This window comes from Manduca sexta, unplaced genomic scaffold, assembly GCF_014839805.1.
Source record: "Manduca sexta isolate Smith_Timp_Sample1 unplaced genomic scaffold, JHU_Msex_v1.0 HiC_scaffold_57, whole genome shotgun sequence".
Classification (NCBI taxonomy): domain Eukaryota; kingdom Metazoa; phylum Arthropoda; class Insecta; order Lepidoptera; family Sphingidae; genus Manduca; species Manduca sexta.
Window position 1 is genome coordinate 222,808 of NW_023595374.1, and position 126,943 is coordinate 349,750.

The window sequence follows — 126,943 nt, forward strand, 5'->3', positions numbered from 1 at the left end:
CTGTGTATTTTTATTTTATTTCCTACCTACTTAGGCGTCCATCATTAAACCTACTTACATTAAGCGGAATTTAGAATTATCGCATATTTAAATATTTTTGTAACTAAACAGAACATTAACGCAGTAAGTATTTATGCCTAAGTGACATTAATTTGGTAAATTACAAACTTAATTATTATTGTTAGTTGTTACTATATTGCGTCAATTAAGAATATAGGTACAATGACGTTTTACAAATAGACACGTCATGTTATACACTAATAAAATTGCACATAAAATCAGCGCAGTATTTACTATAGTCACAGCCCTAGCGGCTCGCATTGATACGGCTCGAGTGGGCCCGAGTGTGTGAGTCGAGTGACCGCGTCGACCGCCCCGCCGCCATGACAGTCGAATAAAATGCATTTATTAGTTAAAAAATAAGTTAAATAGTGTATACTTATTACTAACGTAGGAAATGAAACGATTTTTCATTCACCGTTGGAGTATAGTTTGTACGTCGTCTAAAAACACAGGAAGGCATTTTATTTATAAAAATACACAAGTTAGCGAGTCGACTGGCCGCGACAGTGGTTGGAGGTTGACTAAATGAATGTCGGGCAATTACCTTGCTTTTGTCTTGCCAGTATTGAGTAGTAGTTGACTAAATGAATGTCGGGCAATTACCTTGTTTTTGTCTTGCCAGTATTGAACTCGGACAACGTATCTATGTAATAAAAACAGCTTAGTATAGGTATGGATCTATTTAGTTCAGGGTTCTGGGGCCTTTTTTTGTGAATAATATATAAATAATTAAGTACTTAGAAGAAGTTTGAAAAGCTGTAATTGTATTACTAATTTAAATTGCCTAATTTAAAAAATGTTTCATTCAAAACAATTTTTTAAAGAGTAATTAATACAGGGTCATTTTGATACTGTGATACTAAATGAAACCACATACTTATCAACTTAAAAATAACACTTCAATAAGTTACTTAAGCCGTAGATGTAAAATAAAAAAGTGTAAGTGTCGAACAAAATAAATATTAATAAAAAGTAATTTTAATTTTACGAGCCTTAATGCCACTACTACTACTCGACGAGAATTCGTCGCAGCGGTGACATCATACTTTCAGTCAGAAATACATTCACGCAAACGCTATATTCGCATTAAACTACAAAATAATAATAAAATCAGAAAACTAAAACCAGGATTCTTGGTAAAAATATTTGTTATTAATGAATGATTTTTGGCACAATGGCAGCAAAGGTTAAGACGAGTATGTGGTTTCATTTAGTAACGCAATGACAAAATGAACCTGTATATGTACCTACTTCCATATACAATTATAAATAAATATATATATCTTAATGCCATTTAACTTAAATTCAAGATTCAAATCACGACAACTCAGAGTATTGTTTGCACACACAAACGTGATCGGACAAAATCAAATATTCACCGAAACATTTTCCATGCAACTGCCTCTTAAAATACCTAACTACCTATTTCTTTGCAATGGTGTTTTTATGCGAATACAGTTTCTACACAAGTTATTATATTCCAAACAATATAAATAATATCTTTGTAATTATAAAAGCACTTATTCTGTCTGTACTTACTAACAGTCAAAAATCCTCTATTCGATATTTATAATAGACGTAATTATTGATTATATTATTAGCTAGATTATAGAAATAATCCAAAAAATACAAAAATTGTACTTATGTTTAATTTATCTTTTTTTTTCTTTGAATAGCCAACTACTATTTGTACGAGTAATTATTATTTCCAAATACTAAAGGGGCAATTATAAGAAATTCTAAAGCATGAAAATGTCGCACGTACGAAGACATCACCCGCTAGTTTCTAGCGAATTTATATTTTAAAACTGTATTTCATCTAATTTTATATAACTAAAACAATAAATTGAATGTATGGATACATCATTAGATATTTATTATTCAACGTTTTCCCCACAGCAAAGACTTACTGACTGCAACAACAAGTTATCCATCATGTGAAGCGTGTTTGAGAGGAGTTCTCATTGCTGAAGGCATATACTGGCGGACGGTGGTAGGTCCTTTACATGTGAGAGTCCGCCTGGGTAGGTACCACCGCAATGTCTATTTCTACCGCCAAGCAATGTTTAGTCACTGTTGGGTTCTAGTTTGAAGGGCATTGTAGCTAGTGGAACTACTGAACATAAAGAGACTTAACATCTCATGTCAGGCACGCTCGTCTCGTCATAAAAAGCAGATTTTTTTTTAATGTCAGATAAATTTTCAACTTAGCTTTGCCGTAAGAATCTGCCGTTAATATTCTATACAAATTAAAATACTTAAATAAAATATACATCTATTGTAACATTTTTATACCCATTCTTAAATAAAAGGTTGTTAAATACAAAACACACTTTTCGCATTTATCCCCGAAGGGCTATGCATAGACGCAACCAGGGCACACACTATTCATCAAGTGTGTTGCGTTCCATGATATGGTAGGGCGAGCCTTTTCGGGCACAAATTCCAGACTCTGGGCTGATACTGAGCTGAAAAACCCAAATATCACTTTGCCCGATCTCGGTTTTCAACCCAGGGCCTCAGAACGATGCCGTACCACGCAAGCAGTACGACTATACCACCAACGGAAGGTTGTTATGCTACGAATAAAAAAGAAAACAGTTTATGTAAACATATGACAATTTTATTCTCATTTATTTCAATTACTTACGTCAATTTAATTACACACTTTATGGTAATTTGTAACATGGTCTATTTGAAAATTTATGTTTTGTGTTCCAAAATTATTAATGGCAAAACTATTGTTATAACTACCTATTACTCCATATTGTGACATGGACTTGGCTCTCACAACGATAATATAAAGGATTTATGTATTAACGTGCATTGGGGTAAAATCAGATGCTTTTAATATGGTAAACTGTGTTTGCGAATTATTTATTACCATAATTTTATACAAATCATCGTAATACGAGTACATGATTAGCTAGGCTATGTATTATTGATAAAATAGTAAAAAGTGTACTTAGTATGTATTTTTAATTACTTTAAAGATAACAGTTAATGATCTACGAGGGTTTAAATAAAATAAATACTTACCATACTTTAAGAAATGTGGGGATAAGATAGAACCTTCCCGGGTAGATAGAGTTAGTACTACTGTGTAAAGCCGTCCACATTACGGGGATGCTAAAGCCTATAGAAGAAGTATATATTATTAATCTTAGTAATATATACAAGCTCGAAATGTTAAATAAATTTCTTAGAATATTTTTGTAAACAATTTTTTTGTGATGTGTGTGTATTTTTTTGCTTTATACTTTACCTATAATATCTGGATTCTAGATATGGACCACGAAAACTGCTTCGTCAATTTTACAGCATCGAAACATCGTCACAAATATTCGCATTTATAACATTAATAAGATTTATTAACTTATATACTTATCTCTAATTAAGATAAAATAAGTATTTACTTACAAAATCATATAAATGACTATTTCTATGCAACGACGATGAGTTCATTAAAAGGTTATTTAAACATTATTAAAACAAATTGGGTTACTGACATAAGTATTTGTGCAAATTTACTATTGAGGGGATTTTTTGTTACCCACGATGATAATCGAATGATTCACAGTTGTGATAATTCTAAGGCACTACGCAGACTTCAATTTACTCAACGATACTGACACAAAATAATTCCAGTCAGACGACATGACACAGTTTCCGTTTACGGCGATAATATATGTTTCTCCTTTAAAAAGTTATTTTTACAACAGAATTTTGTATGTCAAATGTCTTGCAAAAACATGACTTTATCTAATTACTTACTATGTCACGAAGTTGAAGACTTTTTGTGTCGCGCGTAGACCAACCATCCTTAGTCGCTAAAGAGCTAGTCGATTATTTTATATTTTTTTAAGGACCTTGCAGTTTCATTGAAATTTTATAAAAATGATGCGTTGATGGCGCTATGCACATAATCATTGAATGCAATTGTGTATCTATGGCAATTAATTGACAGAGTCTGCACTATGCTCAAGTAAGTTGGAGATCATCCTGATTTAAATCAAATAAAGACAAAAAATTGTACTACGTATTAAGTATAAGTCACATTGTAAAGGATTCTATATTAAAACGTAATAGACTTCAAATGAATATGGCTAGTACAGTATGAGGTGTGAGCAAAACGAATAAAACGAACTAACTGGACAAGATCGTGACTACCCATGTGCTCATCTTGAATATAGAAGCGATCCGAAGATTTTATTTACCTTATAATACGAATGGAGAAAAATGACGGTTGCGGATAATATTTATGTAGTATGTATGTATGTTAAGTATAATTATTAATAAGGTGAATCAAAAAGATCTTAGAATTGTATGTGGGTATCGGTTGTTTAAGATTTAATTATTTTATCGAAAAGTGACTATCCCACAACACTTATGCAAAGTTTTATTAATATGCGTCATAGGCATCGATATTAGGTATTTGATTATTTTAGGCAAACAAATATTAAAAACACCGAAATATCGAGAAAAGCGAGTTATATGCACTAAAATATCTAAACGTGAAAAAAAGCATTACGAGATTTTTTTGGATACTTCATAAAAATAAATTGCTTTGCACTAAGTTCCTAAATTTAAAAGGGAGAAATCGAGTTGTAAAGTTAATCTTCGTTCTAGACGATGCTTAACTACCGTCACGATGAAAATGCTAAAAAGTACCTACGAGAATAATAATTATGATTTTCAAAGACTAAATAGGAATTATTGGAAAATAGTTATCTGACATCTTAGAGATTTTATTTATGGAATTTGATTCATTTTGTACCCGATTTTTAAAACGGTTTCGCGAGTTGAGTAATATGAAACATAAGAAACGCGTTTGGGAATTCAAGGAGCAATCCATCGTTTTAGCACTGAGACTTTTTAGTCTTTTTAGTTCTTTGGTAAAAGACCTTTGTCCCAACAATCAAGACATATAAAGTTGCTACCATCACCGCCAAAGTTATGGCCTTTCGGGACTAGGGTTCTAGGATAGCAAGGAAATTATTTTTTTGTTTCTATAACGGAAGCACATATTACTCCTTACTATCATGTTGATAAAATTACGCGAAATAATTAAAGTAAGACGTTGTGGAAAACTGTCAATGCGTATACGGTGTTTTCACGGTAACACTCTAGATTGTCGATCGGGAGTTACGTTTAAAACAATTCAAATTGTCAGCTTTCCAGTCCTTGACCGATCACTATATTCTCTGAACTACTTAAGTCCCTAATGAAGCATGTTCCTGGTTATAAATATTGGGTTGGAAATAATCTCAGCACAATGACAAGCAGAAATAATTATTATTGTCATAGAGTTTTTTGAGAGTGAAAGATATTTTTTTTTACAAAGGTAGATGAGTGGTTTTTTTTATGCATCGAAGTAGTAGAAAATTATGTAGGAAAAAATATATCTCTATCGGAATGTTATTATATTTACAAAAGAAAATACAAATACTCTTATATTTTTATTGTGATTCCACGAACTTTTATCGTAATGTAAACATAACCGACGTGAAGTATGAATTTGTATGTAACTACACCTAGCGATTTCTTTGCCGGTTCCTGTCTTCTAGTTACTTTTACCGCGTTCTTGGAGTAACGGCAGAGTTTATGTGCTGTGGACCAGAAATTCCTGGGTTCGAACACCATGTGGGCAATACATTTTGTGAGTTTTTCAAACACAACTTACCTTTGAGTGGATCCCCCAAAAGGGGTTGATTTTAGGTAGGTGGCCGGCCGGAAAAAATAAGCATAACCCTAGAAATTGTACTGAACCCACTTCATATTACATGAGATAGAATTTAAGGTAGAAGCACAATGCCTTGTTCAAAGCTGTTTAGTACAAACACCAATAAATCTTTCTTAACTAAATCGTATTATTTCATATACCTACCTACATATTATTTACATAGGCTTACGTTTTTATCAAATATGTATTCTTGTTTAGTAAATAAGGTCGACGTGTATGTTGTTACACGTAAGCAAGTATTTACACGGGAAAACACGTTGCGATATTCATAGCGTCATACAAAGAGGACTAAGTATTGAAACACATTAAGTGCAATTAATTACTTTCAGGTAATGTTTTATTTTACGATAATCGCAATTATGTTTATCGCGATTTTACCGCGGTTATTTATATAAGTATTCATGGTTACGGGAGGGACTGAGGTGTTGGTCGTCCGAAAATTCAAAGTTACAATATCTACCTACATTATACACTTATACAAAATTTATATAATTTAATTAATGTATAAAATCCATATAATCGTTTTATTTCAACGCAATAACCTTATAAAGCTATCAAATTAAAAGACCTCAATATAATATACATTTTTTGTAATAGATAAATTTATCCATAATATGATTTTCTCATGAACTGGGAGACGCAGCGTAGGCAGGCCCCCACAAGATGGACCGACGATCTGGTGAGGGTCGCCGGAGTCCAATGGATGAGTGCGGCTCAGAACCGGTCCCGGTCCACAGTGTTAGAGCAGTGGACGATTCCCGGCTGAAATGATGATGATGATGAATTTCTCGGATTGAAAACGCACACGCGCTTACAGACCCAACTCATAACGGCCAGACGAATTAAAATTTTACATAACTGCAATTTTCGTGTAATTCGCAAAATCATTTCATGTTATAGAAACCCCGGCGGGAGGTAGGCGCAGTGTGACCAATCAGCCGACGATATTAATGAGCTAGAAAAAATATTTGAGGTTTTTAAAAACCTCACAAGTACTGGACATATGAACCATGCTACGTAAAATAGTTAAATATAATACCACTATTAATGTAGTTCCGTCAACATAAAGTTCATTTATTCCCACTGAGCACTTTTTGAATTAGTTATTTTTGTCCACAATGTCGTACTAGTTTGCGACGGAATAACATTTTCTATTAGTATTTTTAATAATACCTATTCGCGGCTAAGTAACAATAGCGCATCTTTATTTAAATTGTAACTTTATATCAGTGCAATGAGTTAATTACTCGGCTCTGTTACAATAATTAATAGATTAGCATTTTAATAATGCAAGTGGACGTAATTATCTTATCTGGCTAAGAAGTAATTAATGCTGGAACTTAAATTAACTAGATAGATACTTACTTCCGCTAAAATAGCGTTTTATAATAAATGAGACTATCACTGGACATTGTGTAAACTATCGAAGATTTGATCAGGAAGTATTTGAAAACATCCCTGATTTTTAAATTAGAGTTTGAGTCATTATCACCATCTTTAACCTTCCTAGGCTTCAGTTAGATATTTCCAGGCCAACTTTTTTCTTAAGCGTTATACATGCAGTGACCTTTATAAGGTCGTCTGTCTACCTTGTATGTGGGAGTCCAACGGTGCGCTATGTTTGAGGGCCTTCCTTAAATTTAATATCGACTAACTAAATCGTCTCGTCCTACGAAAGGTGTCAGAATCATGGCTGTTTTATTAAAGAAAATTGAAAAGTATTATTGGCCTGAAAACATGCGTCGCGACGCCGGTACGAACCATTGTTAGACGGATTCACTTTTTTGTCCCAATGTACGCTATCTGATCACGTATAAACATTATAGACATTTTTTTTATTGTTTACTAATGCATGTAATTTAATGTTTAGTACGTAAGTACGACACGAAGTATACATTTATGACGGCTGACCAAGCTCAAGAAAGCGAGATAATATTTCACACTGGCCCATCGCTTTCCACTTTGTAAGGCATCACGGGCTATATATAGAATATGTACCTAGTATTTTAAATTACCCCAGTAGGAACCAACTGTTTCTGTTTACCCACATCTTAATTGCCGTTATCTCTTCTATGAATGAGCGGCGATTAGTTATCATTGATCCACATGCTCTTTGCTCCCACTTCGGGGAACGTTTGACCCCGTCCTATGTAATAAATGCGGGGAAATTTATAGTCATAACTTTCTCTTATAAGTTCGAAAATGTTATTGCGGTATTGGTTAATATGTGAAGATCGTTTGAAGTCCAATGGACCTTAATAGGCTAGAGTCTTATGAATTATTTAAAAGAACAGTTAAATAAAAAGCAAAACAATTTCCATTAGTTTATTGAACTATATGACCTACAAATTGATAGATGCTGCTATATCAAGTTCATTCGCGCGTTTCATCCGGCGTTTATCGATTTATTGAAATCAAATGCGCTCTCTTATCATGCGTAATGTACCGGTATCATGTGGTGTGTGTGTATGTGTGTGTGCGCGTCTATTCCAGAGTTAAACTTACTAATGTGTGTATATACATATACCATATTTTATAAAATACCTTTTTCGAATTTTATAATAGATTGGAAAATGACAATTTTAGACAAAAATATTATGTAGAGTTAACTTTACAGATTATTTATTTAATATTTTTTTACTCGGGGTTTCCGCGGCTGTTTCCTTGAGGCCCTTATTAAAAATACTTATTATTGGCCCCGATTACACTATCTTATTAGTAAATAAAAAACCTATGATAAGTAATAACATACATGTAATAAAAAAAACCTATGGCCCCCATATTATCGCACAACGAGGTAAACTGTATAATTCAAAATAATAAAATATTGTTAATTCGTTGAAATAATTATCCAATTATAATAAAAACATATTTTATTTATAATTCATAACAGACAATTTCATATTATTTGCACAAACACAGACGTAAAATGAGATCGTAATTAACATTACTGTGTGATCACAATAGTGTTTTTATCTTCAGAACAAATGAACTAATGAAAAAAAAATAATATATTTACAATAGTATTCATAGACGCACGTGTTGTGAACTGGTGCGTCAAAGTTGTGCGGCCTGTTAAGGAAGATGAGCAGTAACTCAGTTTAAATAAAAGCGCTCTATCCATCTATGGCATTTAGTGCGCTTTCGCAACAGTACACACCCGTCTGTCGGAAAAGACACCTGTGCCAATAAAAATATTAAATTTAAAAAAACAGTGAAATTAAGAAAACACCAACAAGAAATCATTTAGCCAAAGGTACGTTTTACAACTTTAGTTATTGTTTTGTTGTTCAGGCAGAATTATAATAGTATATTATGGTAATCCTGGTTTTTATATCACGCGGCGACATATTTTTTGTAGTACTTACATTCAAATAATTGTTGAGCAAGTTATATAATATTAATTCATACTTAAAGCATAGAAATAATGCAAAATAAAATAATAATTATTTAATTATATGACCGTAGTTCGTATCGGATGAGCAAACCGAAATTAATAACACGTTGGCTATAAACAAACTTGTTTAGCTTCGTCACGTTTATTTTTGAACTAGCACGGTCCGTTTACTAGGATTTGTATGATAGAGGTTGAATGTACAGCAAATGTCATATGTTAATCATACGTCATAAAAAAAATCAAAGTCATAACAGTATTATACGTAACGAGACTGACTACACTGAAGTGGTTTTTTATAAATTGAGACCGGCTTAGCGGCTACAACTTTCTGCATATCAAATCATTTTATATCCACGTTTGTTGGTTCTTATACAATTTAAAAACTATTATTGTTATGGAAAACCCTTTGGCATGTCTTTAACAATACTTTTCTGTAGATCAATTTAGCACAAAAACTTTTTAATAAAAAATTATACCGCCTTTAAAAACCACTAAAAACTATTTTACATTGCCTGCCTATACTGGATACCAATTTTGGAGTCGGTGCCTAATAAAAAAAGAATCATCAAAATCAGTTCACTCAAAGTTCTGAGGTAACAAACATAAAAAATATAGTCGAATTGAGAACCTTCTCCTATTTTTAAGTCGGTTAAAATTTATCCTACTAATCCTTATTATAAATGCGAGGATTGTAAGGATGTATGTATGTATGTATATTTGTTCCTCTTTCACGAAAATTTGTTGATGGGATGAGTATGAAACTTTATAGTCATATTGGTTATACATCAGAATAACACATAGGCTACAATTTATAATGATTTCATGTAATTTGATCATAATATAACGATACATATCCAGTAAGGCGAAAAAAAAAATGCTATCTTGGCGTACGCTGCTTAAACCGTTGGAGTTAGACAAAGATGATGTACCGCAGGATTGTTTTTCTTAAATAGCCCTAAATAAAAGTCCGCGACAGCATGTATCCTTCTATATTGAAGCTCAAGCCACTATGAACAAAATACTGAGCCATAACTGTCATTAAATCGGATCCTTTTTTACAATGCTAATATTTATAAAACTCTTATCAAAATAAACACATTTAACGCTTTAAGTATTTAATGTAGATAAACTTTATCTTTTTTATAATCTATACATATAAAACAAAGTCCCCTTTTCTGTCTGTCTGTATGTTATCGATTTTCTCAAAATCTACTGAACAGATTTTTATGAAGTTTCGTGTGGAGGTAGTTGACTCTGGGAAGGTTATAGGCTACTATCTATACCGGGAAAATATATAGTGGGACTTTTATCCCGGAAACTCAGTCACGCGGGTGAAGCCGCGGGCAAACGCTAGTCTTTTATATCGCTCTGACTAACAATATGACTTAATATTGTAAACCTTGTGACTACCCACATTCGAGTTATTACGAAAACTTTATTATTTTTATTATCAGCAATGTTATCCGCAGATCGCATTGAAGTCTTAAAGTCTATAATTACATAGAGGATCAAACATTGACTGTAATCAGTTTTTCTAATTTAACATGTTCTCAAATATTTTTACTTATCCGTATTTTACAATTAAACTAAAAGGTACGAACCAATAATAAAATTTAAATGAATATTCGCAATGACTGTACTTAATAAATATGAGGGCGGATATACACATCACTGTAGCTGTCACACTGGCATACCAGCTCCTTGTCCGTGCCACCTTCAGTCTTGTGTACATGCTAACTGATATGCCTGTATTTGGCAAAAAAATAGAATGCAAAATATTTGCTTTTTTGACAGTAACTAGCACACTCGCATACTAGCTCGTTGCACGTTCCTCCCATTGTCATGTGTATACGCATTATGGTATAGTAGCTATACCATGCCCGTAGTTGACACGCAAGCAACTAACTGTAAATATTTAGTAGATATATTAACGTGTAAAATTGCTTACATAAAATTAAACCTTTTTGATATGCTATTCGTATAAGTGCCCACCAATACTTACAAATGCAGGGATTCAAGGTCGCAAATTACATCCAACGAACATGAAAGTATATCCACAATATATCAGTTATTTGTATGGCATGCATTCTACCGTTCCATTTTACAGGCATGTGTATTTCCGCCTTAATTTTAATTTTTTATTAATTCCAGTGCTCTATGTTCTGAATATGAATTTTAACACATTATCAAAGTAGTAACATAACGCCTAAAAACACCCCCTTTTTTTAAATGATCTAAAAGTTGTATTGAAAATCTTCTAGGTAGCATTTAAGTATTTGTAGTAAACAATAATTATTGTCAGTGTTAGATGGCGATAATGACTAATAATATATATTTACTTACTATGTACTTGAGAATTATACCTATAAATTGCTTGCGGTTAACATCAATAATGTCTTGTTCAAGCCACTTAAAAAAATCCCTGAGGTCAAAATAACGTAGAGAACGAATAATGGACGTGAGTATATAACTGATAAATAATTAAAACAATGACAGATTTCAATAATTTTCTTCTATAGGCATCTATCTATATAGGTAAATTTTAATAATTTTTGATTTTGCACAAAGTATAATCTCACAAGATCCCAAAGGGAAATTTTGAATAAACAAGGAATTTTTAGTAGTATTGTAGTGTGAAAACTTGATAAGCGTAGGTACTGCGGTACAATACTAAATGAAACACTTTGTAATTTTGATGGTGTCCATAAAGTTGAGCTGTTTATCGGTACGACACTTATTGTCAGGCAAGTTGTCAGACAAGCTACTTACTCAGGGTAACTACAATAATAACCTTCCGATAGATACATCCACTTTCTTTTTTACATCAACTTAAAACCTTTAGATGGTTAGATCTACTTAGTTTATATAGCTTTGTCATTTAAATATCATTTCAAATAAATAAATGAGCGGGATCTGTGTGTCTCTACGTATCATTTGATTTTTATCCCAAATGCTATATTGACTTTTTTTTATTAGAAATGCAATTCACGTCTATATTCTTCTCACTGTGGATAAATATTAATTATTTAATTTGTAAAGCGATCCAAACCATTAGTAGATAAAATTTACCTATGACAATAATATGACGCTACATAGAAAAAAATAATACAAAGAATGTAGACCGTGGAAAAACATAAAACAAAAAATTCACAGTGTAAAAAATTAAAATAATTATTGCAAAACTGAAACGTTATCTAAACGATCTGTATCCACATATTCACACAAAACTTCTAACATTCTCAAATTGTATTTAATTTTTTTGAAGTAGTCAAACATTTATATACTAATCAAGGAGCTAATTCAGGAAAGTTTTAGTGATCAAATAATCAAGAACAAGCCACAGTTCTGCATATCAGTACTTACCAATAACAAATTGCGTTTCTTGCGGTGAAAATTTTCAGGGTGCACGGAGGTATCACTGACTGTTAAGGTCTGGGACATTACCACAGAGTATCATATTTTATATTCACAACTTAAGACTGATCCGTTGACCATTTAAGATCGAAATAGCAATATTATGTTACACAATACGCAAAGCCTTGGTATCAATAAACATTGATAAACTACCATTTCGCTTTTTTGTATATTAGTACACGTTTAAAACCACTTAGAAAATAATAGAACAATCGCTTGGCTTGGCGCGTTATTGTAGCATATGAATAGTCCATACCGAATTTTCTAAATATAGTGTAAATGATTCAACAAATCCACTGATATTTTTTATAAGTACTTCGTACTTAATTATTTTTGGACAAGTAGTTCTGCTTCCTTTAAAAACTAATTAAGAGGTTACGACACTTGGTTCCAACAGTCACTGGTATTGTAAATAAATCCAGAACTTATATTCCTGAGTAGTCAATTTAAAAAATCTATTTCTACCAAACAATACCAAGTAGAGAGAAAAGATTGTATTTATTTTTTGTGGATTGACAAAAAAAATAAGTTGTTATCCGTATGATTGTATGTTTTCATTGTTTTTTGTGCCTGATCTATGTTTTTGCGACAAAAAATAACCCATTCTCTTTATGCCAAACATCACGGGTCTAATCGTTTTTAAGTCGAATAATTTGTGTAATTCATGTCTATTTTCCAAATTACTTAGTTTTAGGTACCTATTCCATAATGCTGTATTGTAGTGAGATATAGCTACAAATAAAATAGACTCGACTAGAAATGTAAGATTGAAATACTACACAAAAAAATCTTTGCTATTGCGTTTTCTCGATCTCTGTAGCTGTAGACAGATTCGGTGACACCTGGAGAAGTATCGGATTTAATGTAGGTACATCAATTATGCTACCTTTAGTTATTGGTATAACTATATGTTACGGGTATACGAGTAATTAAAAGAGTTTCGTTTCTTTGTGATATTGTTAAGCAATCATCTGCGTCATCTAGATTTTGCGGCAGTATGGAAGAATTTTATTGAAAAAAAAAAGTAGGTACGAGATCCCGTATTACATCCGAGGCCCATTATGAAATGCGAGCGATATTATCAATCTACTTATTGTGATCATTATAAATGTTGTGTAACTGAGGAAAACATCATTTTTATACTAGAACTGTAGTAATAGATTCCATAAAAAATATTTATAGATACTCGCAATCAATCATTACTTATGGAATATTAATCTTTAGCACGTGATGGCGATTTATTTTTTTTCTAACTGAAAAACTAAGCGTGTTAAAATATATAAATATCAATGATAAATAACTAAATGTTAATTATGGAAATAAAATGGTTTTTCAAAATACAACAGCCCCTGATAGCTTATAGTACCTTAAAATCTCGCATGTTTAAGATTTAAAAGAACTGAAAGCATTTCATAACTTAGGGAATTTCTGGTAAAATATATAATATATTATGTCGTATAGAATTTGCGCTGCGCCAAAATCAATCTCATTAAGTGGTTCAAATGTCATTACCCTCGACGAAACTCTATCCTCAGCTCCGCGCCTCGGAGAGCACGTGAACCTGTTTGTTCCGGCTGTTGGATAGCAAGACTCTTAGTCCCTGCCGTAATCTATTATCTTCATAATAGCTTTAATAACGCCCAGGGTCTAGCAAACTGAAGAAGATATGAATCGTTTAACCGGAATATTGTTTTTTTGTTATGCTGGCACCCTAGAAAATTATTTTAGTTACGCCCTTGAACCAAAACAAATTAATAACAATCGGTTTAAATAATCGTTATTGTTAATTTAAAACTCAAAGGTGGCCTATAAATATTAATGTATCGTTGATAAATTATATATGCGGATGTAGAAGTCTATTACAACATTACTATAAAAAAACTGTCATAAACTAAGATTATTGTTTGAGAATATGGCCGTAGACCTTTTGTTGCCGATGTAAACTAATGATGATAACGTCATCTTTCTAGTTTTACAACTTTAATGTTTGCGCACAGCTACATACCTACTCGCATCACAGCCACAGCCTCACAAAATATATCGAAGTTTGTGCTACGTATTATGACAAAAATGTTTACTCGGTTGTAAATTTTATTTATTTTGTAATCACGCTTTGTTTTTTTAAGATTTTCCTTCGCACTTAAGTTGAATTCTTAATGAGTTTGGAGTTCATTCACCGGAAAACCAACATTTTTTACTGTGCCGTTATGGCTTGAAAACTCTCTCTCATTACTAATAAGCGTTGATGATCCGAATTGCTACTTTGGTCACCATTATTATTTCACGGTAGTTATTATGTACTTTCTTTCATGGAGTTTTATAGAAAATTTAATAATTAAAAACACTTTCATTTATTTACATATCAATCTTGTGGATTTATGATGACTAAAACCAACTATCCTAAACTATAATTTCAAACATAAAATTGCCACCACAACACCGCATTCACTTCAATTTAATAAAATGTTAAAGACTTGAAAGAAATATCCTCGCACACATAGTAACTACCAATAACAGTGAATTATTTTCATTATTATAAATGACGAACGTCATACATGACCAAACACGCATCATCTAGTGAAATGCAAATATTACAGTCACCACAACTAACACGTCTATTGTAAATTTGTTCCGGGATTTGCATTTGATTTTGTACTTTAACAATCCTTTTATTCATGTAAGTACATAAAGAAAATGTAACTAACATTCTCCTCTACAAGAGAATTTATTTAAAGAGCGCGTCATAATACTTTTTTTTACATAGCAAATAAACAAGAAGGCTTCGTGATTTATGTACCGCGCAAACAGTTCCTTAATTAAAAAAAATCATGTCCTCTGATCTCATCTGTGTGCTCTTAGCCTTAAAGGAAAGAAATAGGAATAGACGGGAATGAAATGACCTTGCTAGTTACTTTAAGAAAAATAAAATATATAAAATAGATCTTTGTTGCTTAGTTAACGTATTAAATAAAACGATGCGTGAATAAGGTTTTCCGGGTTCAAAGTCCCGCTTTATCTTTTCCTAGGACAAAACGTAGCCTACAGCACTCAGGAGTATTGTAGCTTCCTATTAATGAAAATATTTTCAAAATCGGTTCACCAGTTTCAGAGATTAGTTTACAAACATACAAACACAGAACTCTTTCCTCTTTATAACATTATAGTATAAATAATTAATTAGTTCATAGTAATAGACTTCTATAAATTTCCAAATTTTATAACGATATAAACTAATAAATACAAACATGATCACGCATTTTTCCTTCTTAAAGGGTAGGTAGAGGGTACCGCAGCCACACTTCGTGTTCTTCAAATTATCGAATGCTACGAAGAAGTTATTGCCATTTACCGGGCACAATACAGACTCCGAGCAGATACTGAACAGAGTTCTCATAAGTAGTACTAAACAGAAAAACCCAATATCAATTGACCCGACTCAGGGGTCGAACCCAAAGTTCCTCTGCAGTTGGCAAACCGGGGGATTCCAGTATCCCATTCGTAGGTTTCCCACGGTGTTGATTGCAGGGGTGGCTAACACAAAAATATATAGGACAGTCGTTCTGTATTCTGTTTTACAACTACGCCACTGAACGTATTATTTTATCGAAGCAAAAAATCTAAGTGAATTAAACATTATTTTTTAAACATATTTATAACACCATAATGATGTCTTATGTATACGCGAATGTTGACATTGAAATACAACTATTATCCGTTTTTTTTTCACGGTTTTAAAACCACATTTAAATCCGGAAAATAGTTTTATTCCAATAAATAACACCACATGTAGATTGCAGCGAGGGCTCATGCAAAGCTAGGCCCGGCCGCTAGTACAGTATCTACAAAGATATTGTAACATCCTGGAAGTATTACTACACGCTTTTTTTGGTCGTGACCTGTTTCAAAAGTATAAGAATATTATTCCATTCGGTACAACTCAGGTCACAATTATATAGTATTCAAATTTTGTCCTTAGCATTTACTAAATTCTTTGTTGCCACGATCTAAACTTGAATGCCACCCAAAACCAAAAATCAATCTAACGGCATGTCTTTGAGGCGAATAAAATATTATGTAAGTTAAATATAATATTATTTTATTTACGTCCATTCAGAATATTAAAGACCCTCTACTAAAGTACGTAGTTCTTTAACTTCTTGTACTGTCCAAAGGGTTAATAATAGAATTTCCTTAGTCCATTATTATAGACACGAGGTACCTTCTCGTTAGACCAATCTTATCCCTTCTTTAACCTTTGCGTAGTCTTTGTATAATCATAATGGCCTACACAAATCAAAAGTTGCATCATGGCGCAATGCCAAAACAGGTCAACATTCTGTCACGCATTTTTATTTTATGTAAGCCGTCGGTTAAACTATACAAAGTTTAGTAAAAACGAATAACAAAGGCAAACATCATGCAAGGATGTGATATCATTGATGGGACGTAAATGGAAATACTATTAACTTTTCGTAAAAAATGTTATTAGCTCATATTTATGCCTCTTTAAATTTTACTCGAAGATCCGCAGTCCGCACTTGTTAACTTCTTTACCTGAAACTAAAGTTCTCATTTATATTTACGCCATACGTCTATATTTACGCCAAATTTATAGCGCATTCTTCCATCGATCTACCTGTACGTTCATTTGCTAGAGATATTCAAACATCTTCACAAACTTCCACAATTTTATTATATCAAATAGGATGCTAGCAACTTGAATGAATCGTTGGTTTGTTGATTTTGAGGCTGCTGTATATTTATAGCCTGTTCCACAACTTCTGATTAAATGCTACTCGTCCTATAAATATTTAAGCTGACCCCATACAAAAGTTAATCTAATATATCCCATCAAATAAATAGTAATCTATATTATCAGTTTAATATGATAAATGTTTAACAAAATATATTCCCAATTTGACAACGAGACCCTTAATCTCATAGGCATTACTAGTCATTTTTTTTTGCACCTATCAGTAGCGGCTGCATCATTTTATTTCTTCAAGTATTGCATCGTATTTACCTAGTGTCGTAAGAGTTTACAGAGTTCGAACCTTGAACGACTATCAGAGAACCATAGCATTCATTCCGTTAACACCCGTAAAGTGTTTGGGCAATGGTAATGGACAGTTCATTGTGTCGTCTGTTAATACTATGACACCAAATATAAAATTGTGCGAAAAGTGGGCGGATAGCTTCGTAAACCCGTACAGGATAATCAAATATAGGCAATATGGTTTTGGATATAGAGGTATGTCTGTTTTAGTAATTTAAATTATTCTAAATATTACTGGCAGGAAAATTAAAATCATTAAAACTATTATATTCAAAAATATAAGTAGTTATTAATTATCTAATATTATTTTTTAACTATTCTACTTTAAAAATTTAACTGCAATGCGGATTTCCGTGTTATTCTGGAATTTTATGCTTAAATGTAATTACATGTAACTTGTAAGCATAAAATTCCCATTAAATACTCTAAAAACGAATATATTGTTAACGAAGTGTAGGTAATAATGATTTAGGCATGAATTTAGAATCACAATTACCTTTGTTTTAAACTCAAAATTGTTCTCTCAAGACGTTTATAACAAGGACTTTGTAATATATAATATCATGCATACCAAATTTAATTTGTTGTGTAATTGCATTAAAAAAAAAACTAAAAACGTGTGCATGCTCGTTGAGTAAAGGCGTATCAGACGGCAATTAAAGATCAAAGCAGTTATTTAATGCCGATGATAATATTTACGATATTGTAACCATGGGGTAAACCTTATTTTCCTCCCATTGAAAACAAACAACTAGTAAGTATTTACACAATAAGGACGTTTCAGTTTTAGTTCCGTCTTTGTAATTATCAGCTATAGTCGTGCAGTTGTGTCATTTGTAGATACTCGATAGGCGTGCTGAAATTGTTTATTATTTTCAAATTAAGTAGAGTTCAACCTAATATATAAAATTCTCGTGTCACAGTGTAAGTTCCCAAACCTCTCCGAAAAACCTCGAGCGATTCTTATAAAATTTATTGGATATAATTGGTAGGTCTGAGAATTGGTTAAACTATATTTTAAATCCCTTAGTGAAATTTTCGTCTTGAAATAATCTCAACCTCAATTTTTTTTTGACAATTTTTTTTAGGTTCTTTTTTTATGATTTGGCATTAAAAATACATACATCCGTAAATTTTCACTCTTCTGCTACCAACCCCTATTTAATCGCGATTTTAATATTTATAATTTTATTTAACTACAAAAATATTTTGTAGCAATAATGTAACAGCAAAACGACGTTTGCCGGGGCAACTAGTATAATATAGAGCTAGTCATGACTCTATCGGCTTTTTATAAAAAAGAATTTCGAGCTTAGGTTCAAATTGGATATAATTATCTATACAAAGTAATTATTGAAATTGTCAATACTATTTGCTGTTTTTTATAAATTCGTCCTTTATTGCCGTGTTAAAAGTCCAAATCACACGGTCATTGCACCGTTAAAAATGACGTAAGGTTTAGATAATAAGTGATATTATCAACTAAAAAATCTGCTAAAACCCCTTTACGGTAATTAATGTTATTGCATTTTAATGAAAAACAGCTTAAATACTCCGTTCGTTGTATAAGTTAATTGCAAACAAATTTTATTTTACAATTAAACTAATATAACAGTGTCACTACGACCTCTAAAAACTACTAGAAATTTGCAAACATATCTACATATTATTTTGTTTAATTATGCATCTATTTATAGATATTGTTATAAACATAAAAGTATCATAAGTATTCTTACTTACAATATTTATATTTAAACACGTGTATATAGCGATTATAATGCGATTAAGAATTTCAATGATATTCATAGGTTAACCTATAAATTAGATAGTAGAGAACACCACTTCATCTAGGCAACCTTAGTTATCGGTTAGTCAGTGTGATTTAAAAAAACAATCGCACCACACGTGTCCGAAAATCAATAATAATTTTCCAGCACGGTGATACCGAAACTAATAATCGTTAAATAAAAAATAAACATAAAAAGTAATTTTCATTAGAAAATAACTTTGTGTTTATTGTAAATGTGGTAGAATAAATAATTATTATCCAAGTCGGGTATAATTGCATGTTTAATTCATATTTGTAATTTAAAAAATATTATAATTTATAAAATATTTTTATCGCTTTACATTGTTTATTATGAATTTTATTAGCGTTAAATTTTGGGAGTCTCATCGTAACTCTGTTTGTGTTCGACGTGTGCAAATTTAGCGCTTTGTGAATAATATTTAAAAAATTGTGAGAATAAATATTGTGTTTTTAGAAGTTAAATAGACTGTAATAGTTATTTATCAACATATAATGTATTCTATTAATCAAAAATACGGTGTGTGCCAGGATCTATTCAGTCGATATGGTAAATTCATCTTTTATTTTTTCTAGATTACGAATATTATTTATTTTACTTATAATTTTACCGCCGTAGGGAAAAGGATATTACTACATAAATTTCTATATAGAGACAAAAGTATTGATATGTCTTTTTTACTGATCACGAATATGTATTTAATTCCATTAAAAAAATGTTAGATGTATTTCTTCATTATGAGGACAGAATTAGATACATTATCGTACCTCATGTCCTGCCACTCATTACCATAGAATATCATTCTCCATAAATTGTTTTGAGGTAATAGTTCTCGTTATCAGGCTACTTTGTAATGCTCATCAGCTTGAACTACTTACAAACTCGTAACGCACCATTTTTGAGTTTCGTAATAATGCACTTTGTTGTGTTTATTTATTATAAACAATTTTCACAGTAATACGACAGTATTGTATAATAAATTAATTTTATTTTAAACATATTGCTTATAATGCAAAATATTCTCTATTTTCTAGTTGCTAAAACATTATTTTAATTCAATAGATCCGCAGCAACTCGACGCTTATAAGTTGGAGATGTCGTACGGTGTAGAGAGGTTCTTCCTCCTTTCCTACTGTCTGGCATGCTGCTGGCCAGGTTTGGGAGCGAAGAGCGATCTGCGCGTAGTCCGGCAATGGAATGATCTCGACTTCGTGTTCCCGAGCGCAGAAGCTAAACAATACGCTCAGCAGCAGCGCCATTATGTGCCAGGAAACTCCGTGCCAATTGATGTCGATGTACAACATAGATCGGGTAAGTTTCTTCTTCTATTACTTTATAATATTAATATTCTTTGTAAAAAAAATCTGCGTTTCACGTTGGTTAAAACTATCGTTGTTGATACATTCGGGGATCTTATACCAAATTAGACGTGCCAAACGTGCCAAAAATATATTAAAGTATAGATAAGTGCCAAATAATTTAATTGGTTGTCAGAGATGCCGATGAAAATTGATTTTTAATAACCGGGACCAATAGCTTGATGGATTTACATATTGCTACATAAGTATTTGGTATTACTAATAACATTAATCTTTTATTTTTCTTATAATATTTTATATTCAGTTACATGAGACATATTATATTGAATTTGTATAGCAAGGACATAATCGTATTTATTGCGTAGACCGTAGTTGTGTTACTTGAACAAAGTTTGGGTATAAATAGCATTATTTTAGCATTTTGATAAGACCTTGTTATTAATATTAAAAGCTGAATTTAATAAATAGGAAGCCTAAATTTCGATGCTCAATTTGGGTGACTATCTATTAGCCCAGGTTTGTAATACACTCCTTGGGTATTTTGGAACCTACTATCCAATGCCTTAGGGTGCCTTAGGTGAGCTAATTTCATGCAATTCGGACATTTGTGATTTTTGGGCTCATAATGGTATTGCAACTGATAACCTGGGTGATCGTGAAGCTTAGCATCAGGATTCAGACGAGAGAACTACCCGTCTAATCATTTAGTTGTAAAAAATATTTTACTGCAATGCGTGAATTTCTTTATTGTTAACATATTCAGTGATTATAAAGTATGTTTAGGTATACTTCATCAGTCATGTCTTTTTGAATAAATCAAGAAGATTTTATGCTAAGGACGCTGATAAATATCGTCGGTTACGAAATTTGAAAATTATTCATTAGGACGACCTTTGTGGCAGCATAGATGAGATACCAGGTACAAGGGCGGCAAGAATGATAATATTGTGTCATCAAAAATAACACATGCGATTTAAAAAATAAAATTATAGTCGGGGTGGGTCAGCTTCAATTAGAGTCCATAATATTGCAGCGTAAACTTTAATGCACATAATTATAAACTTATCATAAGTACACTCACGCGCCATGGACTACGTGACTCCCTGGTGGCGCGCAGGCTCACCCCATTGGTCGGGAAGATGTCACGTGCGGCGCCTGGATACACCTTGTTTCGGATACTCACCGTTACGAGGTGTATCGTGCAGGCAACGTACTGCGACCTATACGGACGGGGAGTCTGCTACTAGTCACCGCTATAAAATGTATTTGTTGTTTATTTGATAACACCATCGATTTATTGATATATAAAATATTTTCATAAAAATGGTAGGACTAACTCTTGGTTAAGTAAGCGGCGATAGCCTAGTTGGGTGTGGAACGGAATGCCAAGACGAATGTCCGCAGGTTCAAATCCCAAGGGCACACACCTCTGACGTTTCTAAAAAATCATGTGTGTATTCTTTGTGAATTTATCGTTCGCTTTAACGGTGAAAGAAAACATCGTGAGGAAACCTGCACATCTGAGAAGTTCTTTATAGGAATTTCGAAGGTGTGTGAAGCCTAGCAAACGACACTTGGTCAGCGTGGTGGACTAATGCCTAATCCCTCTCAGTAGTACAGGAGGCTCGTGCTCAGCACTGGGCAAGTATATAATACAGGGCTGATATTATTATATATTATTAACTCTTGGTGCTTAATGGTCTAAAAATAATTATTTTAATTAATTAAATAATTAAAATAATATTCGGTTTCTGTGACCTAAAAATACTGACATATTTTATTAAATATAGCAACTAGCTTTGACCTGCTGAACTAGGAAGTTAATTATAAATTTAATATTTAAATAGTTATGTCGTATTTTTCTTCGACCGATCTTACCCAAACCTTTTTTGTCATAATCACTGATGAGTCATAATTTTTATGAAGTGGAAAGAATTATGAAGTTAAAAGTGTGGAGGTGAAGACACAAAAAAAAGTAAAACAGCCGCGACTACTACAAATATGAAATAAAAAAAAAGATAAGTACTGACGAGAGACCTCAATTTTTTAAGCAAGAAACCTCTCTCTCTTTTAAATAAGTATTTAATATAATCGTGTAACAATGTCTATAGTATAGGAGCGCGAAATATTTAACTTCCTTGTCCGTACCTAATTCTAATCATAATTAATTATTTTACTAGTGTAGAATTCTAATCGCACTACTGTCAATTTACGCACACAAAAAGCACACGGTAACAGTTTTTTTTTCACGCAGTCCGGTTTGTCAAAATGTGTTCGGCAAAATTTAATTTATACATAATGGTGGTACTATTTTAAGAACAACAATTTAGGTGGCCCATACATAATGGTGACTAGTAATATTGCATTGATTCGCTGCTACAAAATATACGTTACTAAATCCACATAGTTTTCTAAAATCATATCGACGGTTGAAAGGCTAATTGACTTAAGCGACATTTTTTTGCGACACTAGGTTTCATACATATTTAAACTCAGCTCCTATTTCCAATTTTGTTTTAACCTAGTTAAAAATTTTTCGAAACAAACGTCTCGACATTAAGTTTAATACATATTCAAAATCAGCTCCTTTTTCTAAGTTTTTTTTTACCTAGTTAAAATTTTTCGAAACAACCGTCTTTTCGATTCAACCGTCGATATGGAAATTTACATAATAATATTATAGGTATATTTATCAATTCCCGTAAACATGGGTTACTTTGTACATTGGCCAAACTTTACGTCACCCCATTTTCCGGAAGATAATCTGAATTACCTTATTTAATTTGTTTCGAATGCGACCAACCTTTTTTATTTAGATACCTAGGGACATTTGTCAAAACACAGTACAGTTTTGTAGTATTTTTTTTTTATCTATGATGTATTTATGGGCGAGCAAGTTTTCATTGGAATCTGTAAACCTTAATCTATCTGGATGTAACAATCTGTTTAGGACAACGGTTATTTTTTTGTTAAATTTGTTACAAAAGAGGATATAATAATATATTTTTTTTTACTAATATACATAATTAACTCATTGGTCAAAAGTTAAAATCACATCATAAAAGGAAATTGTTATAAAGTTATCACCAGTAGCATTACAAGATTAGTCCCCAATAATTCAGAATAAAAGGGCTTTGCTAATTCGTTAACCGTAATTTATTACATGTTTCATATTAGGTAGGCATAATATGCTACATATGTATTATTTAAAATTGTTTAAGAGTTTACGCAGCGCACGCAACGGGAGCTCTCATAAGGAATAATTTTTTCTTGTTTTAGCAACATATTTCATTGATGCTCCGATAAATGGGTTTTCGACACTAAAAGAACTTTTCAATCGAACCAGTAGTCCCTGAGATTAGCGTGTTCAAACATACAAACTCTTTAGCTTTATATTATTATAGTACGCATTTAAATACTAATAGTAAGTATGTAAATACTACGTAATATATCCAGTATCTCGTCAAGATTATAAATATTTTATTTTATTTATTTATTTAAGGACCTCCAACAAAGGATACGCGGCATATAATAAATACAATGTCGTAATATTGGTACAATTAACAATGTGACGTGCCTCTTAAATTATAGGAGACCACAGCATGCAAAATTATATATTATATGTATTTAATATGTATGTAGCTAGAAAATAAAACAAAGTTAGATAAATAAAAAAATATATAAAAAAACTTTCGCAACGTTACCACTTACTACAGAGTCGCGTACTCTATTTATGAATGTTTGGATAATAATTCATTATTATTGATATATCAAAAAATATTTACAATAAGGACAAGGAATTTAGACTAAGTACTTACAACATACTAATAATGAAAGCCGTTAACCTATGCATAATTAATTAGTGTTAGAATAGTTAAATTTAAATTATAGATTAATTTAATTGTCTGCTAATCTTAATAGTGCAGCAAATAAATGTCAACCCTAATTAGAATTTCGTTCTACTTTAAGAAGATAAGCAATCCAAAATTTGTCAACCATGCAAATAATTAAAAATATTCGAATATTATGTACACGCCTTGGAGGTTACTTGATAATAATTTCGCAATGGCGCTGAAGCAAAAAAATCTGAAATCTAGAGTACACGTGTATTATATTTGACCTGGTCCTGTTAAATGCACAAAAAAATCATAATGTTCCAACTTGTCTACTTGATTTAATTTATTTATGTATTAAATATGTTGTCTAAATTATGTAACCTTGCAGCGACAGTTACTCAATAGATATAACGCCGGTTCCGGGTTTTAGTGTTTAGGATAATTCGAAAGACCTTGGTCGAAAGTCAGATATGTACTTACAAAAACTAGCCATCGGCGTGACCGGCCCAGTAATTCAATAAGGTGAACTAATGGCATATGACATGCCACGCAATGTGTATTGTTCACCTTTTTGATGTTAGATATAGTGTTCTAAATATCTGAGAAATTTTAAAAACATGTTTTATTTATGGGTACCCATTATCTAGGTAAGCCTAGCGGTTGGGTTGAACTGTATTTTGCCAGCCCCGTTCGTTTGTTTGCATGTTGTTTTCTATTTATTTCTACAATAAATATTGGAAGGATGGAACTATATTTTTATACAGCTATCTACAGTCATTGTTAAATATGTAGGAAGGCAAGGGCGTTGTTATGATAGGGCTAAGGTGTAACATGGCATTTTAACCAAGTGTATTAACTTTACCTAAATTTTTTTTTACTGAATTTTATTTTTTTATGTTACATCTTAGCTGTTATCCTGCTGGACGGTAAAATGACAATATTATATCCGCATAATTTTCGAGAACTAACATAAAATTTTTGATAGCTTTCTTAGTACAGATTAATCTTATACGCATGCAAACATATCTTTAACTCTGTAAAAGTTGTTATTGCTACCCTCATGATTTCATAGTTGTGACCGTTAAATCATATAAGATATGGAGTTAGTGTAACAAAATATTGAGGCTAGTTGTAACATGTTACAACAACAAATGTTTAGAACCTAAGAAGCTACCGCGCCACAACCGATTTTTATCATGGTCTTAGCGTGTCTAAATCCGGGAATCAAATCCAATCCCTCATGGTACATGAAATGTTACCTACATAGATTAGGTATATATAGTACGCTTGACTCAATAGGTCTCCTTTGCGGCATAGTTTGAAATATCTAACGACCATTATGTTTTATGATGAAGCTGGCATTATAAACGAACAATAATTAGATTTTTGTCTAAAAATATGCTTGTAATTTATTATGTCTCTACAAGAATTTGTAATTTGTGTATGTACATCCTACGTATTTCGATCGCTGTCCAGAGACCTGTTGGTTAAAGTAATATTGGGTCTTTATGTCAAATATTAGAGTTTAATCTTTTTTTATTTCGCGGAGAAAGTGCATTCTTTATCACTACCGGCTATCCTGAAGAGGCGATTGGATGTAATCATCCAATACAGGGTCCAATATATATTAGGGTCACAGGTCTAAGAATCAGTCATAGAGCAACCCGAAAAGATGAAGAACGTCAGCCAGCTGCCAGACCGAGTTTCTTACACTACAACCCAAAGCACGACAATACCAACTACAACTCTGCGGTGCTTCGCTGCATTACGGACGGCTACGAATTCCTGCGACAAAAAGTGTTTAAATGTTTACCGTAATTGCCATTACGCGATGGCGCCTATCTTCGAATGTTAGGTAATAAAAGCTCCCGCGCACCGGAGGAAGGCGTCGACGGCCACCCATCTCAGGGGTCGCAGAGGATACTTGACTGTATAGAGTTGTAGATGACTTGTGAGTGTATTGAGTGTATAGACTTATGAGTGACGAACAACCTTTAAAGTCTGTCCGCAAGTCCTTCATGGCTCCTATTAGGCTGCCCTTAAGAGTGTAAAGGGAAACCGAGGTAGAATTCTGCAAATGTCCCCATTCTGTGAAAGTACATTCGTCGGATTAGTCTAAGTCTGGAATTATATCTCGCTTACTATTACGTAGGACTTACCTAAGTGTCAAAATCTCGGTTTATAGCTGCTCTGCCTATCTCTGAATTGAGATAAAAGCTTAAACAATACCATAATGTATGTGACATAATATTGCCACTGACAACCTAATATTATTTATTTAATTATAAACACATTTTAAGTATTTAGAAGACAATACACTTCCTATTATTATTGATATATGCTGATGGTCATTTTGTTATTCTTGTAAACAGGTGGTCTGACGTCACGTATTTTCGTGTCGATACCTCGGTTCGATGAAGGTCGGCCGGTAACACTCGGAACAGTGGACGAGCAAGGCCGCATCGTGGGCTATCCTGACTACTCGTGGCATGAAAACCAGGGCTCAAACTGTCAAGGGCTCACTTCAGTATTCAGAGTGGCTGTACGTATTGAGCACGAATAAATTATCTAGTCCCTTCAATTAAGTCAGCTTTGAAGCTGTACTAAGTACTAAGTAATTGATTACGATTGAACCCGCGCTATTAAGTAATATGAGCTTTTGTCCTTGTAACAACATATTTAAACTTTACATAATACCTACCTACATAAGACCTTAACTTTATTAACGTAGGTACTTATCGACCTGCAATGAATAATTGAATTCAGATAATAAAGTAACTGTAATATGTTTGATTATAATTATACATTATATAGTGTATATTGAGAAGACTGGATCGCTTCGTACAACAATGTTAAATTGAAATAAGTGTTTATCGTAGTTAATCATATTATTTTATAGGCCATAAGGTGTTGCTCAAGGCGTCTGTTTAACATCTGCAATAACGCCTTGGATATTATAGCCATGAACTTAAGTGTTCGTCTTTATATTTTCCTGTAAAACGTTGCAATCTCATTAAGTAAGACAATAGACACGTGCTATCCCTAACAAAGAGAATGCAATGATTGCTTCACGTTATTCACGTAGTATAAAAAAACAAGATCTATGAGATAATGTTTAGTAGGCGCTCCCATAATTATGATTCAGTGACATTTTAACTGAACTTGTCTTTAATTAGTAAAAAAAATAATGTTAACTTTGACAATATTATTGTATTACGATAGTTATTTTATTAAAAATTGTAACGCAGTTTCCTTAGTTTCGTAAAGTTAAAATAGAAAATATTATTTTTTACTTATATTTTTATTTTAGTGTAGACATAAGTACATATCTATGAAGATAAATAATTATTACTTAATAGCGCAGGTATTCATAAACATCACGTTGACAATTCGTACGGATCACTTTTTGGTGTTGAATGGAACTAGATATAGCTATAACTTTCAAAACACGGTGGTAGTAAACAAAAACTAACTACGTAATACTTTCAGCATAGTCGTCGATTATACGATCCTTTTATCAATCTTATATTCACATTACGTAAGTTTAATTTTCATGTGTGTCACAAAGGCTCCTTGGATCATGTCTTACTTGGTTACCTCTGGAGAGCTAAAAAATCTATAAAAATAAAGCAAAACTACAAATCAGCCACGCATTAAGTATCTACCTACTATTTCAGATCGACGAATGCAATCGGCTGTGGGTAATGGACGCAGGCAAGATCGGAGAAACACAGTTTTGCCCGCCTCAACTTCTAGCATTCGATCTCTCAACCGACAAACTTATTTACAGACATGTCGTTAACACCTCCAGCTATACCGCATCATCACTTTTCATCACTCCAGTAAGTAACAATTTTATATTTATGCATTTGCCTGCGGCTCCGCCTGTGTGAGGTTTTTTTCCGGGATAAATATTTTCCCGCGATAAAAAGTAGCCTATAGCATTCGGGAGTAAAGTAGCTTCTTATGAGTCAATAAAAATTTAAATCGGTTTAGTAGTTTCTAAGATTAGCGCGTTGAAACAAACTCTTTAGCTTTATATATTAGTAAAGATTAGTACTTATCAATAGTATCCTTACATATTTAAAAAGAAATTTCCTCCACCTCCGAGTCCGTCCCGGAAGGGAACAACCCACGCTACGCTACTTGAACAGATTTTCATGCGGTTTTTAAGAATGAATGGAATGATTCGAGAGGAAGGTTCATGTGTATAATTTACTAAAGTTAGTTACGAGTTACGACAGAAAAATACGGTTAGTATAATGATAATAATATGTTATTAATTATTTATTTTATCAATAGGTGGTCGACGTCAGATCTCATCGCTACGGCGACTGCTCTGATACTTTTGTGTATGTTGCTGACGTGAGTGGATTTGGAGTGCTCGTAGTTGATGTGGCTGGAGACCGCTCCTGGCGAGCCACTAATAAATTATTCTTCCCGTATCCCTCTAGAGGAACCTTTACTATTGATGGTAAGTGTTACTTTTCTACAACCCCGGATCTAGGGGGGGCAAGCCAGGGTCCGTGCCCCAGGCGGCAAATTCACACTTGGCAGACGCATACACAACTCATTATTAACGCAACTTTGACTACTGAGACGTTCAGTACATTAAACACATAAATTATTTCCCGCGGAGCGCGAAATGATGATGATCATAGGTACAATACCTATGTATACTTCTGCCTTACATTATATATTTTTTTTATTTATGCCTATTCGCATCGTTTTGCTGGGGTAGGACACCATCACCAGCCAGTGCTGATTTAAACAGGGTATACTTCTATATTAAGAAGCTCTTAGAAACTCGTTTAATACATTGTAAAAACTTTTTTTTTAAATAGTTTTATTACATGGCATATCAAAGTTTGCCATAATAATTTGTAATTGATATAATTTTTACAGGTGAATCCTTCGACCTTATGGACGGAGTTCTCGGCATGGCTCTATCTCCCTACCGACCGGGAAAGGGCCGCTTGCTTTACTTCCACGCTTTAGCGTCCACCACTGAGAACGTTGTTCGCACTGGAGTATTGAGAAACGAATCTTTATTACACGATCCTACGGTCAACCCCGGAGATGTATTTGTAAGTGCTTTTTATTTTATACCTTTGCATTATAATAATCGATTGCACATTATATAAAATACTCATACGAAGTAGGTTGTCATACAATAGATCGTAGAAATAATGAAGGGGCCGTTCAAGTATTACGTAACGCAATTTTTGAAGATTTTGACCCCCCCCCCCCATTTATCGCGTTGTAACTTTTCCTGTACGCCCCCCCCCTCCAAAGTTATGTAACTCTAAAGTTATTTTTTTTTTCTAATATTTACAATTATTTTACGCAAAATACCGAAAAGTCGCTAAAAGACCTTCGTTATTGTTTTAAATAAAAAAAACATTGTTACATAACGCTTTGTACGAACCCTCCTCCCGCCCCTGTAACGCATCGTAACGTTTTACAAGACCCCCCTCCTCCCCAAATTGCGTTACGTAATACTTGAACGGCCCCTAAAGGGAAGTATTTTAATTCTTATTTACTAACCCCCTTATTCATAAACGTTTTTTATCTAAGGACGGAGTAAAGCTGTGATAACAAGCCTGTTTCTCAGTGCCCAACGGCACTGAGAAACAGACATAGGGCCGTTGTGATTGGTTATTATTGTTGTATTTCAATATTAGCCAATCACAACGGCGGTATGTACGCACTGCGAAGACTACCATGCCGTCAGCACTGAGAAACAGACTTGTTATCACAGCCTTACTCGGTCGTTAGATAAAAAACGTTTATGAATAAGGGGGTATATATTTAAAAAACAAAAAATCGTCTCGCGCCTCTATCACCGAAAGATTATACGGAGGTGTAACCAGGGCATGCAACTTAGCCAAGTGTATTTCATCTTACGGTAATAGGGGGCGAGCCTATCGCCACATCGAGCACAAATTCCAGTCTCCGGGCTGATACCGAGCAGAAAAATGAAATAACATTTTGTTCAATCCGGGACCGCACACGCGACATAACTAAGTCACCGAGGCTGTTACAATATTCAATAATATTTATTTCTACAGGTATTCCCAGAGGAACGCGCAAGTCAGTCAGCAGCTGAAGCCATGGATCGCGACGGCATCCTTTACTTTGGCTACATGGATCCTCCAAGCATTTTGTGCTGGAACACAGCATCAGAATTCTCTCCACGTAACTTCCACAAAGTGGCAATCAATAGCGAAACATTGCAGTTTGCAAGCGGAGTTAAAGTCGTAAATAATCTTAAAGGCGAACAAGAACTTTGGGTTTTGACATCAAGTTTCCAAAGAGTCATGACTGGAAGTCTCAATTCAAACAAAATAAATTTCAGGATCCACGCTGAGAAAATCCCTGTTCTGATGGCTAATTCACCTTGCAAGACTAACCCAAAAGGTCAAAGCCCAGACTACCATGCCAATATCATCTATCAAACCCATCACCATCATCGTCAATACAAATATGGCGCTGTAGCATTTTTGTAGAGATCAACGCTTTGTCTGAAAATTTGCTCCGCGATTTCATGTATATTTGGCCATATATATAGTATATACAATACGTTATAACAATTTAATTTATGAATTTTAGATTAAGTAAGTATATTTACTAATTATAATGTTACTTATACTGATTTCATAATTAAATTGTATTATGATAAATATAAAACTATTTATTTCTTTTTCTACTTAACACACCAAAGTAACTACAGTAGGCTCTGGGTTAGGGGTCTTGGTTGAGTGGTTGTTCCTCAGGATGGGAGCAGGGGGAGAAGGCTAGTAACTGTTCGTGAGCCCTTATAGGCTTCAATGTGAATTGGCAACCATGAGATATATAGGTACACACTTAACTGTGTGCCTAGGGCTGCGACAAATGTCATCCCGAGCATAGGCGCTGCTATTCTAAAATTCAATTTAAAAACATGTTTTCATGTTTATGGTTTCGAGAAAAACTGCATTTTCCTTACTGAAGCATGGGTAAAAAGGTTGTTCGCCTGGTTTAACCTACCCAAACCGGTTTGGGTTACCCCTATTTTATATCACAAGGACGGGATACGAACGTACGACTGTTCTAGATAAACCGCATAGCTTGCACATTAGACAGTGAAGTATCGATTCATACTCTTAATGCATTCAGAAGTTATTTTGATATGCTCAAATGCAAGCAATTGGTAAGGGTCGTAGGTAATATAGGTACTTACATGAAACATTTAATATCCGCGCACGATCGGTAATTTCGCAGCGGCATCAACGCTGTATCAGCTCTTGCGACATCGTGTGATCAATTGCATTTGACGATGAAACTAGTTGGTTGGTATACCTACATACCTAGGTTTACTTTAAGTGTCTATTACAAAAGCGAATAGAGTATTTTTTTCTAGTTACCAGTAGGCGCTGATGGATTGTGCTTTAATTTTTTTATTTTTATATTTTTTTTTTGTATATAGATCATTGACGACGTAATAACATAGAACAATTTTAAACAAAAATTAACAGTTTTAGTGAAAATGGTAGATTGCAATTTTTTCTATTAGATTTAAATGCCCACGCAAGCACTGCATCTACGCGCAGTAAAAACCTATCTAAGCAACAGTCCATTGCCAGACATAGCATATAAGTCGATAAAGTCTATATTCTACTCATGTGGTTAAATAGCTTTCTGTTGGTAGTCAATTCTACAATACTCAAAAACTATTGTTCGAAATATGTAAGGTCAGTCGGGGGAAGTGCGCCATAAAATTTTCATAGCTGGATTCAATGCAAATAATTTCTTTTTGTGCTGACTTAAGAATTTAATTTTATTAATTTAAGAATATTTGGTATTTTGTGTTAACAACCTATAGCCATTCAAGGAAATCCGACCATAAATGAATAATATTTTGCTCAAAGTAAAAAATTGTAGTAGGCGCACTTGCCTCCGGAAATGGGGTAAGTGCGCCTGTGTAAAAAAACGCCAATATGAAACATTATAAAGAAAACACTCACTTTAGTCCGTAAGAGAAATAAGTTTTACTCGCATTGCTCTTGGATAATTTTTAATCACTCAATACTATAACAAACTATGGCTGTCAAATCAAATTCGGGGTAAGTGCGCCATATATATGTAAATCAGGGCTTGAAAACATTTTAGATTTTTTTTTATATATATTTTTTTGCTATGTTAGTTTTGTGTGCGGATATGTTGGAATAAAAAATGGTAGCCCTAATATAAAATCCATTTTATTTCTAAAAACTAAAAACATACAAAAATGTAGGTATTAGCAATTTTGAATGCGTTATAACTCAATTACTTAGAATTTGGCCTTATGACATTTGATATGTTTTAGCTGCATTATATTCAGATAACGTGTCTGATCGAACAGTTGCAACCCTATTCGCATAAAAGTTGCTCCTAGACCAAGGTATTTCAGTTTTTCTTTTGTAAAACGAACTAACTAATACGCCCTTTTATTTAAGTCGGCTTAAAACAAAATACCTTGAGTACAAAAAATTCTGCTGTTAAGTATAACATTTTAATAATAATAATTCATATTAGTAAAACTTATTCTCAAAAATGTTGGTTATATATGGATCAGGGGCAAGTGCGCCATACGACTATTAACTGTGGCGCACTTGCCCTACTCGACAATTTTAGGTACATTTTTTCGCATTGCTAAAAATCCTTTATTTTAGTATATATAAATAAAATTCAAGCGGGAAGTTAAAATAAAGGTTTAAACTATCTATTCACCTTACTGGTTTACAGAAATATGTTAAATATCTTGAAATATTTGATATTATCTTCCACGGGGTCATCTCGGTTTACAGGTCTAAATGACACTTAAAATAAAATGGCAAATAAATCGTATTAAAATGAACAGAGCCATTTCTGTTTTTTAGTGGAACTGTATTTCAGTTAGTAGCATAGATGTAAGATTGCGGTAATTGTATAACATCAATAGTTCTCGATTTTTTTAGAGTAGGTGCACTTACCCCGTCGGCGCACTTGCCCCACCTGACCTTACCTTGTTATTTTTTTAAAATAAAATTAAAATTAAAATGCTTTATTCATCACGTAGGCGATCATAGTTGCACTTATGATAAGTCAAGGTACATGAGAATATTTAATTATTACTTAATTAAATTAGCTTATATAAACAAAGACAATTTATATTGAAAATAAAATAAATGAAAAATATACTTAGTAAACAAAGAAGCCAGCTCGGGCTGGCAGGGAAGAAGAAATTAAATGATGTATATATGTATTTTTAAATAGGCAATAAGGGAGAAATGCGTCGCGATCCTCACCGGTGAGGACAATAAAAGCCCTAACCTAGCTAACCTACCAGCCTTTCACTAACTACCTAAGCGATGACTAACCGAAGAAGAAAGGCAGAAAGAAACTCCGGGCTTTATTTTTTGTCATCAATTGTCCATTCTTTTATAATATTATATAATATTATTATTCAATATTTTTTTTTTGAATAAGTCTTTTCTATACAAAGTCTGATTAATTATATAAGCTAATACACGCACATCACCGTAAGAGTGTGGAGAAAATCCACATAAAAGTATTTAACAACAACTAAAAATTTACGAAAAAAAACAATAATACTAAAAAATTTATAAAAACTATGAAACAGTGTGCAGCGTGCATACGCCTACATTTACAAACATAATATTATTGTTTTCCATTCATATTTTGACATAGATCTCGGTCAATATAATTTAGATTATAGATTTAAAGGCTGGTGCAACAAAAGGATCTTAATTACTAAAACTTAACCTTAAATACGTTGTGACAGCATCCAGCATTTATCAAAAAAGTAAACCTGTAGAAAAAATAAGTAAACGGAACAGATACCGGAATTCGGAAAACATCAACAAGTACCTAGTACCTATATTATAATGATTAGCGTTTACATAAGTAATCCATTATAATCTAATAAGTAATAAGTATAGTACCGGTATAGGTATCTACTATCGACTGGATACTAATTTGATACTAATTTAAGCATTTTACTCGTGTTAAATACGGTACAGAGGAGGACTTCATCTGTTACAAATGTAAGTATACCTAAGTACAAAGTCTGTAGAATGCACGCACCATGACTTTTTTCCTATAATGCCCGAAAATCGTTTGTGTGACCAAAGGACTCATAATATATATAGTACCCCACTGGAGTGGTTGTATTGTGGTGCATCACGTCTTCAAAAACCTAAAAACTAAAATCGTCATATATAATGCGATTGTGCGTAGTCAGTTGGAATATGGTAGTGTTATTTGGAATCCTTATTATAGTACAGTATCTCAGCGTGTAGAAAATATTCAACGAGCCTTTACAAGATACTTGGCATTCCATTCTTCGGAATTAGTCATCGCAAGCTGTTATAAATCACGTTTAGCTTTTTAAAATGAACACATTAACTGATCGCCGTAAAATCAATGACATAATGTTCCTTTATAAATTATTAAATAACATGAGCAACAACAGTGACATACTTAATAAAATCAGCCTAAATGTTCCACGTAAATTACCTAGACAACCTATTACAAGAACATTTTATATACCACACGTCCGTACTAATATTGGATTTAATTCGCCCATTGTAAGAATGTGCAGTGAGTATAATGCTCTAAACACTAAATATCCGGATCTGGACATATTCAGTTCATCACTATCCAAGTTCAGAAGGGAAGCGCTGATACATTTGCTTGACGAAGTAGATTAGAGTTTATAATTTAATGTTAATCTTTTTTTTTAATCTTGAATATTGATTTTTTTTTATTTTTACTTTTTGAGACATTTTTATTGTAATTCATAGTTACTATAATTTAATTTTTATTGTTACTATTTTCAAATTTTGTTTTTGTTTTGTATCCACTCACTTTAATCCCGAAACGAGGCTCTGTTATGTTTGTTATAGTATTTTCTGGTTTTATTTTTATTTTGTAATTTTAATTTGTAATTCTAATTTTAATTTGTAATTCTATCTAGATGTTATTTGTGTGAGAATGCTGTGCATACCTTTAATAGTCATATGTATCAGAATTAGTTTTATTATTTATTATTTGTGATTTCTAGATGCATGTGTCACTGGTGTGTTATTCAATAAATAAATAAATAAATATATAGCGTACAACTAGTAGGTAGGTACTGGTACCCACTACCCACATAATTAATATTCTCAATTAGGTGTTGCTCGCGTTAAAAACGCTTCCCGCTACAAAATCCCAAAAATCACGGTACCAATCCGCCTCATATATATATATATATATAAGTAAAAAAAAAAAAAAAAACTATTTGCCAAAGAAATATTATACCAGAATCAAAAGTAGCCTATATGTCAATCCAGAACATCTCGGTGCCAAACATCCAAACCTGATAGTAATTTATGTGTATTTCTGATAGATAGCGTCAGGTTTGCATAAGAAGTCACCGAAAAAATTTCAAGAGTTTCTGTTTTTAGTTCCATTGCCTTACTTTAGTCTATGGGAATTGGCAAATGTCATAATAAAACGGTATTGTCATTTGTCTGACTAGGCAGTATGGTCGTAAGACTATAGCCTGTCCTCTTAGGACGAAGGAAAAAAAAAAAAAATTGTCTTTTGTCTTCTGTCGAGTAAATCTGAGTACGGGTTGTGCTGATAAAAATAAATTTAATAAAAATACTATGTTTTAGTGGATAGATATATATACAAAGGATGAACTAACACAATATGGCACTAATATCTAACTCTATAAAAATATTATTTCCTATTGTGCCAAAAGAATGTCAAGAATTTTACTTCAAAGGTGTTGTAAACAATTCGGAGCATGCAATTACTGTTTTTATCACTAAGTACTCAACAAGCACGAACTTACTATTCGATCTGAATGAAAAAACAAAAAATAGCATTTGTGGTTACTGTAGTAGTAATGTGTCGAACAAACTAATGCATATGTCCAACTTACTCGTATTAGACCAGTGTTATCCTCATCGAATAAACAAATTAGTGATAAATGGAAAACGTATAAATACAAATAACTTGGTCTTTATGTTATATGATTATGATGTTATGAAAAAATCGCAAATCAAACTTGATGATAGTGACTTCTTAGATCTACAAATTTTAATACAAAACGAAAATGGGCGTACTAATGAAACCAGCCCTTACATATCAAATTTAACTACACCGTATTGGTTAACTTCATCAATGTTTCTACAGCATATATTAAATTATTTAAATTTAGCAAGATGGCTTTGTGATTACTTTATTAGAAGGGATAAAAAAGTAAGTGTTTTACAGTAATATTGAAACAGTAAAAAAATACTAAGAAAACTATAACTGACAAAATATATTTTTTTAGGTCTCAATTAAGCAGGGCAATCTTATTTTAGCAATTATAATGGATATAATACTTGGATATGTTGCTCTACAGTTATTGTCTCAAGATAAAAGAGACATAAACTCTGCACTTATGGGAGTATTAGAGGTAATTGGATGTCTTTCAAGAATTCCTTTCGACTGTAGAAGAAAATAATTTTAAATAATGCATTGTGATTTTGTGAAACCAATGTGTTTTTTATAGCAAAAACAAGGTAAATTTGATCCATCACAGTTTTTTTAAAACTTGTTTTTAGGATTGCATTGGTAAAAGTTATATCCATTCTTCTGTGGATAAAATCTTTATGATCTTCAATCTTTTCCATTCATTTACAGTATAACATAGCTTTAGGTGTGGTTATGGTGGGGAAGGGAGGGTGTTTCAATAATGTGACATTTTTCTCTGATAATGTAAAATCCATCAAAATTTTACTGAAATAACTTTTTTTTAAATATTTTTTTGGTATAAATTATAAATTCCCACTTAACAGTGATAGAAATAGTTTGTGATTCTAATTAGATGTTCACTAAACTAGGCTACGTGATACCATAGAGTTGTCATGGATAATGGGAACAAATTTGAACTTTGCCATTCATAACACCTATCCATGGACCAAATTATTTGAGATCCAATAACAATTTATGTTATAATTGATATGTAGTTCGCTCTTATTACATCAGTGGTAATATTTAATATTAATAAAGTTACATTATAATAAAAAAAACTGAATTTTTAAATAAAGGCAGTCTAAATGTGTCATTTTTTTTTTCAGAAACTTATAAATTCCCTTTACTCTTTATTGAGATGGCTCATGGGTGCTCCTGTTGGATTGAAACTAAACAATGCATTTAACAATATGTTAGGGAGATATTTTTCCTATCATGTTCAACTATGGTGGTTGTTCCTAGGTAAATATTTACCTGTTATGTATTGTATATAGTTTTTGTGTAGGCAATTTAGTTTGTGTCACCCGTTATGTCCAGTGCCAGGTGCTTAATTTGCTAAAAAAAAAACAGATTACAACTATGCTGCCCCTTAGACTGCTGACGCTCTTATGCGGCGACTTATAACAAATCCAACTCTGGTTAAAAATTACACTAGCAACTGGGTATATGAACTAAATGGAAAGGTCGCGCAAAATGCATGACACAAAAAAGTAAAAATTCCATCAATATTTACGTTTCAGATGTTTCGGGCGAAAAACTGGATACAATAATACATGTTTATCGGTACATGGGCTATTTAGGTATTACTTTTCAAACGGCAGTTATATCAGATTTGATATGTATTGCAACATTTCATTCTTATTGTATCTACGTATATGCAGCCAGGTAAGCAACACCTAGCAAAGATTCATTTGCCACAACGCCACTACAAAAACCTAGCAAGTATCATTTGTTGGATATAAACTAGATTAATTTTACATGTTTTGTTACCTGTTCTTTTTGGTTTCGCGGACAAAGAGTCTCGCTACCGCCCCAGGCTTCGTAGGGATATGTTGGGTGGACCACCGCCAACCTGAGTTCCTACCGCTATGTACTATATACACCCTACGCACGGCATATCAACTAAAACTCCGCGGCTGCCATCTTCGGCGGATTAACAAGTATCTGAATTCTAAGCTGTTGTTTGCAACAGCCACAACGCGGTGCTGCCTGATTCGGCTCGTTTGCTGTTGTGGGGGGTGATGGGATCAAAAGACGTCGTACACCGACGGATGTCAACAGCAGCATGAGGCTTACCTTCCATACTGCCGTACATCCCGGATATTACAATATATAAAACTAATACAAATGTAATCTAACGATGGAAATGCATTGCATTCATAATACTTATTAGTAAAAAGTAAAAAGATTTCCATAGACAGGTACCTACCTAAAAAAAACTACGATATAATTATTCGGTTCATTTTGTTTCAGACTATTTAACATGCAAATAAGTGGTTTGATTGCATTAATGAGATTATTCGTTGGACGGAAATACAATCCTTTGAGAGGTGGCATTGATTCGTGTGAATATACTAATCAAGAACTGTTTGTAGGAACAGTTGCATTTACCATTTTGTTATTGTTGTTGCCTACAACAGCACTCTACTATATTGTGTTTACTATGGTAAGATTATATATCAATAGTTTTTATTAGGGTTTATGTATAATTTTAGGTAAATAGAACGCTTGTCAAAGTTATTGCATTGCCTATCCTTGTATCAAAGCTCTCATTCTTAGAAATAACCAGGTATCAATTTGGTGTTAATATTTAATTTCTTTCAGTATTCTACTTAGATTTGTCATTCGTCGTCATTCAAATGATGAACAAAATCTATAACGTGCTTCTAAAATAAGCAACCATGTTCTAATAGAATGGAAGTTCTGTTCACTTGTTTTATGAGTTAAAATTTGAAACGAATTATCTTTTATTTATTTCAGTTTAGAGTGCTTTCACTCATGGTGCAGCATGTATTGGCCAAGTTGATATATGTGGTCCAAACGTTACCTATTTACGTGACGTCACTCTGGGTAATGCAGAGTCCTAAAATAGCGGGTTAGTATAATTTAATTAAGTACTTCGGCTTACCATATTATATTATTATTCATGTTTTTGTCCAGTTGTAACTTTGTTAACTTGACAGTTCCAATATGTTTTTAATACGTTAACTGCGGCCCAGACATTTTGAATTTATGCGTGTGAGGTGCGTCACAACTCGATAGGTGTGTTTTAAAAAAAATTCGACGACTGCGATACTCAGTCAACTGTCAACAGATGCCTCATTTTTTGTGTAGCCGAAACGCACTCACGCATTATCTGGACTGCATTTTAGCGCCCATTTTCACACGCTAGGCGTGTGGTTCCACTGCCATTCGGATGCGCCACGTGCTCACGTGGGGTGGAATGTACTAATGAATTGTGCATTTAGTCCCGCAGTTAACGTGTTAATAACTGCCCCCTGTCACACCGATCGTGTTTACCATTACTATCCATGAAAAGATTGACGAATACTATATATTCAATAAAGTAGTAGTCAGTGAGTAAAATAATAATTCAGTTCTGAGCATTTGAAACATTATTGCTTATCGCGAATTCTATAAGGCTCTGACTTCGATGACTATCAAGATGAGAATTTACCAGCTAATCATTACCGTTGGTATCTTTATTGAATAAAATGAAATCTTTGTTAGAAACATTATACTACAATTAATATTACTATTAAAATCAACGTGAATATTTACTTTGTATTTTCATTTTCAGGAAATATTCTAATAGAAATATTACACAAAGAAGAAGCTTCTCTGATATTAAAAATAAAATTATTTAGCATATCTTTGGGCTCGCTGATCACGAGTTACAAGCCTCCAGTAGAAGTGCCAACACGAGTCGAATGGGCAAACTTAATATCAAATGTTCTCGTCGGTAAACAAATAATATAAAAATAAACAAAAAAAAAACACAGAATATTGTTTGACATGTTTTTAATATTGTTCAATATTAATATTGCGCTGAATTAAAAATTGTTTGGTCGCCACACGCGTGATTGTATAAATGCTATTTATTTATAAAAATATTTGCAGCAAACAAGGTAAATACGATTTACAGATACGTAAATAAATAGAAACGGTTCTTGAACTAATATTATATTATGAGCAGCCATACAAAATTCTTGTTGTACGTAGTTATCTAATAAGTAATTATTCTATAGCACTCTTCTGAGTGGGTTAATCGGAGCCCGAGACCAAAAACCTACCTTCACAAAACATTATGTTGATTACTTTATGTGAATTAGAATTGACTAAAGACCAATTTCAATAAAGGATCCCAATCGATGATCTCTGATTCATACAAAGAATGAACCAATCATAAGTAATTTATAAACTTGTCAACTAATTTTATTCTGATTGGTCCATTTTTTCGATCGATCCAAAGGCAACGATTGGGATCGATTATTGAAATCGAGTGTTAACAAATAATTGTAGTGATGTCTACTCATATATAATTTGAAAATATTTTATTAGAATGATAATGTTGAGCATTAGATGACCAAATACACTAACCATAAAATTTTTGTTACATATTTAGCACAAGGCGGGGCTTTTAGGTATATTTTCAACATGACGTTTAAATCACAGAATTTTGACGCTCTACATTAAAATAAAATTGTACATCTAGCAGGAATTTACGATTTATCGTATTGGCGATGTGCGAAGCGTATGTGTGGGTATAGTAAAGCGAACGTACGCCAGGGTAGAAAATTACATATTATTTGTGTCTATTTACAACAGTGGATTGTTTATCGAAACTACTTCGAAAATGTCTACAAGCTGCAATCTGTTTCGTATTTTGAAATGGGTTATAATTTTTGTTGTGTTTTGAACTGAAAAATTAACGAAACAATAACAGTCGGTGTATTGATTTTTTACAGCGACATATAAAAAAAGGAAGCGATATAACTTTAATTACCGCAATTATACATAGATTTTGTTTATGCCAAATTTTATATGATATGAATTATTATCTTTATCATTTCATTGTAGACCGATCGGTGATTGCTACGGTCTCTAGAACCTCACGATAAAATTTGCAATATCTCGATAGTTGCCTGACTATATACTTCAAACAAACAAATTCTTACTGCCAAATCTCATATATTTTAAGTTAAACGTTACCATGGTTACGTGATTTACTATACTATGAGAGATACACGCGCGCCATGTTCAAATTTAGTTCCATATACGCTCACGGGGCGCTGTTCAATTTGCTATACAAAAAAATATTTAAATGTAAACCATTACGTTGACGACGCGATAACGCGTAAATTCTTACCAGGAGTACAGAAGTGTGACGACGCGATAACGCGTAAATTCTTACCAGGAGTACAGAAGTGTGCACCGCATTAACTTAATGAGCAATTAAATTAACATCGAAAAAAAAGCACACAATACCTTACATCTATGGAATCATACTGAACATAGCGCAACAATTATAAATATCATCTTGTCGATTGCTAATATATTTTTAGGTATCTCTTTAAATTGATATTTTTTTTCTGTTTTGCAATAATGTTTTATGATGGTAGAACTTTTACAAAATATCCGCCTTTATGCTTATAGATCAAATTTTAATGTACTGAATTAGGATTCCAGCGTGATACATTAACATCCAACTTATAATGTGAGCATACACACAAATATCAACACAAAATATTAATATTTATTGCGTTGTGAACAAACATTTGAAACTATTGACTTATTTAAGGATAAGATTACATTCATACATTGAACAAGATTTTGATAAACTCGTAACATATTAAGGCAAGACTAGACGATATCTTCTAATTTTTTTTATAAATCTTACGAGTCGGTTACACAGTGCGAGCTGCTGAGCTTACAGTATGCAGTTTCTTCCTTCATTCAATATCTCGACATGCCTTTGCCGTTAACGGAGCAGACGGTCATTGCCACATACCTATCTATGAATAGAAAAACCCCGACTTACAGATCCAGTAAAAAATTGAGTACCGTGCGAGATGACGCTTTATGATAGAGGAAGGAAGGAGTTAATTCAAATACGCAGTGGAGATTAAATCGATAGTGATAGTAAATCGCATATACAATGCAAATACCTCCATTACAGTAACTGATAGGGTAATCGCACAGAGTAACTCGCACGATGTAACATAACCATAACAAACTGCGACAATTTTAAATGGTTACAGTAATTGTGACAAAAAATTGTGGTAAATGTATTTAAAACAATCCTAAAACAAATTCCTTCCTTACACGCATTTTAATGTTACCATATATGATTATTTACTACATATATTAAAAACAGATCTAGGAAAACACCCGCAGAATTTCGATAAAGTTAATGCACAAAAATAGTTAAGGCATGCCAGTGTTATAAAGACACATGCAATGATTATTGCGTACATAAACTGTTAGTCAATTATTATCAGTCATAAGTAATTCATTCGGCAAATATTGTACATATCTATTTATCTGACATCACTACCCACTTATAGTTCTAACACTATTTACTAAAATCTTTATGTGGAATATTACATTCATATGGACTTTTGCTAGTGCCAATTTCAAACAATACGAGTTCAGGTTAACACGTAATATGAACGAGCCCAATTGATAACTTAAAGATAAAATTAAATTAATCTATACTTGTCTTAAAAATGATTCAGTACCCAGAGAAGCCTATCGCTGCGCAACGAGGCGACAAGTAACAAATCACAATTCAGACCTACGGTACCTAGTTCTACCTAGAATGCATAGGTAAAATATATACCACTTATAGCAAATAATTTTGATAAAATTTAAGAATGTTAACAATTTTAAACATACTTCTATCTACTATTTACATAAAATATGTTTCCAAAATATTTTTGCCCACTCGTAGAAACTACATTTCATGTGTGGCCAAATATAGAGGTCTGTACACATTAGTTCGTAAACTTTATCGACATCAAAAATGTTTTCATTTTATTAATATATTTGCATCTCAAACATAAATCTTCAATTACTCGACACTCAGATCAAGCTATTCAAGAAACCAAAAACGCGATAAAGCAATTCGCGACAAGACGTGCTGCTAATTGTTGCCAGTTTTGCGGTGGGTAGGCCAAAACAGTACCTTTACATATATATTTATCCTCCTTCCTTAACTATTTCATTATCATCACAGACATTAGTAGATTAGGAAAATGTGATAATCATCACAGTATCTGAATTTTACAATCAGTAATAATACATTGAAGACTTGAAAGCGATGTATATTCGTCTGATATATTATATAGTATCACACTATAACACAAGCCAACGTTGCGACGACTTGTTGCAGTCAAAATGTGGGATGATTAGATGATGTTCGGGCATTTTCTTAATTCTTGAGTACACACCTGTAATCCTTATTGACATCCGATGTCGAATTTGGTGAATGCTCTTTAGGTCTAACTGTACCACGACACGATGCTAATTTTGATTCCAAAGCCTACAATGAGAAATAACAATAAATGAATGAAGTTAATATTAGTAAATGATGTTTAATGTGCTATTATATACAAGATACCCAGCACCGCATATATACAATATACATATCTATTCCGATGAATACGGAAAGCGCACTGAAGCCGCATACCACCGTATACAACAATATTAACTTTATATACAAACATAATATATAAAGCTATGCTAAACACCATAGAAAACTAGAGAAACACTTTTGTCTATCAAGAGAATACATAATTTAGAGTAAGTATGTACAATAGTTCCATAATTTTATATCGTCGTCATTTCACATCGTCCATAACCCAATCTTACACATTACTAATTAATTTATTTACACTCAATTAAAGCAAGTAACTAAGTATAGAATAATTGCATGTTTGTTATACATCACTAGTATATATGGCGATCGTTACATTTGTAATAATTTCCTAATGTATTTATAAATATAATATGCATTTGTGACTACGTGAAACTACATCAATGTAAAGCTATAATTATTATAGTCAAAAAATATAAAGCTATAGTCTTTTACATCATTGTGATAATTAGAAAAAAAATCTACAATCATTTGTTAATTTGCTTCGCTTTTCCTTGTTCATGTCCTTTTCTGATAGAAGCGAAACTCAAAAGATTTTCGAGCCCCTCCCGCGACCGAACAGCAAAAGATCTTCGCAGCTTTCCATTTTCTCCTTGCACAGAGCGCACAAACGGTTGTTCGGACGCTCTATGTGCCAAATTTGTTTTGTTTAACATACTATCGCTTACAACGTCGGAGCCTGAATACTGTCTCGAATAAACTCTCGGACGTCTGTACTCAATAGTATTACTTTTAGTTAGTTCACTATCGTCTCTGTTGTGTACGATTGCGGGGACTTCACTCGGAGGTGTCGCAGGGTGAGTATCGAGCGTGGGTGGCGTTTGGCAGGCGCATTTAATTTTACCACACTCGCGGCAAAGAAACCTTTCAAGCTGGAAGCAATAAATATCATGCACACTACCACAGCACAATACCATGCAAATACTACACTACCACGCTAAATATAACTCCTAACTAATTTTATCTAACGAATTTACATAATGTTGTTTATATTCTGATATGGAACAAGGAAGACATATAAAAAGGGTAAAAAATGGAAACAATATATATAAACGGATGTAATTAAACCAAAACGTTTTCAACACTAAAAATATAACAACTTAAACTGCGTCATTTATATACAGGTTGACGCCAACAATACATTAATTTCACATATGGTCAGGGCTAGTGATAAGTAAAAATAATAACTTGGTTTGAAAATTGATTAAAATATGAATAAACAAGAAAATACAAAAAATAACCAATATCAACAAAATACATAACCAAAAAACATATATTTTATATTAATTCAATGTAACAAAAAATAACTAAAATATTATTTATTTATTATATTTGTAAATACTTAGTAAATATAAAAAAGAGAACTGTGATTTCCGTCCCTAAAATATTACGATTAACTGGTCACTAGTCCTACCTCTGTGTGAAATTATGTCGTATTGTCGATACCACCTTTATAAATATAATATTTAATAATAAGTTGATACACCTGTCTAAAAATAAAGTTGTGGTTGTAATCATTTATGAATTGTTTTATTGTATTATCTACATAAATAATAACCAGAAAGGAACTTTTAATTGTTACCTACACAAAAATATAAAACAGGAAAAAGGAAGTGGACCATGGGACCATTTAACATAAATAATTACAAGGCATAGAAAATAAATAATCCAACAAATAATTGTAATACTATCATATATTGAACATAAATATATAAATACATATAGCGAGATACAAGCTTGTGTAGATACATTTAAGGTACACTACTCTTTATTGTGAATGCTATTGCAATGGCGACTGTGATAGTCTGTACTACTATTAGCAATATATTCATTTTACTCACCCCAACTTTCCGAAGGAGATCACCTACAATGTTGATTGCTGTCACTCTAGACGATGGTGTCATCGCATTGCCATTTATTTCACCTGTCAAAAGAAACATTGATAAAATAAATAAGTATCCACTATGCAGTTCTCACAATATCCTAGAGGTGTAAAAATGAACGCTACGAGCATGATACCAACACAACAGATACGTTAAATGAAGCGCGTTAGCGCAAAACAACGTGTGTTTTGCAGCTACAATGGTGTAGTGCGCTTAAAAACATAGTAGGTATTTAGGCCAATGTTACTGTATCAGTTCACTCGCATGTGCTCGAGGTTTCGTTCTTATAAGTGTTATTTGATGGACAATGAATTTAATAATGTATTAATCACTCAAAAATTAAGACGCCTTTTCCTAAATTACCGCATTTATACGTTTTTATAGCTAAGTATATCAAGCATAAATACTAGGTATATTTAAAATTAGGGTATTTTTTCTTCAAACCAAAGAAAAAAAAATTAAACAATGTGTACTTATTAAAGCGATATGAAATTTTGAATTTGATCATATATTTGTATGACTGACGGTAGTTATGATTATCAAAGAGTTATAATTATACAAGTCACGACAATTACGTTAAATTGTCAATTAGATAGATATTTGTTAGCATTTATGGAAGATATTAAATACATTTTATTTAAATGCACTTTAAAAGTCTGAAACAATTTAATTGTTGCGTTGAAATAGAACAGCTGTATCTTATAAATCAATGAATACAAAATGGGTTTTGTATACATTGTTTGTTGCTGCTAGCAACCACCATCAAAACACTACAAGGCCATTGTGCATATTGATTTCTCATTACAAATGTGATCCAAAAAAGATATCAAGACGAATGTTGTTCTACATTTTCTTTGTCAACAAATCAATATTTTTATGCTTCGCAGATGTTAATGTTTATAAACATATATCTGTTTGTTAAATAGAAATAAATATAGATATTTATTATGAGAATCATACGTTTTTGTGGCGACATGAGTGATGTTTGAGTTTCTATTTCAACTTGAGTTCGAGTTGAATTTGAAATGTGTCCATTGATTTGATTCTCGTTTGTACTGTCATCTTCTTTTTTGTGTACTGGAACTTTTTCCATAACTTTCAATTCCTGCTTAAGATCTGAAACAGAAAAATTAATGACAATAATGAGTTACATAAAAAGCAATACATCAAGATAATTTTTTATCTTCCATGTTTATAAATAATATAATTGTTTGCTACTTATAATTTGTAAACAAGTACAGAACACTTACAATTTTTAACATATTATAAAACTGATCAACTCTTTCTTGTGACTTTTATTATAACAAGTTCTAATATATTTGTTTCCTTCTGTGGATCTAAAATGTCTCCTAAGTTACAATCATGCACAATACTTGTATTTGGCCTAATTGAATAGAAATAAAAAAATCAAAGGAAATAAATAAAAGCTAGGTTTTCCAACTTTGACTGTGGGTCTATGCTTATTAATCTTAGAGATATGGAGCTTTAGTTTTTTTTTTTTTTTTAATATTGTATGGTTTTTTATATAATATTATGATGACCATTAATGGCTACTATCTTTATTTTATCTCTGTCTCCATTTCTTACTATTATATAACATAATTGTTTTATGTATTAACATGATAAATGAATTGCATAATAAAGCATAATCAGGTCACAATTTTTTGATACAAGCAACCAATTGTTTTAAAAACATTATCTACATACCTCGTGCTTCATCCGTTGCCCTCTGCAATTTGACCCTCAAATTTTCTATTTCATCTACTTCACTTTCTAGTACCGCATTTCTTTCGTAAGCTTGATTTAATAGTGTCTCTATACAAGACACAGATTCTGATATGACCCTGAAGTGTAAATAAATGATTTATGAATTAGTATGTTACATTGAAATATATATAGCTATAATTCTACCTACATAATTTACTTATTATGTATTTCAAATTAAACTTATAATGTTAAACTAAAGATGTGGTTGTATATAATAAGAATATATTTTGGACGGAGCCTGTACTACTAACACAATGGGGTTTTAGTTACTAATCATGTACCACTTTCTTTATTAAAGTGAAGATTATATAAGATGCATTTGGCTATAATTGGATAAGGGGTAAGATCATTTAATGAAAAAATACCATGAAAATGTTATTTTAGTTAAAGCTACATAGGCTGTGATGGCATTTCTTTTTACCCAGCCCTATATACCACAAGTGACACAACAACCAAGAACAAGTGTGCTGCATGCAGTCAAACCAAAAGGTGAAATTACGTTTTCTTATTGCATTATTAAAACAAAGTCAGAACTTATCCTGCAACATGCCAGATCTTTCCTAAGTGTTTTAAATTTCTACAAAGATATTATCGCCTCTTTTTAAGCTCACATGGAGAGAATTGAAAGGTGATTAAACTATCACATAGAATAAGCTTTTTATTATGACGCATTTTAAGTATAAAATGCTGGAATTATTTAAATTATTTTATTACAAAAAAAAATATTTAGGACTCCTCTTAACTCATCAAAAAACTGTCCAAACTTAGCTAACTGCACCTTAACATAACACTTTTAATGCATCAACCAAATAGTAAACATTAATGGTCTTATTCATAATAAAACCCTTATCGAAGGTATAAATCGCAAATAGTTAAAACGTCCTATAAGCTTACCAAGCCTTCGATAAAATTTCTTATTCATAATGGTTTCATAAACCTCCGATAACAAAAAGGCCTTTAAATGTGCACAATGTTGCCATTTCGTAGAAAAAAAATCATTTAAATAAGTTCTACCAATTACTACCAAGTTTTGTCTCTGAAACTGACAATAAAAAAATTGTCTGTCATTGTCACAATGGCGTTTGTCAAAAAGTAAATAAAATAAATACAGGAGAAAGATTTATTTGTTGTTCTCGAAATTCTTTGTAAAACTTGGAAAACGCAGGCAGCAAATTGCGATAAAATGGTAGAGAAGTGAAAAGTAGTTGGGGAAGACAAAGATGGTGCAGCTCTTTTTCTGTATTTGAACGTTTGCGCTATGCATTCCTGCATTACTAACTATTGCTTTTTTACAAGATTATGTTGAAGAAATTGGATTAGGGGAGTGTATGAACCCGCTCCCTAACCAAAACCCTCCCTAAAAGAATATGAATTCTTGAACGTGAATGTCGACACGAACTACAATTTCATATAGGTGACGTAGATTCATTTGGGGGAGCTGTGCTAGCTGAAATGTAATATTGCTGCTCTTGCATTGCGCATGTCAACGCAACTATTACGCAACAATACGCACTATGATAGCCACTCTTAAAATATTCATATAAATAAAATATTTGGATAATATACAATAGTGATTATGTACCGGTGGCATTCAGTACAAATAATAAAGTTAAAACAGCACAATGAAATATAAAAGGAATAAATCAATTTTATTTTTAGATCATGCTCATTGTGCCTCCTCAGACCCCACTTCCAATAGAAAATATAAAGGAGATATCTATGTATCCATTTTATGCTATAATCACGTAGGATATTATTGTTTTAGGTAGGTCATAAGTAAAAAATATTTTTGAGGTCTTTATTAGGTTGAAATAAGAAAGAAAATAAATAAAACCTTTATTTATCATGTAGGCATATATATAAAAGGCTCTTATGACAAGTCAACATATAATCAAATATGATTTACAATTTGTAAAGTACACAGATTAAGGCATGCATATGATGCATTAGTATACTATAATCCACCTCCACCTGGAAATATAAGGGAGGTATTAACAAATCATCATTAAGTAATTTAAATTTTATACTATAATCCTGTGGGATACTACTGTTGTATATTTGAATAAACATTTTTTTATTTCAAATTATGTTGAATGCTTATACATTGCATAATTTCAGGTTTGTTCCACATCTGCAGAATAAATTGCAACAGTAGAAGTGCAACACAGGAAAGAGTTACATGCTATTCAGATGGACAATGAGCTCCAGTGAAATAAAAAAATAAAATTGAGATATATTAATAAAAGAAAAATATAAATTTTATAAAAACAAATGACATTAACTAACTTTAATTATGTTGTATAATTAGTTACCTTTCAGTGTAAACAACTTTAGTCTAGATTTTGGGTCAATGATGATAATAATTGATTCTGACACCTCTTCAATATTGGACACACTTCTGTGGCATATATCTTTCTTTTGAGCAATTGCAATGTTGTGCAACACTGCAAGAGCCACAATAGTAGTCTTCACATTTCCAAATTTAAGATATGCCATGAAACAGACATTGAAAATGCTGTTTCCTCACACCAAAGTTCTTGTTGCAATATCCGGGAGTTATGAGTGCTGCTTTGCCATCAAATATCTCTGATCTGAAGATTAGCATCACAATTCACCTATAACAAACCTTTAAATCTTACCTGAACAACAACATTGAGGAAATAATATCCTTTTCTATATAATATTACGCTGCATCACAACCATATTTTTTAATGTTATATGGGTGTAATAAATACAACCAATTATAGATGGGAAGTCTTTACATGGTGAAATTCCAGCCTTAACAAGGGTTCCTCTGAAAAGAAGTGGGGCATAATTATAATCTGCAGCATGTAATACGAGCGCACGCTCCACTTTGCTACATATACCACTGGTAGTGGCTTAAGATAATCATAGAGGTCTCCAACATCTTACATCTATTAAGAAAACGAACCTAAAAGTAGCTCTTCATTAGGTATACGTATTTACCGAAGTCTGTATAAATATGGAATAGAATTAACTTACCTCATGACGATCCCAACATGTCAATGCAGTTAATTAATACTTGCAATTCTGATGATCTGCCACAACTTATACGGTGAAGCTGCAACTCTTCGCGGACTATCAGTCACTTATAAATGCAGCCGTATGTTGGGAAAAATAATACCGTTTACGGAATTCATCATTATCCAGAGAAAATGGATCTAATTTCTGACGACACATTTTTCTACCTAAAGCAGCCTAGCTTGCATTTTTAATATGTAACTAAATAAAATTATTTCTTGAAACGAAAATGATCGAAATGTTGTTTACTTCTAAGTACAAACTGACTTTGGCAACAAGCGTCAACACGAAACAGCTGACCGACGTCAGCCATTTTTTGCTATCGGTAGCGCTTAACATAGGTGTAAAGACGGGGTTAGGCTCGATAAATCAAAGCATCTTTATCGGAGACTTTTAGCGCAATTTAACCATTATGAATACCAATTTTTTACATGCCTCCGATAACGCCCAGATAAACTTCCGATAATTCTGATAGTTTTATTATGAATAAGACCATAAATTACTAAGTAAAAACTGCATATATTTTTTGCTGTTGAAATATATTTTTTTTAACATAGTTTTAATTGATAAAAATGTTCCATTAATGTGAGTGGTGATGGATGTGAAGGAATAATGCTCTATTTCTTTTCTATATCAAACCTTCCCCATAAACATACTATTAGACTTTAACTATTAATATAAATCATTCACCAAACTTACCTCTGACCTCTTTCTAAATCATCATTTTTTTGCTCTAACTCTCTTATGTACACTCCTTGCTTGTCCTTATCTATTTTTTAAAGCCTGTAGCTCATTTTCCAAAGCATTTGTCTCATGCTGACTCCTTTCAAGCTTATTCTAAAATCAGAAACTTGTTTTAGCACTAAGAATGCTTACATTTGAATGCCAAAGTTCATAATAAATAATCTTTACCCTCAGCATTTCAATTTCATTTTAAGTCGTTGGTTCTGATGCTCCAGATCTCTATTCTGTTTCTCGACCTGAACTAAGGATGCTTCGAGCTCTTTTCGAGTTGTGCCGAGTTTTCTGTGTACTCATCGAGTTCTTGTTGGATGTCGATCACCCTGCAGTTTAAACGAATGAATCATAGCATTTATCCATGATGACATTTACCTGCTGCAGATCATTTTGTAAAAACATTAACCCAATCTACTTACTTTTGTTCATAATATTTGGCCTGCTTTTTCCAGTATTCTACGGTGTCACTGTCCGTTTGTCTTGGAGATTCCATATTCACAAAAAACTTACAACTTTCGACAAAACGAGATCCCAAGGATGTTTAACGAATCATAACAAAGTGGTGTATCAGGTTTTTAGATTAGTCGCATTTGAGATTTTAGATAAACATTCGTGTATATGTTGTTGTGATCAATATTTTATTCGCTTTTGGTAAAACTGGCCGTTAAAGACAAATGTGACACAACTTCTTCGTCAAAAATCCAAAACAATATAAAATTAAAATGGCCGCTGTAATAGACAAATCTAATTGCCATTCACCAAACTTAAACAAGTGACACTAAACTGACACATTATATGTCACAACCACAGACACAATAAAAAAACATTTACTCTTCCTATTATTCTATAAATACTCCGCAACTATGAAATGTGTGGCTTTATACACGACTTGATTCTTCTGACTTGAAGTCAGGAAAATCATCATTCATAATATCAATGGATGGACACGTACCTTTATTGCGAATAATAACACCGGTCTTATACATCTGGAATTGAATATTGAATTCAGATCTACAAAACGGAATCTTGGCACACATTTTTTTAAATTCAACAATTTCTTATTTCCGTTCGTTTCGAAATAACCGCTCCTTATTTAAAACTAGATAAATAATGAATGGGAGCATAAACTTGTTTTTTTTTTATTTAAGCCGGTGCGTTCTGATATATGAATCTGAATGATTTTTTTTTTCTTCGTCCTTAGAGGACAGGCTATAGTCTTACGACCATACTGCCTATTCTTACGTATAATAGAAACGAATGAATCGATTATTTGTTCAGAGACAATCATGAATGACTGATGACACCTGATCCTCATTCTCTAGTCTTATCTATAGTCCATGGACAAAAATTATATTTAATAGGGCTGCCATCTCAGAACAAGAACAAGCATTGCTTGTCATTGTTCTGAGGCTGCCATATACTTTTTTGCGAAGAAAATAATAATTATTCAATTATGTATGTGTGTATTCAGTTATGTATTATCTATGTACTGCATCTATATTAATTTATTTCTTCTGGAACACTGTCTGAGCGAACGGCATTGAGCATTCGTTCTTTACATTTCCGTCGTACGAGTAACAACGGGAATGTGCAAAAAGATTTATGAATTATTTATTTTAAAAGGAATTTTTAGGACTTTTTGAATCTACCATAATATTATATAATATTTTCTGATTTTGTTTGTTGAAAATTAAATAGAAAACGGCATATTTTTATGGAGTCTTAAGTATCTAGATTAAGTTTAATGTTTTTCTAGACACACAGTATCTCTCAATAGTAGGGAAGGCTTCAGCTCAGCAGTGGATAGTATATATTACAGAGCTAATGCCTAATTATTATTATCACACAGTATTGTTAAAAAAAAAAAAAACTCTACTGGTACTTCGTAAATCGTACGTAGCAAGCAACCCTAGTGTTGCTACTTGCTTGATAACAGCTGGTGCCTGGTACAACCTTTATTTTGTAGTTATTTACAATATGAAATAAATGTTGAAAAACGCTTATAATTATCTAATATTAAAAAGATTATGAATATTTTTCTAACTAAAACCTTACCACTTCAAGATCGAAGGTCAAAATTAACTAAATACCTTTTGCAATGCCATTTTATCGGTGAACGAGTTTCAGGCTTCCCATTGTTATTGAATGACGTGTAATGTTTCCAACGGCGGGCGATGAAGATATAACGCAGGTCACGTCATTAACAGAAAACCCAACTACAAGTAGCAATGATCACAATTCTACTGAAAATACGCAAATTTCATCTCATCACAATAACAGGGAGTTAACTCTTAACATGTTGATTAAAGAAATAGTGTTTTGTATCGCATTGGCTTTGACTGCTTACGGAGCGCTCCATAACACGTAAGTCGTTTGTTTACCTTTTTTCATTATATAAAATAGCAACGTTTAATACTTGTTAGGTACTTAAAAAGTGAAACATTGCAATGTTTTTCACAGATCAACAAAAATATCAAAACATCCTCAAGCAGTAAGATTTTTTAGCCCAGAGTCTGTAGTGGTTGACTGGTACCGGGGACAACTGAGCCGTGCTCTGTCAATCATCAACAATGCAGATGTATCATTTGTCATGTATTATGCTCCTTGGGATGCAGAATCACAGTATGTTCGCAGGGAATTTGAGAAAGCCGCTATGATTTTGAGTCACCGTGTGAGATTTTCTTACTAATTTCTAAATAGTTGTATAACATTTACAATTACACTAGTTGCTTTTTATTTTAAACATATTCACTATGAATTGATTACTTAGTACTATACTTATAGCATTTACAAAACATTTTCTATTAATATTCTTCTACTCAATTTATTCTAACTTGGAACTACAACTTTATAATAAATATAAGAATGTTATTTAAAAACCTATAATGTTGAACAAATATTCTGCTAATTTGCATTAAATATGCATATTATATTATACACAGAAACTTAATATTTTTAATGAACATTTTAGGTGCATTTTGCCGCAATAAACTGTTGGAATCCAGGAAGTGAGTGTAGGATACAGCATAACAAGATACCGTCTTGGCCTATCCTAATGGCTTATACAGTTAATTCCAGGGGAGTGCTTTATAAAGGTAACTCATTCTAAGCTTACTCACTGTGTGTCTGATGAGAATTAATCCTCATACAGGATGAATTTCTGAATAACATTATTTAGTGTGCACCTACCTATATTTGTGTGCAAAAGTGCACCCATTTTGAAGTATCAGTTATTTGCACATAGCCTGTCAGTCAGCCAATACCCAATTCTAAGAATTGTATAAATAAAAATATAATTAGGTCAAAATGACTTATTAGAAAATAGATTTCAGGTTCTAGGGGCATAGACTTGATAATTTCAAACATTTCTATGTACTAAAGGTATATAATTTGCCCTTTCGGATCAAGGTCAAAAGTTAAATCATTGAAATCCTTATCACAATGTATTACAACATTGTCATTAAACCTTATCGTTTGATTTCTTGCTAATGAAAATATAAAAAATCAGCTTTTCTATATAGAGTGCATATATATCTCCATTGTTCCAATGATATACAGGTATACAAATATAATTTTTCACTATACAAAATGCAGGGATCCTGCATAAAAATTGAGGTCCCCCTATGTCCAATGAAACTGTATAATTAAGGTCTTTGTCTTATGTAGTTCTGCTATTTATTTAAGCAATATTTCAATTTTAAAACTAACTCATTTGCGGCTTTGACGCTTTTCTGAGATAAAATTCCTGCCATACATTTTCCCAGGATAAAAAAAAGCTTGTGTGTTTATACATGACATTTACTGAGTTTCTGGCATAAAACCCATGATTTAATGAGTGGTTTGTGGCAAAATTTCAGTACATTTCACACTTACATTTAAAATTGGTAATACTTAGGTGCAGCTGGAAAACCTCAGAATATACTTTAACTCGGAGTTTACAGTGACATATATAATAGAAATTCACATTACAGGAATCAGAGATGCTCACAGCATGGTCAAGTTTCTGGAGTTGATAATGCGACCTATCAAAAGAATATCTTTAACAGAAGACCTTGTCAATATGTTGTCTATCTGTGATGTAGGTACATACTTTCTATTACTATTAACATAGCATTCCGAAGAAATAACATATAATTTGAATAGTAACATTGTTTATAAATACTATAAATATTTTAATTATTGTATCACAATTGAATTTATAATAATAAATGGTTATAAATCTTATAATCGAAATTTATGAAACGAACATATATTTTTTTATTACGTAACACATTGTTCAACGCTTTCCTTTAACAGTAACAAATTGCAATTTCAGGCGGTAGCAGTAGCATTTACACCATTATCAGAAACTTCAAAATACTATAACATTTGGTATAATGTCGCGTTGAAATCGCGAGAATTTGATCCTGTGGGCGAGATATGTTACGGAGCAGTGACTTCCGAGGAACTTGCAGTGGATCTCGGAGTGGATGTCGTGCCTAACGTGCGGCTCATGTTGTGGAATGACACAAAGGTAAGTAAGGTATGACATTATTTACAAAATATAATAATTGCGACATCTTTACTTACATGATGATATTACTAACGTAGTAAATTTAATAATGTAATGTTTAGAGGTCGTTCTACTCAGTACCAACCCGGATCCTGCACTTTGTGCTAGGATGGGGCAACATGCTGGCCACCTATCACATAAGATGCAATATACCAACTGAAAAGTGGCTACACTAGTTGCGTCTACCTTTTCGGGAATAAAAGGCGTGAATGTGTCAGTGTATGTGTGGGCGCATGCGTGCTTGTGTTCGTACGTGCGTCCGTTCGTGCGTGTGTCTTGGATACGTATATAAATAAGCCAGTTCGGTGTAAAAAATTAAGACACATGACCGCGACCTGCAGTTCACGCCTACGTATTTAGCAACAGCAACAAAATTACTGCCAAACCTGTGTATTAAGGCTATATTATCGTATCTCTAGATTTATTGTTTATACACTATGCTAATCATTAAAATTTGAAAATATGTTGTTATTTTCAGGAACTCATAAATGAAGGAAGTCGCATTCAACAGTGGAATGAATCAACACTAATGTATTGGGTATTAGAGAACTTTGCTCAACCAGTGGCGAGAATCATTCCCATGTGGAAGAAAGCTTTTAGTTTCGAAAGATATGTAGACGGGAACCCGATTTTGATTCTGTTTACACCTCTTAATCCGATGTACGAACAATTACCCTCTTATGCTCTGGTGAGTTTTGTATTTGACATTACTCTAAAAATGCTAGTAACTTATTTTTTCCTAAGTAAAATTTTATGTTTACGATGTGTTTTAATGTTATATTAATTTCTATAAAAGCAAATAGGAGATACAGACATCATATACATCAAAATTATATATTTTTCTTTGTATAAATGAATATTAAAGTACAACGGCTGTTTAAAATAAATATACTGTTTTACACAATATTTGCAGTTACGCGAAGTGGCTATGGAATATTCCAATTGCAAGAACAACGCAACCAACCAATGGACATCTGAGCTAATAAAACTACAGCAAATACAAAGACTACTATATCAACAAAAGAACGTCACTAGTTTCTGTGACGGTTACAAGTTCAACACGCCCAGAAAAAAACACAACCATTTATTTAAAAAAGAAATCGAGTCCCGAAACAATAAGTATCCATGGAGTAACTCAACTCATAAAACACAGAAGAATGGTATATTCAATTTCCTATTAAAACGCGACCTGGACATTTCCAAAGCTATTGATAATCCTGAGGATTCTCAATTACTGTCATCGTTGAATCTGCTACAAGAATGCAGTATGACAGTGAGTGATCCGAGCTATACAGATTTTGAACAATGCCAGTCTTACGAGAAATATTTGAATGAAGAACAGGAGAAAAACATGAATCGGGAGTAAGTAGGCTTTATAATAATAGGGTACCGGACTCATTTTTGTTCTTTACTTTTATCAATTATTTACATAATATAAATTATAACACAGAAGGAATTTTTAAAATCCGGTATAAAATCAACAAGTTATAAGTCTTTGAATTTCGGTGGAAGGGGTAATTAACAAGAAACAGAAAAGAGACGAAATATCCACATGTGACGTCATCGGGAATTACGACGCGTGCGAAAGAAAGAGATGTAGCGATATCCCCACATCGCGCCCACTTCTGCACATTACAATATTTTAAATATGAATTACTCGCTCATTTTTTAACCAATTTTTATGCCGTTTTCGCAGGAGTACTTCTTTTTCATATTATTAACCATTATATATAGAATAATGGACAAAATCAAGCATAGGCCGGTCCCCATTACATGTAGTCCACTCGCCACAAGCTTTTCTAACTATCTAGTTGATTGGTTGGCGTATAAGGAAAAATTATATATGAGTAATTCAGGATCACAATATGTTTGGAAGGAATGAAATTAAACGTATAAATATTAATTATTAAAAATTAATATTTAATTAAAATTTGAATTTAAATTTAGAAAACAAGAAGAAAAAAAAATGATTATAGCAGAATAAGCCTCCAAATAAGAATAAGTTACTTTTGGCTTTCTCTCCTGAGTCTGACAGAGATGGCTAAAATAGTAAGGGAGAGATTGTCAGTTGGTATTGTAATTTTCCTAAAAGTTATTTCTGGAGACTTTATAGGTTGTATAAGTTTCATAATATATATACTATGTACGTTGCTAGCCTTAAAAGAATGTAATAAAAAAGGGGAAAGATGCTGAGCCTCTGGAAATCTTACTCATTATGCGAGTTTTTACAACAAACTTGCACTTCGTGTAAGATTTTTGTAGTATAATTATACTATTCCAGTCGAACCTAGCAATTTAAAAAGCATTATTACACCAAATGTGTTTCAATTCAAACATAATTAGCAAATTTAATCGGTCCAGTGCTAAATATACGCATTTTGCGAATTTTAGACGAAATATGCCCCATTAATAAAAGTGTTATAGTAATTTACATACAATTTATTTATTCGGTGCTATGTTCCAGAATAGACACATCGATGTTGCCATTCGAAGACGATCCGTACTCAGCCGAAAGCCTTATACAAGACAACATAAAACATTTCTGCAAACTGATGAGATTCGCTCACGAGTGGGGTCCTACTGCATTCCCGACGAGGGTACCAGACGAGAGGCGCAACGTCACCAATGTCCAAGGGCTGGCGTGTGCGACCAACTCCACTCTGTACATGCTGGCTGTCGATAGTGTGAAGAACCATCACTTTGCCGAAGCGCTTGGCATCGATATAACCAGTAAAAAGGACATGACGGGCGTCGTTATATTAGATAGTAAGGTAAATATTTGCAATCGATTAATGATTTCGATCGTAATGACTGAAACGATTACCTGTCGTTTATAATAAACGAACCTTATCTCTTTTTTGGATCCATTACGAAAATGGACCAATCAGAACAAAGTTTCCTTGACGTGCTTACAAATGTCGTACTATTTTGATTAGTTTATTTACGGTATCGGATCGAAGACTAAGATGGAAATCGTTTCTTTAAAACTGCCGTAAGGGATGCATTGTTGTACAGCAATATTTATTAATCCTATGGTAATTAAGATTGCTCGAAAAATATTTTGGTAAATTGCAGTAGAAGTGTCTTTTCACAAGGCATAGATATTTTTTATGCCGGCGTTGTCATGGATATAATGTTGTAAATAACGGGAACTATCTATCTCGGAACGTGGCTAGCTGGTTCAAAATACACCCGTGTTTTTTTACTGTGCATGCCGTAGTTGTGCAATTGGTCCATACGTATGAGCACTAAAGTGTGGTTTTCATTCAGCTAAAAGTCATTATACTACCTTGCAACGACAGTTCTGGCGATCTATCGACGGAGCCTAACATTATTCGACTACACAATAATAAAAATTTTCTACTCTTACGATATTTTTTATCTTTCAGCAAGAAAGTCAATATGTTCTCTCAGGGGACTACAACGCGAAATCTATTCGCGACTTCGTGTACAACTTCACGGCGAAGCGTCTGAAGCGTTCGCTGCGCACGCGCATCGACGACGCCGCGCACACGCACTACTTCGGCTCAGACGGACTGCAAGAACTTCACGCTAGTAACGACACCGTGAACATCGTGGATCTGACCACTAAAACGTTCCGGAGACTTGTTAAAACTCCTGGCGCGGTAAGTTATTGGTAAAATTTTACTGAATTTGTAATACACAATTTATGTCCCCAAAGGGATTTCGCGTAGGCAATTCAGTAACTTTCCGAATCTCATCAAATGTTGAATGTTTACGGCTACGAATTCGCTGTGCGTAAACAAATAAAGTAACACTCTCTTAGAAGAACTACATTATTTAATTAACGCTTAATAATCGTATAGAACCGATGCACATATCAGGCTCTTTGGGTGCGGGTTAGGTGTCACAATTGTCACGAATATTTGTATATGTGCGACGACGTCACACAGGAATAATGTTACGTAAGAACGCGTTTTAGCGCGAAATTATAAATGAAAAAACAAAATCACGGATTTTTAATAAATTGAGTAAGTATATTTCAACAATAAAATTCTCAAACACATTTTTGTATTGTGCGATCAATCCCTAATAGTGACTAACATTAATTGCAATTAAATTAAACTACACATTGCTTTTTACTTAATTGAAGCAAAGATGAAATTTAAATTGAATACTACCATCGATATATGTATATGTACTATTAATAACTATCTCTGTTGTGAATTGCCATGTGCATAATCGTCTCTATACTCTGGAGTACCATAAGCCTTTTATTACTTCAAGGAATAATTTATCAGATTAGGGTACATACGTACGATGCACATAATTTTATGTATGTATAAATATATTTTTTTCACGATAAAAAAACATTATAATAGTATTATATTAATAACTTTGTGAGTGGTTGTACCTAGGTGACGGAAAAAATTATCAAAATTGGTTATTAGTTTATATTAGATGGTACGAAGTACTAACTTGCAACTTTTCGCATATTGAGCGTTATTCCGACTCATGGAAATGTTAACGGTTAGAATAAAAGCTAAAACATTATTGTGTCGCAGTGGCACCAGTCTTCGACACTAAGGCATTCCTTTATAGTCGGGGAAAATACATGTTTTATGACTGATAGATAACCATTGCAATAAAATGATGAACAAGCGTCGAGAAATACCTACAAGGTAGTTTTTACATTTTGTTAGGTACTAAACGAATTCACAAATTTGTATTTACCGCTGATAACATGGTGACAAGAATCGTCCACGAATAATTAATAATTGCACCACAAATCCCGGATCTAGTGCATATATTATTAGTGTATTTTTGACTGAAAGAGATGCTTTGCCGTTTACGAGCTTAGTAAAAATTCTTAATTCTGCAAACCAAATGTAATTAATACATACTGATAGTGTGCAATAGGCAAATCGTCATTTAAGGTTTTAGCGCTAAAAAAAATCGATCGACATCTGAAATTACAAAATTGATTTCATTTTTATTCTGTAATAAAATCGTATATATTTCAAATTCATGTTATAATACTAAAATAATAAAGAAAAAACCATACTCCACTGCCTTAAACTTTTCATTAAGGTAAGTATAATATGTTCTTTTCGCGCGAAAAATAATCGTATAATCTATCGTCAGTTTTAACCGTCGCGCCGGTTGTTAAAAAAGCGGCGGGTTGCGTTAAATACTCACTGGTTAACTTAAGGGAGATATTTCACCGCAAATTTTAAGAATCGGATCCCTACTTCTTTATATAGGAGAAGAATACTGTCGAATACTAGTAGTGCCTGTTGAAGATTGATGTCTCTAGATTATAGTTCGATGCTACTAGACAATAAGGAGTAAAAGTTGTACGATTAACTTAATATGAATATAATAATAGTATAATTGAAAATAATAATCGCTGTATTCCGGCCGGTACCCGAACTAATAAAGGATATCTTAATCTCTCGGTGCAAACGATTGATATGTTCTTCACTCGGCAACATTCAGAGTTATTTGGTGATTCATGTAAATTTCGTTGGACTTAGTAACACATTACAGATTACCAATTATCATGCTACTTATGGGTAAGATTCCACCGTTGTCATATCTACGATAATTTAATGATTTGTTGTGGGTGTGTATGTACTTGCAGTGTAGGGTGTAGTATATACTAAAATATTTTATGAAATGCATATAAAAATGGTAGAATGTTTGAAATAAAAAAATATCGATTGTATTCAGTTTAAGTGTTTTATAAATACTGTTCAATGATAACAAGTATAAGGTTGTCCTCGTTAGGGTATTGAGCCTAAGGCTGAGTAAAGTATTGAGGGATATTGTTATCGAGAATCTGTAGTCACAACGATTTATATTTTTTTATTTATTAATACTTTTAAGGAAGGAGAACTCTGAACAAATTTAACAAAGGCCTCTGTTGTTTCTATTCGATTTTTCCTAATATTAGGTATTTGCAGAAAACTAATTTTTTTATTGAAATTATTATCATTTAAAATAATTTTCTATTGTTTTATTTGATTGATTTCGTTGGTTCTCGGTGCCATAAAATGCGTGCGGTAGCTGATTTCGGTTGACAAATAGTTGCGGTTACAAAATAGGATATTGTGAAGGTGAGTGCACTGTGCAGGTGTCGATCGTGGTGGTGTGCGGCGGCGCGTGCGGCTGGGCGGCGGCGCGCGCGGCGGCGGCGGCGGCGGGCGCGCTGCGCGCCGGCGGGGTGCGCGCCGCGCCCGCGCGCCTCGACGCGCTGCGCCACGACCTGCCCTGGCACTACCACGCCGCGAGGTACCCCACCGTCTTCGTCTTCCCCGCAGACAGGTACCTGTACTAGTGGCGTCGTTCACTTTACAAATAAATAAAAAATATGAAATGATTCAATAAGAGCTTGTTGCCGTAGAAGCCGCGAGGCGGAGAGCAGGTCGTACCCGGCGGAGCTGCGCGTGTCGTCGGGCGGCATCGTGGCGCTGGCGCTGCGTGCGGTGCGCGCGCCACAGCGCATGCGCGTGCGGCTCGCGCTCTGCGCACACGCGCCGGTGAGACTGCGTGTTACTGTACTATAATGATCGTAGAAAACGCCTGCAGAGGCAATTTAACGACTAAAACCATTATTACAACGATTATTTATATATGAAAAAAAACCTTAGGTGGTGATTTATTTATTATCACATATCAATGGTCAGGTAGCTGCGATACAGTACGCTTTCGGAGTTTTGATCGCGAACAATGTTCAATAATGTAAATAGCGACCCGGGTACCTGCATGGCATTTCCAATGGGAATGGGAATGAATCAGTCTCGAAATAATGTTTATAAATGTACTTATAATGCAAAGGCCAATGTCCGTTACATACTATGAAGATGTAGTAAATTTACATTATCTGGACCATATAATATTTTTAAAATAATGCCAGTTCATTTAAATGAAGCAAGACACGTGATCAAGATAATATAACATTTTTTGAGCCCCCTACTTAAGATAATGAGCTGTATTAACTATGCCATTGAACAAACAAATCTAAATTGACGACGTTATTCGTCTCTCGCTCACACATTGTCGCTGTGTATCCTCACACATTCGGATAGGTACTACATATATAAAAATATTCTTATTACTGACTAATAATTTAATTCAGCTTATTTTACGTCCCTAAAACTTCTTAAATAATATACTTCAATAAGAAATAAAATGCTTTTTAACAAATTAAAAGAAAAGAGAATGAAAGAATTGAACAAAGCCGTACAGTTGCCCCTCCAGAAGGCTTGACGGTAGTGGTAAATCACTTTCGCCGCGAAGCAAAAGAAAACAGTATTCCATGGTAGAATTCTTTAAATGCCAATAAAACACAAGCAAAAGGCGACGATTAATAATCAACACGACACGGCGCGTTCTAGCTCTCCTCTTCTGACTGCTCGCGAAATCGTTCTGCTCAGGAGCTCGCTTAGAATTCTCCTGCGTATAAAGGACGGACGTGCTGCATAGAACGGACTATCCTTTTGGATTTTTATGATTTATTTCCAACGTTATGTCGAATATAAATTAGAATGATTATGTGAAGAACGTTAGTGTACTCATTATATCGTAAAGAACGTGTGTATACATTTTATAGCAAACACGTTAGCCAGTTTGTCTGAGTTTTAATAATAAATTTCTCGCGTGTGAAAGATTAAGGGGATATTTTATATTCATATAATATATATTTATAATTTCATCGTTCTACGACCTACGTGATTATTCTAATGTTACAGTCTATGAGAAAAAAAGTATGTGTTGTTTATCTGTGATTTACAATGTTTTTTGTTGTAAGTACGTATGGTTTTGGTACTTTACCTTAAACTTTATCATGTATTTGAAAATTCTCTGTTAGTTTAATCGGGCTACTGTCTGAAACACCTGAGTTGATTTTGACGGGAGCAACAATGGCATAGGCAAAGTATTTTTGATTTGGCTAGAATACATTTTAGAGCATGGTCTTTATATGGCCGTAGTCACAAGCAGAGGCTACTTATACTAATAAATATAATAAAAATGTTCATGTAAAACCAAAGTAACCGTTGTTGTTGCGCTTCAAAAGATTTTTGAAAAGAGAATCTTTCTTTCTAGTAATGTTAGTGGCTTGTTACCAGCCACCAGCAACCAGTAATAACTAAATATTACTATATTGTTAAATTTTGATAAATAAGGCCAATGCTGGCGTACGTGAAATTTAACAAACAATTCAATCATATTCGTCTCCATCTTTGCTAATATTGAGCCAAGAAACATCCATAAATAACATTTTCGCCAAAAAACCCGGTTTTAGTTTTTATTTTTTTTATCACTTTGTAGTTTAGTGTGAATATGGTGTCTGTAATTCTGATTGAAAGTATGACGCTGCCGCTCAAATTCGTACTAGTTGCCGTAGGGCAAGTCAAATCATATTACTTTTGTTAATATTCATTTTGTTCGAACTTATTGTAAATGTTTTCAAGAGGTGTATGGTTTCATTTATGAACGTTATGTCAAAATGAGTCGGTATATTGTTATGTACTTGATCACTTGTTTTTTTTTTATTGGTTTGAATTACAAGATAGCTAGCTGTTCGCCTGATGGTAAGAGATACGGCCGCCCGTAAACAGTCAAAATACCATCCAAAACCTTGAATTACAAAGTATTGTCTGGCATTCCTCTGCGCTTGTTATCCTGAGACATGAGATGTTAAATCTTATTATGTCCAGTAGTTACACTGGCTACAATGCCCTTCAAACCGCGACACAGCAGTGACTACACACTGCTCCTTGGCAGAAATAAACATTGCGGTGGTACCTACCCAGGCGAACTCTCACGTATGAGAGACCTACCATTAGTAAAACTGAAAACACACTTATCGCACGGCTACAGATTAAGTTCATTGACCTTGGCCCTTGCTTACATTAACATTTTTGTCCTGTTCCGATTTCAGTTCGACCAAAGCCCCTTAATCACTTATCAACAAATCCGATAATGATTGAAAAGCCACGTTGATATTGTTAATGCACAAACATTAAAATGGTAGCTATAGATAAAGTTAAATTTGGTTAAATAGAGGATAATACTGCTATAATTTTTTAAAGAATCATCATGAGGAAAAATCATAGTTATAATCACTAGAGGCTGGATTATATGCATTTGCATATTTTCGCCGGTTTTTGCATATAATGTCTAAACCATAGCATAGTATTTTTTTTTCGCTAATCATAATACTTCTTTTCACTAGAATAACGTAACAATAAGTTAAATATTATCTTGCATAATGCATTGTATCCGACAAAGCATATGAAAGTTGTCAAAGTGTAACCCAGGATTTGATGTTTTGCGCCAAATATTCAAATAATAGGGCGAATATTTTTATTAACTTTTGACACTGCCAATAAGAGTCAGCTAACTTTCATGTTTGAATATTGGCTTAACACTTTAGTGGCTGTGGTTACGTCCATATATAAAAATGTCAACTGATGGTAGATATAACGTGATAATTTACGATAGTGAATGAATCCCTCCTAGCAGAATTTCGGCCACGGCGGCCAATCTCAACGGACATCAGCCAGGTACGCAGGAGATATTATAGTGCACAAGTGTTTGCGCAATAAACAGGTGCACTCTCTGTTTTTTCACTCTCATAGTTCGGTGAGACGGCAAGCCGACATGACCGGAGAGAGATCAGGCGCAGGACCAACGGCTTTACGTGCTTTCCGAGGCACGGGGGTATCACACCTTCAACTTCCTGACTCCGAGCTGCGAATGAGTAATTTTTAAGATGGAAAAACCCAGTCACAATTATTATGGCCCAACCCGGGATTCGAACCCAGGACCTCAGCGCGGCAGTCGCACTTGTACCGTGTACACTTACAACTACGCCACCGAGGCAGTCAACAAGTTTATGATAGTACCACACATTTCGCCAGTTTCGACTTAATTTAGATTCTCGTTTAATATTATTCCTTATGATAATAATATTATATTATAATATATTCTTTTTTTATGGATGGATTGGATAATAATAATTAAAAGAGAATGTAACTTGGACGTAACGTTATGTTTATAAAACTATTTATTTGCAGACCATTGCCGAGAAGCACACCTGCTTGAAGGATATCAGAGAACACATGACGACAGTAATCGGCAGAAACCTAAAATACTGGCGTGGAACGGAGGACAGGGAACTGAAAGACGCATTGCTAAGAAGACTGCAACATTTGCATCAAGTATCGTTTAAGTTAGGACTAATCCATATAACAGATCTCAGCAGTAATAGTGGTAAGCAGAGTTCGTTAATAAACTCGATTATCGCCCTTTCCAAACATTGGCATATAGACGTATCGATTTTAAGAAGAAATAATACTGCCACCAGAGATAACAGTTGATATTAACTATTGTTAAACACCTTGTACATAGTTAGTTGCTCATTTTGTAGATTTGAAAGCATCTAATTTATTTTTGAACTATAAAATATTATTAAAATGTTGACTACAAATATAGTTTATCTTTTATTTTGTAATCACCCATTTTCATTTCGTAGTTGTTATACGTTATAACGTGGGTGGGGAAAACTTGGAAACTATTAAGACAGAAACAATCAATATCTATGATTTATTACAAATCATTAAATATTTTCGTACACATAAACAGTTTATTATTAAAGGCCTATGGGAACGATGTATTTATACGCACCGACATCGCGCCTTTTTTATACGTGCACTTCCAGTTCCAAGCTGTATTACGTTTTCTGCGCTGTTTATTTGCGTTTGAAGCCGTCGGCACGTATAAAATACACCGTCTGCATAGGTTTCTAAAGCATTTCAATATGTATTATATTAGTTGGGAAATTAAGTAAAACCATAAAGATTAGAATTCCACATCGTTGCCGAAGAAGGAGAGCGTGTTCTGCCGGGTGCTGCTGCGCCAGCCGCGCACCACGCTCAGGATGGTTGACATCGCCTTCCTCACATACCCTTCTGCAATGATAGGTTTAGTTACCAAAGCGTTTCTAAACGCAAGTTGCCACTGCAATTCCTTCCGGTGATTTTGTAAGGAATTGGCTCAGCGTCTAATGTTGGCCATCTCTTTCACCGCTTATTGCTAGGTCGTACGTATAATGACCTCAACATAACTGCTCAATCGCGGCTGATACTGATCGGTAGGTACTGGTAATTCAAGAGTGGTACTCATATGAGGCACATAAAATTACAACATGGACCAAGCACAGGGATTTTCTCCGAACATTTATCTGGTTTCACAAAATTACATCTTGTTATAAGACTATCATTAGACCGGGTTATATTGTCACATGCATTTGCATATTTTAGTCATTTTCGGTGATTTTTGCATATAATACCTAATACCATCTCGGTGTCAATGATATATCTAGCTGATGCAAATCATAATAAATTTTCATTTATTTCATAGATAAATATACTAAAATGCTGATTTCAAGTAAAAAACTGATAATTAATCATTTATGTTGCATGTTTTGGGGTTTTCCAGACATATTTTAAGCATTTTTCAGGATTTTTAAATTGCATATATTCCGGTCCCTAATTATAGTCATTATAACAGAAATCAACAATAAACCAAGAAGGTAATTGACCTCAACAAACGGAGATTTCAAGTGAAAAATGCAAATAGGTATATAGTACTTCTAAAATTTAAATACTATAAATTTTAGGTTGTAAATAAAATTATCAACAGTGCCTAAAGTAATGTATCTGCGCAATTACAAGTCTTATCCGTGACAGCTCTAATGGCGAAGATTATGTTTATCCAATAACTATTTTGTTTCTTATGATAATAATATTGTAGTCACAATCGGCTTGTCCTACTTAGGCGCAGCACTAATCCCGATTTTTTCGTAGATGAATTAGTGTTAAATACAAAAATCATTGATCGGTAATGAACAAGTATAAAAACAGCATTGATCTATATCATTGAAATGTCAAATACAATTCTAAAACAAATATGATGCTATCTACTATATACTATCGCGCACTAATATAAAATAATATTATGTTTCCTTTTTAGCTAAACCCTTGTTAAGTACCTTATAGAGCTGTCACGTTTTCTTCAAATAAACAATTAGATACCTCTAATATTAATGTCCGTGTAGTTAGGAAACAGTTCGTGGTAGGGCTTCACAATGAAAACTAACTCGATCCCTACTACACCCAAAATGTAATCACTCAAAGTTCCTGCAACACGAATGTTGTTACTGCCTTGATGTACCTGCAAAGAGATACATTACTTAAAAAAAAGTTAAACAGATGTCCCATAAATAATTATTTCTTATGTTTACGCGAATGATAGACATTAAAATTAAACTATATTTCGGATAAATATTGTAACTTTGACTCTGCGGATGACCAACACCTCAGTCCCCCCGTGACCACCAAGGCTGCAGTCTTCGAAACGTCGGGAGAATATTAAAATATAAAAAACCGCGATAAAATCCGAAAAAGTTAAAGTTTCATGTCCCATAAATAATTTTCTATAAACTTTATAAAAAAAATAATAAGATTTGGTTTGATTTAAATTTGCTTATCGTGTTAAATTTTCTGTATAGAAAATTGTTTCTTAAAAATAATAGTCTTAATGCGGATTGTTACGTTGCTTCACTCTTCTAAGCGAGCGCGGATAAAATTTTTGATGACTACGCAAAGTACTTTGAGCAATTTTGTGGAATAGGAATGAGGAAATAATGGATCTATTCCAGACGTAGGTACTTAATTTCCAATAAACCGTTACTGTGCGATTTTCGTCATTCATAAAAAAAGTACGAGCTGATGATAGCGTGCTCCACTAATAGCCCAAACCGATATATTTGATGAATGCTACGGTTTCTCATGTTTAATCATTTGAGTACTTGGGAGTTACTGAGTAGTTGTAAAAGTGGTTTCGAAACTTTCGTTGCATTAAAATCGTAGAATCATTATTAATTTTGTAATCTATCTAACTACGCTATGGTGTGATACCACCCGCTCCCCTCTCGTGCATGTCTTATTATGCAATAGAGAAAACAAAAGAGTAATGATTTATAGGACAAGTTGTAATTAATAAAATGGTTAATTAGATGCGTTGTTGTTGATTCCTGTATCTACTGACACCGGATATAGGCGGTGGCCCGGGAGGTCCTAGTTTTCTAATGTCCAGGTGAGCAGTGGCGTAGCACGTGTTTTGCTGTCCAGGGTAGACTGAAAATTTGGCGTCTCTTATTTCAGTTGTAGCCTTAGCTATGACTATCTTTTTTTACATGTGCTATTTAGGGCCACGGCACCCTGGCCACCCTCTACTTACACCAATATAGGAAGGCTACATTTTGTTTGAGTTTTTAACACAGTTTGCCCGAGACTGGATACTATATGTAGGTGGTTTATATTAGGCAGGCGGGCGGTCTTAAAAACTTAAAACTAAGGGAAATCCCTTAAGCTACGTGCTTAAAGTGAGGATACCTCTATCATGACTGCCCAACATTGGAGTGAATTTTTGCCAGATAGGATTAATCGAATGCAGTTTTACCTCATAGAGCCGACCATCCGGCAAACGCGCTTGTCTAGCGGCATACTCCCCTATTTCTTGCAAAGATCGATAGTTGCTCGGTTGTCGCAGGGAGTACCGCCATGGATATAAAATGAACTCCTAAAAATCAAGAAAATATCATCTATAATATAAAAATAAGTCGGGTTTTCCTTCCTGACGCTATAACTCCAGAACGCACGAACCGATTTCCACGGTTTTGCATTCGTTGGAAAGGTCCCGAGCTCCGTGAGGTTTATAGCAAAGAAAATTCAGGAAAAATTTCAAGAGTAAAGCAGGAAACAGGGAAAATCATTTTTCACATACAGCGCCATCTCTGACTCATAGTATGTACTACAACGGCGCCAGTACGTGGTGTGTGAGTATCCCTCACGAAAATAAGTACGTTTCATTTTAAGTAGATGGCGCCGGTGCGTGATATATTGTTTGACAGCTACTCATTCTTCAGCTACTCTCTGCTCAGTTAATTTTTGTGTTGGATAGCCCTTTGTTCGTGGAGTGCTATAGGCTATATATCATCACGCTATGACCAATAAGAGCGGAGCAATAACGGCTAATCTCAGGAACTACCGGTTTGAAATGAAAAAATCTTTTTGTGTCGGATAGCCTCGTTGGCGTAGTTGTACTGCATGCGCGGTACGGCAGCGCTCTGAGGTCCTGGGTTCGAATCCCGGGTCGGGCAAAGTGATATTTGGGTTTTTCTGCTCAGTATCAGCCCGGAGTCTGGAATTTGTGCCCGATATGGCGATAGGCTCGCCCCCTATCACATCATGGGACGGAACACACTTGGCGAAAAGTGGGTGCCATGGTTGCGCCTTTGCATACCCCTTCGGGGATAAAATGCGTGATGTTGTGTGTGTGTGTGTGTGTGTGTGTGTGTCGGATAGTCCTTTGTTCGTGGAATGCTATAGGCTACATATCATCACGCTATGACCAATAGGAGCCGAGCAGTAATGAAACATGTTGCAAAAACGGGGAAAATAAAAAAACTAATATGTTTTGAGAGCGTCCGTTGCGTGCGCTGCGTAAACGGTTAAAGTTATGTAACAATGATGTATGACGGGATTGTTCCTCTTAAAAAGTTCTACAAAATTATATTATAAAACAAAGTCCCCCGCTGCATCTGTCTGCCTGAACGTGTTAAACTCAAAAACTACTCAACATATTAAGATGAAATTTGGAATGGAGACAGTTTGAGACCCTAGGAAGAACATAGGGAAAATATATAGCGTGACTTTTATAATGGAAAACTTTAGCCCGAAAAACTTTATAACGCGGACGGAGCCGCGGGCAAAAGCTAGTATTTTAATAAAACGCAGCTTGGCCTTGTTTCACTTTCGTCTGTGACTTGCGTACTGTAGCCGTTGTGAATACTGGTACATATCCCTAACCTTTTTTGGAACGAAACTGGCATGCAAATGTATGGTCAAGTGTATGACGTCCCCGAGACGGTCGACATAAGCACGTATGGCTTGTGCTTCCGCTGATGAAAAAGGTTTATCCCCGGGATAACTTTGCGAGCAATGTTCCGGTGTTTTACGTACATCATCTGCAAGAGTTACTGTTTTAGAATTATGCTCACAAATATATAAAATATTAATATAATTTTAAACTTTTCTATATTTAAAAAATCAACTTAACAAGAGAGCCATTTTAATATATTTTTTAATACTATTAGCTTGATTTTAAAGCTATTTGATTTGTTCACTATTTATAGTTCAAATTATGCGTGTTTTAATGGATTTAAAATAATCAGTGAATTAATGATACTTTTGAAGATATGGTTATTACGATTTTTGACGGCGGTTGATAATGGTTGAAAAACATTGTAAGTGTGTGTTCACCGAAATTTAGTTAAAAATAAATACCTATCGTATGTTATACTTATTGTATTATATTCGGATAAAAATGGGTATATTTTATTGTATATTATACGTCTTATAACTTGTATCCTAAATTCATTATATTTAGATACGAAAAGTAAATGTTCCAAATGTGTATAATGTGAGCTTAGAAGACATAAACAAATAGTTACGAAATTTATTAGATATTTATTTAATTGCCATGGGTTTTAAACTTGTACATCTTTTGTCCGATAGTCTGTTGCAACTAGGCTATTGTCGCTAAGTACATAAATATCAAATAAATGAAATTAAATTGTACAATAATGTAAAACAGTATTATGATCTTCATCCAAATTGTGAAAAAAAAAAAACAGTAATTGATTTGTAAAATAAATTATCACACACGCATAGCCCGAGTATAAGCCATAATATTATTTGTTAAAGTTATAAATCAAATGGAGGGTGTGTGAACCTTATAAAATTTCAAAGAAACGAAACATCACAAAAACACGAAAGTCCAAATAGAAAGAAGTTTTACAACAGAAGTCTCATAAAAAGTCTTATAGGACGGATGAAAAAGAAATGCGCTGGTGGTGCTTTGACTGTGACTGTAAATATGATTTTAGTGAATATATATAATTCTTTGGACCGTTTTATTGCTTGAAGGTAAAAGCGGCAGAGAATCTTATCAAAATTGACATACAAAGCTCCATTGTTAAATGTTCGTGAGACGCTAGTAACCAGATTCGGTGGACACACATCGCAAAGTCTATATCGAAAGACTAATTAATGACCTGCTCATGACCTGAAATATTTTTAATCGTAAGGGCCCAAGACCAATCATAATTTAATTTGATTATATGTACCTGTCGTAGCATCGAAGCACGTAGGTAAGTAACCAAGGTATAATGCGACTTACCTTGCCAGTGATAAGCAAAGTTACGATTCACATTCGTCCCAAAACACGTGTCCTGTAGCGAAATCTTATCAACGTTTTTGTGCCACTCCGTCGGTCTCGAATTAATCCTAGCCGATACCTTACGTGACCACTGTGTTTGATCCAAGGGCGCGAGTGAGCGAACACTTTGAGTGAAATGTATGCCATCAGGATTTCCCATCGGTATCAAGTACCTTGTAGAAGATAATCATAATATTATTTATAATAAATAAACATTCCATCTAAAGATAATCAATTTAATAATGTTTTAAGAGATAATAATCTATCAAGTTTACGACAAAAAATTGTTGATCATTGTCAACTTAATGTTTTACTTATTTCTACGCATTAAATATGATTAATATAATTGTAGATATCGGATAGTAATCAATTTCGCGTGCTATCGGTACGTAGGCTTCTGTAAGTATTTAACTTCCTCGTTTAATTCATAACAAATATAAAATTCTAAGAAATAGTTGTTTATGCTTACAATGAATCAAAAGGTATACCTACTTGTCTTGACTCAATTGTTAGGTTTTTTTCTCATGGACAGACAAGTGTTATCCCACCGTAGTGCCAAGGTTAGCGCCAACGGTACACTTATTTTTATTTACCATCCGAATAAATACCGGTTGCCTTGATATACCTTGTATCTCGTGCTTTCGCAAACCTAATTTTTACGACCGGCCGACTACCTCACTTGTGGTTAGTAAGTATAATCATCCTATTTTAGTGAAGTGTTACTGATTATTTAATAAGTACATTTCAATCGTCCATATTTTTTAAGGGAAATGTAAAATTAAATATTTACCAATCGTAGTCATTGAAAAACGGGGTTTGATAATTTGAATCATACAGCAGCTTATCTGCTAGCTCAAGAACTGCATTTGGGGCACCCCAAACCATCCCATTCAATGCTGTGAAGAAAACAATTCTGTACACTGTTTCATGAAATACAATTCAGATCAACATCTGTTTCATTACCTCCAATGATAAGTATGCCAGGTTTTCTACTGTTTTTATCACTTCGTAATTCAATAGCTATTATAGATCGATTTTCAGCAGTTGACGGTGCAAGACCCACTGTGTGGACTACTTCTGGGTTGTCTTTTGCAAAACGTTCTGCTGTAGCTAATACAAATGTGTGATCAGCGTATTGTGTGAAACTAAATTCACTTTCAGCACTTCTTATAGTCCTCATCTTTGCACCAGATCTACACCATAAAAAGATCATAAGGCCTAGTTTTAAGTGGTTGAGGATGTCCGAATACAAGACTACGCGAAATAGCCTTTAACATTCAATAATCCACCTTTAAATATCAATAAGTTATAAAAAAAATTGGCGGAGGATCACTTACTGCTCGTAATTTCTTGGTGGAAATAAAACCATAAAAAGAGCTCCAAAAAAATAAAGAATAATAATGAAAGAAATCTTTAGTTGTAAAAGCATTACTTTAAAAAATTGTTTAAATTCAATTGAGAATAGTTAAATTCACAACACCTAAACCATAAATTATTTTTCATAGAGTAAGCCAAAGATAATTTTAAAGTCAAACCTCAGAGTCAAACAGCATAATACTTATTATGGATGGGTATGTAGTTTTTGGTGATATTTTTTATGTACGTTAGTAAAATGCTTTTTTTTTATTAACTTACTGGTTACTGGTACCAGTCTAATAAGTTATAATCATTTAATTGTTTTTGATAATATTAATAGTCCTCAAATCATAAGTCAAATACCAAATTTGCCACATTATTGAAAAACTCCAATCAATTTATATATATTTATATATCATCTTCATCGATGACTGCCTCGGTGGCGTAGTTGTATTGCATGTCCGGTACAATAGCGCTCTGAGGTCCTGGGTTCGAATCCCGGGTCGGGCAAAGTGATATTTGGGTTTTTCTGTTCAGTATCAGCCCGGAGTCTGGAATTTGTGCCCGATATGGCGATAGGCTCGCCCCTATCACATCATGGGACGGAACATACTTGGGAAAAGTGGGTGCCCTAGTTAGTATCTTCATCGACTCTTTTTTGACAGTCCTTAAGTTACATGCTTTTTCTTTATATAATTGCAACTAAGAGAATAATATTAGATAGCATTTGCCCCCTGCTCCGCCCGTGACAAAATATGTTCCTCGGATAAATATCGTCCCGGGATAAAACGAAGCCTATATATAGCACTCAGAAGTAATGTTGCTTCCTTTAAGCGAATGAATTTACAAAATCAATTCCGAAGTTCAAAAGGTTAACATCTATAAACCTACAAACGAACTCACAAATATTTTCTCTTTATAATATTACAAAGTATTAAACACATGGAGGTTTTGTACGTAGTACATAATAAATCTAAATTTAAGTTATTACTTTTCTGAATAGTATATAGCTATAATTTGTCTTACATACAATTATGGGGGTATCCGAAGGGAGGCTAGAGAGGGCAGCTGCCACGCCCGTGGATTCAACACAATTGCAGTATAGAATTATTGAGAGTACCTAATGTGATATTTACGATTTGCCAGTTTGAAAGCTTGCTACGCCCATGCATACTTGCAATCATTGTATAAAATTCAATCTTTTCCGTAGTATGTATTATGCTCTTTGGGCTATCTCCTGGCCACAATTCTCTTTTCTAACATATTACGTCGTTCAGTCGTTTGTCAAAGGAAACAATGTCATCAGAATTAATCAAATTTTTCTTAATATGAAAACTTTAATATTTTTGATAGCAACAGGATTTATACAATTCGTATTATGCAATATAAAGTATAACATATCAGACTATGACTCATACCCAGTGTGCCCTATAACATGTAAGTACATATAAAATAATACAAAGTGAAGTCTATAAATTACTGAATATAAACTAAGATGTATGTGTTTGTTAATAATATGTATTTGTAGTTTTACGTCAGAAAAGAGCGCACACTGAATATACAAGATGGCGGGCAGATCAAGAAAGTACGCCAGAATTCTTAGTAAAAGTTTTAGATGAAGAACTAACAACATCAACGATCAAACAAATCATTGCTGTTAATATCCAGCCTATAACAAAAGGTGGGGAAAAGATAATTGTAGGCGGAGCCATGGTTCCACCACCAACATCTTTAACGACACAGTCTGATCCAATGCGGGATTACACTCGATTTGTACCTCCTACAACAGTCGCTATATCTCACGTTGACGGAGATATGTACCTAGCGCCGGCTCCACTGTCTAAATCCGCTGATAAAATATCGTCTCTGCCATTGCGAGGTAACAAAATACCGCATTTCGGTTCTACAGTTTTATATGCTTTTACTAAATGAAAATTTTATTCATAGGGCTTCCTATGGCTCGACATTCGCTCCGTGATGATAGCCCACCAGCTAGTCCACAGTTTCTCGCACGGACACCCTTATTGTCAGCTAGGCAATATGCCCCTATAATTCCGGTTGCCTTTACTCCAAGAACCACAGTCACTCCACTAACACCTCCTACGCAGCGCCCTTATGTACGTAATTTATAATTAATAAATACTTTATAACCATACTAGGGAGTTGCTCTTGGCTTCGCCCGTTTTAAAAACGTTTCCCACTACAAAAGTGCCTTAATTAGTTTACCGATTCATAGCGCCATCTGTACGACGCCAGCACCACCTATTTAAAAATCAGATAAAAAATATTTCCAAAGGGAAAAGTTACCAAGATAAAAACTAATCTATTTGTTAATTCAGGATTCTGGTTTATATGTGTACCAAATTTCATCTATATTCTTTCTTTCTCGCATTCATAATATTAGTAAGATAAACATTAAGATAAGATTTAATTTATTGCTAATGTAATATTATTAATATATTTTTTAAGAATCCTCGTAAAGCATTTTTGCCACTTTCACGGACAACATCGTTTCGTGATATGAATGTGCCAACCAGAACAGAGTCGGATTTTCAAAATACCCACTCAATTGACAATGAATATACAACAGAAATTGCATATTTACCAAAACATACATCCATTCAACAAAATATTGCCAAAGAATCATCTTATACTGATTTAGAATACAGTAGTACCAGTGAAATAGTTTGGCACACCACTAGGACATCAAAATCTGATGATGATGAAAGTATTTTTAACAAAATCAAAGAGAAAGATATAGATACTGCCTATAGCATGATGTTTTATAATGATGAAGATAACGAAAGTCCGAGCAAAAAAGATGATATCGATGCCAGTGATAATTATGAAGATAAAATCAAATTGCACAACGATTCAACAGAAATGGAATCAAACGAATTACTTAGTGAAACTACTAAATTTCAAAATATTACTCCGCCTGAAAATATATTACCGAACGATGATCAGGAAAAAGAAGAAGATGACGAAATTAAAACAACAGAGTCAGAGACACATTTTATAAAAGCGACTATAACAACTTTACATACAACTGTGGCTGTAAAGGAAAAGGAAAAAGCAAAAAAAAGCTCGATATGCAGTGTCATAAAACTAAGACAACTCAGTTTTAATTCTCCGCGCACCTTGCCTGAGGTACAAATTTCAATTTATAAATGATATAAAATTGTAATAATCATCTTAAAATAAAATTTTATACAATTTCTGCATAGATAGTTGTTCAAATGAGACAGTGGGCAGAGGAAAGTCCAATTGCTAAATGGACGGATATAACGAGTGGAAATTATACTGTTATGGAAAACCCTATTTATATGATGATGGTTGACGATCCTAGTAGTGGCCAAATAGTGACGGCAAAGCAAACTGTAATGATTGTCGCAGGTAAAGAACTCTTATAAACAATAAATTTATAGCAATATGATACGTATGATGACATGTTTATAAATCCAATAAGCTTATTTTAGGTATACAAGGTAGAGACCATCATGCTGTAGCAGCAGCTATGTATGTCCTGTATCAATTAATAGAACGGACTGATGCTCATGCTGATTTACTTAAAAGATACAGATTTTGGATTATTCCGGTCTTTAACCCGGATGGATACGATTATTCCATGACTTTCTCACAAGTATGTATAACCGATGTATCATGATGAGGATTTGTAATACGATTTTTAGATAGAGATACATATGTTGATAATTATAGAAACGTGGATGGACCAAAAACTTGCGTCAAACGTGGGACGTATGCAAAGGTCGTGAGTCATGCTATGCATGCGAAGCCTACGGCCTAAGATGCACCGTACAACACTGTTATGGTGTAAATCTCGACAGGAATTTCGAATATCAATGGATTCCAGGTATTGAATACAAAATATTTTGAGACGTAGATGGGTTATACTAAACTAGTTGTTATTAATTGTTTCAATTGCAATATTCGTAGAACGCGGATAATTCTAAGATTTTATTCATGTTCTTAACAATTATACGAAAGGTTTATACCTAAATTAGCGGCCCACCCTAGCAAGGATGCAATTTAAATGATGTGTCCCTTGGTTTTCGATAAATTTAGATTACTTTGGTGATGATAAATTTTTCGTTACGAAAACTGTACCAAGTATCGTAAAACAACAGATCTGCCCGCCTCTGTGTCTCGTATTCTTTCTTGTAAATGGTTTTACTGTCATTTAGAGTTTTTTCAGGAAGAGTTTTTCTTTCAGTATAAAGATTTGTATAATAAAGAAAATTAAATTCTTTGTAATGGAAAAACATACACGTACTTTGTACGCCTTTTTACCCAGTTTTACCTTGTTTCTTCCGTTCTACGACGTGATAGGGTGTAACTTTATCGCTATATCGGGCAAGAAATTACTCCGGGATGACACTGAGCAGAAAAATCCCATATTACTTTTTTCTAAACCGAGATGCCAATACATTACTTCAGAGCGGTAATCGATATTAAGCAACAAAACTATGCCACTGTGGAAGTTTTACGTGGTCGTCGCTGGCTATATCTTAATGCTGGCTACAGATATCGGCGGAGCCCTCCCGAATTAAGGCAAATATTAAGTGTGGATAGAAAATTGTATTGATATTGGTTGGTGTCGATTGCCTAGTTGGCCGAGATGAGACAAGCGCCAATGTGTGTAGAACTCATTTAGCGGCGCTTGTCACAACATTCAATCGCTCGTGATCGTTTATCTCACTTAAATAATAAAAATTGACAACGCAGAACGTGTGGACAGTCTCACAAAACTCGTCTATATTGGCCGCTTGCATTGGTTTTTCTAACTTCCCAAACATCTGGACACAGCACTTGCCTCGTACCAATTTGCGTTGGCCTAACCTCTACCAACATGTGTAGCTGGCATAAGAGCTATAACAAAAGCCTGCAGAAATGTCAGCGGTGAAATATTATGTCTATCCCCTAAGGTTTATTCAGAATCAAGGTTTGCCCACGGTGATTTTTGTAGCAATGCTGCTGCGTGTTTCGTAAACACGCTTCTGTACTACTATCGCGTGTCACTACTATCGCGCCTTAGTCGCGTTTGCTACTTGCATCGGATAACAGCAGTGTGACAGAAGAAAGCCCGGCTCGTAACAGGGCCTACAATTTCTTCTTCAGATCTTCAATAATACATTTTTAATAAATTTTATATGTAGTGATATTTTGCTATTGAATGCAAGGCTTTTCTTAATATTTTATAAAGATTTTAAAATTAAGTGGGCCATTAACAGTTTCGTTACCTTTCATGAAAACCATCTGGAAAAAAATCTCTAAATGACAGTGATAACTGCATCTAATATGTTGCGTAGTTAAAAAGGAATTTGCGGACAAATAGACAGATAATAAATATACGACAAAATATTTTTATTTTGGTGGCCAGCGGAGGAGTTACGCGCAGAGCACCCTTGCGGTGCATTGTACGCGGGCACCAGGCAACTCAGCGAGGCCGAGACGAGAGCTCTCACACAATTCCTGCATGAACAGCGTACCCCGCTCTATACTTTCATTGCATTTAAAGAAGGAGATGTTCTGGTACATTTTACTGCTCTATATAGTTGGACATGATTTGGGGACTGTAGCAATACAATGGAATAATAATGAAGGAATTGAAAAGCTTAATTCTCGAAATTAGCAACTTAAAGTGCAGTACAGTAGTAAGTACAAAATTAAAAATAACGCCATGTCATATTAAACAGGAGTGAACCAGTTCCCCGGTTATCAATATTTATCGAATCTGATCATGTATTTACAACTAATCTTTTTACAATAGACTTTTTAATCAACTGGTTCGCCATTCCACTTTCCATAGTAGTGTACTTCTGACAGGTGATAATAATATTACAATATATTATAAGCACCGATTTACAAATTTACATAGATTTTATAGGGTTTAAAAAATATTTACACATACTGATTTGCGCTTCTTTCTTCAAACTGCTAAGCAAAGTCAAACTTCGGTGATAACGACTTAACAATTCAGTATAGTAGAACTCAGAAACTAACGTTTCTCAGCAAAGCTACGTATAGAGTGCCGTTAAACTTAGGAATATTGTAATATGGTGTAGAATCCACGACCAAGCGGATGGATTTCACACAGTGTACGATAATTTTCAAATTGCTAGTCTCGAAGTATTGATCATGTATCGTGGAACTTTGTGAATGATTATGTCAATTTAATTTTTCATCAAATGCATAGTTGCTCCTGTATGAAAATAAGTAGTACATATATTTTTCTTTTGTTCAATTCATTCCTGAAGTTCTTAAGCTGATATGATAATCGTTGCACAGGGCGTGATGTATCCATATTCGCACACAAGGAAAAAACGAGCTTTTGACCACGTTTACGTAAGTTAATTAATTGTAATCCGCTATTAAATTAGTTAACCTAATGTGTGAGAGATTTGCATTGCAATATCATAGATTCCAAAATCGAAATTGCAACGACACGTAGGCCCAATCTGAGTTGTTATTTCTTGCTCTAGGTCTTTTAGATTATGGGCGCGGTATGACCAGTGACCACTGCTCTTAGGGCTGTGATATCCCTTCGGCGCTAAAGGCGTAATGCGTGTTTTAAAAATACAAATATTTCGCACAGGAGCAAGTCACCAGGAAAAAATACACTGAAATAATATGTTAATCCAGGATATAGTTTATTAATGTGTTAAATTTCATACAAACCCGTTCAGAGGTGACCCCGTTTACTTCTAACAAACATTGAAACAAACATTGTCATTTATATACATAATAGAATTAGAGTAATAATTCGTTTAAAACTCAACCTTGCCACGATAGAACAATTATAAGTCTGTGACGTGGGATAATCATCAACAGAAGACTGCACTGCTCTAAATATTTATTATCTTTGTAAGGTACTTACTAAATTATTTGAAGAAATATTTTATTATTTAGAGACAACGTGCGTCGAGCGCCGCGGCAGCCGCTTACAGCATCAGTGGACGGTCGTATGTCGCAGGACAGACTTCAGAGTTTCTACGTAAGTGAGGAGATTTGTGACTAGAGCATTCGTAATAATATATCCACTCACAAAATATGTCTATACGTGCAATATGAAGGATTTGAATAAGCTCACCTTCACAAAACAAGTAGAGATCTGCAACATATACCCTTTGCATCTCTGTGATGGCACAAGAAGGTTGCAACGTGCTAACCTTCTTGATGGGACTAATTTGTGTAATTCACATTGCCCAAATTTAATGTTTACTTTTATGTTGAAGCTAGAGACGGGACGATAGATAGACAGAGATTAGTGTGGAAAGACTGTCTAGGCGACTTTAGTTATAGTCAGCAATTAGACCTGTAGGCAATTAGAAGATATGTCGACTAGCCGACATATAATAAACTACAGGAAAATAAAGCATAAAAGAAATAAGTAGCGAGGATAACGATATCTCTGAAGCTCATAGTATGAGTACTGACAGCGTAGGGTTTATCATGAATTAGTTGAATTTATTTTAGCGTATTTTCCTTGTTTTTATTAAGATTAAGGTAAATGATGTAAAAGAAATTTATTTGTTTGAAAATGTGAATCTTAACGACAGGTACTTTTATTTTCTCCAGCACTCTACGCGGGAGGTATAGAGGATTGGGTCGACGGACACTTAGGCATCGACAACACCTACACTATTATGATGTTTCGACCTACTGACGCCTACAACTCCAAACTTATCACCGAGGTAAGATGCATTTATATTACAATAATCTATACTTGAGGTTAAGTATTTCTATTTCATTTACTTATAAGTACTTATTGGGTTTTTATTTAATTATAAATACTTGTTTTTGCTCAATGCCCCGAGCACGTAATTCTTTGCTCAGGGTAAGAATACATAATATGATTATTTGCAAATGGTTAGTAAGTACCTAAATTATATAGCAATTCAAACCGTGGCCCTATTGTGAGCCAAATTTTATCTATATCCAGTGAGCGGTTTATAAATGTGATTGATCATCTCTGTAAACTTTCTTTATTATTATATATTTTTTCGGCCGCATTCCAAAGATAATAAAATAACAAAATTTAGTTAATATTTAATTCTCGGTCAGGATTGTAATAATTTTAATTGTGATTGGGAATTCCTTGATTTTATTGTAAAAATTATTCAAGTCTAAATAGCAGTGTTGCAAGATGAACATCAGCACATTGAACTACTTCCTTTCAAACACGCTCCCAAACGTTTTCACTGAGATTTTAAATCCGGAGATGATTATATTAAATTCAGTAATTAGATATAAGTACCTACATCTAATTACGTCGATAAAATCATTAAAAATATACTTTGTCAATGTTATCAATAATTAATCACAGCGGACTTTACATGTATCTAAGCCCTAATGTATAATTCAGTAGACATACGATAAGATTTATAATATATAGTTTTTTTTTCAGCGCGTGGTGCACGAAGCCTATGCAGCAATGGACACGTTGTTGCTTCAAAGTGTTGAACCATTGGGGCCTCCAGTACTAACGATTACTAGAGCTAGATCAACAACCACGGAGTCTTCTATGCATTTGGTCTTATTAATCTCCATCACTGTTACAGTTAGTTATAGCTAAACACAAAAATATTAAATGATGATTTGGATGGGAACTTTAGTCTGTAATTGTAACAATGAATACTATACGTCGTCAAGCTTTGGATGAATATCATGTAAACCTGTTTTCTAAAACTACTTCAAAGCTTTTGTATGGTAGTTAATTGCACACACACAATTTGTGTAAGTATGTCGGTTTGCCGATTACGTTTGTATCTGTATGTTATACCAAGTGTTTATTATAATGAATATAACAATTTAATCCTTTAAACGTGCATTGCAGTTTTAATTTACACACGTGACATATGATCACCGAAATGTTTCGTTTAATGCATTTGTATTTCCTATCCAATCGATCAAATTGAATAATCACCGAAGTATCGCGTGCTTTTTAATGATAACGTATTAACAATTAATATCGATTCGATGAAGTATGATGTTGTATTTAGGCGCCTTGCTGTATGTAATTAGTAAACAGTAATCTGTAGAGACACCCGGAAACAGTTTTATCCTGGTCAACGTCGCCACGTTGCTATCATCGTCCCTAGATTGCCGAACTGAAGTTGTGTCTAGCTTGACTGTTTTATACCTTTCTATATATTTCCAGAAGATTAACAATGCCTTCTAATTCAATTTCTTAGTACCTTTAACTTAATATTCACGATTTCTCTGACATCGTGGGTAATTGCGGCTAATACTAGACCAAAATCAAAAAACATATTAAAAATAACTTTAGTCTCCGTCGGTTAAGCATACGATCTGGTAACGCGCTGAGACATTAAGTAGTAACTTTTATTCGTTATCACACCCTTCTTCGGCAAGGGATGAATCGCTCGTTCGCTCTACATTGGTGCAAGGCCGAACCTTTGAGCAATCTGACACCGAGAACTCATCGTCTACACTTCCACGGTGCGAGTGTTCCAGGCTTGATAACCGAATTTAACAAAACATTGTGGGAAAACAACACTTTAGTGCTTTTTCGGAATCATATACCTAAGGCGTTTTCCCATCTCTTGGAAAATTAGTGACACTTGAGAGTCTTTAGGTGACGAACGTGCTTATGCGCTGCCAATTGTTTGAAAACTGTTTTTATGTGTAATTTCTTACTAGGAATAAAAATTATAACTAAATACTTACCTTTACCTTTGAAATAATCCAATTTTATTAAATATTTTCTTTCTACAGACGTTTCTTCATAATTGAAATACGTTTCAATTAATATTAAATTAATCTCATAATATGTTGCAGATAACATTAATTTTCACATACAAAATCGATTCGAAATATAATGTCATTATATTACGGAACAGGTACCTAACTAATCGTATCATAGCATACGTAGTTATGTACGTTTAAATCTGATTTCCATTTACCTTATCTTCCAGTTTCTGGTTATTGACCATTTAAAAAAGAAATATTTTGTTACGTATGTTTTTTAATTTTGAGTAATACTTTCATTTACTTAGGTTATAAAAACAAATTTTTAATAGCTCAGTGTCACAAAAACTGTACTTAAACATTTCTTCCATAAACTTTGTAGACATGTTATCACCCGAGTCCACATGGCAATGCGAGCAGAAATACATTTATTCGACATGTTCATCTTTACAACACAATTCACAAAATTCTGTTTTATGATTGTATTGAAACTGGAATTTTATGACATTTCACTTTTATTATACTGAAAAAAAGAATCCGATGGATAAAAAAGTCTTCCAATGAGAGAAGCCAAAAACCAATACTTACATATTTTAATAGGAAATTACAAATCATACAGTGTATGACTAGAAATTCTTAAACCTCAACTATTCAAATGAACAGTGGGTAACATATAGTTAAATGAATATGAAATATTATATTGTGCTCACGCTTAAAGGTATGCTGATACATTTGTAGAAAACACTATCTAAATACATATAATATGCAGTATTCGAATTCAAATTTCTACTTAATAGATCGCAGAGTTTATACTCTCCTTCGGAACTTATAGACATATAACTTGTGAAAGTGATACAGAGGTACAAAAATAACATACGCATTAAAAATATCATAAATATGTAATTCGTAATAAGAATGTTATACATAAATTTTCTTATACTAGCTTCTGCTCGCGGCTTCGCCCGCGTAAGTGAGTTTTCCGAGATTTTTCCATCTTGATATGTATCGTTATATTATGACCAAATTACAGCCTATATTAGCCTATGTGTTATTCTAATGTATAACCAATATTACCGTAAAGTTTCATTAAAATCCGTTCAGTAGTTTTTTCGTGAAAGAGGAACAAACATACATCCATCCTTATAAACTTACGCATTTATAATATAAGTAGGACTTTTTTAATACCTACATAAAAAAACAATTACTAAAATTTTAAAAGGGGCTTTAAAAAATATATAGTATAACTATTCATTTATTAATTGCACTTCATATACAAAAAAAAAATATTGTACATAGGCGGACTTAATGCTGTGTGCATTCTTTCCCAGTCAACCTTAGGGTGGAGCAGAGATAAACAAGGTAGGTGCATTAAAAAAATCTGTTGCGGCGAGCAAATACAACAGCAGATATAAATAAAACGATATATACAAAATGTTAATGAAGTATAAATAAATTAAAAGTAGACATAAGATGAAAAATAATATACTAATACATAAAGTATTCATAGTAAGAATACTTTATAAACTATTCTTAAATATCATTCAAACCTCTGAAATGCTTTATTGTTTGGTATCATTTACAGCTTGAGCTCTACTCCATTTTTAGATATGGAGTTTGTCGTAGAGGTAAAAAGCTAGACAATTTTACAAATTTTAGATTATAAAGAAATTAGGAGCTTAATATATTAATTTAAGCAATTTTGAGATCACGTGGGTTTATAGATTACAAAATAAATTATACGACGAGGACAGCGAGTGTAAATGATACGGTATTTGTATAAAACAAGCGAAGATACGACGGACGTCTCACTTGCGGTAGTGTAACTGTGCGTTACTTGTTGGAGGAACTGTTTGGCGGTGGTGCGATCGATTTCTGAACACAATACACCTAAACACATTGCAAGTGTGATATTGTGGACAAAATGGTGAGGTTTTTTAATTAATTAATTTTTTGGCATTTTAATAACGTTCCAAATTAAATACATACGCAAATCTTTACTACTAAATACATACTAAAAGTTTCATTGAAATATATTTCAGTAATTAAAAATATGTTTAAATTAAAAATTAATGATTTTAGTGATTGTGTTTTGTACCTTGACTTGTTATTGGATCATAATTTACCAACATAAAAATGATGCTTAAAATTAATTTTACTTTTCTATTTTATACTGTGAATTAATATATTATTATTTTGCATAAACGACAGTTAAATCTATAAATAAAACCTTATTTTTGTTACTTAAATAACTATTTCGGCTTACTGCTTACTTTACAATAGTAAGTACTGGAAAAACTAAACTGAAAGCCTCGGACATTTGGTGAATATTCTTTTCCTAAATAAGTACAACTTACAAAGCTATTATAGTCTAAGAATAAAGAAAAAAATAATTCATTTTTGTCGCATTTACTTAAATAAGATTTTTTAAGGCTTTGCCAAAGAGACTTTTTAAAAAAAAATTGTCAAAATCAAGATAAATAGAACTTATTATTATATATAAAACAATATCATTAAACAATATAATTTATTAAGATTATAACCCAATAAAAGCATATTATATATTTTATTGATTACTGAATAATATCATTAAACATTAATGTCTTTGACTAATTCTTCAACTAATTTGGCGATTAATATTTTTCAGTAGAAATATTCACTTACTCACACGCTTTACTTCCAAATTATGACTAACAAAATGTTCATACTTAAATAAATTAGATTACCTACAGATTTTGATGTTCGTAGATTATATCAATGGATCTTTTTAATTATAAATGATTTAGTTTTTTCAATTTGACCCTGGAAAAAATCCTTTGGGTGGATTTGGACTAAATTTGGTACCTACACAAAAAGCCCCTACTCTGCATCATTTCAACATTTGTAACATTTGTGAGTTTTTAAATGATACGCGGACGGAACCGTAAGAAAAGTTATGAATAATTGTACTGTTTGTTAAAGTAAAAAAAATATATTTGCTGGGCGCCCAAATCAACCTAATATTATCCCTTTTTAAATAGTTAACGTAAAACACGAGAGTATTCATGTGAGTAAATCAAGTATTAACAAAGCATTTGTTTATCAGATTACATTTAAATTCAATAACATTTAACTGATATTATATCCTATCTAATTAAGTGACGGAAAATGGATTAGATTATCCATGTCATTAACATTGATATCTATTAATTTATAGGGCATATTAAAGGTAAAATAAACATAAAACGTGTTTTTCCAATAGATAAGGAATACAACAAATCTTTAAAGTTTAACTTGTATCACGTGTAAGTAACTCTTGCATGATGTATTTGTTTGAAATTATGCGAAGAAGCGTGAATGACGTATTACCTGAAGTAAACCAATGGATAAGTATACATTTAATATGATACAGATGTGTGACTGATGATATCCTCGAAGTCTTATCCATGGGAAATGTATTGAATCAGTTTCGGCAAAATAGTTTTTTTTTTATTTAAGGCGTTGCACAACAAATTAAACTTTTGGAATTTCATTTGTTAAGAATTGAGATGCAGTTAACCGCTATTATAAATGGATTAAGGTTAAATAATTACTAAGCTATTTTTATCAATGCTATTTCTGAATAGTATTTCTCTAGCCCATGAGAATATATTTGTACTTTAAAAAGACTTGCTCACGAAGTCTCGTGACTAATAATAGCAAAATTAATTATTCAATCACAAAAGAATAAACCGTGTAATGGCGTTCGATCGATTCTTTTTCAATTAGATATGCAACAAGCAATTATTTCTTTTCTTATTTTTAAATCTATCATTTTATACTTATCTGCAATAATTATCTTTGTTAGGATACTAAATAATTGATAATGAACAATGAAAACAAGTTAGAACTGAGTATTAAAACTAGAACACAAACATGTTCAAAGGGATAGGCGGAAATGCAATGAAAATATCAATGTTTTTCTAATAATAGGTCTGTTTACGTTAAAGAAATCGTTTAGTGAGAAATGTTTTCACTATTTGTATGTAGAGTAACCCGGCACAAGGCTTCATATATAGCATGCTATTTATAAGTATCATATTTTAAATAAAACTTTAACACAGAATGCGGATATTAATTTCTGTAGCATCGAGAATGCAACCCTAGTTAACTACATAGTTCAGTGATTGATTTGACCGTTTTAACATCGTCAAGAACATAATAGCATAACGTTAAGTCCGAGTTTAGTATGGATGACATGTGCGCCACCTATAAGTTAACCTGAAGCATACTCTGGCAACGCATATAATACGAACAAACATTGTTTTATAAATAATAGGTAAAATTCTATCTACCAATAACATTCTATGTTTGCAATAAACCCTGCTATCTATTATATTCTATCTCCGCTATCTATCTATTATAACTTATCCTGTATTAAGCCTTAAACAAAAAAAAAGATTAAATGTTTCGACCATCGTTGTATACAGCTACGTAGGCCTTTTCAATTTTGAGTGCCTAAACTCTTAGTGAATAGAAGTGTTAAGCCATGGCCATGCCATATTGTGGCAGCCCAAGATACAAGAATAGCTTAATTTGGGTGCTACTAGCAAATATTTTAAGTAAATAATAATACTGTAAATAAATAAATAATAAATAAAAAAAATGGCGAGCTAAGAGAAGGCACGGTGGTGGTGGCCCCGATAACCTTTTTTGCCTGTTCTAGAAAAAGTCTTGTCCTTAGAGAGCCCTCGCGTGGTGCAGGACTCATTGAATTCGGCAAAGAATTTTTGCTCCCCCCTGCCCTCTGATGGGTTAGGTAGAGGTGCGGCTGCATCGAATATATAATCCGTCACAAGTTAGAAATGTAGAGGTGAATAAATGCTAAACCTAGCCATACCCAGAACGTCGCGGTTCGTAGGCATAATACTAAGTTTACGCTGTCACTAGTAAATAGACCGACGAAGCGATAAACATATAACATTACGCGCACATATCCTGGTGGTAATTTATATTATAGATTCCGGTTTGATATGTCCTAAATGCAATTAGATAATAATAAGATACAAAAAACAAGGGAAAAAATCTGTCTACACCGCTATAAAACCTAATACATATTTTTTAAAATATAATATTTTTTTTATTAGTATATTATCATGAATACAGAGGCACTTAAATCTATAAAACGCGTATCCTGTTGTGAGTATTCAATGAAACATATCTAGTTATCGTCCATATCGGATAAGCTAACTTGTCCTGAACGTCATCAATTAGATAAATCTAAATTAATGTGCCTAAATATTACTTAATAATTGATTATATTTTTTATTATCGGCTAAAGTTTTTATGGCTATTGAATACTAGGTGTTGCTCACGGCTTTCCCCGTCCGAAGGGCTTTCCTGATACAAAATCAATAATAAAATTATTACTGTAACGATCTAATTATCTATTTACATAATCAAATTAACAAATTAAAATATTTCCTACATGAAATAATTACTGGGATAATAAGTAGCCTGTTCGTGTGCCAAATTACATCCAAATCCATTCAGCGAATTTTGCCTTTACTTTTAACAAACATACAAACAATCGTATATAAAATATAAACAAGAAGAAAGATATAATTTTTTTTCGAGCGACCCGACTCTACCCGCGGAAAAATTAATTCTCCTTCTAAGACAGGCTTTTTCAGTATATAAATTATTAGAAATAAAGCACTTGGTATATCTTTCATTCAAATTTATTCAGCAGATTAAACGTAAACTTTAAAAAACACACAAAGGTAATTATTGAATTTTAAAGTATTTGATAATACTAGTAGTCGTTCAGTGTTCGAGCATTGAACTTCTTAACTTTAATCATGTCAAATCTCACATTTCTCCGTGCGTGCAATGTTTTTTTAAAAAAGAGCACAAGTTTTAATTATTTACATATAAAATGCATATGGCCTGATATTGTATAATATACCATATTTGGGCGCTGGCAGTACTAGTTTTATAGTAATAATAATGTAATAGATAAGTACGTAGTACATATTATATATCGTCGAATATACAGGATCATTTTGACATCGCGTTACTAAATTAAACCACAGGCTTATCTACTTGAAAATAACACTTTATAAGAAGTTACTTGACACGTAGATGTAAAATAAAAAAGTGAAAGTTTCGAACAAAATAAATATTAATAAAATAATGCTAATGCCACTACTTCTACTTTAAAAGAATTCATTGCAGTAGTAACATCATACTTTCATTCAGAAATACACTCACGCACACGCCAAATTCTCATTAAATTACAAAATGATCAGAAAACTAAAACCAGGATTTTTGGTGAAAATATTCGTTATTAATGGATGATTTTTAGCACAATGTCAGCAAAAGGGAAGACGAGTATGTGGTATCATTTAGTAACGCAATGTAAAAATGACCCTGTATATTTATTAAAATACAAAGAGCGAGAAACTAAACAAAATTTGTTACAAGCGTTGACGTATAAAAAGGGTTTCTTACCTTAATTGAGTTTGCATACTTATATAACAATTATGCCATTTATTTAATTATAATATACTTACTTTGGATACTAATCTCTATTATTAAATACGACGTTTTCAAGTTCGCTACATATAACACATATTTGTGATTAATTATATTTTAATTCCTTCTAATCAACGCTATAAATCAACATTAAAAAGTTTGTTAATACTTTAACAATTTAATCTCAAAGTGATTAATTTCAATATTTTCAAATACAAATATTAATCTCTGCTTAAGAAATGATACCGCAAGCGATAGACAGGATTAGCAGTGTTTAATACGTTCGTATAGAGAATTAAAATCAGATAACATATAACTAAAATAATTAAATAAAGCTAGTACATATCACGTATTATTATTTGATTTTAAATATTCCTTTGTAGTTGAATAAAATCATACTAGAGAATTAATAATAATAATTAGTAGATACGTAACGTTTTAGGAATCTCCTTTTGTTAAGTATTTGTTTTTTTGCAGAATGACGGCCAAGTAAACGGCGGCTTCGAGTCGTCGGAGCCCAAGATGGAACCAAAACGATCATCGCAAATAAGTTTACCTCCAGCTAATCTTAAAGCGACTATGGATAACATAGATGTAGGTAGTACTTAAAGAACCTAAGGATACTCAAAAGATTTTTAGTTTTCGATCCTAGTGAGGCCAGCGTGGTGGACTAAGGCCTAATCCCTCTCAGTAGTAGAGGAGGCCCGTGCTCAGCAGTGGGCAAGTATATAATACAGGGCTGATATTATTATTATAGCGTTCATCTTGCATGCACGATAAACCGTCCCTATGTCGGTGAAGAGAAACGTTAGTCTAATCTAGGACATAGGAACATTTTATAAAAAACTTATAATAGGACGACAACAATGTAAATGTATTAAAATGTAACTAAGGATTTTTTTTTTGTTAAATCCAGGACATGGACTTAGAGGCTGAACCGCCAGAACGTATGGTATGGTCCAACAACATCGAATTCTTGATGTCCTGCATCGCTACATCCGTCGGTTTGGGTAACGTGTGGCGGTTCCCTTTCATCGCGTACCAGAATGGAGGAGGTGCTTTCCTGGTGCCTTACATCATCGTACTTTTACTTGTCGGCAAGCCTGTGTACTACTTAGAGTGCGTCCTAGGACAATTCAGTTCAAGAAACTCTGTTAAAATTTGGTCAATTTCACCGGCCATGAAAGGTAAATAATCCAACAGTTGCACATAATAAAAAAAATATGTTATACTCCTAAGAACATGATTTATTTTAAGCAAAAATACATAATATGGATTTCAAAACTTGCAAAAATATATTCTGTAAGAAAATGAACAAATTGGAACTTCTCCGCATTCGGAACTGAATCCGCAGGACTCAGAGAAGGATAAAATGTAACCAATTAATATTTTAGTGTGGAATCCACATTTAAAAAATATTAAGCAATATATTGTAATCTTTAGTAAATAGGCTTTAGTGTAAAACTGTAATTGTGTAACTTTTTATGTAGTTGAGTACAATATCTCATAATCTTAATAATTCCCATTACAGGTACTGGATACGCCCAAGCTGTCGGTTGCGGTTACATCCTGTCTTACTACGTGGTGATCTGTGGTCTCTGTCTGTTTTACTTAGCTATGAGCTTCCAGGCTACTCTTCCATGGGCTATCTGTCAGCCTGAGTGGGAGAATTGCGTGCCCTCAGATCCCACCCTAGCTGCAGGAGTCGGCAATATCACCAACGGTACCAGCAGTGCTGAACTCTACTTTTTGTGAGTTTCTTTATTAATATTTAATCTATAAGTACTTATGTGAATAAATACTAAAATAATAGAGTTTAAAATGATTATTCAGGGTAATTTGAAAAACACCAGCAATCTTTTAGGATTAGATAGGGAACATCATAAACAACAATGTTTGTTCTACGACTTTTAATAATTTATTCGATTTTATGTTCGTATAAAAATAAATACTTAATTTCATTTCCGTTTGATTGTTATTAACTCTATGCGCATCGCGAAGATAAGGTAACCAACCCGTGCGAATTGCGGGGTGGAAAGCGGCGCGGCGGCCTGGATAAATAGGCGTGTTGACCTATTTATCCAGCGGCCAGTCGTCAGCATTGATGCGCGCGCGCTATACCTATATACGTTCTTCTGTGCCACGATCTTTGGTCGCCGTATCGATCGATGTAGCATTAAACAATGAAAGGTGAATAATACCTTTCTACCACTATTTGATATTAAAAGCGTCAAAGAATGATTATGTTGAACGTTGTGATTTTGTTTCGAAACCTTAACTACATACCTACATATGATTTTTTTTTTAATTGTTTAATGTAGCCTGTTCGAAGCCTGGTAAAATATGAAGGGATTGTGGACTCGGTGTTGGTACATACTATCTACAAACCCCGCGATCAATTGATATTAACTAGGTAATTATTTGGCGAAGAAAGTGTTATTATTATAGACAACGAAGCGCGCGCGAGCGTGCGACGTCGTTTCTTTATGAATGAAACATAGACGTACAAATGTCACGGAACTAAAATAAAAACTTTAAAAAAAAAATATTTAATTTATTGAGTTATATCAAAACTCATAGAACAAACTTTGTTGTGTATTATGTTAGCTATCTAATCCTGCGAGGTTGCTGGTATTTTACAAATAACCCTGTATAGTGTATAATATATATAATATCATCCCTGTATTATATACTGTCCCACTGGGCCCGGGCATCCTCTATTATCAAGAGAAATTAGGCCTTAGTCGACCACGCTGGTGGCCAGCGCGGTGGCCTACTTCGGATTGGCAGATTTCACATACCTTCAAAATTCGTCGAGAATTTCCAGGTATACAGGGTTCCTCACGATATATATATAAAGCAAGCGATCATTCACAAAGTATACACACATAATTTAAAAAAAGTCAGAGGTGCGTGCCCTTTGGTTTTGAACCTGCGTACATTCGTCTCGGCAGTCCGTTCCATAACCAACTAGGCTATCGCCGCTAAATGATTACTTAGAGTGAAATTTCACGACTATGGGCAATAACTTTTCGCTTGCGACAAAGGGTGAAGATGGGTGGAACCCAGTTGCCCTTTTTGCGACTAAGTCATGCCCCCAAAGAAAGGTCGCGGAGAAAGAAAGGAGGCAGTCTATTGCGCTTCTCTCTCGCAGCAGACTGCGGAGAGATGAGCGACGACCTTTCTAAGCGAACCTGTAGGTGGTGGCAGTGGCGGCGTTGGGTAACCAGCTGACGCGCAAATAATGCCTTAGAGGTTGGCGTTCTGCTTCCATGCACGCCTGTGATGTAACAGAGGTCTCATTAATTGGACGGCGAGGTGCTCTGCCCAAGACCCGATTCCGACGAGACGAGATTGCAGTTGCATTCCCATACGCACCCCGTACCCTTCGATATAAAGGAGAGAGAATAGGGCGGGATTTTAGTCCGTAGGACGGTTTAAACCAGCCTGACCGGCAGAAACCTGCAATCGGATTTTCCCGTGATAAAAAATATAGCAAAGGTACTTAGAGTATTTATGAGTTTATTATGGAAACTATTTTATACAATGCGTATTTCTAGTTTTCGCTTGCAATTTCACCCGTTTTATAGCTTTCGGCAAGGAATAAGACTTCTACTAGAATCGTGCATTTTCCGAGATAAAACGTTGCGTAATATGTATATTGATCTAAAACATAGGCTATTTGTGGATCAAAGTTAATACTTGATTAAATAACAAATGTCCAAATATACAAAACGTTTTCATAGGCGTTTTAATGTTTAACTCGTGATGACTAACCCTTTTAGATTTTTTTTATCGCGGGGGGAAACTTTATCCCTACCGCTACTGGACGGATGAGTCGAACGGTTATGTAAGTTTCACCGGTCTTACGACCTAATGTCTAAACTTGTGAGTATAGCATCGAGCGAGAACATTAAACCTAGTCCCTAACACTATGTCATACAAACAGCGGCATACCGGCCAAAACCCGCGGAGGCCTATTTAGGCGCATACGAGACCGCCCCGGGATATCCGGTTGCACAAAGATAGCTTTGCTGATCGCCTTACGTTGTAAGGGACTAAAGGAGTCCCCGAATTACGAAAAAGTGATGATTAACCCTGCTTTTATGCTTAATTGATAAGAAAATTTCAGCTTTTGAATTACGCTTACTCAATTTTTTCTTTCAATTACAGGAGGACGGTGCTCCAACAAAGTGATGGAATTGAAGGAGGTCTCGGTAAGCTAATTTTGACGTATTTAAGCTACATAGTTCAATTCAATATTTCCAATTTTTATATAAAGAGAGCATGTAAAAAATTAATTTATTTATAGAACAACAAAATTCAAGGTTATTATATAGTAAAAGAAACCTGCCGGTTCTGCATTTACAACCAAACAATCTCCAACTACTAACGAATTTATCCGCATTCCTATGTGCATTGTTATATTTTATAGCTCCTACCAATGAGAATTAAAAATAATCTGTTAATAAAGGTAGAGCTACATGTAAGCGTCAAGCTTCAGGTGGTTGTATGCCGGGCATTAATGAGTGACAAAAAATATGTACAATACAGTATTTAACAACCCCCATCATACATACATATTGCATATTATGTCCCTGCATTCGACCGCGACCTCCTGATTTGTGACACCATATACCGTCCCACAACTGACAATATCCCATTACTGAAGACTTGAAGCCTAAGCTGTTAATTTGTTATTACTTCAACGTTGCTGTGTTTTATAATCTCTATAACGTTGGCAAACCGCGTGTAATCAATTAAGCATTATAGACGTCCTGCCAAATAATTTCTAGTGTGCAGTACTTTCGCAGAGATATCATAATTATTTAATATTATTCCAGGTGCCCCCATCTGGTACTTGGTGTTGTGTCTATTCATCGCATGGCTCATGGTGTTCGGAGTCGTCGCCCGAGGAGTCAAGAGTTCCGGCAAAGCGGCCTACTTCCTCGCGCTCTTCCCATACGTTGTCATGATCACTTTATTCATCACGTAAGTAATTATCCCTCAAATAACTCCTGTCATAGGAATCAAGAGAATTTTTATAGCTGATATTATTGATGAAAAATTTTATGTCTTAATGGTAGCTTCTTAAAAAATAACCAGCAATGTTTTACTTGTTCCAAAAGCCTTTATGTAAAGATACTGCGTCATAGAAAAACAAAACGAAGCATCAATCACCGTATTAAAATTTAATCTCTATTATTATTGTACAAAGTAAAAAAAAACAACGCGTCTTTAGAGGGGGTAAGAATCACTTATATATCTAATCGATCTGTGGACATAAACATCTTGTCATTTGCCATCGTTGTATTTTTTTTAAATTAACCTGTAAAAGGTAAATTATGTTTCTTTTTTTATTATTTCTCAGCACAGTCCTCTTGCCTGGTGCTACTGACGGCATCCTGTTCTTCGTTACGCCTGACTGGTGGAAACTCCTTGAGCTCGGTGTAAGTTTTATATAAAAAAACACTGTTTCCACAAATTATAAAGAGACAGATAATACCAAATAATAAGTAGCAATATTAATTTAACTATTTTTTATTAATTCGTCATGCTGCCATTTTAGAAATCATAAGATAAGTAAATTAAACCCATAACTATTTCACAAAGTTTGTATGTAACCCACGATAACCTTTTCACTGTGACTGGTAGGGAATAATGATTTTTCTCTCATAAGAGCTAGTTAATGTGATAACAGAAGTTGTTTCTGTTTTTCTCTTATTTATACTCAATACAAGATTATACTCGTTACATAGCCATTATAGATTTCTTTCCCGGTATCGAAGTCCCACTGTTTACTTTTTATAGAAAAACAAATTTGTCAAATTTGATCCGAATTCATGAGTAATGCTCATTTTTTATATTTTCCAGGTATGGTACGCAGCAATCACTCAAGTGTTCTTCTCTCTGTCAGTGTGCACTGGAGCTATTATCATGTTCTCCTCTTACAACGGTTTCAAACAAAATGTCTACAGGTAACTTGACTAGTCTAGTATAAAAAACTAAATAATATTTAATTCTTCGGGAAAACTGGCAATAATTTTTAAAATTATTTGCCAAATCAACAATATTTTTATAATAAATAAGCATGTAACCATATTAACCAGATATGTTAAAATGATTGTTTATGTGTTAAGTATTAATATATATCTGATTAGAATAAATAAGCTTTTATGTATATATTTAAATTTGTTTATAGATGCAAGTTGCTATAAATGCACTTACAAACTTCACTTTATGTGTGTGAATAGCAGTTAAAACAGTTACATGCTATGACGTTAATGTCCTTTATTGAAGTCAAGGTAGGTGATTGTTATTGACCAGTCACGTTGACTGTCGAACACACATGCTACCATGCGCGCTACAAATATTTTACCTTTTGTGTCGAACTACTTACAATGCCTGCTTTAGTTCCTCATGTATGATTGACATGCTATCACGTTAACTATGTATCATAGTACACTAGATGTAATAAACAATATTATCTCCTTGAATGAAATTGTTGCACTGCAAGGAACGGATCTCCTTCTTTTAATACAAGGGATTTTCCTTTTCGACCGCCATGCTTATCTTTTTATATTTTTACTTATCTTGTACTTAAGTAATTGTAAACTTGATCCAGATTAGAGGGATTAATATAATACTTGTTATTTTAGGGATGCTTTGATTGTAACAACTTTGGACACGTTCACAAGTTTCCTGTCTGGGTGCACGATCTTCGGTATCCTTGGTAACCTTGCGTACGAACTCAACTCCGACGTGGGAGATGTGATCGGTTCCGGCGGTACCAGTCTTGCTTTCATTTCATACCCTGATGCTATTGCCAAAACCTTCCAACCGCAGGTAAATGTAAACCTTTAAAAAATACTATCACTCACGTTTATGGTAATTTTTTGATGCGAGCTCACGTACATTTTCTTTTAGACTTGGTTGCCTTTTTTGGCGCGGTGATCAGCCTGATGGAAAGGCGGGATCGGATAATTAAGCTTAAATCATCCTTTAAAGTGTGTGACCCAAATATTGTCAAATTTTCATCCACAGCTATTCTCGGTGCTGTTCTTCCTGATGATGTCGGTGCTGGGTATCGGCTCCTCCGTGGCTCTTCTCTCGACCCTCAACACTGTGGTGATGGACGCGTTCCCACGTGTACCCACCGTCTACATGTCAGCGTTGTCCTGTACTTGCGGTTTCTTACTCGGACTTGTTTATTGCACGCCGGTAAGTGTGCACTTCTCATCCACGATACAGAATACAGAACCACACAAAATAAATTGAATAAACATGTAAACGCAAATTGAATAAATTATAACAATGTTCCGAGAGAATGGATTTGAACTGAGTTAAAATGAGGGTCGTTAAAGATTAATAAATATCGTGTCACCAAGAATCGCACTCAACGTACTCGAAGATAAAAAGATTAACTCAAAACTCTTTGAATTTTATAAGATCTTACTTAAAAGCAATGTTCAAAAATGATATCTGCTTAGAGCGTCAGAAATCACAATTACTAATCTTAATAACTTTCAGGGTGGACAATTCATCCTCGAGCTGGTAGATCACTACGGTGGAACGTTCCTTGTTCTTTTCTGCGCCATTTCTGAGCTTGCAGGCGTGTTCTGGATTTATGGTAATATTTTCATCAAAATCAATAAAACAAATTAAATACTTTCAATATTCTTGCACTTAGTCTACAGTATGATGGATTTGTTTAACACTGTCATGACAAAGTAACTTACAACTACACGTGAGTGAAATGGCATTTAGATAGAAAATCTATTGAAGATAGATGATTAACCCTTCCTAGTGATACAATTATTTAGGCCCATTCGAAACCGGATAGGCTGATTCCAGAATATGACATACCTTAATACGTTGGTCACCGAGTGGTGAATTTTTTTATTTGCCCATCACTTTAGATAATTGACAATTTGTAGACAGTCATGATTTTTTTCTCACTCTCCCTCGAATTTTATTTAGGACAGTCGTTATGAATTATTTTTTTATTTATAGGGTTGGAGAACCTGTGCCTGGACATTGAGTTCATGATGGGTAAAACGACTGGTTTTTACTGGCGTCTCTGTTGGGGCATTGTCACTCCTGGTATGATGATAATTGTGTTCATCTACGCCCTTCTCTCCTTTGAAAACTTGGTGTTCGGAGACTTCTACGTATACCCGGTTGCTGGTTATGGTGAGTATTTATTTTATTTATACAAACATTTGGGTCTCCCTACCTTAGTGTTAAAAAAATATTGGTGTTACAAATTTTCTGAGCGAGTTCTTTTTAAACTTGAGCGTCATATTTCAGTCCATAATATGCCTTACAAATCTTATTTATTCTAAAACAGTATTTGGCCCTGCCATGGTGGCGTTTTGTATTTCCGCTGTGGTACGACGCTGTCTTGGGGTTATTCCCCATTAGAAAAAACGGGTCGGGCAAACCTGTATTGAATATTTTTGTTCAATATCAGCTCGGAGTTCGAAATTTGTGTCCAACACTCCGTCACATAATGGTACGGAACACACATGGTAAAAAGTGGAAAACCTAGTTGCACTACCGCCTATCCGGTGATTAATGCGTGATGAGTGTTTTTGACACTGGAAACGTATTTTATGAATTTCTGTTTACTTTACTTACATTTTATTGAAAATAATTTATCTAATTGTTGTCATTCTCTTGCTTATTCTCCTCAATAACTCGTTATTAGAGTTATAAAAAGATATATAAGTTTGTTCTTATTCACCTTTTTATTTTACAAGTATTTATTGTAAGTATTGCTAATTTTTTTTTTTGTGTTTTAGTTGCTGGATACATGATGTTATTTTTGGGCATAGTCCTTGTGCCAATCGGAATTGTAGTAACTTTGTACAAATATCGCACCGGCAACTTCCGCGAGGTAATCACCGTTTTGTACTCTAGAAACTATTTAATAATTTATTTATTTAGATGTCCTGCTGATGTCGTCGCTAGAATGAATTAATAAATTAGCGTCCTAATGGCCTATATCACCATGTTCAAGTAAATATTAAGTGTATTCTTTTGTTTACCGTTTCATTGGGAACTTGACTTGCATACTTGACTACATTTGCTCGCCTAAATTATATCCGACGGTAAGCGTTTACTCAGACGTCGTGAAACAATTCTTAAATAAGTGAAAGATTTTTTTTGAATCAGACCAGTCAGAGACCAGAATCTAAAAGAATGATATCAACTCCAAAGACAAACGTGTCCAAACAACCCAAAAATTGGATTTGAAAATAATTATTATTAAGTATTCAAAGTATTTTAACTTATTTTATTATGTACTCGTAGACGGTCAAGAAGGCCTTCCACTCCAAACCCTCATGGGGTCCCCGCTCGCCGCGTTTGCGCAGAGAATGGATGCAGTTCCGGATTGAAGCGAAAGCTCTTAGGCAAAAGATGAACACATCACGCGTCAAGCACTTATGGTACAGTATCACGGGTGCTTACAGGCGTAATATTAATAAGTAATATTAATTAATTAATAATACATTTATGTAAAATATGAACACATCTATACCTACTGATCACTTAGTGGAAATTAATAGACTAGTTCTAACTTCCCTTCTTGACTTCATGACAAAGGTCATAATGTAACGCGTTTATCAAATGGCAAGGAAAGGCGAATTATACAAGAATCTATGACGCATGGTAAAATACATCTTTATTGTATTGGAACTTCTGGCTCTTAGTTGTATAAGTTTAGGTTTATATTAAACCATATTCGGTGCCATATCACATAATACCCGCTGTAACGTTAAATGTCATTTTTTACACCGGTAACACTCTTTCTGCAATAAGGAAAGACTGATAGAAAATGAAGATTTATTGACTAATAATAATAGACTATATTTTCATAATGAAATCATGTAAAAACAAACTATTTATCACGTAGACGCAAGATCAGAGATAATTACATGTTAAAGAATATTATGCAAAACCAATTACTATAAAAATTAAACTTCATAAATACTCATAGCTTACGAAGGAATTGTTGTTACCTATACATATACCGGTGTCGATATTATACATGTTATCTATTTTATTTAACTTATTAACTTACGTATCGTTAAATAGATTTGTATACGTATGTTGCAAAGTCTATGCTATATAGTTAGGACCTATGTGGTCTTGCGTTTAATTTAAAGCTATTTTATAGAGTACTACGCTATTCAAATAGTACGTAGTAAATAATAAGTCTTGAATAATCTTCAAGAACTCTGTGCAATATATTTATTACTTTATAATTTACAGTATAAGTTTCAAGGTATTGTAATTTATTATTTAATTAATCGATAATAAAATATATCTGAAATAAATACCTTAAATTTGTTTTATTTAACAATGTAATAATATCAGCCCTGTATTATATACTTGCCCACTGCTGAGCACGAGCCTCCTCTACTACTGAGAGGGATTAGGCCTTAGTCAACCACGCTGGCCTAGTGCGGATTGGTAGACTTCACACACCTTCGAAATTCCTATAGAGAACTTCTCACATGTGCATGTTTCCTCACGATGTTTCCCTTCACCGTTAAAGCGAACGATAAATTCACAAAGAAAACACACATGACACATTTTAGAAAAGTCAGAGGTGTGTGCCCTTGGGATTTGAACCTGCTGTTTTATTTATCCTTATTATATTTTAAGGTTATTGAGGATAAAGCAAAATCAATATTTTTATATTTTAAGGTTGCCTGTAGTAACTGCTTATTACTTCATGTGACCGATATTGGAACGGTGACTCAAGACAAAGACGATGCTGGAATATTTATCCGTTATAATATATGGAAAACCAAAACAAAAAATAATTAATGTTTATAATAGGTACCTACCAGAATTTATAAATTATATCATGCTTGACAAAGGATAAAATATAATATTATATGGTAGTACCTATACAACGCACACACGCAGTTATCGCAAACCCATGTACCTTTTCCTTTAACTTGATATTGTTATTAAGGTGTAGTAGTACTTAAGCGTGTCTGTACCCCAATATTATAAAACACAGACTGAAAACCCGAGCTAAGATACTTTTAGATAATTTCCTTTTTATATATCCTATTATACATGATCTGTCCAACATGAGCTTAGTTTTAGACGGAATTTTTAATTGCAACCTAGTCTACTTGAGTATTCGGCGCTATCGTTTCCTAGTGTACTTGCTAAATGGCCCTAGTCATTTTCATTTTACTTCATTTTTACATAATATTGTACGTGTGTATACATTATTATTTTTAGCATCGTTTTTTATGCTGTTTAGATAATAACCTGACTGATGTAAGGTCAACATAAACTATCTATCCAACCAGATATAACAAAGATGGACATAAGGTCAATAGGTACATACGTATTAGTATTGCAATCAATAAAAAACTTTCATACGGATAGTAATTAATATATTTTATTTATAATATATAGTGGAGATTCGATTATCCTGTTATACAGATTACCATGAGATACGAATGTTATACGAGTTACCATGAAATAGCATAAACACAGGCGGAGCCATGAACAAAATATTGCTAATAATGATTCATAAGTACAACAAATCATTTTTCTTTAAACATAAAATTTTCCGGATTTTAGATTATCAGAATACCTTACGACAGCAATTAGTCCAGCTAATCGAGTCTTCACACTACTACACAATCGATTTTTCTGAAATAATCTATTTATTTTGCAAACTGACAATGCGGATATTCGATTGGTGCAGTGTTATGCAATGGCGAGGGAAGACTTGTAGCTTACGCCAGTTGAACACTTAACTATGCAGAAAAAAGATATCCAACCATTGAAAAAATAAACTAGCGGCTACCTGGGCAATAAAACATTTTGCCCTTATTATATACCTGTAAGTTCAAAATTCAAACGAACCCTAAAACCCTTATTTATTTAGTATGCGCGATCCTTCTAGCCGATTAATGAAATATAGCCGATTAATGAATTATTTTAGATAAACACAGAAAAATAATGTTATTGATGCCATTCTTGAACCTTTGGGAGTAGAATGTTAAGTCGGACTCACCGGCCTTCCGACCAAGAGGGCATTTAAGTAGATGCCCTCTGGGTCGTGTCCGTACCAATTATGCCGTCATACCGACTAAAACCTGCGGTCGTCTGCTTCTGCGTACGTGAAACGTTTTTGGGGGATCTAGAGTGCTTATAATTTTGCCGGACCGTCACAGAATAATGCCGCTTCACAGCTCACCTCTTTTGGGGTTCGGAGCCTATTTCGGCACCATTTGTCGAAATGAAGCGGCGTACTCCCCGCTATGTGGCCAAGACTTCCCATAACCCTCTTTTAGTCTCCTCTTACGAGAAGCAGAAGATACCATGGCAGAATTCTTTAAATGCCCTTATACCACAGGGCTTATACGACTTTACGTTTGAATATCTTCAAAGTATGCACAATGTCGCAGATGACACTCTTCCACGGTTAAAGATAACGTCAGAAATATTAAAAGAAATGAACTAAGGGGTTGTAAGTGTAATGACGCGAGGTCTAAAGGCCAGGCAAACACGGGATGCTATTTTTTCCTAAAATAATTGGTTTCGTCACCAGTGGCGAAGAGTGAAAATTTACAAAAGGGAACCCGACGAAATATTTTTTTCTATAATTAACATAATATAATACGCTGTTCACAATAAATTAAAATCAGTAAAATATCATAATCTATATATATAAAAATCAATTGCTGTTCGTTAGTCTCGCTAAAACTCGAGAACGGCTGAACGGATTTATCTTATCTTGGTCTTGAATTATTCGTGGAGGTCTAGGGAAGATTTAAAAGGTGAGAAAAATTCGAATAATTACCGGGAAAATCCTCAAAACAGCATTTTTCTATTTCCCATACAAACGTTTTCTAAATAAAATGGAGAGTCAATTTGTAATTTATTACCGCTGCATAAAGTTCAAATTCGCGTGCGCGTTGGAGGATCTAATATCGCGTTCTGAAACTCAACAAAAGTGAAAGTGAATCGCGAACGCGACAAAATTGCATAGTCTCAAAATACATAGTACATAAATAGTGGTCGGCTTCGAGAAACTCAATTTTAGCTAACTTCAGTTGTTAATATAATATATAACTCAAAGGTGACTGACAGTGATATATCAAGGAACAGCCCAAACCATTGGACGGATCGGGCTAAGACTTTACATGCATAAAGCTACTATGACGTAGGCATCCCCTAAGAAAGGATTTTGATAAATTCTACCCTTAAGGGGATAAAATAGGGGATGAAAGTTTGTATAAATGTTCTTAGATTTTCGACTGATTGAACTGAAATTATAGATTGGGGATAAAATTAGTTTGAACCTATAAGTACCGGGAAAATATGTAGCAAGACTTTTATCAAACAGTGGAATTTTATCCTGGAAAACACCTTCACGCGGGCGAAGCCGCGAGCAAAAGCTAGTACTTAATAATTTCCTTCTAACATATTATGTCTTGTCTCTAAATTAACAAAAAAAATCTTATATTTTGAACATGGGTACCTAAAAGAGTCCAACAAGAATTAATAACGCACAAACACTAATTATACATTCTAAATTATTAAAAATATTTCGCGCCAATAGCTCAACATGAAGCCGCAAATTCTCGGGTTACCCTGAAGTACACAGACACGCACGCACACATGTATTTTTACGTCACTTCCAAAAGATTAGACAAAGATACCGCGCTGCGTGTGAAAGAGACAACAATATCGCGAGGGAAGCTATGCGCGGCCGAGTTCACTTCGAACACTATAAGGCGCGAGCACTGCGCGCGAGTTACGATTTAACGAATTGATATGAACGACAGATATCATTGAAGTATGGATTTAATTTAATAAATATAAGATCACTTGTTTGAATATACTATTTTTATTCTAGTTATATTGTTATGTTTTTCTTTTATTATTTTTAATTAATTTACAAAAGGTAACCCGGTAGGAATCGGCTTGTATGGACGCTTCGCCACTGTTCGTCACCCAAATGATGTGGAAATACGCAGTAAACTGAAGCTGTTTACTGAATTGTTTTATTAGCGCTACTGAACTAACCCGATATAGTAAATTAAAGGATATCGATATTATAGGATATTATAGGATATGTGCCCTCGAAGAATACAAATTTTATCTATCACAATTGTCGCCAGGCGTAAGAGAACTGAATTTATTTTGTGAAGGAATAAATAGGAAGAATTATATTTAATAAAAATAATAATAAGAATATTTTTAAAAAAAGAGATAAGAATTGAAATAAATGGTGCGGACCACGTCTTTGTATTTTAAGAGATGTCATGAGAATAAATGATAAAGACGACCAACGCGTTATCTTGAATGATTTCCATTTTTTGCCTACTAGTGGCCACGCGTTCATAAAACGGGATGTTATTAAAGTGTCGATGTGATGTTATTAAATTTTGTTACTGAGCCTACGGTTAATTAGCAGGACATAATCTTAATATATTATATTATTTATTCTTAAAAATACATTATATAAAGATTTATATATATATATATTATATATGTTAATAAGTACTATTTATCTTGATATTGATTCTTTTGATCTTGAAGCCTTAAAAATTTCCGATTGAGGAACTGTAAGGGTCACAAAAATACATTTTCCATTATTTTTAGAGTAAAATAGCACTGTAATCATATAGGAAAATAATATTTACTAACTGAATGTCCGAGGTTTTCAGTTTTGTCTTTCCGGTATTCACTATACCAGTAAGCCGAACTAGTTATTTAACCCTTTCGCTATGTCTTGGCTTGCCGCTTCTATTTATAGATTTAACTGTCGTTTATGCAAAATAATAATATATTAAGTTCACAGTATAAAATAGAAAAGTAAAATTAATTTTAGGTATTATTTTTATGTTGGTAAAGTATGATCCAATTTCAAGTCACGGTAAAAAACACAATTACTAAAATCATTAATATTTAATTTAAATATATTGTTAATTACTTAAATATATTTTAATGAAACGTTTAGTATGTATTTAGTAGTAAAGATTTGCGTATGTATTTAATTTGGAGCGTTATTAAAAAGGCAAAAAAAAAATAATTAAAAAACCTCACCATTTTGTCCACAATATCACACTTGCAATGTGTTTAGGTGTATTGTGTTCAGAAATCGATCGCACCACCGCCAAACAGTTCCTCCAACAAGTAACGCACAGTTACACTAACGCAAGTGAAACGTCCGCCGTATCTTCGCTTGTTTTATACAAATACCGTATCATTTACACTCATTCGCTGTCCTCGTCGTATAATTTATTTTGTAATCTATAAACCCACGTGGTCTCAAAATTACTCACAATAATACATTAAGTTCTTAATTGCTCTATAATCTAAGATTAATAAAACTGTCTAGCTTTTTACCTTTAGGACACATTCCATGTCTAAAAAAGAGGTAGAGGCCAAAACTGCAACAATGTATTTCAGAGGTTTGAATGAAATTTAAGAATATGAATTCATATTATAGATTTTCAAAGTTCTTTTTACTATTCTAGTAACTGCTTTTAGTATGTAGGTATTGAAATTGTGTAATTATATTTACCTATATATAACGTTCTTATTACGAAGTATTTAGGTTTTTTTTATGCGTATGTTATTTTTGTACTTTTGTATCACTCTCACAAATTATATCTCTGTAAGTTTCGAAGGAGAATATAAACTCTGCGCTCTGTTAAGTAGAAATTTTAGTTCGAATACTACATATTATGTGTATCTTGGTAGTGTTTTCTACACATTTATCAGTATATCTTTAAGTGCAAGCACAATAGAATGTTTTATTTTTATTCAACTATAGGTTACCCACTGTTCATTTGAATAGCTGAGAGTTTAACAAATATGTACAATTATATATACTGTATGTTTTGCAATTTCGTATTATTATTGTGATAGGTATTGATTTTTGGCTTCTCTCATCGGATGTCTTTATTTATCCATTGATGATTCTTTTTTCGAAATAAGAAAAGTAAAACGTCATAAAATTCCAATACATTCATAAAATAGGATTTGTGAGTTTTGTTGTAAAGGTAAACATGTCGAATGAATGGATTTCCGCTCGCAATACCAAGTGAACTTGAGCGATGTGATAACATGTCTACAAAGTTTAAAAGTAAATGAGAGTATTGCTCAAAATAAAAGATCATACGTAACAAAATATTTCATTTTTTATGATTTTATTAGTCTTAACTGTTTCTGTTTTGTTTCTCTTAATACATTCGTTGTATATATTATTTAATACAACGAATGTAATAAGACAAACAAAAACAGACCGAAAATACCGTAACAATATTTCGTTACGTACATTTACTTTGATAAATACTCATGAATAAAATCAATAAGTATATTCATTTGTGAACGCTGCACTGTAATCTGTAACATTTTTGGATAGTAGATAACTATTTCCTTAAAGTTTTATAGGTAATTAAAGGGTAATTAATTTAATTGCCGAAAAAGACTTATCCAGGAAAAGCACTAAAGTATGTTTTCCTACTATGTTTTGTTAAAATCGGTTATCCAGCATAGAGCATACGCTACGTGGAAATAAATTTTTAATGTCAGATTGTTCAAAGTTTTGGCCTTGCCGCAATGTGGAGCGAACGAGCGATTCATCCCTTGCCGAATAAGAATGTGATAACGTACAAAAGTTTCTAGTTAATGTCTCCGCGCGTTACCAGATCGTATGCTTAACCGAAAGAACTACATAAGTTTATCAGTAATTTTTTATATGTGCCTTAATTGGGCCCAGCATTAGCAGCAGTTACACACGATGTCCGAGAAATCGTGAATATTAAGTTAACGGTAGTAATAAATTCCATTAGAAGGCATTGTTGAGCTTCCGGAAATACATGGAAACGTATAAAACAGCTAAGCTAGGCACCACTTCAGTTCGACAATCTAGGAACAACAGTACCAATTTGGCCACGTTGGCCAGGATATAACTATCTCCGGAGTGACTACAACTTACTGCTTACTAATTCCATCCTGGTAACAGACAAAGCATTGGTGCGCATGTTTTACGATATTTTTTCAAGGTTTTCCTTAAAGCATCTTTCCTCAACATTTGTGGCAATAAAAAGGATTTGAAATATATATGAGTGAGATAATTATTATATGTCCCAATTTTATTATCTGATTATAAAAGGAAAAGCTTAAGCACTCGATGTTAATATATTCCTATTTGATTTCTTAGTAATGTGCTTGCGAATCGGTTTATTCACCCGGCATATTCCCTGCGGAAGATGCCGGGTGAATAAACCGACCTTTGCCGGCCGGGGCAAAGAAGAAGGTTGCAAAGGTTGTTACTATCCATAACGGCAACAGAAGAAGTTACTATAGCTAACTAAAGACCGACATCGATAATGTACCCGTACGCTAAAATTTTTGAATCGCTTATTTGCCCTCAACTTTAAAAACATCTTCAATACTTTTTATCCGATTACCAGAATGGATTTCTTAAATCTAGATTCAATTTTACTGATTTTGTCCCTTTCGCGGATTTTTTAGTCAAGGCAATTGACGCAAGCAATCAGTCAGATATATTGCATACTGGCTTTAGCAAATTTTTCTAAAAAGTACCCCATACAATATTAATTTCTAAGGTACCTACATGTATACAGAATCTCGGATGATTTGTACAAATGGTTCGACTCATACTTAAGCGACGTTGTAGTAATTGTTTTTTCATCTTTGTTGCGAAACATATCTTCTGTAGTTCCACAAGGTTCCTATCTTGACCTGGTGGTATTTAATTTTGACATAAACGACATAGCTGATTGTTCAACCATTCCGAAATTTATTTGTGCGCGGATAATTTGAAGTTCGGAAGGATAGTGAAAACAGCGGATGACAACAGGCTTGTGCTCTAGTGTGTGAACAACAAGATGTTTTAAAACCCAAAAGATCCATCATATAAGTTCTTTAGAAACCACCAAGTTCTTAACTTTGATTACTACATAGGTACTGAGTGAATTAATGAAGTGCATGCGATCTGAGATCTTGGGGTATACTTCGATAGAAACTTACCTTTATACCTCATTTAGAAAATATAATCATACGAGCGTCCAAAATGATGGGTTTTGTATGAAGACAAAACACATTATTTCGTAGCAGGAATACAAAGGTTTTGCATTATAACAATATTGTTAGAAGTATTTTAGAATACTGTTGTGTAGTGTTGCTTCCTCACTTTGTGGCGCACACAGTACACAAGAAACCGTTTCTGTAACCTACTTCGAGAGGTTACAGAAATGGTTTCTTTGCCACCTTGCATTTTCTCTGTATGACTAAAACGCTGACTTCGTACAGCCGTAGACTGCAATACATTAATATGTCGTCACTTAATAAAAGAGGACGGTTTATTGATGCAATTTTTTCGTGCAAAGCAAACATTCCATTATGCCGATCTGATACATATGTTTGAGGCACGCGTGCCCCTCAAAATACCACGTAAACCCGTTACACCTTTGTGGCCAGCACCAAGAAGGACTGCCCTAGGTGCGAATTCACCCTATGCCAAATTTCCGAAAATTAAAAATAGCTGCAGTGACTCGATTGAAATACACATTGACTCTTTTGCAAGCTATCCAAGGCTTTATATGATTGTACCTTATATATACCGGATGACATGTTATATTATAGATATTTTGATACGTTAAGCTTTAAAAGCGTGCAAGCTGTGCCAACCTTTAAATAATTGTTCCACTTACGCTATATAACTGTGTTACTTTTTATATACTAGTGGACAAAAAAAATAGGTCACCTAATAAATTGGTTAATTTGTCTGTGTTTACATATGACTTTAAGATTTTAATTTAAAGCTCCAAAATAAAACAAAACTGAACCACCTACAAAGCTTAACCTTTCAGACATGGCATATCATTCTCCAGGTCTACGATATACCCTTTTGCGACCATCGACTCCGCAAAGATACATACGGGACTCATCCGAAAAGAGTACTTGTCCCCATTGTGCCAAAGTCCATTCACGGTGTTCACGAGCAAAATGTAGCTCGCTAACTTATGTGCTGTGGTGAGTTTGGGACCTATTGCAGGTTTATATGATTTCAAATCACGTTCTCTAAGACGTCTTCTTAATGTCCTATCATTTACACTAACACCTCGGACATCATTGAGCTATTACTGCAATTCTACACCAAAATGATGACGATTCCTGTGGCTTGCTAATACTATAAATCGATCGTCACCTTCAGATGTCTTCCTCTTTCGTCCTAATCAAGTTCTTCTGATATAACCACTGGTCTCCAGATACCTTTTGAAGACATATTGGAACGTGGATCGACTAATTTCACAAGTACGGGCGACATTTCGCTGGTTCACTCCAGTTTGTAATAACGTCACGATTTGAACGACTTCTGCTTCACGTAGATCTATATTTATTCGTGAAAAGGAAGCGGTAAGCACCGGATTTCTATCGCTGATACGAAGATAACGATAATTTTACACAGCCTCATAGCGACAGGCCGTTAAATTTTTAAATAAAAAAGTAGGTCTCTACAAAAAACGGTTTATCCGGTATTTGACACAGTTACACTTAACAATTTAATCCATACACCCTCTTGTAAGATTACAAATGAACGTACAGAAAAGGTTATTAATTTTATTTTATAAATAAAATTTCATTAATGAATAAGCTGTAAAAAAAGGATTGGCCTAGTTTTTTTGTCCATCAGTATGTTTAAAAACCAAAACATAATTTAACATTACCTATACAAGGTTTTGTTTTGTATTCCCGCCATGTTTTCGAAGAGTCCATTGTAATGGGTACACATAATCATCTAATAATAATGTAAGTCCTACCTCAAACTGGAATCCGAATATTTGATTAAATTATATAACGATGATTTAGAATTAACCCCCACTTACATGTCAAAATAGGAGACAACGCGAACAGCTCACACACATACGGACGGACCCAGCTGTTTGCAATCGACACGACACACCCAGTCAAAAGTTTCAAGGTATCAAATATTAAAAAAAATAAAAGAGTAAAGTCAAATTAAAAACCTTCTCCTTTTTTGAAGTCGGTTAAAGTAGAAGTAAATTGTTACGTTGTGTTTTATTACTAACTAGTCTGTAAAGCAGCACACAGAAACTATCAACGTGAAGTTGAGGATTACAATTTTGCTGAAGTGCTCCTTACACAATATAGCGATATTCTAAAAAAGGATTTTGCTAAATTAATACCCAAAGCGAGATAATCAGTAATATTATGTTTATTTATTACGGTTTCCGTTTATAAACGAACGCCGGTTATTCAGTGTTTTTAGACATTAATTCCGTAAGAGTTTATATTTAACATTCGTATAGCCTCGACCGGTAGTTTTGCAAGCGTTTAATTTTTGAAAATAAGGAATAGTTTATACAAGCGGTAACCTAGTTGGTTGTGGAACGGACTGCTGAAACAATCGTGAATGTCCGCAGGTTCAAATCACAAGAGTGGGGATTTAAACCAATGACATTTCTAAAATTTTTAACGATGGAGGAAAACAACGTGGGGAAACCTGCACAACTGAGAAGTTCTCTATAGGATTTTAGAGGGTTTGTGCAAAGACTAAGGCCTAATCCCTCAGCAGCACAGGAGGCTCGGGCCCAGATGTGGGACAGTATATAATACAGGGCTGATATTATTATTATCACTACGTAGTATAAAACAAAGTCGCTTTCTCTGTCCCTATATCCCTTTGCATGCTTAAATCTTTAAAACTACGCAACGGATTTTGATGCGTTTTTTTAATAGATAGAGTGATTCAAGAGGAAGGTTTATATGTATAATAACATCCATTAAATAGTGGAGAAATACTGTTATTTTATGTTATACCCGTGCGAAGCCAGAGCGGGTTGCTATGTTTTTATATACAACGTTCACAGTTTTTCTGTAGTGTATTTAGTATCAGCATTGCACCCGTGCGAAGCTGGGGCGGGTCGCTAGTTTGGGATAAAAGTCTATATGCAAGTTCGTTATTTTTTAAATTAGAGACTTGTATAAATTAGGTGTTAGGTTTCTGTATGTATGACTGACAATTTATATAATCCGGCATTCTATACAATTCCTAGGCAATGTACCCTATAGAAACCCTGGAATTTCGAGGCAATGTATGAATGATTATTCATTTTATACTTTGCTTAAACATTCTATACAAAACCGAATATGGCGGTATAATACCGGCAATATGTATGTATAACATAAGTTTATTTTTTTTAATATTATTATTTCTGGCGATCATCGGCCGCTGCCGCGGCACGCGCACTCTGCTCGTGCGGCTCACGCATGTACATAGTTCCAACCTAATCTAACCACCTTGAAGATTTATACTTACAACATAACTTTTTCAAAACCCAAAAAATACGTCGTAAAATTTCATAGTATGTTTTATTTGTTACTAATTTTACAGGTCCGAATATACCCGTGGCGAAGGGTCCATTAAACTCGATTCTTGCTAGCTTTCCTTTCGTAATTTGTGTAAGATCTTATTATCATTGGGCTGATTTGCAGACCGCATTTATGCAAGCACCTATTGTATGTTGTATCGGGTTTCCTTTCGGTAAACTTCACCCTTCGCCAATAGAACGTACCTACTTACATATTATCCATAATAATATTATAAAGACCGAAATATATTTACATTACACATTGCCTGTGGACCAGTAGGTATTCAATATAATGTCTGGGTAAAGTATTAAAAGGAAAATATTTTTTATAATATTTTGTACATTGCCTAGACGCACCGGTTATTTTATAAATATTTGTCTTAGCAATATTTAAAATGAATGCATTATAGGTACACAATGCCGGTGATATATACAGGTAAAAGATAAATTAATTTAGGTTTTTAAATGAATTCAACTTTTATGTGTATATGGAGTATAGGGTATTATTTTTACCCTAGGGGTAAAATACAGACTAAAATTGTAACACGAGATGGATACCCAATTTTTTTTTTTTAAATCATCTCGTTAAGTGTAAATGGAATTACCTTAGTTCAAGATATTTAAAACATATTTTGGTTCCTGGGGTTACTGTATTGGAATCTAGGCTAGTAAACGAATAGATTACTTACTTTGTTTTCGGTTAGCGTAGCTGGTGATTTTTCAGAACCCTTAACAGGATCCACACTTCGTGAGTTCACATTATTAGGTTCGAATCCTATATTTATTCGGCCGTCATTTTCAGCCTTTAACTTTGGTTGGTTCCTAAACAAATGCAAAACACATTTATTTTAAAAATGAAACATTGATCCATATTTCTCAAATTATTTAGACTAATAGAAAACTATTTCACCATTTCTATGGTGTTGGTGTCCGAATACAACAACAAACGTTTTTCGAGTTACTGACGGAAATAATTCTATTCCCAATAAAATATATCGGAAAGATAAATTACTCAGATAATGTGCAGGAGTATCTCATTTATCGACGATTAAACAACGTGTGCCATGCCGATACCAAAGAACTATCTTAGGTGTAGATAATGACTTATGTATAGGTAATCTATATCCTATCATATAAAGCTGCAGAGTTTATTTATTTGAACGCGCTAATCTCAGGAATTATTGGTTCGAATAGAAAAACATTTAGTGTTGGAAAACTCATTTATCGGAGAAGGCTACAGGGTGTATAACACCACGCTATGACGAATAGGAGCTGAGCATCAATAAAAGATGTAGCCCAAACGGTGAAAATTTATTCCTCTTGAGAGCTATCGTTGCACGCGCTGTAAATGGTTTAAGTGACGAAATAAATACATATGTATGACGGAATTGTTCCTCTTAAAAAGTTCTAAAAATATATTATGAAGATAAGTTCCCCGCTGCATCTGTCTGGTTGTCTGACGAGTTAAATTCAAAAACTACCCAACGGATGTAGATGAATTTTGGTATTGAGACAGTTTGTGACCCTGAGAGAACAGTGATAACTTTCTATCCCGGAAAAATATACGATTATAGTGTGAATTTTATAACAGAAAACTTTAGCCCGGAAAAACTTTATCACGCGGGCGGAGCCGCGGGCAAAAGCTAGTTATCTAAAAATGGGAGCTAATGTCTCCTGATATACATAAATGTGTAAGAAAAAATCCGGCACAAATTAACTAATACTTACTAAATTACGAAAAAAATAAATATTATAACAAACTAAAACAAGAAAAACATATTGTAAATCATTTGTTCTTTGCACCTATTATCATTTTTTTTATACATTTTAAATTCTTTATACGTTTAGAGTTTAAACACTTTAGACATATTATGACTAGCTTTTGCCTGCGGCTCCACCCGCGTGAAAGTGTTTTTTCAGAATAAATATTTTCCCGGGATAAAAAGTAGTTTATGGTACTCAAGAGTAATGAAGCTTCCTATTTGCAAAAAATAAAGAAACAAAATCAGTTTACTAGTTTCTGAGATTAGCGCATCGAAACAAACTCTTCAGTTTTAAGGAATTTATTTGTGTGTGCCATATCATTACATTTTTATGTATTAGCAACTTTGAAGATAATTATAATAAAAAGTGACTTCCTACGAAAGGTATTTTATATAAAATATACATTTTAGCTTTATTGGCGACATTTGGTCGCGTGTTAAACGCGACCTAATTTAATTAGATAGGTACAATGATTTATTAAAAAGTATTGTAATATCATTGGGTAGATAATTATCTATTAATTAGTAATTATCTTTTAAGTAATATTTGGGTAAGAACCCGATCATTGTCAATTGTCATGTAATTTAAGTATCTATAATCCCATATTAAGATTATTACCTTTTTAGTACCTCATAGATTTTAAGTCGTAAGCCTTTCGGTATTAACTTATAATGAAATATTTCAAATTTCATATCGAGTTAGTGTAAACAGAAACAATTTATTATAAGGTTTGGGTTATGGACTTAAAAGTCGTCATAATTTGTAACGTTACCAATTATACTCACATATATACTCTGTTAACGTTACTAATGTCTTTCTAAATAGTCTGTGGTTATAATGTGAATGATTAACGCCCTCGCAATTAGAACTACCAATGAGCATCATCATTGCAATGAATTGTCATTGCACTGACGTACGTCCGAATGGCGCCTGCATAAATAGGCGTGCAACGCGACCCGCCGCCTTTTTGAACCATTATCTTTGGGGCCGTGGCACTACATATTGTCACACACGTCGTTGTTCCCGCTAGGGTGAGTGTGCCAATTTACTAACCGCTAACTATGTATTCTGGGCATCAGGGTTTGTGAGCTGTCACGAGTCGCTGGCGCGGAATGTAAGCTTAGCTTGCATTCCGACCTGGTGGATTCTGATTCCAGGTTCTTCTTCTTCTTCTTATCCAGTCCATGCTGCGCACCACCATCGTCGGGTGTGCTGACCCTGACCGACAGCCGGCGAGCTGCCGCCGGAGCCGACCACGTGCACACCACCAACGTCACGGGAGCTGACCCCGACCACGTGCACACCCTGCTCACCCACGTGGCCTTCCAACTGCCCGGCGAGCTGCCGCCGGAGTCAGTCACGTGCAACATCTACGTGCCGTTCGCCTGGATCGGAGTTCCCCAGGCCAGTGACTCGTGTTGCATAACACCAGCAACCAGTACCGAGTGTAACGCGGAGGTGTAAAAATAAAGCTCGTACCACGTAATTACCCTGAGTTTTCAATTGTCTCTCTATCTATCTGCGGGCAGGCCTCTCAACCGCCGCAGTGGCGCCCAACGTGGGCCAAGAGTAAAAAAATCATGTAACCTATGTCATCATTATTTCTTATGTACGTGTTTTGACTAAAAAAATGGAATACTTGAGTACCTACCTAATGAGGTACTCAAGTATTCCATTTTTTTATTACTAAGTAATGACTTAGTTATGAAATAAGTGCAATTGAAATGAATACATTAAATGAATAATTAAACAAATAAGTAGGTAATTAAAGTTAATAATAAAATGTACAGCTATTTTTGTTGTTAAACATGTTATTCTCATATCTATACTAGTTTATTTTCTCATATACCTACATACATAATTCTATAAAAAGTGATTGATAAATGTTTTAGGTGCCGGCTGTTACTTTTGTAGATGTTTATAATAATAATAATAATATCAGCCCTGTATTATATACTTGCCCACTGCTGAGCACGGGCCTCCTCTACTACTGAGAGGGATTAGGCCTTAGTCCACCACGCTGGCCTAGTGCGGATTAGTAGACTTCACACACCCTCGAAATTCCTATAGAGAACTTCTCAGATGTGCAGGTTTCCTCACGATGTTTTCCTTCACCGTTAAAGCAAGCGATAATTCACAAAGAATACACACTTAATTTATTAGAAAAATCAGAGGTGTGTGCCCTTGGGATTTGAACCTGCGGACATTCGTCTCGGTAGTCCGTTCCACAACTAACTAGGCTATCGCCGCCAATTATCAAACATAGTTAAGTTCTTAGGAACCTAAATATTTACGCTGCCAGGCTTTTGCCCAGTTTCTGAAAGGCTAATCAAAGTTTTATTCAACTAACACCTCTATTAATTTGACATCGCCGTCAAATTAGTTAAAGCTTGAAGCATTGTAGCGCAGTTTGGTAAAGTAACTGACGACAGCGTACAGAACTGTTTCCATCAATTCGACTTTATTGCTCGCGGGACTACACCTTTTTTTTTTTTTTGGTTTCGCGGAGAAAGTCCCTACACCTACTGAAAATGAGAGAAACCGCACTTGTCCAGGACTTCAAGAAATTCTTGATCACACTTGACCTTCGTCAGGTCACGACTAAAAGTCCCTGTCAGTAATAAAGACACCCGTGAAATGTGAGGCAATACATTGTACTTAAGGGGTGGTGTATGTGTACATACATAAACACCCTTATACAGTTGTACTTAATAAGAACGCGATGCCGGCTTTATCTACTTAGCGTATATCACATCAGTAACAGCTTTATAATTGCAGTGGTTTTTGTTCCTCTCATTGTGAAACAATACTACCTAAGAGAGTATGTATTAAAATATTAATATCGTATATACCCCTCATAAATAAACAATAATGCTAATAAATGTATAATGCCCATCAAACTGAATCATATGTGCAATTTTTATCAGGGATCGTATCAGGTTGATATATATTGTAATACGAAGTACATACCTGGCTGAAATATATTATATTATGCCTACTACCCTTATCTCGATATGATGTGAATGATAATTATACTTATCAGAAATATATATCGCCGAAAAATCCAATAATAATAGTTAAGTGATTATTTTTAACCATATATTATTTATTATACTGGATTAAACTTTTATTATACCTCAAATTACAAGGTTTGTAATATTGAATATTACAAATGATAAATTGTCGTTTCCTTTTATTTAAGTTTCACAATATTTACAACAGATGGCATACTCAGTCGTACTGTTGTCTTTAAACGTTTAAAATTCTGTTAGATTACCTATACAATTATTATTAATAGCTGACCCGGCGGACTTCGTACCGCCTAACAGTCGATATATTAACATTAATATTTATACGATACTAACGTCACTCAATTGTTTTGCTTTCCCGGAACCCCTCTACTAACACTTAAACTTTATGATATGATATTAAAGTTCAAATTGACTTTTGAGTATTATTACTATAATTTTCAGGCAATTTATAAAAAAAAATCTCTCCGTAAGAAGCATCCTCGTACTTCAAGAAATATTATAAAAAAAGAATTAGCGAAATCAGTTCAGCTGCTCTCGAGATTTGCGCTTAGAAAAACATTCAGCGATTTATTTTTATATTAAAGATAACAAATAATTATGTAAATTTACTCTACTGTTAGTAAGAGATTTATTATAATATGCTACTATAGGATGGCTATTCAATAGTAGTTCCATTGTCTCTGTGCAATATTGAGCACTCAGTGCGGCGGATTAGTTGGCCAATTGTAACTTAGAATAGTCTTCTTGTACAAGGTTTTCTGTTGGATAGGTCAGAATACAATTGGACTTTGAGCAAGAAAGTTCCCTTGGAAAATTATGACATAATTATTAAAACTGTTTTATTGGAGGTAAAAAAACAAAATGGACCCAATAGATAACAGCAACACCGAACTCGTGTCGTTTGAGGGCGATGTGGCTGCTCCACGAAAAATGAATACCAATGCGTCTATTTTGTAGTACTTTGTGACAATATGTATAAAAGTAAGTATAGGCTATCAACAATAGAGTTAAGTAATTTAAACACCTGAACCAGATGTGTAACTAATTTGTATTGATTTAAGTATTTTATTTGTATAGATTGAATCTAGAAAAAGAAGCCTAAAATTTTGCCTCCAATATGTTTCCTTCATGAAACCATTAAGGAAAATCAGTATTCGTTGAAATATATCTGATATTTTCACTGGGTGGTGATATTCGGGTTTTTCTGCTCACCAACATCAGTCTACAATTTGTGCCCGACATAGTAATAGGCCCCCTATCGTGTCATGGGATGTATCAAACCTGGCTATCCTATCTGGAATAAAAAGGTAATGTGTGTTTTAAAAATACAAATATTTCCCACAGGAGAAAATTACCGGGATAACAATAAGCTACACTATTCAACAAAGTCTAGGGAACAAGCCAAGTATATCAACTTATTTATGAACCTTCTTTAAAAAATGAATTGGCCACTAAAATTTATAAATGTAGGTTGTAAGGGCAGTAGACCACAGGAAAACTTAAACGCAAAGTACGCGATTTTCTTGAGCGTTATGTCACGTCGCCAATTAACACGGAAAGAGATGCTTAGAGCTGTGGTTATAATGGAAGCTGGGCACAGTTAACTGTCAACGCCAAATCGCGGAGGCTATTAACACGCAACCAAGTGTAATTTGCCATTTATGAGCATGCTGCAGGACTACAGAAACTGATAAAATACTGAATTATTGTATGTAATATGAGTTAGTTTTTATTATGTTGAAAATACACGAGTTGAAGCATAAAAGACAGTGCGAACAGTTTTTTGTTTTTAAGAAGATAAAATATGCAGTCACAATAAATTACATTAGCAAGAAAGACGCGTTCATATTTTTTCAAAAACGATGCAAAGAGGCAGCCTTAAATTGAAGCTCGCCAGTTAGTAAGAAGACTCAAATCCTCTGGAAGTTCAACCAAAGCGCAACAATAATAGTGTGGGCTGAAATTCGTCTATGTGGAAGAATAGGTCTCGTTTAGATAAGAGGCAATTTAAATGCGGAGCAATACAGTGAGAAGATTTTGCTCCCTGTAGTAATTCCTCAATGACAGTAACTCGGCCATGCATGATAATGCAAGTACACACACCGCAACGCTGGTGATAAATGTGTTCCGCGAATACAATATTACCTTATTATAGTGGCCTGCTCAGTCCGCCAATTTCAATCCCATTGAGTATGCGTGACCTTTGCTCGGAAGAAGAGTTTTCAGTGATTCCCCAAATTTATAACTAACTAAGCAGCTTTATTTATAGTCAGCAATTAGACCACAAGATATGCCGACTAGCCGACACATAATAAACTACAGGAAAACAGGGCATAAAAGCAATAAGTAGCGAGGATAACGATATCTCTGAAGCTCATTGTATGAAAACTGACAGCATAGTTCTTATCATGAATTAGTTGAATTTACTTTAGCGTGTTTTCCTTATTTTTATGATAAAATAAAAACGGTTTAAAAGAAATTTGTTTGTTTGAAACTGTAAATCTTAACAACTGGTATTTTATTTTGTATAGCACTCTACGAAGGTTTTTTTGCTATGAATGATGAGACGAGTTTGGCGTTCGCTTGATAGTAAGCGATTCGACCGATACACAGTAGAAACACCATACAACACCTTGAAGTACAAAATATTGTTTGGTTTTCCGCTGCGCTTACCATCCTGAGATATGAGATGTTAAGTCTTATGTCTAGTAGTTACGCGGGCTACATCAATTACATTTTCGCATGCATATCAATACGACTCGGTTTTAATTAATTTAATATAAAACGAGTTGATTATAATTGTATTGATTGTTACAAATGACTCGATCCTTGGGAAAATATAAAAAATATTTAAAAAAATAAAAAAATGTCACAATATAATTTAATTTTTTATTTGTCCCGGGTAAAAAACTGAAATCCCGTATTTTTTGCCCATTTAGGCATTTATGTCTTATAGGTTAAAAAAATCTGGCAACCCTAGTAGTAAGTATATAACTTAAGTAATAATGGTGCACAAGGCTTTTGCAGCAATGGATTCGCTGTTGCTTCAAAGGGATGAACCATTGGGGCCTCCAGCGCTAACGATTACTAAAGCCAAATCCGCAACCACAGAGTCTTCCATGTATTTGGTCTCATTCATCTCCATCACTATTACAGTTAGTTACAGCTAAACACAAAATTATTCAATGATGATTTGGATCAAAACTTTAGTTTGTAATTATAATAATGAATACTGTAAATGATAAAGCTTAGAACGAATATCATATAAACCTTTTTCTACAACTACTTCAAAGTTTTTGTAAAGTAGTTAATTGCACAAACACAATTTGTGTAAGTCAGTCGTTTGCTCATTACCTACGTTTGTATCTATATGTTATACCAAGTGTTTATTATAATGAATATAACAATTTAATCCTTTAAACGTGCATTGCAGTTTTAATTTACACACGTGACATATGATCACCGAAATGTTTCGTTTAATACATTTGTAATTCCTATCCAATCGATATTTATAATAGATAAGCATTATAGTATTATAATTACCGGTACAGTGAGAACTTGATAAATCGTTTAAATTTAGTTACTGAAGTTGTAAACTCTTCAAATGCCAGATTTCGCATCTCGTGAGGGTTTAGGCTCAGTCTATTTCTGATCCTTAACAGCAGTTAGCATTTTGTGGTGTGGTATGAAAGAGGAAAATTAGCAAGTGCAATTCTTAGGTATTATGAAATTTTACATCTAATCTATATAGATAGTTGCTGCTAGTCTGGCTGCGGGTCCGCTGGTGGTATCGTATTTGTGTCCGCCCGGATTACAAATTACAACAACCGTACATAAGGTTACGGTGGGTAGGTGGGGTTTACACCCCACGTTGTGGCCCACGCAAGTGGGTCGCGATCAGGAATCAGTTTGTGTTTATTCAGTTCCAAACGGATCGGAAGATAATGTGTCGACTGATGAGAGGTATTCATCTCTCATCTCTCGTTATTCGACGGTATCTGGACTACTCCAGTTACCATCAGGTGCAGGGGCGGATCTAGAATTTGTGGGGCCCTGGGCTGAAACTACTTAGGGGCCTATCTAAGTACTCAACTAATAGCCATGTCAAAAAAAATTCTAGAATAATATATTATTATTCCATCTTCCAGGCAACCTTTGGGGTGAGAGAGAAACCGAAATAGTGATATTTATATATATATATATATATATATTATAAATATAAAACAAAACAATAACATAATTTTAGTCGGCCATTTTGAAGTTATTAAAAAAAATAAAAAAGCTTTATTTTTTAACATAACTCGGAAACTATTAGTCTAGCGAAAAAAATGTATTAGATTTTTTTTGTAGAAAATTTAATTCTCTATAAAATTGATCATAAGCTTTTTTTTCATATCTTTCATAGTTTGTGAGTTGTTGGCAATTAATCGAAAAAAATGTGTAATTTTTTATATAAATCGAAAACTATTGATCTGATTCAAAAATTGCGTGAGAGTTTTTTTATAGGAAATACAATTTTCTATAAAATTGTGACTATTTTATTCGTATCACTAACAATTTATGAGTTATCAACGATTAATCATTGATTAAAAAGATCATAGAATAAATTTTTGTCATGATGAATACTAATCTACTTATAAGGAAGTTCTTGGCGGGACTTTGCAGATTGATATAATTTCGTTACACAATTGTGCTGAATATGAACCTCAATCATAAGCGATATTTTTATTTTAACTACTTTTTTATAGTAAACAATATATGAAAAAATGGTAAAAAAACATGACTTACTTTAATAGTCCTCTGAAAAATGCAATTTTTTTTTTTTTCAAATTGAGGTTTATATAGACGATACACATATAAAAGAAAGTAATTTTTCTGTGCCATTGATTTCGGATAAAAATTGTGGCTTCCATCGTGTACACCAACTGCTAAGTCGACTGACTACCTACGATGTGTATCAGCTGATATCTCCGCTACTTTCTAAGTTATATTTTTGTAAAATATGAAAAAAACTCATGAATGAATACATATAGTATAAAATAACCTAATAGTTTCAATAAATAATATTCATTTTTTATACCTTAAAAAAAATTATGAAAATCAGCATGAAAACATTATTTTACACGTATTTACCCCCTTAACTCAATTCATAGAAGTATGCAATTTTTCATCAATGTTTTTTTATGACATTATTACGTAAAAATATCGTCCGTAAACCGACTTTACAGACAACCATTTTTTAAATTCAAATTAACGCCTATTGTTTTTAGCGGGGTCTGGGGGCCCCTTGAACCTCGGGGCCCTGGGCTGCAGCCCAAGCAGCCCTTAGGTAGATTCGGCCCTGATCAGGTGCAATGAGGTCGGTATACTGAACGCGTATATATAAAAATAATCAAAAAAATATAACGTGCGTAGTGCAGTGCTACGCAGTATTTTGTGATTCAAAGCTATATATAGCGGAAAATGCACTTGGAGTCTTATTCCGCAGAGTCGCACCTGGGTGGAATCGCGAGCAGATGCTAATAAAAAGATAAATTCAAAGCTAAGAACGTAACAGCTAACTATAAAACTTGACTAGCGCTAGTCTCATCTGCAAACAATGTCTTCTAGACGATTTGGATGGACGTATATACAAGAATGAAGTGAGGGACCAGAGTTTACAAACGTTAGGTAGGTTAAAAATTTATTGTAACATGTTTAAGCAATAATTTATATATAAATACCTATAATAATAATACTACATAAAATAACTTTATTTAATTGTACACATACCTGGAAAATAAAAAATAATATATCCCACTGTTTAAATAGTAAGTTGTATAAATGTCGGTTTATAAGATTTAAGAGCAAGTTTTTTATTTTTTGAAGATAACTGTATGAATACACACTTTTGTCGAGCAATACCACCTCAAGGCAAATACCATCGTTTTTGGAGCATATTTATTTTGCCTTGCACCGCTCGGTGTGGATTAGTACCTAACCTAGTTAAGGCAAACGCAGAGGTACGTAGGACTCATTTGACGGATCTTGTCACTTGTCTCACTTACACACAATAACAACTGACAGCTTAGAACGTAGGGTCAGCTCCATAAATCTCATTTTTATTGGCCGCTTACATTGGTTTTCTTCAAACTTGCCAAACAGCTGGACGGTAGTACTCGTCTAGCAATTTGCTTACGCTAGTGTTGGCTTAAATTCGACCCACTTAAAGCCGGCAATAAATACCTACCTTAATTAATATTTTATTAGGTGCCAGCCATGTTTACCAAGTATTAGGTAATTAGTGGAACAAAATACATATTATTAAAAATAAAATCTAATAATTAGTCAATCATTTGACAATGATTTGGTTCTTTTCTTGAAAAAAATATATAAATTAATAGCCAACGTTCAGCTGCAAGTAGTGAAAATTCCGCGTCACTGACGCGTCGCGACTGTTTGACGCGTTGGACGCAGCCTATCAACCGAACACGCACTGAAGAAACGTGGGCGCGCGCTATCAGCAATTTTTCCCTGTTTTTTATCTGACAGATTATTGAAAATCGACATACATTTTATTGTACTATTAATTGTAACAACAACTCAATTGCGAAATTTGATCAATGTCTCTCTTGGATGTTAAAATAAAATATATTTAGCGTTTTTAACATTTCTTTGTTTGACAACTCAAAACTAAAATAGTATTTAGTACTTATAACAAAAACTTTACTTATTTACTTAAAGACAACAATTTTAATCAAATTAGTTAACAAATAAGCAAAAGAGCAAGAACTTAAAAATATAGTTAGCGAAATGCAACGTTTGTGAACGTCCGACCGATCCTAAGAAAAAGTGTATCGCCAACGCAGTGGTCCGCAGGCCAGCAAGTTCAGTTTCGCGCCCTGTTTCTTTCTTTTATTTTTCGCACGACTTACCACGTTGTCACATTTCCCGCTAGAGGGCGGACATAATGAGACAAGAGTATTCAAATAATATACAAAACGTTTACAAGGCAAGGTAATACAATATCAGGGTGGGGGATAAAATATGGCCATGAACTTAAACACAAGAATATGCCAAATGCTTAACTAATAGCTTTCTTGCAGTCATTTTTGGTAAGTTAACAAAGTAATTAACCTTAGGAATGATAAGACGTCACAAAAAATTATTTGAATGATGGCAAATTATAAGAATTTTCTACCTCGCTGTGTTTTAAGGCTGATTTTAGCCAAAATAGCCTAGGGGCTATTCATAGGTGAAGGACTATGTTTTTTAATGACTATGTGAGTTGAGAGTCTGGAGAAGTTTTTGATCTACCTTAGAACCACGAAGTCAGTTTAGGTTTTTAAATTTAAACAAGAAAATTTAAGTCATAATTCATAGAACATAAGTTTTTCACTTTACACCAACATTTTCATAGTTTGTAATGGATGTTTGTAACCATCCATTACAAACACAATCGGGTATGATGAATTCTTTATTTTCAGGTATTTAGAGACTTTCCCGCCCTCATACACACCACTACAAGTCCTGTAAGCCAAGATCAGTAGTGGCACTTATTTTATGACACTGAGCAGTGAAGCTCAGCGAGTCTCAGGGAAAACTAATTTGTCACTATCCCGCAACGAAATTAATCAAATAAAAAGATAGGTAGGAGTTAGAAATATTAATTGTCCAATTCCCTCCATAGCAAAGCGGGAAACGAAATAATGAAGTAAGCAGGCGTTTTAACCTCAAGTATAGGGACGTTTACAACTAGATAAGCTAGTTATAAACCACTGCGGATAAAATTAAAAGAAATGATCCTATCACATGAATGAAGATTTGATTACAATAGGCATGGCAAAAACGCCGGAAAACACGGAAATTCCGTCTGGTCTCTACAAGATCCATGTAGTATACAATGCCAGATATTATTGAACACTGTTTAACTTGATGTCACGCTCTTCATGCTAGAGACTACACTCCCAAAGTACGTGATGAGGAGACTGTTTAACTTCGTAACCAGGTGTAGAGCATGGGTACGCAGGAGAATCAACCAGCCTAATAGCCTAAAAGAACAATTTTGCCCTTAAAATTTCCATCGCCGCTAAGGAATTGCGATACACAGTGATCTATTTGTAGCTAAGTTTCAGTTGAGCGATCGCGAACGCACGGAAAGTATTTATATAAATGACGCCCTTTCGAAGACAAGTTCCACCTATATTGCCATTCATTTAATAACTCATTGTGTACATCAGTGTGCGGTTTAAATAGTCTATTGATTCTTAAGAGCTCATGATACGTAAGAAATGAAAAATAGCTACTAGAAAGAAGGAAATGATTCCGCGATGATAAACTGAGTAATACTTAAGAAGGACCAGTTGTAAATTGACTCGTGCCGTAACTGGATTGGTGTCAGCGGTGTTCACGCACAGGGCGTGACACCTAGATGGGCACAAAAATAAGTATGATGAAGAATGATCTCAATGCGAAAGTCAAAAGTTTAATCAAACTTATTTTTATTAGTTATTAATATAGTGAACTCAATTTAAATGTCAGCTTATTGTTTTCTGGTCATCAATCAGACTGTTTACCAATTTCGTCTTTACTGTCTCCTTTATTTTGAGTTGAATGAATACCGTATAATCTTTTGACTAAAAGACTTTTACTACTTACAGATGAAGACGCAATAACAAATCTCTGTCATGAGGATATAATAGATGCCTAAAGATATAACAAGAACTTAATTATGATTATTTACTTTTTTTCAAACCCAAAAACGATACCTACTTAATGTTCAAACATAACTGCAGTATACTGATGGGATACAAGCACTCAAGCTAACAATTACATTAACACAAAAATATCATAATATAATTTAGCGATCTGTAAGCCTAAAATTGGTAAGCCGTCCACAAAAAAAACAATCTAAACTCTAACTACATTTGACAGTACAGACTATTATTTCCTTTATTTTAAAATTACGTTTTTATATTCGTCTTACATACCTTTAAAAAAAAGCAAATCAAAATATAAAAAAAATGTTACACCCAACGATAACGAAGCTCAAGATCCAAGCTAGCGGCCGTTAGGAATTGAAAGTGAAGAATCTCCTCACAATACGTGCCGTGTCCAGCAATACAATGTAATTGTTATTATTTTTAAGTAGACACAAATAGAATAGCGTTCCCTAAATTGTATTAAAAATATTTTAATTTTATAACATTCAAACAGCTAGTTTTTAAAGAAAAACGATACTCTTTCATGAATTAGAAAAGGTAAACACGTAGACACAAGATTTATAGTCTTCTCGTCTCAGATGACAATGAACTCACTCAATTCGCTATCTACCGCTAAATATTTTTCTTATAGTAAGTCGTTTGAAAGACACATTATTGGGATAAAACGCTATTAAGGAACGTCGGCGAAGTGAATTCCTTCCCAAAAATGAAACCGCGTAGCGTGTGCCGCAAACAATAACAATTAAATACATAAAACGAATTAAAGCGATTATAATATATACTATTTAGCTAAATTAAATCAAATAGAGTATTCATATACATCGAGTACTTAAGCTTTTCCTTTTATAATCAGATAATAAATTGAGACCTATAATTATCTCACTCATATATATTGTAAATCCTTTTTATTGCCACTAAGGTTGAGGAAAGATGTTTTAAGGAAAAACCTGAAAAAATATCGCACAAATGCTGTGTCTGTTACCAGGATGGAATTAGGAAGCGGTAAGTTGTAGAGTCATTCCAGAAACTTTTTTTTCTGGCCAAAATGACTAGATTGGTACCATTCATAGAATGTCGAACGGAAGTGGTGCCTAGTTTAGCCGTTTTATACGTTTTAATATATTTCCGGAAGCTCAACAATGCTTTCTAATGCAATTTCTTACTACCTTTAACTTAATATTCATGATTTCCCTGAAATCGTTGATAAGGATATCCGATTTAAACGGAACATAGTGGAAAATAGCACTTTAGTGCTTTCCATGGATGAGTCTTTTGCGGCATTCCTAGTCCCACCGCGTTTCCCCATCTCTTGAAAAATTTGTAATAGTTGAGAGTCTTTAGGTGACGAACATGTCTATGCACTCCTAATTATTTAAAAAAAACAGTTTTTATGACTATTTTATTTCTAGGAATAAAAATTATAATTAAATACTTGCCAGCGAAATAATTCAATTTTATTAAATAATTTGTTTCTGCAGACGTTGCTTCATAATTAAAATACGTTTCAGCTAATATTAATTTTCACCTGCAAGATCGATTCGAAATATAATGTTATTATATTACGGTGCAGGTACCTAAGCGTAACGTAGCATACGTAGTTATGTATGTTTAAATCAGCTTTTAATTTACCTAACCTATCAGTTTCCAGTTATTGACCATTAATTTTATCACCTATAAAAGTTTTAGGAAATAGGTCTCTTCTATCCAAACTTGTTACAGTTTAACGTTCACAAATGAAATCAATCGGAAAAGAAATCAATAAGTACATTTACTTATTGATTTCTTTCACGAGTATTTCTCAATGTAAATGTACGTTAGAAATTATTGTTACGGTATGTTTTTGTTTGTCTAAATACATTCGTAGTATAAAATAATATTTAGAATGAATATATTAAAATAAACAAAACACACGGTTACGACAAATAATTGCATAAAAAACGAAATACTTCGTTACGTATGTACTTTTATTTTGAGCAATACTCTCAAACATTTAAGTAATAAAAAACACATAAATATTTCTTCCATGAACTTTATAGACAT

At 33.7% G+C, this 126,943-nt stretch overlaps 7 protein-coding genes and 1 long non-coding RNA gene across 13 annotated transcripts; 6 read left to right on the plus strand and 2 right to left on the minus strand.

Annotated features, from left to right (window-relative positions):
• Window positions 1–8,823: 8,823 nt before the first annotated feature.
• Window positions 8,824–31,326, plus strand: LOC115441509 (protein yellow). Of its 2 annotated transcripts, none has more exons than XM_030166322.2 (7): window positions 8,824–9,062; window positions 20,544–20,792; window positions 27,009–27,178; window positions 28,314–28,478; window positions 28,939–29,110; window positions 29,542–29,723; window positions 30,708–31,326. In XM_030166322.2, exons 2-7 carry the CDS (start codon window positions 20,576–20,578, stop codon window positions 31,143–31,145), a joined length of 1,344 nt encoding a protein of 447 aa, XP_030022182.1. In that variant the 5' UTR covers window positions 8,824–9,062; window positions 20,544–20,575; the 3' UTR covers window positions 31,146–31,326. The 2 variants fall into 2 exon arrangements, with proteins under 2 accessions (XP_030022182.1, XP_030022180.1); XM_030166320.2 differs by lacking the exon at window positions 8,824–9,062 and adding an exon at window positions 19,955–20,030.
• Window positions 31,327–36,187: 4,861 nt separating this feature from the next.
• On the plus strand, window positions 36,188–40,456 carry LOC115441506 (phosphatidylinositol N-acetylglucosaminyltransferase subunit Q). Its single transcript, XM_030166317.2, has 7 exons — window positions 36,188–36,912; window positions 36,989–37,114; window positions 37,779–37,914; window positions 38,193–38,337; window positions 38,926–39,118; window positions 39,433–39,547; window positions 40,253–40,456. The coding sequence occupies exons 1-7, from the start codon at window positions 36,358–36,360 to the stop codon at window positions 40,429–40,431; spliced, it is 1,449 nt and encodes a 482-aa protein (XP_030022177.2). The 5' UTR covers window positions 36,188–36,357; the 3' UTR covers window positions 40,432–40,456.
• Window positions 40,457–40,619: 163 nt separating this feature from the next.
• Window positions 40,620–52,342, minus strand: LOC115441508 (nuclear distribution protein nudE-like 1). Its single transcript, XM_030166318.2, is given in 10 exon segments — window positions 40,620–44,982; window positions 45,952–46,034; window positions 46,954–47,109; window positions 47,701–47,837; window positions 51,502–51,578; window positions 51,580–51,639; window positions 51,715–51,737; window positions 51,740–51,811; window positions 51,814–51,866; window positions 51,960–52,342. Coding segments are annotated over 10 exon segments (1,140 nt in total). The 5' UTR covers window positions 52,034–52,342; the 3' UTR covers window positions 40,620–44,577.
• Window positions 49,466–50,032, plus strand: LOC119193472. Its single transcript, XR_005113962.1, has 2 exons — window positions 49,466–49,525; window positions 49,879–50,032. It is a non-coding gene; the product is annotated as an uncharacterized LOC119193472 (long non-coding RNA).
• Window positions 52,343–53,440: 1,098 nt separating the features above from the next.
• Window positions 53,441–66,555, plus strand: LOC115441534 (thioredoxin domain-containing protein 11). Of its 2 annotated transcripts, none has more exons than XM_037447070.1 (12): window positions 53,441–53,904; window positions 54,001–54,211; window positions 54,512–54,635; window positions 55,512–55,618; window positions 55,856–56,062; window positions 56,571–56,780; window positions 57,006–57,454; window positions 58,557–58,863; window positions 59,482–59,718; window positions 62,190–62,380; window positions 62,460–62,595; window positions 66,139–66,555. In XM_037447070.1, the coding sequence occupies exons 1-12, from the start codon at window positions 53,696–53,698 to the stop codon at window positions 66,439–66,441; spliced, it is 2,691 nt and encodes an 896-aa protein (XP_037302967.1). In that variant the 5' UTR covers window positions 53,441–53,695; the 3' UTR covers window positions 66,442–66,555. The 2 variants fall into 2 exon arrangements, with proteins under 2 accessions (XP_037302967.1, XP_037302968.1); XM_037447071.1 differs by having other exon boundaries at window positions 53,442–53,904; window positions 55,856–56,053.
• Window positions 66,556–66,652: 97 nt separating this feature from the next.
• LOC115441502 (carboxypeptidase B) lies at window positions 66,653–112,463 on the minus strand. 3 transcript variants are annotated; one of them, XM_037447073.1, is made up of 9 exons: window positions 112,316–112,463; window positions 112,095–112,227; window positions 73,370–73,599; window positions 73,197–73,302; window positions 72,368–72,579; window positions 70,996–71,153; window positions 69,587–69,706; window positions 68,158–68,296; window positions 66,653–67,032 (listed from the first exon to the last, which is right to left on the minus strand). In XM_037447073.1, the coding sequence occupies exons 3-9, from the start codon at window positions 73,584–73,586 to the stop codon at window positions 66,923–66,925; spliced, it is 1,062 nt and encodes a 353-aa protein (XP_037302970.1). In that variant the 5' UTR covers window positions 73,587–73,599; window positions 112,095–112,227; window positions 112,316–112,463; the 3' UTR covers window positions 66,653–66,922. The 3 variants fall into 3 exon arrangements, with proteins under 3 accessions (XP_037302970.1, XP_037302971.1, XP_030022174.1); XM_037447074.1 differs by having other exon boundaries at window positions 112,418–112,440; XM_030166314.2 differs by lacking the exons at window positions 112,095–112,227; window positions 112,316–112,463 and adding an exon at window positions 73,744–74,265.
• LOC115441498 (putative metallocarboxypeptidase ecm14) lies at window positions 74,986–82,611 on the plus strand. 2 transcript variants are annotated; one of them, XM_030166308.2, is made up of 12 exons: window positions 74,986–75,199; window positions 75,291–75,641; window positions 75,710–75,879; window positions 76,232–76,912; window positions 76,990–77,158; window positions 77,242–77,405; window positions 77,483–77,636; window positions 79,164–79,315; window positions 80,072–80,128; window positions 80,693–80,777; window positions 81,362–81,477; window positions 82,191–82,611. In XM_030166308.2, exons 1-12 carry the CDS (start codon window positions 75,091–75,093, stop codon window positions 82,356–82,358), a joined length of 2,376 nt encoding a protein of 791 aa, XP_030022168.2. In that variant the 5' UTR covers window positions 74,986–75,090; the 3' UTR covers window positions 82,359–82,611. The 2 variants fall into 2 exon arrangements, with proteins under 2 accessions (XP_030022168.2, XP_030022169.2); XM_030166309.2 differs by having other exon boundaries at window positions 75,291–75,443.
• LOC115441500 (sodium-dependent nutrient amino acid transporter 1) lies at window positions 85,261–100,269 on the plus strand. The gene is made up of 14 exons (XM_030166312.2): window positions 85,261–85,418; window positions 90,464–90,580; window positions 90,903–91,173; window positions 91,518–91,737; window positions 94,160–94,203; window positions 94,831–94,978; window positions 95,358–95,436; window positions 95,861–95,964; window positions 96,646–96,832; window positions 97,031–97,207; window positions 97,517–97,616; window positions 98,000–98,179; window positions 98,791–98,885; window positions 99,302–100,269. The coding sequence occupies exons 1-14, from the start codon at window positions 85,416–85,418 to the stop codon at window positions 99,479–99,481; spliced, it is 1,905 nt and encodes a 634-aa protein (XP_030022172.1). The 5' UTR covers window positions 85,261–85,415; the 3' UTR covers window positions 99,482–100,269.
• Window positions 112,464–126,943: the final 14,480 nt, after the last annotated feature.

Coding starts and splice junctions, on each gene's coding strand:
- LOC115441509 (XM_030166320.2), top strand. CDS start 19,976: ATGTATTCTATTAATCAAAAATACGGTGTGTGCCAGGATCTATTCAGT. Junction 28,479..28,938: donor CATCACTTTTCATCACTCCA/GTAAGTAACAAT, acceptor TTTTATCAATAG/GTGGTCGACGTCAGATCTCA. Junction 29,111..29,541: donor AGGAACCTTTACTATTGATG/GTAAGTGTTACT, acceptor TAATTTTTACAG/GTGAATCCTTCGACCTTATG.
- LOC115441506 (XM_030166317.2), top strand. CDS start 36,358: ATGGCACTAATATCTAACTCTATAAAAATATTATTTCCTATTGTGCCA. Junction 37,115..37,778: donor CACTTATGGGAGTATTAGAG/GTAATTGGATGT, acceptor TTTTTTTTTCAG/AAACTTATAAATTCCCTTTA. Junction 38,338..38,925: donor ATCTACGTATATGCAGCCAG/GTAAGCAACACC, acceptor ATTTTGTTTCAG/ACTATTTAACATGCAAATAA.
- LOC115441502 (XM_030166314.2), bottom strand. CDS start 73,835: ATGCTTTTACAACTAAAGATTTCTTTCATTATTATTCTTTATTTTTTT. Junction 73,600..73,743: donor CCACCAAGAAATTACGAGCA/GTAAGTGATCCT, acceptor TTTATGGTGTAG/ATCTGGTGCAAAGATGAGGA. Junction 67,033..68,157: donor CACGGACATTAATATTAGAG/GTATCTAATTGT, acceptor CTATCATTGCAG/AAGGGTATGTGAGGAAGGCG.
- LOC115441500 (XM_030166312.2), top strand. Junction 94,979..95,357: donor ATGATCACTTTATTCATCAC/GTAAGTAATTAT, acceptor ATTATTTCTCAG/CACAGTCCTCTTGCCTGGTG. Junction 95,437..95,860: donor GGAAACTCCTTGAGCTCGGT/GTAAGTTTTATA, acceptor TATATTTTCCAG/GTATGGTACGCAGCAATCAC.
- LOC115441534 (XM_037447070.1), top strand. CDS start 53,696: ATGTTTCCAACGGCGGGCGATGAAGATATAACGCAGGTCACGTCATTA. Junction 56,063..56,570: donor ATGACACAAAGGTAAGTAAG/GTATGACATTAT, acceptor TGTTATTTTCAG/GAACTCATAAATGAAGGAAG. Junction 58,864..59,481: donor TCGTTATATTAGATAGTAAG/GTAAATATTTGC, acceptor TTTATCTTTCAG/CAAGAAAGTCAATATGTTCT.
- LOC115441498 (XM_030166308.2), top strand. CDS start 75,091: ATGAAAACTTTAATATTTTTGATAGCAACAGGATTTATACAATTCGTA. Junction 75,200..75,290: donor CCCAGTGTGCCCTATAACAT/GTAAGTACATAT, acceptor ATGTATTTGTAG/TTTTACGTCAGAAAAGAGCG. Junction 77,637..79,163: donor CGAATATCAATGGATTCCAG/GTATTGAATACA, acceptor TTTGGTGGCCAG/CGGAGGAGTTACGCGCAGAG.